Raw genomic sequence first — 144,179 nt, 5'->3', positions numbered from 1 at the left:
AAGGTTCGTCCTTGGACTCGGTTTTGACCACACTCAAATTCACATAATTATTCAAATCCGTGAAAGTGCTTGAAATTTACGTACTTATTTCCAAATCCGCTTACTTTTTCCAAGTACATATAATTTTTCAGAATTCACATACTTTTTTCAAATCCATGATTTTTTTAAAATTCATGTACCTTTTCAAATCCACATAATAATTCCAAGTTCACGTATTTTTTTCTAGTGAACTTATATCTTATCAAATTCATGAACTTTTTAATGTTTCACGTACTTTTTCCATGTTTGCATAAATATTTCCAATTAATGTACTTTTTTAGTATTCATGTACTTTATTCAAAAAAATCATAAATTTAAAAAATATCACGAACCTAGAAAAAGTAAGCGGATTCAGAAAAAAGCGAACGTGAAAAAATTACACGGATCTGAAGAAATGTATGCGAATTTGAAAAAAGCGCATGAGTTTGAAAAAATGACGTGAACTTGAGAAAAATACTTGAATTTGAAAAAATTAAACGAATTTAAAAAAAATCATTGATTTGAATTAAAATATATGTGATTTTTTTAAAAAAAATCAGGGATTTGAACAAAATTATGTGGCTTGACAATATTTGTAAGTTAATAAAGGCAGATACTTAAGGTATAGGATTGGATGTGGCCGGCTTCCGCATTCGTGTCGACTGGACCATCCACCTGAACGTTTGAGGGGAGTTTGAGACGGTTGTAGATGCTTCTAGTGCCCGCTCATGCAAAAGTTGATGTATCAAATATCCTGGTGTGTAGTTGGTGTGCCAAAGTGTAGGTGTGGACGTTGAGCACCCCTGGTTTTGCACTCGCAGCCTCGCACATGTTGGTCCTGAACGTCCCGTCCCGTCCCCCCCCCCCCCCCCCGGGTCTGTTAATCATGTGGGCCCGTCCTACCTGCAAAGCCCAATACACAACGTATACATCTGACAGTACCTGACGCAGCCCAATTCGGACGAGAACGAGCGCCCAGCGATTCCAGGAGCATGCGAGCTCATCCGTTCCTATGGATTTCTCACATTAATACATATTACCTATTTTGAAACGGAGGTAGTACAACATATTGATGTGCTGCTGAATTAATGTATCAAGACATTCACATATGTAGAAGAAAGCCAAGACAAGTGGGAGAGTATCAAAGTTAAGGGCTCCTTTGGTTCATAGAAATTATGTACTATGATTTTTGGAGGAACTTTTCTATTGGTGGTCATTTGATTCGTTTGATTGGAATCCTCGGGAACTATTCCATTGGATTAATTTGTACTCCCTTTGATCTATATTTTTTGTCACTCAAATGGATATATCTAGACGTATTTTAGTGCTAGATACATCCTTTTGGGCGACAAGTAATATGGATCGAAGAGAATGGTAAATCTTGGAGGAAAATTTTCATCCACTCAAACCCCCTATGATAGAATTCATCTGTTTTTCTTGTGCTATCAAACACTCTTCTATTCAAAATCATGCATAAAAGGACATGACACTTTGCTCATGTGTTTATTCTATTCATGCATTTTGTGAATCCCGCAAATCAAATAGGCCCTAAACATATGGAGTAGCACCATATGGCTTAGCTTTGTTTTAGTGAACATACCACATGCATTTTGTGAATCCCGCAAATCAAGCCATATGTTCACTAAAACTGCCAAATACATTCTACCTTAAAGTCAATCATTCCTAAGTTTGATCAAATATATAGAAGAAAAATCCAAGAACTACAATATTGACCAAATACATTACAAAAGTATATCTGATGGTGGATATATTGATATTGATTTGAGGGTGTCCTTATAATACCTCTTTCTAATAAATGGATTTGGCAGTTCTCTGCTAACATTAAAAAAAACTATACTCGTCTAATGTCTCATTTTTGATGGTGATCCAAATTAACATCACAAAAGGTACATGTTTCACGTACATTTCATCTGGGGCCTAAACTGGAATTGGAAGCAAGATGCTTGATGAATCGATTTTGTCGTGAAATTCGATGGACGTGTTTAACTTCGGATCGATCTCTAGTTACAGCCTCTCGGTGGAAAGTGGAGTGGAAAAATAGAAGAAGGGGTCGTTGGCTTCGCACCAGTTTTGCTATAATCTTCATTCATTCAAATGAAAAAAGGGGGGAAATAAGATGGAGCCCAAGTTGGAATGGGAAACGTTTGGAGGGACCTGAATTCTTCTTTAGGATTCGTGTACAATGGCTAACAAATGGTAGAATGCTACTTGGATAGAAAATTACCCCAAAACAAGTGGCATGCTTTATCCTTTATGGATTGTGAAATTGATTGCCCTGTCAACAAATAGTGAAAGAAAAGAAGGTAGGGGTGGACAGGTAGGTAGTTGGGTGGGTGAAAATGAATGAAGTCGGTCTCTTGGTATGAGATGTTTGAGAATCTAGTGATAAGGATGGAGCACCATCTACTCCTGTAGCAAGCGAATTAGCACTCGTAAGGTTCACTTTGAGAATGAGAGGACGGGATCTTGGCAACAGTAGTACGATACCCGTACAGGCAAGGAATCAGTGGATGAAACCAAACCATTTGCTGCTGGGTTTGGTCACCTACCAATTTCAGTCAATGCTCTTGCTTAATCTAATCTCTCACATGAGATTTTAGTTAATTGTTAGACCGTTGGACGGGTAGACCGGTTGGTAGAATGAGAATATATGTTGGGGCTGTGTGTTAGTTTAGTACTCTATGATACTAGTTGAAGCACCGATCAAGCATGATGTGGTTCATGGATAGTTTTAATGGAAAATCAGTGAGAAAAAACCCGAGATGTGAGGGGGGGAAATCAAAAAGGTAGGAGAGAAGAAAAACTTGTGTAAGGTTCCGCCATCCTCTTATGATAGAATGAAGGAACCTTGCAAATTTTTTAAGTATGATAGACAAGTACTAGTTAATAACATACATACATATTGATGTGTCGTGGAATTTATCTCTTAGGGCCTTCACAATAGTAGAAGAAAGCCATAGGATCCCATATGATTTAAATCCTTAGAAGTTTTTCTTATGGTGGTTGTCTTGATTCTTGGATTGGAATTCTTAGGAATATTTGTATAAGATTGATTGTACTACATTTTGAAGGTAAATTTTCATACACTCAAACCCTTTATTTTCTTGTGCTGTCAAATACCCTTTCACTCAAATTCATGTAGTTTGGTAATCCTACATGATATAAGAGGACGTGACACTCTATTCCCGCGTTTTCATGTTCGTGTGTTTCGTCACGTTAATTAATCCCCAAAATGTCAAAATCGGCTGACCAACCTCACCCTCAGTCGGTTGCCTCCCGCATGCTCGTCACGCACCGCTCATGGGTGCCCCACATGAGAAGCGCCTCCGACCTTATCCCTTCCCCTCTTCTTCCTCATTTGCTCGACACATCGCGCGCCCCAACAATCCTCCAGTCCGGCCACTGACCACGTAAATCCAACGGCTGCGTGCGACATGATCCAATGGTCCGCATGGTCACCGATCCGCAGCGGTAGTGTGGTGTAGAGGATCGTCCGTTCCTTTGTCCAGAAATCCCCCCTGTCCCTCCCATGTGCCTTCTCACTCGATGTAGATAGGAATTCCCTTTTCTAATAAATAAAAATAGGCCAAAATCTCACGTGAACGAGGGTGTCAATTAAGTGTGAGTGTCGACACTCTTTCACAGTGTATAAATTCAGTTAAAAATTCATCATTTCTAAGTTTGATCCAATCTATAGAAGAAAAATCCAACAACTACAAAATACATCACAAAAATATATCTGATGGTAGATATACTGATATTGATTTGAGGGTGTTCTTATAACACCTATTTCTAATAAATGGATTTTAGAGCTAACATTTAGAAAAAATGTAAGCTCATCTCATGTCTCATTTTGACGGTCATCCAAACAGCACGAAAAGGTTTTTTTTAGAAAAGGAGGATGACCCCCGGCCTCTGCATCTGGAAGATGCATACGGCCACTTTATTGATTATTCTCATGACCTTACAAAGTATTACAACAATGAGTCTGAATCCATCATCTTGGCAACACATACCGCAAACTTCTATCCAAAATGATGAAGGGGTGCTAGCTGGGCCACTACCCAAACCACTCACCTAAGCCTAACATCAAAAGCCGGAAACCGAAACATTCGGAAGCCCCAGCCGAGCCACATACCAGGTCTGGGGCACAATCCGGTCAGACGCACTCGTGTGTCGTCACCGCCATCTTCCACAGGTCCGTGTACATTTCATCTGGCACCTAAACTGGAATTGGAAGCAAGATGGTTGGCGAATCGATTTTGTCATGGAATTCAACAGACGTGTTTAACTTGGAATGGGAAACGTTGAGAGAGAGAGAGAGCACTTCTTTTTAATTGGTGCACAATTGCTAACGATCATCTTTTCTCTCATTATGCGGGAAATCGTAAAATGCAGCTTGGATAGAAAATTACCCCGAGATAAATGGCATGCTTTCTGCATTCTGAAATTGATTGCCCTGATAAACAAATTGGGAAAAAAAAAAGATAGGTGTGGATAGATAGGTAGGTGGGTGGGTGAAAATGAATGGAGTTGGCCTCTTGGTGTGAGAGGTTTTGGGAATCCAAAGATAAGATGTAGCTCCATCTACTCTTGTAGCAAAGCAAATTAGTACGCGTACACTTCCGTTTGAGAATCAGAGAGGATATGGGCAATAGTAGTACGGTACCCATACAGCGAAAGAATCAGTTGATGAAACCAAACCGTTTGATGGGTTTGGTCAGCTATTAATTTAGTCAAAGCTCTTGCGTAATCTAAGACTACCCACAGTGGGAGTAACATAGATAGTAACATCACACATATCTAAATAAAACAAATGACGTGGCAAGTAATAAATGAAAAAAGAAAGGCATATGGTCACATAGCTAGTTACTAGTAGTATGAGTAACAACACATATATCAAGGTAAGATGAGTCTATAGCCTAATAAATGAAGTGTTGTATGTTACCACATATATGTTACTCTCCACTATAGAGGTAGTAACATAGAGTAGTAACATGGGCATGTTACTACTCTATGTTACTACCCATCGTGGCTAGTCTAAGACCTCTCCCAATGCAATGGTGCTTAGATGAGGTGCTAAGTGCATTAAATACCTTAGCAACTCAACTCCCCAATGCATAGATGCTTAACTTGTTGTTGCTAAGCACACTTTATTTAATGAGTTAGCACCTAAAGTCTTTCATGCATTGGTCAAATTGTTTCATTTAAGTTGTTTGCCTAGGTTATCGTGCTTGGCATTGGTTCTTCCTGGGGTCACCAAAATACTCTATGTCCTCTTTAAATGTTGTGCCATGTTATTTTTTTCGTTTATGTGGTATGCTTAGCCTCTGTCCACGGTGAAGCACTGGGAAGGGCCTAATCCTTCGCTGAGATTGTAATTAATTATTAGACTGCTGGACAGCCAGATTGGTTGGTAGAATGAGAATCTATGTTGGGGCCGGGTGTTAGTTTAGTACTCCTTGATACTAGTTGAAGCACCAATCAAGCATGTCATGGTCCATGGGTGGTTGTAAGGAAAAAACGATGAAAAAAAAACTCAGAGATGTGAGGAGGAAATCAAAATGGGAAAAGGAAAGGAAAACTTGTGTAAGGTTGGGCAAAATATGAGCGGACGACGGAACTTTATGTCTTCTTTAAGCATGAGAGATAAGTACTATCAGTAGTTAATAACACACAAATTAATAATACGCCTGTAACTTTTTGTAAGATGTTTGTTCAGTCTATGGTAATGTCAAAAACGTTTTATATTAACGATTCAGCCAGCCTCTAAAACCAGTCTAGGTCATCTGTCTCCCGTCGGCGTCTTTGGCGGCCCTAGGGCCATGCAGACGTGGTGGATCCCGGTCTTTGCCACCGGAGCACTCCATTTTCAGAATTTTTTTTTAGTTTTGTTAGGTTTGTGCCAGGCTCAGTAAGGTGAGACGGCGGCGGCTCCCTGAAAACGGAATAAGATTCTTCCCGTCTAGCCCCCGTTCCGGTGGTGTATCTAGCATCGTCGGAGGGCATGTGGAGGTGTGTGTCCGATGGATCTCGCGGGATTTGATCGGTGCTTGTCTTTGATGGATCTACTTGGATCTGGTCTTCATTCGTGTGTCTTTAGATTGAATCCTTCCAATCTACGCGTCTTTTCATCGGCAACGGTTGCTGCTCTAGTGTGTTGGTCCTATGAGGCCTTAGCACGACGACTTTTCGATTGTCTACTACAACTAATTTCGCCCGGCTTCGACGTGGGAGGGGCGATGAAGGCGGCGCCCCTCCGGCTCGTTTCAGTGCTTGAAGTTGGTGCTAAATGGTCTACGAACCTGGATGCAATTTTTATTGTTTCTGATGTTTATTGTGCTGCCATGATTGAAAATGAATAGATTGGAAGTTTTTTAAAAAAAATGTCTTATATTAAGTTACGAATGGGGTACATACATATTGATGTGCCGCTGATTTTATCTATCAAGACCTACACAATAGTAGAAGAAAACCACATACATCGCATAGGATTTTTTCTTACGGTGGTCGTCTTGATTCATTAGACTGGTATTCTTACGAATACTTGTATAAAATTCATTTGTATTATATTTTGAAGGTAAATTTTCATACACATAAACCTTTTGGTTGAAATCCTTTGTTTTTCCTTGTGCTATCAAACACTCTTCCTATATTTGGTAATCCTACATGATACAAGAAGACATGACACTCCCTTATTCATGTCCGTGTGTAGTGAATCCAGAAAAGGTCCAAATCGGCTGACCAATCTCAGCCTTGGTCGGTCGTCTCCCACACGCTCGTCATGCACCGCTCATGCGTGCCCCACACATGAGGCATCTCATAGCTTGTCTCTTTCCCTCTTTCTCCTCGTTCGCTCGCCAGATCGTGCACCCCGACGAATCCTTCGGTCCGATGATGCGGATGCAACGGCTACGTGCGACATGATCCAGCGGTCCGCATGCTCAGCGATCTGACGCAGGTAGTGTAGTGTAGAGGATCCTCCATTCCTTTGTGCGGAATTTTCCTTTGCCCCTCCCATGTGCCTTATCACTATATGTAGATAGGAATTTCCTTTTTCAGTCAAATAGACCCAGTGCCAATTAAGTGTCAGCACTACACACTGCTCACAGTGACACACGAAGAGACAAGATAGAGAGAAAGGGCCCTCCGTTCCTTTGTTCAAAAATTTCCGTTTTCCCTCCCATGTGCCATCTCTCTCACTCTATGTTGATAGGAATCTCCTTTTCTAATAAAATAGGCAAAAATCTCACGTGAACGAGGGCGCCAACTACGTGTCAGCACCAGCAGACACTCTTTCACGGTGACACACAAAGAGAGGGCTTCCAGAGAGAGAGAGAGAGAGAGGGGGGGTCCTCCGTTCCTTTGTCCAAAAATTTCCTTTGTAGCAACAACTACAGTATGGACCAAATACATTATGAAAATATATATGGTGGTGGATACATTGACATTGATTTGGGGGTGTTTTTATAATACCCCTTTTTAATAAATGGATTTGACAGTTCCTTGCAAAAATAAAAATAATATCTATGCTCTCATTTCATGTCTCATTTCAGTGTTCTAGACATCATAAAAAGGCACATGCTTCATGTACATTTCATATGGCACCTAATCTGGAATCGGAAGCAAGATGGTTGACGAATCGATTTTGTCGTGAAATTCAACAGACGTGTTTAATTTCGGATCGATCTCTAATTACACTCACAATCAGAAGTGGATTGAAAAATAGAAGAAGGGGCCGTTGGTTTCGCACCAGCTTTACTATAACCTTCATTCATTCCAACGAAAAAAGGGCAAAGATAAGATGGAGCCCAAGTTGGAATAGGAAACGTTCGGAGAGTGCATAGTCCATTTGGATTTGTGCACAACAATGGCTAACGATCATCTTTTCACCCATTTTACGGGAAATGGTAAAGTGCAACTTGGAGAGAAAATAAGTAGCATGCGTTCTGAAATTGGTTGCCTGATCAACACATTGAGAAAGAAAGAAGATAGGGGTGGACAGGTAGGTAGGTTGGTGGGTGAAAATGAATGGAGTTGGCCTCTTGGTGTGAGATGCTTGAGAATCCAGAGATAAGATGGAGCACACCATCTACTCCTGTAGCAAGCAAATTAGTACACGTAAGGTTCAGTTTGAGAATTAAAGGGGGATCTGGGCTGATACTCCCTCCGTAAAGAAATATAAGAGCGTTTAGATCACTAAGGGAGTACCAAACCGTTTGCTGGGTTTGTTCACCTACTAGTTTAGTCGAAGCTCTCGCTTAATCTAATCCCTCACTTAGATTGTAGTTAATTATTAGACCGCTGAACAGATAGATTGATTGGTAGAATGAGAATCTATGTTAGGGCCGGGTGTTAGTTTAGTACTCCTTGGTACTAGTTGAAGCACCGATCCAGCATGCCGTGGTCCATGGATAGTTTTAATGAAAACCCAGTTGAAAAAAAAAACCAGAGATGTGAGGGGAAGAAAAATTTCCGTAAGGTCCTGCCATCCGCTTATGATAGATAAGTATGATAGAATGATGGAACCTTACATTTTCTTTAAGTATGATAGATAAGTATTGGCTAATAACATACACACACTAATAGAGTATTTGACAAAAAACTACCACATTAGAGGTTGCCGTCCCACTGAAATACCACATTCAAAAAAGTGAATGATGACAACCAAATTTTTCTAATTTTGTGACTGAAAACTACCAATTTTAGAAAATGATCAGTTTAGATGATTTAAACACGTTTATGACATACGGGACCCATAGGTCGGGGCTGACGTGGCGGCGAAGTCAACTCCGTTTATTTTAACCGTTAGGTTGACCGTTATTACATGTGGGGTCCACACGTCGGCATCAATCTTTTTCTTCATCCCTCTCTCTCTCTGGCATTTCCACGAACATCTTGTGTGCACCCGTGCTTGAGCTCCGAACTCCTCCATGGCGACGCCCAGGCGCAGCACCTCCCCCGGCGTTGGTCGGGGAATGGAGACGGCGGCGCAACCAAGGCGGGTGGAGCCGCCTCGCCCGCACCGGCGACCACGGACTCCTTGAAGAGCTCGGCCGCGGCCATCGCGAGCGTGTGCGGAGCCGTGTGCGCAGCGCCTGCCACCACGAGCGTGCGTGCGCAGCCGCCGCCGCCGCGTGCTGGCCGGCTAGCGGCCGCCGCCGCCGCGAGCACGTGTGCAGCCGCCGTTGCCGCGAACATGTGCGGAGCCGTGCGCGCAGCACTTGCCGCCGCGAAGGTGCATGCAGTCGCGTGAGCCGGCGACGGGCTCTTCCTAGGAGTGGTTGGGCAGCTCGGGCTCTCCGGATCCAGACGGGTTTGAGGCAGGGGAGAGGTGAGCGCCGGCAGTGAAGCGCTGCGGAGGTGGCTCGCGGGTGCACATGATGTGTTTGAAGAAATGCCAGAGAGAGAAGGAGGAGGAAGAGGAAGCTTGATGCCGATGTGTGGGCCCCACTCATAATAACGGTCAAAATAAACGGAGTTGACTTTGTCGTCACGTCAACCCTAACGTGTGGGCCCCGTATGTCATAAACATGTTTAAATTGTCTAAACTGGCCATTTTTTTAAAGTGGTAGTTTTTAGTCACAAAGTTAGCAAATTTTGGTAGTTATCAGTCAATTTTCTAAATGTGGTAGTTCAGTGGGACGGCAACTCCTAATGTGGTAATTTTTCGTCAAATACTCCACATTAATACATACATATTGATGTGCCGTGGAATTTATCTATCAAAGCCTTCGCAATAGTAGAAGAAAGCCATAGGATCCCATATGATTTAAATCCTTAGAATTTTTCTTACGGTGGTCATCTTGATTCGTTGGATTGGAATTCTTACGAATATTTGAGTAAGATTGATTGTACTACATTTTGAAGGTAAATTTTCATAAGCTCGAACCCTTTATTTTCTTGTGCTGTCAAACAACCTTTCATCCAAATTTCTGTAGTTTGGTAATCCTACATGATATAAGAGGACATGACACTCTATTCTTGCATTTTTCATGTTCGTATGATTCCTCAAGTTAATTTCAAAAAAGTCCAAATCGGCTGACCAACCTCAGCCTCGGTCGGTCGCCTCCTGCACGCTCGTCACGCACCGCCCATGCGTGCCCCACACGGGAGGCGCCTCTGACCTTATCCCTCCCCCTCGTTTTCCTCATTCGCTCGACACATCGTGCCCCCCGACGATCCTCCGGTCCGCCACGTGACCACACGAATCCAATGGCCACATGCGTCATGATCCAACGGCCCGCGTGGTCACCGATCCGACACCGGTAGTATAGTGTAGAGGATCGTCCGTCCCTTTGTCCGGAAAATTCCTCCGTCCCTCCCATGTGCCTTCTCACTCTATGCATATAGGAATTTCCTTTTGCATCAAAGATAGGCCAAAATCTCACTCTATGTTAACACCACCATACACACCTTCACAATGTTGATGTGCTGTTGAATTTATGTATCAAGACATTCACATGTGTAGAAGAAAGCCAAGACAAGTGGGTGAGTATCAAAGTTAAGGGCTCATTTGGTTCATAGAAATTTTGTACTATGATTTTTGGAGGAATTTTTTCTAAAGGTGGTCATTTGATCCATTTGATTGGAATCCTTGGGAATTATTTCATTGGATTATATACAAAGTATTTTAGTGCTAGATACATCCTTTTGGGCGACATGTAATACGGATCCGAGAGAGTGGTAAATTTTGGAGGAAAATTTCCATCCACTCAAAACCTCCTATGGTAGAATTGATCTGTTTTTCTTGCGCTATCAAACACTCTTCTATAATTCTATTCAAATTCATGTATAAGAGGACATGACACTTTGCTCATGTGTTTGTTCTATTCATGCATTTTGTGAATCCCGTGAATCAAATAGGCCCTAAACATATGGAGTAGTACCAATGGGAGGGTGTCAAGTGGCAGCGCTAGACCCTCTGATACATGCATAACAAGGAGGAAGGGTGTAGTGTAGTGTAGAGAATCCTCCTTTGTCCATAATTTTCCTTTGTCCTTCCCATGTGCCTTTTTCACTCTATGTAGATAGGAATTTCATTTTCAAATCAAATAGGCTCAATTCTCACGTGAACGAGGGTGCCAATTAAGTGTGACACTCCTTCACAATGATACAAAAGGAGAGAGAGAAAAATGCTCTAGTGCAGTGTAGATCCTCCATTCATTTGCCCAAAAATTTCCTTTTCCCTCCCTCCCTCCCATGTGCCTTTTCTGTTCAACACCATAACACCATTAATTAATTATTTACTACTACTACACTCCTCCATTCTTCTTCTGGAGTTACTCATACAAATCTGTAATCACACTCTCTTGATTGAAAGTGGAGTGAAAAATAGAACAAGGGGTCATTGGATTCTCACAACTTTTACTATAATCCTCTGTCATTGCAACGAGAAAAAGGGCAAAGATAAGATGGGCCCATGTTGGAATGGGAAACGTTTGGAGAGAGCACAGCTCCTCTTTTGGATTGGTGCACAATTGCTAACAGTCATCTTTTTCCCATTTTGCGGCGGATAGAAAATTACCCCAAGTCTTGAATTTTGGGGCCCAAGATAAGTGGCATGCTTTCTGCATTGTGAAAGTGATTGCCCTGTCAACAATTTGAGAAAGAAAAGAGATAGGGGTGGACAGGTAGGTAGGTGGGTGGGTGAAAATGAATGGAGTTGGCCTCTTGGTGTGAGACGCTTGAGAATCCAGAGATAATATGGAGCATCATCTACTCCTGTAGCAAGAAAATTAGTGCTCGTAAGGTTCAGTTTGAGAATCAGTAGTACGACACCTCACACCCGTACAGCAAAAGAATCGGTTGATTGAACCAAACCGTTTGCTAGGTCTGGTCACCTACCAATTTAGTCAATGCTCTTGCTTAATCTAATCCCTAACTGAGATTGTAATTAATTATTAGACGGCTGGACAGATAGATTGGTTGGTAGAATGAGATGTTGGAAATATGCCCTAGAGGCAATAATAAAAGCATTATTATTATATTTCCTTGTTCATGATAATTGTCTTTATTCATGCTATAATTGTATTATTCGGAAATCGTAATACATGTGTGAATAACAGACACCAACATGTCCCTAGTAAGCCTCTAGTTGACTAGCTCGTTGATCAACAGATAGTCATGGTTTCCTGACTATGGACATTGATGTCATTGATAACGAGATCACATCATTAGGAGAATGATGTGATGGACAAGACCCAATCCTAAACATAGCACAAGATCGTATAGTTCGTTTGCTAGAGTTTTCCAATGTCAAAGTATCTTTTCCTTAGACCATGAGATCATGTAACTCCCGCATACCGTAGGAGTGCTTTGGGTATACCAAACGTCACAACGTAACTGGGTGACTATAAAGGTAGACTACGGGTATCTCTGAAAGTGTCTGTTGGGTTGACATGGATCAAGACTGGGATTTGTCACTCCGTATGATGGAGAGGTATCACTGGGCCCACTCGGTAATGCATCATCATAATGAGCTCAAAGTGACCAAGTGTCTGGTCACGGGATCATGCATTACGGTACGAGTAAAGTGACTTGCCGGTAACGAGATTGAACGAGGTATTGGGATACCGACGATCGAATCTCGCGCAAGTAACATATCGATTGACAAAGGGAATTGCATACGGGGTTGATTGAATCCTCGACATCGTGGTTCATCCGATGAGATCATCGTGGAGCATGTGGGAGCCAACATGGGTATCCAGATCCCGCTGTTGGTTATTGACCGGAGAGTCGTCTCGGTCATGTCTGCTTGTCTCCCGAACCCGTAGGGTCTACACACTTAAGGTTCGGTGACGCTAGGGTTGTGAAGATATGTATATGCAGTAACCCGAATGTTGTTCGGAGTCCCGGATGAGATCCCGGACGTCACGAGGAGTTCCGGAATGGTCCGGAGGTAAAGAATTATATATAGGAAGTGCTGTTTTGGCCATCGGGACAAGTTTCGGGGTTATCGGTATTGTACCGGGACCACCGGAGGGGTCCCGCAGGCCCACCGGGTGGGGCCACCTGTCCCGGGGGGCCACATGGGCTGTAGGGGGTGCGCCTTGGCCTAGATGGGCCAAGGGCACCAGCCCCAAAAGCCCATGCGCCTAGGGTTCCACTTAAAGGAAGAGTCCAAGTGGTGGAAGGCACCTCTAGGTGCCTTGGGGGGGAGGGAAACTTCCCCTTGGCAGCCGCACCTAGGAGATTGGATCTCCTAGGCTGCGCACCACCCCCCCTTGGCCCTCCTATATATAGTGGGGGAGAGGAGGGACTTCATACACCAGCCCCTGGCGCCTCCCTCTCCCCCCGTTACATCTCTCCTTCGTAGTATAGGCGAAGCCCTGCTACTGTGACGCCCTGCATCCACCACCACGCCGTCGTGCTGCTGGATCTTCATCAACCTCTCCTTCCTCCTTGCTGGATCAAGAAGGAGGAGACGTCTCCCGTCCCGTACGTGTGTTGAACGCGGAGGTGCCGTCCGTTCGGCGCTTGATCATCGGTGATTTGGATCACGTCGAGTACGCCTTCCTCATCCCCGTTCTTTGAACGCTTCCGCGCGTGATCTATAAAGGTATGTAGATGCATCCGATGACTCGTTGCTAGATGAACTCCTAGATGGATCTTGGTGAAACGAGTAGGAAAATTTTTGTTTTCTGCAACGTTCCCCAACATGAAAATCTATGTTGGGGCCGGTTGTTAGTTTAGTACTCCTTGATCCTAGTTGACGCACTGATCAAGCATGTCGTCGTGGTCCATGGAAGGTTTTAGGCGAAAATCGGTGAAAAAAACCCGAGATGTGAGGGGGAAGCAAAATGGTAAGAGGGAAGAAAAACATACATCGGATTGGACAAAATATAAGCGGACGACGGAACCTTACTTTTTTATAAGTATGGTAGATAAGTACTTGTTAATAATATACACATATTAATACTCCCTCCATTTCTAAATATATGTCTTTTTAGATATTTCCAATATGAACTGCATACAGAGCAAAATGAGTGAATCTATATACTTTAAAATATGTCTATATACATCCGTATATAGTTCATATTGAAATCTACAGAGAGAAATCTCTAGAAAGACTTATATTTAGAAAGGGAGGCAGTACATACATAATGATGCATCGTGGAATATATCTATCAAGGCCTACACAATAGTAGAAGAACATCATAGAAATCCCATGGGATTTAAATCCTTAGGTTTTTTTTTCTTACGATGGTCGTCTTGATTCATTGGATTGATATTCTTACAAACACTTGTATTAAATTCATTTATACTATATTTTGAAGATAATTTTTCATACACTTAAACCCTTTGGTCGAAATCCTTTGTTTTTGCTTGTGCTATCAAACACTCTTCTATTCAAATTGATACAAGAGGACATGACCAACCTCTGCCTCGGTCGGTCCCCTCCCCCGCGCGCGCGTCACGCACCGCCCATGCGGGCCCCACACACGGGGCGTGCCCTAGCTTATCCCTTCCCCTCTTTATTCTCGTCCACTCGCGACATCGCACGCCCCGGCTATCCTCCGTTCCAACCACGCGGCCACGCGGATCCAACGGATATGGGCGACATGATCCCACGGTCCGCATGGTCGCCAATCCGACGCCGGTAGCGTGGTGTAGAGAAATCAAGGGATTATCCCAAAAAAGAATTCCAAATCTGCCGACCGACCTCAGCCTCGGTCGGGCGCCTCCCGCACGCTCGTCACGCACCGCCCATGCGTGCCTCACACGGGAGGCGCCTCCGGCCTTATCCCTTCCCCTCTTTCTCCTCGTTCGCCCAACACATCACACGCACCGACGATCCTCCGATCCACCACGTGACCACGCGTACCCAACGGCCGCGTGCGACACGATCCACCGGTCCGCGTGGCCACCGATCCGGCACCGGGAGTGCAGCGCAGAGGATCGTCGGTCCCTTTGTCTAGAAATTTCCTTTACCCCTCTCATGCGCCTTCTCACTCTATGCAGAAAAGAATTTCCTTTTGCATCAAAGAAATGCCAAAGGTGCCAATTAAGTGTGAGCACCACCATACCTACACTCCTACACAATAAAACACAAGGGGGGGAGAAAGGGACCTCCGTTCCTTTGTCCACAAATTTTCCGTTTTCCCTCCTAAACATCCCATGTGCCGCGCGTAGATAGGAATTCCCCGTTTCTGTTAATTAATTCATTATTTACTGCCGGTACCACAACCTTCCTCTTCCTCCCTCCCTCCAGCGCCAGCGGTGGCTGCCACCTCTTTGCCTCCCACACCTTCTCCATTCTTCCTCCTCTTCTCCTTCGGTTACTCCTCCACTCCAGTCCGGTCCGGTCCAGTCCAACCATCCCCGCCCCACCCACGAGGACTCCATTCCATCTGCGGAGGTGAGAAGATCTTGGTTCCGGCGAGGGGAACCGCCGACCCTCCCACCGGGCAAGGGAAAGAAAGGCGCGAGGCGGAGGGAGGGAGGGAGATCCCTGCCGCCGCCATGGCCGAGAAGGAGGCCGGCAACCTCGAGGCCGTCCTCAAGGAGGTCGTCGACCTGGTACGCACCCTACCACCGCGGCCTCTTCCGCCCTCCTCTCCTCCCCTCAGTCCAGGCTTCTTGGGGGGCTTCTTTCTTGGGGGGATTTGGAGCTTCTTGCGCCTTTGATTCGCTGCCAGGGGTTCCTCGCTTCCTCTTAATTCGACTTCTTGGTTCAGACATTGTAGCATCTCAGGAGCTCCTCCTCCCCTCCCCTTCTTTCGCCCTTCAATCAATCTTGTTTAGTTCATACCGCCGCTGCTCTGTTTCTCAAGTTCGGCTCTGCTTCTTGTGCTGCTGCAGGAGAACATACCCCTGGAGGAGGTGTTCGACAACCTGAGATGCAGCCGCGCCGGCCTCACCGCGGAGCAGGCGCAGCAGCGCCTCCAAATCTTCGGCGCCAACAAGCTGGAGGAGAAGGAGGAGAGCAAGGTCCTCAAGTTCCTGGGCTTCATGTGGAACCCGCTCTCCTGGGTCATGGAGGCCGCCGCCATCATGGCCATCGCGCTCGCCAACGGAGGGGTATTTCTCTTTTTCCTTCCCATCTTGCTTACTGCACTGCATACACAAATTTACAGTCCAAGATTGGGTCATTTCACATCTTGTATGTATGCCTTGTTTAACTGGAGATTGCGTGTCTGTCATCAGGGCAACTGGTTCCTCAACCTGAAAATTTCTCAACTTGAATGAAGATTCTAGTTGAGGACAAGTGAATAAATCTGACTAGTTTTTTGTTGCTTAGAAACTTAGAGTTCAAGATCGGGTGATCTAACATCTTCTTTTAATATTCTTGTGTGATTTTGTCATCAGGGGAGCCAACCTGCTGACCCTCAATTTTTTTTCTTCTCACCATGTTTGCTGCGTACACAAACTTACAGTTCAAGATTGGACAATGTAACATTTGTTTTGTTTTGTTTTGTTCTTCTTGTCTAATTTTGCCGTCAATCAGAATAAGCCGCCGGACTGGCAGGACTTCATCGGCATCATCACCCTGCTGGTTATCAACTCCACCATCAGTTTCATCGAGGAGAACAATGCCGGCAACGCCGCCGCCGCGCTCATGGCCCGTCTCGCGCCCAAAGCCAAGGTCCTGTCATTTGCGCCACCTACCACTCTATATATGCTGCTTCAGTATGCCTACATGTCGGTTTTCAGTTGAGGTGTCCCAACCCACATAGCTCATTCACAAGTCTGAACTTTTCTGTCATAATTCAGATTCTTCGCGATGGCCGGTGGACCGAGGAAGACGCGGCCATCCTTGTGCCAGGGGACGTCATCAGCATCAAGCTCGGAGACATCATACCTGCAGATGCACGCCTCCTAGAGGGAGACCCTCTCAAGATTGATCAGGTCCTTCCCTTCCCATTGTTCCTGACTTGTTGAAGCTGTTACTTTTGAGGCTTCTCTGCATAACATAATTTCTCTTCTCTTGTGCTGTAGTCTGCCCTCACTGGAGAATCATTGCCGGCCACCAAAGGCCCCGGTGATGGCGTCTACTCCGGTTCGACCGTCAAGCAAGGTGAGATCGAAGCCGTCGTGATCGCCACCGGTGTTCACACCTTCTTCGGAAAGGCTGCGCACCTTGTTGACTCCACTAACCAAGTGGGCCATTTTCAGAAGGCAAGACTGTAGCCATCACCTTACCTTTCTGTTTATTTCTTGATTGCATTTGTTGACGATATCGATGATACTATTATCTTACCGGTGCAGGTTCTGACGGCCATTGGGAACTTCTGCATTTGTTCGATTGGTGTGGGAATGTTCATCGAGATCATTGTAATGTATCCTATCCAGCACAGGGCGTACCGCCCTGGAATTGACAACCTCTTGGTCCTTCTCATTGGAGGCATTCCCATAGCCATGCCGACAGTCTTATCCGTGACTATGGCTATCGGGTCACATCGATTATCTCAACAGGTTTTCACCTGCTACACAAGCATAGTTTGGCTTTCGGTTTTTTTAATCTGCATTAATTTACTGAACCACGGTATGATTTATTTTTTCAGGGAGCTATCACAAAGAGAATGACTGCAATCGAGGAGATGGCGGGCATGGATGTCCTTTGCAGTGACAAAACTGGGACTTTGACTCTCAATAAGCTTACTGTGGACAAGAACCTTGTTGAGGTAAGGCGAGGATATTACTTGAACTCTTGCATTCTTTTTCTGATTCATATATCTTATGAAAACAAGTCCGGCCCAGGTTTTCGAAAGAGGCATCACTCAGGACCAAGTGATTCTCATGGCTGCTAGAGCGTCTCGAACAGAAAACCAAGATGCTATCGATACTGCAATTGTTGGGATGCTAGCTGATCCGAAAGAGGTACTGTGCCATACTTTGTCGATGCGCTGGCAGATGATTTTACCTCATTTATATGATGAAATGACTGTTTGCCCATATGTTCACGCAGGCACGTGCTGGTATTCAAGAAGTTCATTTTCTGCCATTCAATCCTACTGACAAGAGAACGGCGCTGACATACATTGACGCTGATGGCAAAATGCACCGTGTTAGTAAGGGTGCACCCGAGCAGGTACCACAAGAATGAACTGGTTTTATGTTGATATCCTAGCATTGCCTTATGGGAATATTATGCTCACGATTGCTATAAACCCAATGAATTGACTGCAGATTCTTCACCTCGCTCACAACACATCGGAAATAGAGCGGAGGGTCCATGCTGTGATTGACAAATTTGCAGAGCGTGGACTTCGATCGCTGGCTGTAGCGTATCAGGTGAGAAAAATTACAGCATAAAGTTAGTAAGCCTTGTCCATGCAAATGGGAGAGTGCAACTTAAGCGAGTTTTCTGAACAATCTGGCTTCCGTATCCGTCACTTATGCCCTTATAATGACTACCGTTGGTCGACCTTAATTATTTCTTCTTGTATCTGTTTTTGGTATGTGTTGTCTTAACGGTGTATATCCTGAAAATGCAGGAAGTACCAGATGGGAGGAAAGAAAGCCCTGGTGGCCCATGGCACTTTGCTGGTCTGATGCCACTTTTTGATCCTCCTAGACATGACAGTGCTGAAACAATCCGGAGGGCACTTAACCTTGGTGTTAATGTCAAGATGATCACAGGTAATATTTTCATTGGATCAATATCCAATTAATCTCTATCTTCCTTCCTCTGTTCCATTTATGTCTGACGCATTCCTGTTAATTTCAATGTGGCAAGGTTGTTACTTATTTCCTACCATTTCTTATTTTCTTCTTCAAATGTTCAGGTGATCAGCTCGCCATTGGAAAGGAAACAGGGCGTCGCCTGGGAATGGGTACAAACATGTATCCTTCATCTGCTCTGTTGGGGCAGAAAAATTCAGACGAGTCCATTTCTGCTTTACCAGTTGATGATCTCATTGAGAAAGCTGATGGTTTTGCTGGCGTCTTCCCTGGTATGCTTTTTTATGAATGAAATTACAGCACTGCAAAAACTGGGAGTTGGGAGAGCGAACAAATATTTTTAGTTCCACATTGATCGAGTGATTGCTTTTTCTGCAGAGCACAAGTATGAGATTGTGAAACGCCTGCAAGCACGAAAGCACATCTGTGGAATGACGGGTGATGGAGTAAATGATGCTCCAGCTCTAAAGAAAGCAGATATTGGTATTGCTGTTGCTGATGCCACTGATGCAGCCAGGAGTGCTTCAGATATTGTCCTCACAGAACCAGGCCTCAGCGTGATCATCAGTGCTGTGCTTACCAGTCGTGCAATTTTCCAGCGTATGAAGAACTACACTGTATGTGATAGTGTGCCTGAGTATTATTTCCTACTTTTTTGCTTGTGCTGTATATATGGCTAACGCATTGTGATGCGTGCAGATCTATGCTGTCTCCATCACAATTCGTATTGTGGTAAGTTTTTCTTGTATTTCACCTCTGAATTATACTTCCAGAGCAATACATGTTTCGGTCACATGATTTGCAATGCTGGTTTTAAATGGTGTCAAGTTGCACATTCTATTTATTTGGGAAATTGTCATTGATGCTTCTGTTGGGGATCAAAATTTCACTTATTCAACTTAACAAAGGTTACAAGATCTGTACGCATAAATGTTTTTGGAATATATATTCATCTTAAGCACTGAAGTTTCGCCCATCTGGCCTATATGCCTTCCTTCAGGGTTAACTCAGTATCTTCCTTTTCTGCTTACCTTTAACAGCTTGGATTTATGCTACTTGCCCTCATCTGGAAGTTCGACTTTCCACCGTTCATGGTCCTGATCATAGCGATTCTAAATGATGGTACAATCCCTCTACCTCCCTTCTCTGTTTCAGAACAGAAGTAGAATCAGAAAGTATATAAATATTTAAACTTCTTTAACTATTTGTCGTGAACTTGTGGTCAATAGGTACCATCATGACTATATCAAAGGATCGGGTAAAACCATCTCCACTACCCGACAGCTGGAAGCTGGCTGAGATTTTCACAACTGGAGTTATCCTTGGTGGATACTTGGCAATAATGACGGTCATCTTCTTCTGGGCTGCGTACAAGACAAACTTTTTCCCGGTAAGATGACTCTGCTTAGGCGAACAAAATCTAAATTTTGGTGAATCTTAAGCGAATTGCTGTGTACCCTTGGGTAGTAAACTTGGCTAAAAACTATTTTTATGATGTCTACTACAACTTACCGACGCTTACAACTTAATAAAATTTCAGAGATTGTTTCATGTCGAAAGCCTCGAGAAGACAGCTCAGGACGATATCCAAAAGCTCGCGGCTGCCATTTACCTCCAAGTCAGCACCATCAGCCAAGCTCTCATCTTTGTCACCAGGTCACGCAGCTGGTCATTTGCCGAGCGTCCTGGGTTTCTACTGGTCTTTGCATTCTTCGTTGCGCAGCTGGTTTGCTCCTAACTCCCTGCCCCTCTTATAAACTGCTTCAGGAGAAAAGCACATCAAGCTAAAAAACCTTCCCATTAATATTTACAGATTGCTACACTGATCGCGGTGTATGCTGACTGGCCGTTCACTCAGATCAAAGGCATCGGGTGGGGCTGGGCTGGCGTCGTGTGGCTCTACAATATCATCACATACCTCCCGCTCGATATCATCAAGTTCCTCATCCGATACACTCTGAGCGGCAAAGCATGGGATCTCGTCATCGATCAAAGGGTAATAATAACATGTGCTGCACAAACTGTCTTGGCCCACGCCTTTTGGACCATGTATCATGCATGACAAATGTTCATCTTTCTGTAGATTGCGTTCACAAGGAAGAAAGACTTCGGCAAGGAGGAGAGGGAGCTCAAGTGGGCACACGCTCAGAGGACCCTCCATGGGCTGCAGCCACCGGATGCTAAGATGTTCTCGGAGAAGGGGGGCTACAATGAGCTGAATCACATGGCTGAAGAGGCCAAGAGGAGGGCCGAGATTGCAAGGTAGGACCAGTCAATCAATCATAGCCCTTCCTTGCATATAATTTCCCCTGGTCCCTTATCGGTCCAGCTGTCCCTCCTTTCCCCCCTCATTGGCTCATTATCACTCATGAATTCATCTCTGGACATGCATGTGTCTTCTCTAATATCAGTAGGCATGCATGTAGGCAATAGTGACATAAGCAGTTGTGTTTGTCGACAACGGTGTGAAACTAACTGTACTGTCATGGTTACTACAGGTTGAGGGAGCTTCATACTCTCAAAGGGCATGTGGAGTCCGTCGTCAAGCTGAAGGGTCTCGATATCGAGACGATCCAGCAATCCTACACGGTCTGATGATCTGAGCTGTCCAGGAGAAAAAAGGGGGAAATCCCTAATTTATTGGTTACCGTCATGAGTGAAGAGTGGATCCTCTTCTTTGCTGTGAACTTTACTACTGTAATCGTCCGCGTAGTACCTGAGACATATCTACTGTAGTTTAAGCTTGCCGGTTGGTGATATAGTTTCACGCCACCTAAGTAATGGCGTGGCCGTTTTTTTCTTCTTCTTCGTTTTTTCTGTTTTCAGATAGTATGTATATTATGTTTTTCTCTCTTCATTTTAAGCTCGTTACCGACATGTGGATAAATCGGGTATGGTGGTCTGTTTGTGGGGGAAGGTAGTGTTAGCATGTGACCTCCATTCAGTGCATGGCGATGAAATGCTTCCTAACTGGGATCTGGTTTCAGATCTGTAGCTGTGGTTTGGCTCAATATTTTTGCCTGCCATGCTTTTGTGTCTGAGAGATGCAGTCAAAGTGCTTCATGGAGATGTCCATCACATAACATTTTGTTTTTGAGTCGAAATACACCGCATAGAGTTTGTGTGCATGTTTCTCTTTTGAGAATCCATTTGCTATCAGTCGCCGATTCCCTGATGATTTTTCATGAACATTTGGACGAATAAGCACCAACATACTGAGCCCACACAAGTCGAACTAATCTAGAAGTTTCTGAAGAGTCGCATGAGTTCCTCGCCGCACCAGGTGAGAACTTAAAAGCAACTCTAGCAGAGTACCAATACTAATAAAAGAAAAAACGCTGAAATAGGTAGAGAAGGGCGTTCTAGAAGACTACCAAAAGGGCTACCTGCAGGTTACTCGAGAACAAGCAGAAACAATTAATATTTATTAAGATTATTCCATCCATGTACAACAAAGATATCTTGTTACACATGCCTGGACTGGATTGTTTCTTACACATTATCTCTCTTGGAACCGCAAGAAATTTTCCCTCGAGTGCAAATTTCTCCTCCTTCAATCAGGAGGCGAAAAAACAGCTTCCATTCAAGGGAATACTGATTGCTGTATATTTGGCTTGATCAGAGTAAATTTCAGCTGCCGCGCAGTTAAAATCTATCAAAGATGTGATGCAAGCGCACTAGAGCTTCACACTGGAGAAAACACCACAAACAATTCAAACTCGGTACTTGCAGAAATCAGGATGTTGAGATTTACCATGAGATGAAGTAGTATCTCTGAAGAGATGAAACCGTATCTCTAAAGGATGCGAATTTGGAACCTTTAGGGTACCCTCCAACCCTTCTTAGTTCGACTAATGAATATAATTTTTTAGAATTCACATCACTTTTGAAAATTTAGTTCATTTGGTTGAACTAAGTAAGGTCTAAGGGTACCCTAAAGGTTTCAAATTTGCATCCGTAAAATCTCTAACGGTTCATCAAGCATACCTACACAAGATAGTACATGGTAAAACAAGACATCAACCTCACCTTCTCAATGTTAATACTAACCGAACCTTGCAGCAAAGAACCAGAAAGAAAAGTAAACTATTGGATACACCAGTCTGCAAGATGGATTAAAATTCAATGTTATGAAAAAAATTCGACAAGCGGTTTGGCAGCCACAGCCAGCAACCATCTTTGATGATCAATTCAGCAACATGTTCCGTAAGGCCATTGATGCAGGAAACTTGATGCTAATAAAGGTACATCATGCAGCCAAACATCCACCCAAAACAGGGCAACATGAAAACTAAAAGCAGAGCTATGGATATGATATGAATAATCAATTAACAAGTTTCTTGTGTGTGTATTCGGCAGAGGAGAAACACAAGAGATATTGCTGCTCAGTTCGTCGCCGTCGCATAAATGGCTCAGCGTGGGAGCTTTGAGTAGCATGCCACATAATAATGGCAGCCCAAGTCCAAGTGCGAAAAATAACTCCTTAGCAGCCTGTCACCATCTTTGATCTCACAAAGTTTCCCACTGTTGATGTTGTATGACAAAAGCTTCTTGGGCCGCTTATCCAGGAGCAAGAGAGCCTCTTTTTCCAGGTCAAGGGCGATGATTTGATAATCACACAACCCGGGCAAGTACACTCCTCTGCTGTAGACAAACCCATCCCTTCCAAATGCATCTCACATAGAAAAACGGTGCTTCATAGACAAGTTGCAAGCAACATCAAGACTGAAAACTGCGATTGTACGGCCGCCCTCCTCTGGCAACGCACACTGCAAAAGCCCCGATGATTGTCCGAAGCAGAGGTCCTAGTGTAAATTGTAGTCAAGTTAGTTAGCTCTCTGCATGTAACCGTCCGAGTCCTAGAGTGATTCTAGGAATGAGAAGTGGTCATGTCTAGTTAGTGCGTGAGTTAGTGGATTAGTGGTGGCAGGTATCGCGAGTCTTATTAGCCCACACATGTAATCTGGTTTGCTATATAAGAGAAATAGATAGAGGAGAAAAGGCAGCCGTGAGGGCAGCACCAATATGTTGTCTCTGTGTTCATCAAGGAAGAGTGTTTTTGGGCAAAACGATTTGGAGTTCTTCCTTGGTTATGCGCGTTTGTGTGTTCACGAGAAAGCTAAGAGAGATTGAGTGAAGAAAAGAGGGAGCTGCGCGATTCAGTTCCAACACCCTACCCTATCAATCTTTATTTAGTTTTAATTTATGCAGATTGTATGGTGCAACTTATAGAAAATATACAATGGTTGCAAGAACAGTGAACTTTTGATCCCAAAATAGCCACAGACATTCTCAATTTTGTTGCCTCGCGGTAGTGCGAAAATGAACTAATATTACCTAAACATTACTCATCAGTTAAGGACGTTGATTTGCTACACTATTAAATGGATACAATGAAAGACTAGATGTTCAATACAAATGGTAATAGAAGTTCGATCCATGGATACAGGGCCGGCCCTGGGCATGTGAAACGTGTGTGGTTGCACAGGACCTCTAATGTCCTAGGTTTCCGTTTATGTACATACAATAAATACATATAGTACGTACATACAACGAGTAGTTAATATTGAACAAGCACTTGTTGAGGAACGTTGCAGAAAACAAAAAAAAATTTCTATGTTTCACCAAGATCAATCTATGGAGTCAACTAGCAACGAGAGGAGAGTGCATCTACATACCCTTGTAGATCGCGAGCGGAAGCGTTCAAGAGAACGGGGATGATGGAGTCGTACTCGCCGTGATCCAAATCACCGATGACCAAGTGCCGAACGGACGGCACCTCCGCGTTCAACACACGTACGGAGCGGATGACGTCTCCTCCTTCTTGATCCAGCAAGGGGGAATGAGAGGTTGATGAAGATCCAGCAGCACGACGGCGTGGTGGTGGATGCAGCAATGATCGCAGCAGGGCTTCGCCGAGCTTCTGCGAGAGGGAGAGGTGTAGCAGGGGAGAGGGAGGCGCCAAGACTTAAGGTGCGGCTGCCCCTCCCTCCCCCTCGAGAGCAGAGCAACGAGACTTTTTTTTCTTTCTCTTGGTCGAGGTGCAGAGCAATCGAAGTCCTATGCGCCATCATTTCTTCATGGTGTGCATCCCTCAACAATCAACAACCGTAGGTTACATGTCCCTTTTTGTTTTGCACACCCTTATTCTCAAGTAAATTTGCTGCTCTTTCATGAATTTATTCATCCAGTTGGCATTATAATTTTCTGAGATGTCTTTTAGACATAGGCACGAGTCTAAGAGTACAAGATAGATTAATAGTTTAAAGTAATAATTATATTTATTGGCCAGTAAAAGGGGCCTAAATTGTGATTTCGCACCGGAGCCCGGATTTCTGAGATACGGCCGAGCAGTCGAGCACCTTCAGAGGTAGCACTTGTAAGGAGGAAGTTAGCAGTTAAGAATAGTTATGTGCAGGATATACCAACTTGTGCAACCTCCTATGCCAGATTTCCACCATATATGTTACCCTTTCTCCATCCCAAGGTATCATACCTCTGTTACTTTTTCATGGGGCCTTTAACTACAGTGGTATAAAAATGTCTTACATAACTTCTGAGAAGAGCTGGTGATGATCATAACCAAAATGCTTTAGCTGCTTTTGGATCCTATATTTGGTCGGACTTTGCCTGCCCTATGTTAGCATTAATCTTGATATCTTGATATCTTGTAGTTGCATGTATTAGGTGTGTTATATCTGGACGTGTGTGATGTGCTCAGTCCAAGTCGTGGGAGTAGTCGGTCTGCATGTGTGCATGCCGAGCAGAAGTTTGAGTTAGTTAGTGACATGAAGAAGAGGTCCTAGTGTAAATTGTAGTCAAGTTAGTTAGCTCTCTGCATGTAACCGTCCGAGTCCTAGAGTGATTCTAGGAATGAGAAGTGGTCATGTCTAGTTAGTGCGTGAGTTAGTGGATTAGTGGTGGCAGGTATCGCGAGTCTTATTAGCCCACACATGTAATCTGGTTTGCTATATAAGAGAAATAGATAGAGGAGAAAAGGCAGCCGTGAGGGCAGCACCAATATGTTGTCTCTGTGTTCATCAAGGAAGAGTGTTTTTGGGCAAAACGATTTGGAGTTCTTCCTTGGTTATGCGCGTTTGTGTGTTCACGAGAAAGCTAAGAGAGATTGAGTGAAGAAAAGAGGGAGCTGCGCGATTCAGTTCCAACACCCTACCCTATCAATCTTTATTTAGTTTTAATTTATGCAGATTGTATGGTGCAACTTATAGAGAATATACAATGGTTGCAAGAACAGTGAACTTTTGATCCCAAAATAGCCACAGACATTCTCAATTTTGTTGCCTCGCAGTAGTGCGAAAATGAACTAAGATTACCTAAACATTACTCATCAGTTACGGACGTTGATTTGCTACACTATTAAATGGATACAATGAAAGTGTTAGAATAAATCCGAGGCGCTCCGTCGATCTACCGAGGATCAAGCAATCACACAAGCACGACACCGAGATTTGTTAACGAGGTTCACCGATATGGCTACATCCCCGGGGCCTGACTATGGGCGCTCCTCCCCATGACACCGCTACAATACCGCATCCGGTCGCCCTGGACACCGGCACATGCCGCCGGCTTCCCCTGCTTGTCTGAACATATAAGAGTTGCGTGAACTCAACGTCACTGCTCTTTCTGTACTGCTTGTCTGAAACTTGAAGGAATTTCACCGTCGCCCTGTGTCACCCTGAGTCAAATTCGCAGTTGTCTCATTCTTTTTTTCGGATAGTCTCTGACATGTCCCACCGCTATAGCACTCCGCCTCCTTCTGTCTTGTCATCCGCACTTTGCCCTGTGCACTGAACACCACAGAATATACGGCCATGTAATCTCTCAGCTTTTGACAATTCCAGACTCTCCGTCACTTTCTCAGATTCTCCATGGTCAACTCCTGTCCATCTTCTGGTACCGATAGACCCAGTCACCAACTTGAATCTGGTACTCGTCAACACTGCTTCAGCACCCTTTGCACAATTTTGTCTGACCACATGTCTACCATTAGTGCCTTGGTCTATCGCTGTGTCCCGTGCTTACCGCACGCCTCGCCGCTATCACCGCGTTGAGCCTCTGCTGTCCTGGTCGAGTCTCCCGGGTAGCTTGCCCACACTGCCTCAACCCCACTGCAGAGAACCATCGATCATCACCGACCGATGCCGAGTATCACGTCTCCATCAGACCATTGGGCCCCAGTCCGATCCACGTGTCTCTCGCTATCCCGCTGAAATAGGCTACGATTCTCCGGATCCTTACTGTTGGGGAACGTAGCAGAAATTCAAAAATTTTCCTACGTGTCACCAAGATCTATCTATGGAGAGACCAGCAACGAGGGGAAGGAGAGTGCATCTACATACCCTTGTAGATCGCTAAGCGGAAGCGTTCAAGTGAACGGGGTTGATGGAGTCGTACTCGTCGTGATTCAGATCACCGATGATCCTAGTGCCGAACGGACGGCACCTCCGCGTTCAACACACGTACAGCCCGGTGACGTCTCCCACGCCTTGATCCAGCAAGGAGAGAGGGAGAGGTTGAGGAAGACTCCATCCAGCAGCAGCACAACGGCATGGTGGTGATGGAGGAGCGTGGCAATCCTGCAGGGCTTCGCCAAGCACCACGGGAGAGGAGAAGAACTTGGGAGAGAGGGAGGGCTGCACCAAAGGCATAAGGGGCGTTCCAAGAGGCCCTCCTACCCTCACTATATATAGGGAGCCCAAGGGGGGGGGGTGCGCCAGCCCTAGGAGATCCAATCTCCTAGGGGGCGGCGGCCAGGGGAGGTTTCCCTCCCCCCCAAGGCACCTAGGAGGTGCCTTCCCTCCTTGGGACTCTTCCTTAGGGTTCCCCTTTCACCCTAGGCGCATGGGCCCTAGGGGAAGTGGCGCCCCAGCCCACTTTGGGCTGGATCCCTTCTCACTTCAGCCCATGGGACCCTCCGGGATAGGTGGCCCCACCCGGTGGGCCCCCAGAACCCTTCCGGTGGTCCCGGTACAATACCGATGACCCCGAAACTTGTCCCGATGGCCGAAACAGGACTTCCTATATATAAATCTTTACCTCCGGACCATTCCGGAACTCCTCGTGACGTCCGGGATCTCATCCGGGACTCCGAACAACATTCGGTAACCACATACAAGCTTCCTTTATAACCCTAGCGTCATCGAACCTTAAGTGTGTAGACCCTACGGGTTCGGGAGACATGCAGACATGACCGAGACGTTCTCCGGTCAATAACCAACAGCGGGATCTGGATACCCATGTTGGCTCCCACATGTTCCACGATGATCTCATCGGATGAACCACGATGTCAAGGACTTAATCAATCCCGTATACAATTCCCTTTGTCTAGCGGTATTGTACTTGCCCGAGATTCGATCGTCGGTATCCCTATACCTTGTTCAATCTCGTTACCGGCAAGTCTCTTTACTCGTTCCGTAACACATCATCTCGTGATCAACTCCTTGGTCACATTGCGCATATGATGATGTCCTACCGAGTGGGCCCAGAGATACCTCTCCGCTTACACGGAGTGACAAATCCCAGTCTCGATTCGTGCCAACCCAACAGACACTTTCGGAGATACCTGTAGTGCACCTTTATAATCACCCAGTTACGTTGTGACGTTTGGTACACCCAAAGCACTCCTACGGTATCCGGGAGTTGCACAATCTCATGGTCTAAGGAAATGATACTTGACATTAGAAAAGCTTTAGCATACGAACTACACGATCTTTGTGCTAGGCTTAGGATTGGGTCTTGTCCATCACATCATTCTCCTAATGATGTGATCCCGTTATCAACGACATCCAATGTCCATGGTCAGGAAACCGTAACCATCTATTGATCAACGAGCTAGTCAACTAGAGGCTCACTAGGGACATGGTGTTGTCTATGTATCCACACATGTATCTGAGTTTCCTATCAATACAATTATAGCATGGATAATAAACGATTATCATGAACAAGGAAATATAATAATAACTAATTTATTATTGCCTCTAGGGCATATTTCCAACAGTCTCCCACTTGCACTAGAGTCAATAATCTAGTTCACATCGCCATGTGATTAACACTCACAGGTCACATCGCCATGTAACCAACATCCAAAGAGTTTACTAGAGTCAATAATCTAGTTCACATCACTATGTGATTAACACTCAATGAGTTCTGGGTTTGATCATGTTGCTTGTGAGAGAGGTTTTAGTCAACGGGTCTGAACCTTTCAGATCCGTGTGTGCTTTACAAATCTCTATGTCATCTCCTAGATGTAGCTACCACGTTCTATTTGGAGCTTATTCCAAATAACTGTTCTACTATACGAATCCAGTTTACTACTCAGAATAATCTGGATTAGTGTCAAAGTTTGGATCAGCGTAACCCTCTACGACGAACTCTTTTACCACCTCCATAATCGAGAAAATTCCTTAGTCCACTAGTTACTAAGGATAACTTTGACCGCTGTCCTGTGATCCATTCTTGGATCACTCTGGTACCCCTTGACTGACTCATGGCAAGGCACACTTCAGGTGCGGTACACAGCATAGCATACTGTAGAGCCTATGTCTTAAGCATAGGGGACGACCTTCGTCCTTTCTCTCTATTCTGCCGCGGTCGAGCTTTAAGTCTTAACTTCATACCTTACAACTCAGGCAAGAACTCCTTCTTTGACTGATCCATCTTGAACACCTTCAAGATCACGTCAAGGCATGTGCTCATTTGAAAGTACCATTAAGCGTTTTGATCTATCCTTATAGATCTTGATGCTCAATGTTCAAATAGCTTAATCCAGGTTTTCATTGAAAAACACTTTCCAAATATCCCTATATGCTTTCCAGAAATTCTACGTCATTTCTGATCAACAACATATATTCATCAGAAATTCTATAGTGCTCCCACTCACTTCTTTGGAAATACCAGTTTCTCATAAACTTTGTATACACCCAAAATCTTTGATCATCTCATCAAAGCATACATTCCTACTCCGAGATGCTTACTCCAGTCCTCAGAAGGATTGCTGGAGCTTTGCATACTTATTAGCATCTTTCAGGATTGACAAAACCTTCCGATTGTATCACATACAACCTTTCCTCAAGAAAATCGTCGAGGAAACAATGTTTTGACATCCTATCTGCAAGATTTCATAAATAATGCAGTAATCGCTAATATAATTCCAACAGACTCTTAGCATCGCTACGAGTGAGAAAATCTCACCATAGTCAACTCCTTGAACTTGTCAGAAAACATCTTACCGACAAGTCGAGCTTTCTTAATGGTGACATTTACCATCACTGTCCGTCTTCCTTTTAAAATCCATCTACACTCAACAGCCTTACGACCATCAAGTAGTTCTTCCAAAGTCTACACTTTGTTTTCATACATGGATCCTCTCTCGGATTATATGGCCTCAAGCCATTTATCGGAATCCAGGCCCACCATCGCTTCTCCATAGCTCGTAGGTTCATTGTTGTGTAGCAACATGACTTCCAAGACAGGATCACGTACCACTCTGAAGTAGTACGCATCCTTGTCATCCCACGAGGTTTGGGAGTGACTTGATCCGAAGTCTCATGATCAATATCATAAGCTTCCACTTCAATTGGTGTAGGTGCCACAGGAACAACTCTTTGTGCCCTGCTATACACTAGTTGAAGTGACGGTTCAATAACCTCATCAAGTCTCCACCATCCTCCCACTCAATTCTTTCGAGAGAAACTTTTCCTCGAGAAAGGACCCGATTCCAGAAACAATCCCTTATTGCTTTAGGATCTGAGACAGGAGGTATACCCAACTGTTTTGGGTGTCCTATGAAGATGCATTTGTCCGCTTTGGGTTCGAGCTTATCAGCCTGAAACTTTTTCACATAAGCGTCGCACCCCCAAACTTTTCAAGAAATGACAGCTTAGGTTTCTCTAAGCCATAGTTCATACGGTGTCATCTCATCGGAATTACGTGGTGCCCTCTTTAAAGTGAATGTGGTTGTCTCTAATGCCTAACCCATAAACTATCGTGGTAATTCGATAAGAGACATCATGGTATGCATCATATCCAATAGGGTGCAGTTATGATGTTCGGACACACCATCACACTATGGTGTTCCAGGCTGTATTAGTTTTGAAACAATTTCCACAATGTCTTAATTCTGTGCCAAACTCGTAATTCAGATATTCATCTCTATGATCATATCATAGATATTTTTATCCTCTTATCACGACGATCTTCCAACTTCACACTGAAATTACTTGAACCTTTCAATAATTCAGACTCGTGATTCATCAAGTAAATATACTCAACATCTACTCAAATTATTTGTGAAGTAAAAACATAAGGATATCCACTACATGCCTCAGCACTCATTGGACTGCACACATCAAAATGTATTACTTCCAACAAGCTGCTTTCTAGTTCCATTTTACTGAAAAACGAGGCTTTCAGTCATCTTGCCCATGTGGTATGATTTGCATGTCTCAAGTGATTCAAAATCAAGTGAGTACAAAACGGTCCATTTGCATGGAGTTTCTTCATGCATATATACCAATAGACATGGTTCGCATGTCCCAAACTTTTCAAAAACGAGTGAGCCCAAAGATCCATCAACATGGAGCTTCTTCATGCATTTTATACCGATATGACTTACGTGGCAGTGCCACAAGTAGGTGGTACTATCTGATGAGGACATCAATACCATTGTTACACCCACAGCCCCTACTGTTACATATACTGGACCAATTACTAGAGCTCGCGCACGCCAATTAAATTACCAGGTACTTTCGTTTCTTGGTAATGATTCTAATGTTCATGAGATTATGATGCTGCCTAAATTGGATACATTTGTTTTGCTTTCAAATGAAGGGCCTAGCTTGGAGAAGGATGAACATTGGAGCAAGAACACGCATGAAGTTGATGGCATGCGCAAGGGGATCAAGAACGGAGTTACAAGTGATGATTTCAGGACTTTGAAGCCGCCATTAGGAGTGCATGAAGCCATGGACGAAATATACAAGATGCCACTTCATAATATTCGTCCATAGGCTATTCTAGGTGCTGCGTCACCTTATTAATGGGCCAGGCCCATGTAATTTCGAAATACTTAAGTATAGACTATTTTTAGAGTCCGTATGTGTGGGGAAACAAGAGTTAGGGTTGGTTTCGGACCCCACCCTCAAGGGCCACGAAATTCCCCTCTCTTCCTCCATATATACAGCCCTTAGGGCGTCGTTTAGACTTTGGGTTTTGTTTAGATTAAAAGTTCGCCATAGCTGCAACTTCGCGTACTTCGTTTGTGTCCAACGACCAGACCAAGACGTCACAGACCCCCACCTTGATCAATAAAGCTTTCATCTTATATTCGCAATATCCAGATTGCAATCTCAGTTTCTTGCTTGTTCTTCGTTTGCTCACAGGAAACAGGCCCTCGTGGTCAGGTTGATCGTGCTCCGGCGTGGTCAATAACCCCTCGGAAGTTGGTTTAGCGATTGCTAAGGCGCGACGTCTCGCACGTTCGTAGTCGAATCGTCAAGGTCGACTCCCACAGAAAACGATAACCACCATCTCATCGAAACATCGGGACACCTTTGCCTCTATCAAGTGGTATCAGATTTCCAGGTTGCTCGGTGAGATTTTACAGTTTTTCGTAGATTAGATCGAGTCTGTTCTTCATACCTACAGTCCACGAAAAAGCCACACACAAAAAAAATTAGGGTTAGTTCATCATATCCGAACCAATCTGAGCCTTTGCATAATCTTTTTAGGGTTTTTGCTTTGTTGAATTTGCGGTTGCATCGTCGTGTCAACTTGCTGGTCTTAGAGTCTAGTCTTTTAGAGTTTCGAGTTCTGGTCATAAGTTGTCACGCCGCCACCGCACCATCATCATCGCCCATCTACCACTTTTGCTTATCCGCCACCGCTCTGAATCCTTATCCATATACCACTTCCAATCCGTATCCATATACCACCATCAATCTCTATCCATATACCACCACCGCTACCATATACCACCACCGCTGCCATATACCACAACCATATATCCACCACCAATCCGAGTTCTTCTCATATTAGGTTTGTTCTTGAGATCAATCTCAATTCCGATTCGTGTTTCCTTGCCTGCGTAGGTCTCGAAAAAAAAAGAGTCTCGAGACCCCCGGGCAGTTTTTAGGCCAAAATTTTCACGGGCAAAAATATTTTTTCCCTATCCTATTTTTAGGCTTTTCTGAGTCTTTTGAGCCACGTGCCATCATAGTGATTTTTTGTCGCACTTTTTCGTCGTCGCTGCCCTGATTTCCGAAAAAAAAAGTGAAATTTTTTTTTCATGCCCATCCTATCAGTTTGACGAGGGAAGAGTTTTGAGACACTCGCCATTATAGTAATTTTTCGCAAAAAAAAAGAGGAGCGCAGAAAAACAAAAGAGGAGCGCAAAAAAAAGCGAAAAAAAAAGTTCCAGAGTGTGCTTTTCCCTTATTTACGTGCAGTGCCGTGATTTTGTTAGTGTTCTAGGCTCGCGTCTCTAGCACGGTCTAGCCTAGGACCAGCACAGTACCGTCGTTGAGCGTTTATTCAACTTTGCATCTCTGAATTGATTATTGCTGACCCTTTTTGCTACCATACTATAAGCCTTCCCAGCTCCACATACCTCTACGTCGTGCGTTTGACTCTCCCTGGCAATCGCTCTATCCAAGCTTTTGAGAGTTTTGACTACAACGGTTGCCGATCACCGCCTGCTGCTGGGTAAGAACTGGTAAGAATTTGAGATTTGCTTGACGGATTTGTGACACCCGCCACCACCACCTCTTGTTAGTATTCTGTAGGATCATATTCTTGTGTGTTTTCTATTGTTGCTAACCATGACAGGATCACAAGCCGACGAGACTGACTGGGAGAACATGACGAATCAGGAGTTGCATGATAAATTTCAGCAAATGATGAATGGACAGGTGCAGGATGTGCTAAACAGATTTGAAGAGGCCATGGAGAAGATAGATGACATGGAGAAGACGTTCGAAACAAAGCTCGATAACAGGTTTAATGAATTGCTCGCGCGTCTTCCACCACCACCACCGGCTACACCTAACGCACCTCTACAACAACAACAACGACGACTACCTACACATCGTGAAACAGCCCTCCGCCGAGCGAGCCGTCTCCCTCTTGCACCTGGCCAAACTGTTGGTTCTGCTGTTGCTACTTCTGTGGCTCCTGCTGCTGATGCGGAGGAGGATGATTTTGCTGGCGATTACGAGGATGAGGTTGATCAAAATTAGAACTACGCGCCACCACCAGCACAGCAACCATCAGGTCGTCCACATGCAAATAATGGCAATGGTAGGGCTCACCCTCAGGTACGAGATCATGACCATCTCCCTAAACTAAAATTGAATATTCCACCATTTGAGGGTAGATATGTTCCTGATATATATCTTACTTGGGAGTTAAAAACTGAACAACGATTTACATGTTTACAATATCCCGAGGAGAGACGTGTTCCTGCTGCTGTTTGTGCATTCACTAGTTTTGCATGTGTTTGGTGGTCTGAGCATTGTAGATTATATCTCATTCCTGCTACTTGGGCTGCTTTGAAAACTGCTATGCGTACTCGTTGGGTTCCACCATATTATCAACGTGAATTACTTCAAAAATTGCAGCGCTTAAGACAGGGAAAAAATTCTGTAGAAGAATATTATCAGGAATTACAAACTGGCATGATTAGATGTGGTATTGTTGAGGAGAATGAAGCTATGCTTGCACGTTTTATGGGTGGATTAAATAGAGAGATTCAGACGATTCTAGAGTATAAGGAGTATACTAATATCACTCGTTTATTCCATCTTGCTTGTAAAGCTGAACGTGAAGTGCAGGATCGACAGGCATTGGCGCGGACTAACTTTTCTGCAGGTCGACCTTCTTCATGGACACCACGTGCATCATCTACTTCCACACGTTCTGCTTCACCGGCGCCTCCGTCGGCTGCCACCTCCAACCGTGATACAATAAAGCAGGCACAATCGCCACTATCTGCCAAGAGCACACCTTCTGGGCCTGCAAAGAGCTCTTCTTCATCCATGGCATCAACAGGGCAAACACATGATATTATTTGTCGACGTTGCAAGGGTGGAGGTCATTATGCGAGAGAATGCCCATCTAAGCGTGTGATGATTGTTACTGAGGATGGTGGGTATGAGTCTGCTAGTGACTATGATGAGGAGACTTTGGCTCTTATTACACGTGACGAACATGGTGGAGACGATTCTGATCATGAGACGCAATACATGGCTCCTGAAGATGCTGACAGGTATGAATCTTTAGTTGCTCAACGTATTTTGAGTGTGCAGGTTACACAAGCTGAGCAAAATCAGAGGCATAATTTGTTCCATACAAAGGGAGTTGTGAAGGAACGTTCTGTTCGCGTGATCATAGATGGAGGGAGTTGCAACAACTTGGCTAGCATCGAGATGGTGGAGAAGCTATCTCTCACCACAAGACCACATCCACATCCTTACTACATCCAATGGTTCAACAACAGCGGCAAGGTTAAGGTAACACGTACTGTTCGTGTGCATTTTAGTATCTCTACATATGCTGATTATGTTGATTGTGATGTGGTACCGATGCAAGCATGTTCCTTATTACTTGGTAGACCATGGCAATTTGATAAAAATTCTATTCACCATGGTAGAAACAATCAGTATACTCTTGTTCATAAGGATAAAAATATTACTTTGCTTCCTATGACTCCTGATTCCATTTTGAAAGATGATATTAATAGAGCTAATAAAGCAAAACAGGAGAAAACTAAGAGTGAAAATCAGATTGTGGCAAAAGAATTTGAGCAACAAATGCAGCCTAATAATAATAAACAATCTAGTGTTGCTTCTGAAATTAAATTGAAAAGTGCATGTTTACTTGCCACCAAATCTGATATTGATGATCTAGATTTTAGCAAATCTGTTTGCTATGCTTTTGTGTGCAAAGAGGCATTATTTTCATTCGAGGACGTACCTTCCTCTTTACCTCCTGCTGTCACTAACATTTTGCAGGAGTTCGCCGACGTCTTTCCACAAGACGTGCCACCGGGATTACCACCTATTCACGGGATTGAGCATCAAATTGACTTAATTCCCGGTGCATCATTACCCAACCGGGCACCATACCGTACCAATCCAGAGGAGACGAAGGAGATTATGCGTCAAGTACAAGAACTGCTCGACAAAGGTTATATACGCGAATCCCTTAGTCCTTGTGCTGTTCCTATCATTTTAGTGCCGAAAAAGGATGGTACGTCGCGTATGTGCGTTGATTGTAGAGGTATTAATAATATTACTATTCGTTATCGTCATCCTATTCCTAGGCTAGATGATATGCTTGATGAATTGAGTGGCTCTACAATATTCTCCAAAGTTGATTTGCGTAGTGGTTACCATCAAATTCGTATGAAATTGGGAGATGAATGGAAAACAGCATTTAAAACTAAGTTTGGATTATATGAGTGGTTAGTCATGCCTTTTGGGTTAACTAATGCACCTAGTACTTTCATGAGGTTAATGAACGAAGTTTTACGTGCTTTCATTGGACGATTTGTGGTAGTTTACTTTGATGACATATTGATTTATAGCAAATCTTTGGAGGAACATTTGGAACATTTACGTGTTGTTTTTATTGCTCTACGTGATGCACGTTTGTTTGGTAACCTTGGAAAGTGCACCTTTTGCACCGAACGAGTATCTTTTTTTGGCTATGTTGTTACTCCACAGGGAATTGAAGTTGATAAAGCCAAGATTGAAGCTATTGAGAGTTGGCCGCAGCCCAAAACGGTCACACAAGTGAGGAGTTTCCTTGGCCTCGCTGGTTTCTATAGGCGTTTTGTGAGAGATTTCAGCACCATTGCTGCACCTCTCAACGAGCTTACAAAGAAGGATGTACCTTTTGTTTGGGGTACCGCACAGGAAGAAGCCTTCACGGTATTGAAAGATAAGTTGACACATGCTCCTTTACTCCAACTTCCTAATTTCAATAAGACTTTTGAGCTTGAATGTGATGCTAGTGGAATTGGATTAGGAGGTGTGTTATTACAAGATGGAAAACCTGTTGCATACTTTTCTGAAAAATTGAGTGGGCCTAGTCTGAACTATTCTACTTATGATAAAGAATTATATGCTCTTGTTCGGACCTTAGAAACATGGCAACATTATTTATGGCCCAAGGAATTTGTTATACATTCTGATCATGAATCTTTGAAACACATTAAAAGTCAAGCAAAACTGAACCGTCGACATGCTAAATGGGTTGAATTCATTGAGACTTTCCCTTATGTGATTAAACACAAGAAGGGTAAAGAAAATGTTATTGCTGATGCCTTGTCTCGTCGTTATACTATGCTTTCACAACTTGACTTTAAAATATTTGGTTTGGAGACCATCAAGGATCAATATGTTAATGATGCTGAATTTAAAGATGTATTGCAGAATTGTAAGGAAGGGAGAACTTGGAACAAGTTCGTTCTTAACGATGGATTTGTGTTTCGTGCTAACAAGCTATGCATTCCAGCTAGCTCCGTTCGTCTTTTGTTGTTGCAGGAGGCGCATGGAGGAGGATTAATGGGACACTTTGGCGTCAAGAAGACGGAGGATATACTTGCTACACATTTCTTTTGGCCAAAGATGAGACGGGATGTTGAGCGTTTTGTTGCTCGCTGCACTACATGTCAAAGAGCTAAGTCACGACTCAATCCTCATGGTTTATATATGCCTTTGCCTGTACCTAGTGTTCCTTGGGAGGATATATCTATGGACTTTGTTTTAGGTTTACCTAGAACAAAGAAGGGGAGGGATAGCATATTTGTTGTCGTGGATAGGTTCTCGAAAATGGCACACTTTAACCATGTCATAAAAGCGATGATGCTGTTAATGTTGCTGATTTGTTCTTTCGTGAAATTATTCGCTTACATAGTGTGCCAAATACTATTGTTTCAGATCGTGATACTAAATTTCTTAGCCACTTTTGGAGATGTTTATGGGCTAAGTTGGGGACTAAGCTGCTTTTTAGTACTACTTGTCACCCCCAAACTGATGGACAAACTGAAGTAGTCAATAGAACATTGTCTACTATGCTTAGGGCTGTTTTGAAGAATAACAAGAAAATGTGGGAAGAATGCTTGCCTCATATTGAATTTGCTTATAATCGTTCATTGCATTCTACTACTAAGATGTGCCCTTTTGAAATTGTGTATGGTTTCCTACCTCGTGCACCTATTGATTTGTTGCCTCTTCCATCTTCGGAGAAGGTTAATTTTGATGCTAAAGAACGTTCTGAATTGATTTTAAAAATGCATGAGTTAACTAAGGAAAACATTGAGCGTATGAATGCTAAATATAAACTTGCTGGAGATAAGGGTAGAAAACATGTTGTGTTTGCACCTAGAGATCTTGTTTGGTTACATTTGCGTAAAGATAGATTTCCTAATCTACGCAAATCAAAGCTAATGCCACGTGCTGATGGTCCTTTTAAGGTTTTAGAGAAAATAAATGATAATGCATATAAACTTGAGCTACCTGCAGATTTTGGGGTTAGTCCCACTTTTAATATTGCAGATTTGAAGCCTTATTTGGGTGAGGAAGATGAGCTTCCGTCGAGGACGACTTCATTTTAAGAAGGGGAGGATGATGAGGACATCAATACCATTGTTACACCCATAGCCCCTACTGTTACATATACTGGACCAATTACTAGAGCTCGCGCACGCCAATTAAATTACCAAGTACTTTCGTTTCTTGGTAATGATTCTAATGTTCATGAGATTATGATGTTGCCTAAATTGGATACATTTGTTTTGCTTTCAAATGAAGGGCCTAGCTTGGAGAAGGATGAACATTGGAGCAAGAACACGCATGAAGTTGATGGCATGCGCAAGGGGATCAAGAACGGAGTTACAAGTGATGATTTCAGGACTTTGAAACCGCCATTAGGAGTGCATGAAGCCATGGACGAAATATACAAGATGCCACTTCATAATATTCGTCCATAGGCTATTCTAGGTGCTGCGTCACCTTATTAATGGGCCAGGCCCATGTAATTTCGAAATACTTAAGTATAGACTATTTTTAGAGTCTGTATGTGTGGGGAAACAAGAGTTAGGGTTGGTTTCGGACCCCACCCTCAAGGGCCACGAAACTCCCCTCTCTTCCTCCATATATACAGCCCTTAGGGCGTCGTTTAGACTTTGGGTTTTGTTTAGATTAAAAGTTCGCCATAGCTGCAACTTCGCGTACTTCGTTTGTGTCCAACGACCAGACCAAGACGTCACAGACCCCCACCTTGATCAATAAAGCTTTCATCTTATATTCGCAATATCCAGATTGCAATCTCAGTTTCTTGCTTGTTCTTCGTTTGCTCGCAGGAAACATGCCCTCGTGGTCAGGTCGATCGTGCTCCGGCGTGGTCAATAACCCCTCGGAAGTTGGTTTAGCGATTGCTAAGGCGCGACGTCTCGCACGTTCGTAGTCGGATCGTCAAGGTCGACTCCCACAGAAAACGATAACCACCATCTCATCGAAACATCGGGACACCTTTGCCTCTATCACTATCATTACTATCTTTTGGCATGAACATGTGTATCACTACGATCGAGATTCAATAAACCATTCATTTTAGGTGTAAGACCATTGAAGGTATTATTCAAATAAACAGAGTAACCATTATTCTCCTTAAATGAATAACCGTATTGCGATAGACATAATCCAATCATGTCTATGCTCAACGCAAACACCAATCTCGATGGTAGAGGGAGCGTGCGATGCTTGATCATATCAACATTGAGAACACTTCCAACACATATCGTCAGCTCACCTTTAGCTAGTCTTCGTTTATTTCGTAGCTTTTATTTCGAGTCACTAACACTTAGCAACCGAACCGGTATCTAATACCCTGGTGCTACTAGGAGTACTAGTAAAGTACACATCAACACAATGTATATCCAATATACTTCTATCGACCTTGCCAGCCTTTTCATCTACCAAGTATCTAGGGTAATTCTGCTCCAGTGGCTGTTCCCCTTATTACAGAAGCACTCAGTCTCGGGTTTGGGTTCAACCTTGGGTTTCTTCACTAGAGCAGCAGCTGAATTGCCGTTTCATGAAGTATCCCTTTGTTCCCTTGCCCTTCTTGAAACTAGTGGTTTCACCAACCATCAACGATTGATGCTCCTTCTTGATTTCTACTTTTGTGGTGTCAAACATCGCGAATATCTCAAGGATCATCATATATGTCCCTAATATATTATAGTTCATCACGAAGCTCTAGCAGCTTGGTGGTAATGACTTCGGAGAAACATCACTATCTCATCTGGAAGATCAACTCCCACTTGATTCAAGCGATTGTTGTACTCAGACAATCTGAGCACAAGCTCAACAATTGAGCTTTTCTCCCTTAGTTTGCAGGTTAAGAAAATCGTCGGAGGTCTTATACCTCTTGACGTGGGCACGAGCCTGAAATTCCAATTTCAGCCCTCAAAACATCTCATATGTTTCGTGACGTTTCAAAAACGTCTTTGGTGCCTCAACTCTAAACCGTTTAACTGAACTATCATGTAGTTATCAAAACGTGTATGTCAGATGTTCGCAACATCCACACACAACGTTCGAGGTTTAGCACACTGAGCGGTGCATTAAGGACATAAGCCTTCTAAGAAGCAATGAGGACAATCCTCAGTTTACAGACCTAGTCCGCATAATTGCTACTATCAACTTTCAACTAATTTTTTTCTAGGAACATAACTAAACAGTAGAACTAAAGCGCGAGGTACGACATAATTTGCAAAATCCTTTTGACTATGTTCAAGATAATTAAGTTCATCTTATGAACTCCCACTTAGATAGACATCCCTCTAGTCATCTAAGTGATTACATGATCCGAGTCAACTAGGCCGTGTCCGATCTGTGCGTGGGACGGACTAGTCAACGTCGGTGAACATCTTTATGTTGATCGTATCTTCTATACGACTCATGCTCGACCTTTCGGTATTCTGTGTTCCGAGGCCATGTCTGTACATGCTAGGCTCGTCAAGTTAACCCTAAGTGTTTTTGCATGTGTAAAACTGTCTTACACCCGTTGTATGTGAACGTAAGGATCCATCACACCCGATTAACACGTGGTGCTTAGAAACGACGAACTGTAGCAACGGTGCACAGTTAGGGGAGAACACTTCTTGAAATTGTTGTAAGGGATCATCTTATTTACTACCGTCGTTCTAAGCAAATAAGATGTATAAATATGATAAACATCATATGCAATCAAATAATAGTGACATGATATGGCCAATATCATATAGCTCCTTTGATCTCCATCTTGGGGCTCCATGATCATCTTGTCACCGGTAAGACACCATGATCTCCATCATCATGATCTCCATCATCGTGTCTTCTTGAAGTTGTCTCGTCATCGACATGCAAGTCGTGATTCCCTTCACAAGAACATGATCAATCTCATACATCACATATATCATTCATCATATCCTTTTGCCATATCACATCACATGGCATACCCTGCAAAAACAAGTTAGACGTCCTCTAATTGTTGTTTGCATGTTTTACGTGGCTGCTATGGGTTTCTAGCAAGAACGGTTCTTACCTACGCAAATACCACAACGTGATATGCCAATTGCTATTTACCCTTCATAAGGACCCTTTTCATCGAATCCGATCCGACTAAAGTGGGAAAGACAGACACCCGCCAGCCACCTTATGCAACTAGTGCATGTTTGTCGGTGGAACCGGTCTCACGTAAGAGTACGTGTAAGGTTGGTCCGGGCCGCTTCATCCCACGATGCCGCCGAATCAAGATAGGACTAGTAACGGTAAGCATATTGAACAAAATCAACGCCCACAACTACTTTGTGTTCTACTCGTGCATAGTAACTACGCATAGACCTAGCTCATGATGTCACTGTTGGGGAATGTAGCAGAAATTCAAAAAATTTCCTACGTGTCACCAAGATCTATCTATGGAGAGACCAGCAACGAGGGGAAGGAGAGTGCATCTACATACCCTTGTAGATCGCTAAGCGGAAGCGTTCAAGTGAACGGGGTTGATGGAGTCGTACTCGTCGTGATTCAGATCACCGATGATCCTAGTGCCGAACGGACGGCACCTCCGCGTTCAACACACGTACAGCCCGGTGACGTCTCCCACGCCTTGATCCAGCAAGGAGAGAGGGAGAGGTTGAGGAAGACTCCATCCAGCAGCAGCACAACGGCGTGGTGGTGATGGAGGAGCGTGGCAATCCTGCAGGGCTTCGCCAAGCACCACGGGAGAGGAGAAGAACTTGGGAGAGAGGGAGGGCTGCACCAAAGGCATAAGGGGCGTTCCAAGAGGCCCTCCTACCCTCACTATATATAGTGAGCCCAAGGGGGGGGTGCGCCAGCCCTAGGAGATCCAATCTCCTAGGGGGCGGCGGCCAGGGGAGGTTTCCCTCCCCCCCAAGGCACCTAGGAGGTGCCTTCCCTCCTTGGGACTCTTCCTTAGGGTTCCCCTTTCACCCTAGGCGCATGGGCCCTAGGGGAAGTGGCGCCCCAGCCCACTTTGGGCTGGATCCCTTCTCACTTCAGCCCATGGGACCCTCCGGGATAGGTGGCCCCACCCGGTGGGCCCCCGGGACCCTTCCGGTGGTCCCGGTACAATACCGATGACCCCGAAACTTATCCCGATGGCCGAAACAGGACTTCCTATATATAAATCTTTACCTCCAAACCATTCCGGAACTCCTCGTGACGTCCGGGATCTCATACGGGACTCCGAACAACATTCGGTAACCACATACAAGCTTCCTTTATAACCCTAGCGTCATCGAACCTTAAGTGTGTAGACCCTACGGGGTCGGGAGACATGCAGACATGACCGAGACGTTCTCTGGTCAATAACCAACAGCGGGATCTGGATACCCATGTTGGCTCCCACATGTTCCACGATGATCTCATCAGATGAACCACGATGTCAAGGACTTAATCAATCCCGTATACAATTCCCTTTGTCTAGCGGTATTGTACTTGCCCGAGATTCGATCGTCGGTATCCCTATACCTTGTTCAATCTCGTTACCGGCAAGTCTCTTTACTCGTTTCGTAACACATCATCTCGTGATCAACTCCTTGGTCACATTGCGCATATGATGATGTCCTACCGAGTGGGCCCAGAGATACCTCTCCGCTTACATGGAGTGACAAATCCCAGTCTCGATTCGTGCCAACCCAACAGACACTTTCGGAGATACCTGTAGTGCACCTTTATAATCACCCAGTTACGTTGTGACGTTTGGTACACCCAAAGCACTCCTACGGTATCCGGGAGTTGCACAATCTCATGGTCTAAGGAAATGATACTTGACATTAGAAAAGCTTTAGCATACGAACTACACGATCTTTGTGCTAGGCTTAGGATTGGGTCTTGTCCATCACATCATTCTCCTAATGATGTGATCCCGTTATCAACGACATCCAATGTCCATGGTCAGGAAACTGTAACCATCTATTGATCAACGAGCTAGTCAACTAGAGGCTCACTAGGGACATGGTGTTGTCTATGTATCCACACATGTATCTGAGTTTCCTATCAATACAATTATAGCATGGATAATAAACGATTATCATGAACAAGGAAATATAATAATAACTAATTTATTATTGCCTCTAGGGCATATTTCCAACACTTACGCCGTAGCCCCTCCATCAGCACAGAGTGAAGTCGTCCATCAGACTCCAGCTCCACCTTCAACATGACTCCATGTAGCTGCGCTATGCTACCCTGCGCCCTGACGACTTCAAGCTCTCTCATATGTGCACCATCTTGAATCAACTCTGCGTCATAGTCTTGTCGAAGCCGCACAAGCCCTCGAGCCTGCACCACGTGTTTCCACGCCCCAGAAATCGGCCACCATCAGCATCACGCTCCTATGTCATCGTCGCTGAAATCATTGCCGTCTTCTGCTTTGACCGACATCCACGTCAGTCCATCAGACTATCCAGTCCAACCCAGCCGAAATAACCCGACTGCAACCATGCTCCACCCTGCGTCGTGTCCGCCTCGCACATCTATGCATTGCCTTGACGCCCTGTGTTTGCATGATCCTGTCACGACGCGCTCTAGACTCCTCCGAGCCTTATACGCACGTCGCCAACCTCGCACGCGCTCCATCTTGACCAACTCTACATCACACCGCACTTCCATCCGAGAAATTATTTTGATCCAAGCAGCTTCTTGTACGCATTGCACTCACGCCATGCATACATGCTTCTCTGTCCAAAAGACACCCTCGGTATTTGTGCTAATTTTCCATAGAAAAACTCCTGATGCTTCAATTAGCAACCTCATGCACCGGCTCCTAGGCCTCAACCAGCCACGGCGTCCTGTACCTAACGCGACGCATGCATAAACTTTGCCAATAAAAGTTGATCCCCTTACTAAGCCTGCGTTGTCCGCGAAGATATTCCTTTTTTTTTACCAAACAAATCTCAAACGTATGTCCCAACACGCAGCACCTTGTCCTCCGGCTGTCTCGTACGCGCGTCTTTTGCTGTACGATGATCCAATGCTGCACCGCCCACGTAGACCACCCGCGTACACACCGCCCGAGCCTCCGAGTCCGATCGGAATCCTGCCGAGACGCTCAATCGCCTGTATCCAATACGCCGCTTGTGCTGCCTTGCCCCGCACGCCCGATCGAGCTGCTTGCCGCCGCCGCTGTACGCGGACTCCTGCTACTCCCATCGCGTGCGTTGGCCACCGCGCACGTTACGCCGCCTCCACATCGGATCGATCTGCTGCGTGTTGCTCTTGATTGCTTTACATGCGACAATCTCCGATTGCTGCCCGACGTCTCGCACGCAAGCCGTGCTCATCTGCAGCTGGTCTTCGTCGTTCTTCTCTAAATCAACGATCCAGCAACTCCTCGAATCAAACCTTGCTCATGATACCACTTGTTAGAATAAATCCGAGATGCTCCGTCGATCTACCGAGGATCAAGCAATCACACAAGCACGACACCGAGATTTGTTAACGAGATTCACCGATATGGCTACATCCCCGGGGCCTGACTATGGGCGCTCCTCCCCATGACACCGCTACAATACCGCACCCGGTCGCCCTGGACACCGGCACATGCCGCCGGCTTCCCCTGCGTTTCGGTGCTATTATGTTGGTATAGGTTACATCGTGTGTCTACCCCAGCTATATATGAGAGGCCTAGGATACAAGTGTCCTACTTGGACACGACTCCGTATCCTGTCTACACACCGTACGACTCCAAGTCCAACTGTAACCTAACTTGTACAATAATATTCGACACAATTCTAACAGAAAGAATAGATGTTCAATACAAATGGTAATAGAAGTTCGATCCATGGATACAGGGTCGGCCCTGGGCATGTGAAACGTGTGTGGTTGCACATGACCTCTAATGTCCTAGGTTTCCGTTTATGTACATACAATAAATACATATAGTACGTACATACAACAAGTACTTAATATTGAACAAGCACTTACTAGTGAAACATAGCAAACAGTCCAATATCCAACAATTTAACCTAAAACATGAAGATACAATGATTCATGATGACAGGAACGAAGAAGTTGGACACCTATCTCGGAAACAAATTGAAATAAGTCTCATAACTACACCCTGAGCATGACTGAGGCGGATCATCCACTCCCCGAGAGTTAGGCACTGACTATAGTGTGCTCTGTATATACCAATGTCCCTAGAATGTCCTAAGCGGTTTCACCTTTTAGCTTCTCCTGCCTAGCTTGAGATTTGAGTCTCTACTCCGGTTGTCTTCTATAGTGAGTGTGGGTCATTATAGCCAAGGCCAATCTTGTTTTCCTGCTCCTTGACGTTAGAGTGAACCCATAGACCAAGAAAATAGGACGACAACTTCAAGCTCAATGGCGAAGGCACACGCACACGCATGCTCACACTACATGAAGCTTTCATATAAATTACCACATTACTAGTGAAAATGTGTTACCTCTAAGAGCCAAATATATAGAAATCATTAAGTGTCTAAAGAAAATAAGAGACCCAATTTGTAATAGCAAGTTCACACTATGAAGCAATTTTACTTCGAATGCAAGTATCCCTCTTTGGTGAACGCTTTACAAGTTGTACTAAAGGGAGTAATATTATTTCAGTACTAAGTACATATCGTATGCACATCATCAACATATTATTGTACCCATCATAATATGTTCCACATATTTTACTAAAAAAATGAATAAAGCAACATAGCAATCGTTAGGTACCAAACTCCTCATGTACTCCATATTTTTCTATTTGCATATATCTAATCATGAAGTTCATTATCAAGATACATATGTGTACCCCACATTTATTAAGATAATTATAACACACATCATATAGCCACTTTAATACAAGATTCAGAAATTAATCCAAGAAGACATGAATTTTTGTCATTTATTATTTAATAACATTTAAGTTGAATTGATTTAGACATGTTTTAAGATGTATTTTTATTGAGAAATGTATATTTCCATCTTTAAATTTACCATAATAATTAGCTATCAATGTGAGTTAAAAAAATGACTTCTAAACAAGTATAATATTTAGTATAAATATTGATATTTATTTGGCTCGCACCGGGCCTTTTTGTTGGAACGTCCATGTTTTGGTATATATAACTCTTGGTGTTTATAAAACTCCACGTCCATGTTTTGGTTAGCTCTGCTGAGCATCTTAATACCGGGCCTTTTTTGAGCATGTTCTGGTAAATAAAACTCATGTACAATTAACATGCATAATTGTTACCTTCAAAAAGGCACACTTGACGCTTTGTTCTACCTACACATACACATTTATTGAAGTGATGATGAGAGGGATCAATACCATACCTTGTCAGCCTTGTTGATGAACGGTTCGGCTCGATCCAGATCCTCAAGGGCTATATAGCAGATGGCAAGGATTTGGAGGCACTGTGCTGATCGGGGCCTGCTTCCCTCTTCACGGGAAAGATATAGAATCGAACTGTTAAAGAAGCCAGCACTTAACCTTAAAAAAAGAAGCCAGCAATTGTATCGAATCTCCCTTTATTGAAATGGTCACAGCCAATGTACCATATTCCAAGTGTTAGTCGGTCTCAATAAAGTTCATGTATGTACATGAGAATGTTGTGAAATTGCTTTTGTAACCAAGTTTAATACCAGTCCCATTTGGTTGAACTAAGTAGGGTCGGAGGGTACCCTAAAGGTTTCAAATTTGCATCCGCAGAATCTCTAACGGTTCATCAAGCATACCCTACACAAGATAGTAGATGGTAAAGAAGACATCAACCTCACCTTCTCAATGTTAATACTGAGCAAAGCTTGCAACAAAGAACTATAAAGAAAACCAAACTATTAGATACACCAGTCTGCAAGATGGATTAAAATTTAATGTTACAAAAAAAATACAGCCAGCAACCATCTTTGATGATCAATTCAGCAACATATTCAGTAAGGCCATTGATGCAGGAAACTTGATGCTAATAAGGGTACATCATGCAGCCAAACATCCACCCAAAATAGGGCAACATGAAACTAAAAGCAGAGCCACGATGTGTGTGTGCGTCCGACAGAGGAGAAACACAAGAGATGCTGCTGCTCATTTTGTCATCGCCATCACACAAATGGCTCAGCATGGGAGCTTTGAGTAGCATGCCACATAATAATGGCAGCCCAAGTCCATGCCTATATAATAGTAGGGCTCTAGCAGCCTGTGACCATCTTTGATCTCACAAAGTTTCCCGGTGTTGATGCACTAAGACAAAAGCTTCTTGGGCCGCTTATCCAGGAGCAAGAGAACCTCTCTTTCCAGGTCAAGAACGACAATCTCATAATCACACGAGTTGGGCCAGCACGATCGTCCGCCGCGGACGAAGTCATCCCTTCCAAATGCATCTCGCGTAGAAAAATGGTGCTTCATAGACCAGTTGCAAGCAGCATCGAGACTGAAAACTGCGATTGTAAGACCACCCTCCTCTGGAAACGCACAATGCAAGACACCCGACGATTGTCCAAAGCAGCCGCCACCATCACAACCATGTGGCAGCTTAATAGTAGAATGATACTCCAAGCAACGACTCATTTCCTTCAAGCCTTTAACCACAAGAATCACACCGCTGTAGGTCTCCAAATACAACTCTCCACCCACAAAAATGTGTGCTCTACCAACCTGAGGCTCCCCCATCCAATCGTCGTCCACAAAACAGGTTAACATGTCAGAGTCGAACACCTCAAGTCCAATGATACCCGCCGTCATATGATGGATGACCACCTCCTGAAAGCTGAAGACGTAGAACTCTGCCGACCATGAAGGATCGAAGCCCAAAAATGTTGTATAGACCAAGCAACCATGGTTTTCATCTGCTTAATAGCTTCATCTTGGTCATTTTTTAAGATAAATTTTGACCTACATAATTCTTCTGGGTTAGTAAACAACAGCAGGGTCAAATAAGACTCATGTACAATTAACATGCATAATTGTTACCTAAAGGCACACTCGACGCTTTGTTCTACCTACACATACACATTTTGAGCCAATCATTACTTCATGCGAACTTATTTATCGAAGTGATGACGAGAGGGATCAATACCATACTTTGTCAGCCTTGTTGATGAACGGTTCGGCTCGATCCAGATCCTCAAGGGCTATATAGCAGATGGCAAGGACTCGGAGGCACTGTGCTGATCGGGGCCTGCTTCCCTCTTCACGGGAAAGATATAGAATCGAACTATTAAAGAAGCCAGCACTTACCCTAAAAAAAAGAAGCCAGCACTTGTATCGAATCTCCCTTTATTGAAATGGTCACAGCCAATGTACCATATTCCAAGTGTTAGTCGGTCTCAATAAAGTTCATGTGTGTACATGAAAATGTTGTAAAATTGCTTTTGTAACAGAGTTTAATACCAGTCCCATAGTAGTGTGTGCATTGCTCCACGGTGACTGGCGTTAGCCGGGCCATTGAACGATGCGACGACACTCTCATCTGACACAAGGTCACAGATGGCACTTGCATGCCAGGTGCTACCCATACCACCATCAATTACATTGGTCAGCACTCTTAGAGTAGCAGTTGTTGCACCTCCTGCGCGCGCGATAACGTATAGCAAGCGCAACGAGCACCTCGCATGCATCCTTAGGCTCCGCGGAGGCAAGGTACACCTTAGTGGCCATCATGCATACATCGTCTGATGCGTTGGCATTGGCCATGATTCTCTCGAACTCAGTCTTGGCCTCCGCCAAGTCCTCGGTACCAAGCCGAGCGCGCAGCGCCATGAACCCCATGCTCGGGTCCTCACCTTCCAGCCCAATTGAACCCCTCCAGAACTTGATATAATCCAGGACGCGACAACGGTCCTTGGCCTTGAGACGCTCGAAGGCGAGATAGCGGATGCATGGACCCTTGAGGTGATGCAGATATGACGTCTTAGCAGTGGCGTCAGAGGGGGAGACAACTTCTTTAATCCAGTGCATCGGGGAGGAGGCTGAACGCTTCAACGACGGGATCAGAGTGGTTTGCCGAGAGCAGGGCCTTGGCGACCAACAGGTAGCCCTCGACGAGGGATGTGGTCTGAAAACATATTTTAGAGCACCTGTATTCAGGCCGCTCTTATCTAGCCATCCATTCTTCGCATCAAGATCCGTGCAAATACATTTCTCTTTTTTGTTTCTCATAGAACATGTCTTCAGGTTCTAACCTTTGTGGAACAGTAGAGCTTTCTAACTAGAATGATAGTCCATGCCACGACTCATTTCCACCAAGCCTTGAACCACAAGAATCACATTGCTGTAGGTCTCCATATACAATACTCCACCCACAAAAATGTGTGCTCTACCAACCACAAGAGACTCCCCCATCCATCCGTCGTCGTCCACAAAACAGCTTGACATGTCAGAGTCGAACACCTCGAGTCCCATGATACCAGCATCCACAAAACAGCTTGACATGTCAGAGTCAAACACCTGGAGTCCCATGATACCAGCATTGATACCACGGATGACCGCCTCCTGAAAGCTGAAGATATAGAACTCTGCCGACCACGATGGATCGAAGCCCAAAAATGTCGTATAGTCCAAGCTGCTCTCTGATAGGCTATCTTCGTCTATTGTATCTAACATATCCTGGGGGACATATGGATCGCTAGGAACAGGAAGCGCCCTCCACTCTCGTGTCGCCGGGTTGTACACAATGAGGCGGCTAGTATCTGGAGAAGGATCGTCATGACTCTTGTACTGGCAAAGGACTAGGCCATTGCAACAGTCGACAAGCTCTAGTTTCTTGCTGTCTGGCATGACTGTATCAATTTCCCCATCGTCTGGGTTTGGCACTTTGGCGACAGGCTAAGAAGCTGGACATGTTGATCTTCGTACAAGAGACTAGTGGGAATTTTCGGTAGCTTCTGACGGTAGTGGGGATCAGAGGAGAAGGCAAGCCAGGCCTTGCAGACGCATTTAAAGCGGCAGAAAGACTTGAGCGACACCCGAGAGAGGATCTCCGCCACCAGATCATCCGGCAGACGACGTCGCTTCGATTTCGTCCTTCTCTTTTTCATGGCAGCTCGGATAGCTGGGAGGGAAAATTGACCAAGTCAGAACAAAAAAAGAGGAGAGAAAAATCTTTCAACATGGTAACAGATAATAAGCTATGACGGCGGAAATAAATACGGAATTCAGTCATTTGAAATAAAGTTTCATGAGGAGCAAAAGTGAGTTGCAAAATTAGAGGGTGAAAATGGGCTGTTTTCCTTAAGAGCATTTCCAGCCGTTGGCCCCCAGGAGGTATAAAAATCACCCCTGGAGGCGAGCCGGCGATACAATCGGCGCTGGGGGCGGTTGGGCGTCCAGTCGTCGCCCCCAGGCGCCGAGATTGACCCAGTTTTCGGCCCACTTTCGGTGAATAAAGGCCCCATATGGGCGAGAACCGGCCCATATTCGGCATGGTTCGTCGTGGCTCGGCGTTGAATTATGAACATAAATATATTTTTTATCACATAGTTCATCACAGAAAATCAAATAGTTCAACAAAATAGTGCAACAACAAATAGTTCAATACAAATTATATAGTTCAACAAATAAAAACTCATATTTCATCACACGTCGAGCCCGGCGTCGCCCTTGAGCCTCCATAGGTGCTCCACCAGATCCTGCTGCAGTTGATGATGCACATGTGGGTCTCAGATCTCCTGACGCATACTGAGGTAGGCAGTCCAGGTTGCCGGTAGCTGGTGATCAACTTTGGCTAGAGGACCCTGCCTATAGTATGGTTCAGTGTCAAACACTGGCTCTTCCTGCTCGCTCTCGATGATCATGTTGTGCAAGATGACACATCAAGTCATGATCTCCCACATTTGATCTTTCGACCAGGTCTAAGCAGGGTAATGGACAATAGCAAATCGAGATTGGAGCACACCAAAAGCCCGCTCGACATCCTTCCTGCAAGCCTCCTGCACCTTGGCAAAGTGGGACTTCTTGCCTCCTGGCACAGTGTTTGAGATAGTTTTCACAAATGTAAACCATCTCAGATAGATGCCATCGGCTAGGTAGTACCCCTTGTTGTAGTGCCGCCCATTGACCTCGAAGTTCACCGGAGGAGAATGACCTTCAACAAGCTTGGCAAAGACAGGGGAGCATTGTAGCACGTTGATGTCATTGTGAGTTCCTGGCATACCAAAGGAGTGCCAAATCCAGAGGTCATGTGTGGCCACCGCCTCAAGTACCACACTACAACCGCCTTTGGCGTCTTTGTACATCCCCTGCCAAGCAAATGGGCAGTTCTTTCATTTCCAATGCATGCAGTCGATGCTTCCAAGTATTCTAGGAAATCCTCTTGCAGCATTCTGTGCTAGGATCTGAGCAGTGTCTTCCGCATTGGGTGTTCGCAAGTATTGCGGTCCAAAAACTGCCACGACTGCCCGACAGAACTTGTAGAAACACTCAATGGTGGTGGACTCGGCCATGCGCCCATAGTTGTCGAGCGAATCACCGGGAACTCCGTATGCAAGCATCCTCATCGCTGTCGTGCACTTCTGGATCGAGGTGAATCCAAGTTTGCCGGTGCAATCCTTCTTGCACTTGAAGTAGCTGTTGAACTCCCGGATGGAATTCACAATTCTGAGGAAAAGCTTTCGGCTCATCCGATAACGGCGCCGAAATGTTTTGTCGCCGTGCAATGGAGCGTCGGCGAAGTAGTCGGAGTAGAGCATGCAATAGCCTTCGAGATGATGCCGGTTCTTTGCTTTCACCCGCCCCGGCGCCGAGCCACCTCGCCGCGGCTTTCATTGCTCGCCAGCAGCTGGGCGAGGGCGGCGAGCACCATGAGATGCTCTTCTTCCTGGACGGCGGTCTCGGCTTCCTCCTCTAGCAGCGCAGCGAGCGCTTCCTCGTCATCCGAGTCCATCGCCGAGGCAGGCAAATCGTCGAACACCTTACGCCCGATGGGCGTGTACCCGCTGCTAAACTGCCCCTCCGCGGCCGGGAACGGCGGCCGAAAACGCCCAGCTGCTGGTGGAGGGGCTGCCTTGGCGAACCTCTGCTATTTTTTCGGCGGTGATTGGCTATCTAGCGGTGAAGGGCGGCGGCCAGCGCCGGGATACAGCTAGTGGCGGCCGAGGATGCGGGGGGTGGGAGGCGAGTCGGGGAAGAAAAACTTAACTTTTCACCTGACGGTGTGGGCCAGACGCGCGTTTCCCTTGCGCCGGAGCCCCCGATCGTCCCCCAGTGCGCCGGGTTCGGCGTGCGACCGCCGGGCCCAAAAACGGGCCGAACCGGCGCTTTTCGGCGTCCTGGGGGTGCGACTGGGGCGTTTTTTTGGCGCCAGCGCCGAAAAAGTGGCCTGGAGAGGCCTGTTGGAGGCGCGGCTGGAGATGCTCTAAGAATTGTATCTTAACACTATGCAATGGATGGTTCTCTGCGTGTGCGTGTGTGTGGCAAACAATTATATAGTAGAAATGTCATGTATGGTTCATCAGTAGGGAAGTATATATGTAAAACATCCACCAGAACCATGACTCGCAGGCGTATCAGTGTATATGTAATACATCCAACAAGCATCATCTGCTGATCAAAAAGGAAAAAGAATCAAGTATCATAGAGGATAACTTTGTAGAAGCATCCATCCTATCAACACCAAGTTCGTCCACGTACACGTAGTTCTACCTAGATGTCCCTGGATCGATGTACAACTGGTTAATTCAATGGGGTCATCACGGAAATGGATTTGCTTGCTAGGGTTTGAATTTAATAATGGGTACGAGACCACCAGCACGTAGAATACCTGCGGCAGGGCGGGCGGCGGCGGCGGCGGGGATCCGGCTACGAACACTTCGCTCGCTCTCCAGGACCTACGCCAGCCTACTTAGTGGGCCTCCAAGCCTTTCCACCCAAGCCCGTATATAAAAGAAGGGAAGGGCAAAATATACTCTGTTTTTTGGATTATAAAAAAGTTGTCATTTTTGTACGCTCCCCGGAATTTAGCTGGCCCGAGAAGACATAATAAACTCTTTTTTTAACACAGTGCAATCGAAGTCAGCTCATATAACATCTTGAGATTGATACTTAACTAACATTATGAGAAAACCTAAAATAAATCCAGAAAAATATGAGCACCAATGTCAAATTCAGGACTTGAACCCTGATGGGCTGAGAATATCACTATCCTCCTAATCATCCAACCACAGGTTTGGTTCGCGTAAAGACACAATAGGTTCATAGTTTGTCCAAGGCGACCAAAACGATGGCGGACCCGCCGGACTACGCTATAGTCGGCGGCTGCACACGCGGAGATCACCAGAAGGTAGCCCGCACTCGAACGCATCCAAGGGAGGCAACGGGAGGGCATGGGGTGGCCTGAGCTCGTCGGAATCGAGCTCGTGGCGGCGGCCGGAGCTCGGGCATCGACGAAACTGACTACACAGCATGCGGGAGGATCAACAGTTCGCACCTACGGGTTCTAACACTAATATTTCTTGAGTAAGTAGTTTGACCATAATTTGACCAGATTTGACCAAAATTCAAAAAATTGAAATAATTATTTAGTAACACTAATATTCTTGAATAATTATGTAGTAACACTAATACTTCTTGAATAAGTAGTTTGACCATAGTTTGACCAGATTTAACTAAAATTCAAAAAAACTGAAATTTGAGCATAACTTTTTTTCTTTTAGAATTTGAGGATTCTAAAATTTTGCAAACAGGCCATAGGCTGTCAAAATCAGATGCAGATTTTCGTGCTGAACATTTTGATATATTATACGTTTTTCCGACATCGTATGCAAAAAATTATAGCCGTTTTACTTTTTCATGACATTTTTTTGCAAAACATGTTCAAATTTTAAGTTTTTTAATTTTCTTAACTAGTAGATGTAGTAATATAACTACATCTCGAAGGATTTTATTTTTTGAAGTTTTTATCATTTTATTTTGCTTTTTTTCAAAACTGAAATGACGATATACCGGGAGGAGGGGGGGGGGAGGGTAGAGTTTGAGAAATGGGCCCTTTAGTGCCAGTTTGAGACACGAACCGGGACTAAAGGGTGCGCCCTTTAGTCCCGGTTCGTGTCTCAAACCGGGACTAAAGGGCCCATTTGAACCGGGACTAATATGCCTTTAGCCGCTCGAACCGGGACTAATGGTAACATTAGTCCCGGTTCGTAATGCAATCGGGACTAATGTGTATATTACCCTGTGACCAAAACCGTGTTTTCTATTAATGACTGCATGTATTTGCTTCTGTAGAATGTATTTAGTGTGCATATGGAGAAGAAGTAATCAGCGTGTTTTATTCCTCCTCAGGCCTTGTTCGGTTGTTTCATATTTGGAGGGGATTGAGAGGGATTAAATCCCCTACAAGTCAAAATTCATCTCAACCCCTTGCAATCCTCTCTAATCCCCTTGTGTGAGGAATTAACCGAACAAGCCCTCAAGGGGTACAATATGTAGAGATACAAGGAGATTGAGAACAAGAGAGTGCACACGCACGCACATAGTGTAACAAATATACAGTTAGAGATCCTATCTGGTAGGAGAGACCGACGTATCATGCTGCATGGATAGAGGCAGCCCTTGAGGGTCGAGAAGAATCTGTCTTCAGTCTAACAGCTTCACCGATTTGGATGCTTCAGGCTGTTTACTGAATTTTGTTTCTGCTGGAATCATTCAGGTAGGGGTACCATTTGATTCGAGGGCTTGTACTGATACTTGTATGAGTTACGTGGTATTATTCATTACACTTGGCAAGCATGCATATAGGACGGAGGCTTGGGCACGTATCCATTTCAAAATTTGAATCGGTCCTTACAGTAGTGCAAGCGCAACGCCCAAGTGAAGCTGGAGTTGAACGCAAAAATAGAAATACGATGGTAGAATACAGCGCATGGCACCGATCCACATGTGAATCGTTGGTGAAGATTTCGGGCTCATCTGAGCCCGGGCTCAGAGACGAATTTTCGCACAAATCTAAACTATTGCGGGTGGGATCGTAGCGCAAAATCACATGATCCAGCCCAGTACATGAGAAGATGCTCTTTTTCGCGTACGAAACGCCAGCGAGCAGCACAAGCAGGTTTGGACGACAATCCTTGATTTATTGCCCATCCTATGATCTGCCCAGGACTGTCAATATCAAGCTCATCTAATTCTTCAACACATGCGGCCGCGTAGATCTGCATAGCCAAGCTATGTTTCAGCTTCACTTCTTTCGCCTGCGGTGACCGAGACCGAGACCACCGAGGAACCAACAGTTTTCTTTCTCGAGGGGAGGCCATTTGGTGTGTAATATCCAGCTGAAACGGGGGTAAACACTCCCTGCTGGTCGTTCGCGCGATCAACCAGACACGGGTCTGAGCCCACGCCACGCCCCACCCTTCCGCTCGCTCGCGCGCTCAACCAGACGCGATGCGAGGCCACGCCCCTTCCCTTCTTCCCACTCGCGCGCTTCACCAGACTCCAGTCTGAGCGACGCCCCTGCTGCTGACTCCTTCTATTTACTATTCTACTAGATCGAGAGGATGCACTCTTGATCGACAATCTCAAAATCGAGTTCATTTGGATTGCAATCATGAACAACATCTCTCGCTTCACAATAACATGAGCATCCCAGTCTCTACTCCCGTGTGAAGTTTCGTCAAGAAAAAAAATAAGAAATGTATCCGTGACAAAGAAAATACAGTCCGACCTAGGATCCATCCAAACGGTGTTTTTTTCGTACATGGGAATTTTTTGTCTATTTTACTAAGAGTACCATGAATATCATTTTTTTTGGTGAAACTTCGCAGGGGAGTAGATTGGGCGCCCAGATTTGATATACTAAAATCCCAGATTTTTTTTAGAATTCCCCTAGTATTTCTTTTTAATTTAATGTTCATATAGGGGGTGGAGCACCTAGAAGCCAAAAATCCATGTCCCTAGAAATTTGGAAATTCAATTCGGCTTCAGGGAGCACGTGCGCCTGGGCCCAGCAGTAATTTTTGAAATGTCAAAAAAATCAAGACAAAGTATTTATGTGTTGTTAGTCGCATCCAAATGCTACTTGCAAATTTTGAGGCAAAAATGTTAAGCATTTTGGCTTGTGCAAAAAATAACACCAAATATTACCCCCAAATGTCACCCCATATTTTTTTTCCACCGACGGAATACTGCTGCTCTGTTTCCCATAAAATTGCCAAGCATGCTTGCGACACTAACACTAACATTCACAAAAAAAAAAAACAGAACTTCATCCATCCTGAACCAAACTTTAGGAAATCATGATGATTGATTCCTATGCAATTCTTCACTACAAGCTCTTCCAATGATCCATCCGTACCAAGGTATTCCAGCCACTCTACACTGTCAATTTTCCCGCAGTTAGTAAGGTGGGGGGCAGATAGACTTGTGCAGCCAACTGAAATCGAGAAAAGCCCAACTGACGTTATTTTGGGTACGGAGTTGAGCCTGAGAGACACCAATGTCTTGCAATAAGCTAAAGAACCAAGCCCAGAGTCATCGTTGCGTGAGCAAAAGCTTAAGGTGAGGTCAATCAGCGAGGAACAGTGAGATGAAAACACATAGATGCCTTTGTTGTCCAGCTGCTTTCCATGTCCAGGTATCCAGCCAGAGTAATCGATTTCCTCTGTCCGCAGATTTGGGAAGCGGACGCACAATGTTGCCAGTGCTTTTGCAGCAGTGCAAAGACTGGAACCAACACGGATATCACCCCTTTGACTCCCCTCTATCTTGTAGAGCTGATTTGACAGAAGGGAAAGAGAATTAAGATCACTTGTCCTGGTGATCCTGTTGAGAATCTCTGTCAACAGAGCCTCCAAGACACCGCTCCATGGCTGGGATGTGGTGATTCAAACTCCCAACTTTCCGAGAGAGATTTAATCCCATCTTCATCCATTTTATAACGAGTGTAGGTTTATCAAGCTGCAGAGCAATTTTTGAATTGTTCCAAGCAGAAGCTGCAAGCTACTCCCCTTCCTCACATGGATATTCACCATCTCCCAATTCAGCCATGACCTTGTAGGCTTGTTGATATACATTGTAGATTGCATAACCGTTGCTACCACTTAAGTCTTGAAAGCCAGGAAGACAGGCTAGACGCCTGAGGGCAACACTGATTACCCTGCAGTCTGGGGATTGAACATAAAGCCCTGTCTCAATGTTGGGATTCAGGGCAAACTCAGCAAGCAGCAGGTTTGGTGTGGTTCCTCCAGAAGCAGCAATCCCAAGTTTGAGAAGATGGGATGGCATGCATGCTTTAGAGGAAGCAAAGTTCTGGACCAGGCCCATATGTGGGCAGGTGCAATAGGAGCAGATGCACAGGGCCCCCAAAATAATGGGGGCCCTAATTTTTTAAAGCAGTACTACTATGTTATTACTAGTACTAATCAGAGACTAAGCAAGTCATGGCCCAACTTGCTGACATGAGCCCACAGCCCAGGCATATCACAGCCTCACCTTCACGGGACTAGAAGCAGCCTGCATACGCTGCAATCCTTCGTCTCCTCGTCTCTTCCCTCCGTTATTCTCTAGTGGATTCACAATTTTTGGAAACAGAGCCATTGATGGCTATGAACTGCTGGTTCGTTTGGGTAGTAGTACCTCATACTTATAAATTGGGTGGATTTGTATTGATTTTGCGTTCGCTCTTTCAAAGTTTCATCCCTCGAGAGCAGAGCAACGAGACTTTCTTTTCTTTCTCTTGGTCGAGGTGCAGAGCAATCGAAGTCCTATGCGCCATCATTTCTTCATGGTGTGCATCCCTCAACAATCAACAACCGTAGGTTACATGTCCCTTTTTGTTTTGCACACCCTTATTCTCAAGTAAATTTGCTGCTCTTTCATGAATTTATTCATCCGGTTGGCATTATAATTTTCTGAGATGTCTTTTAGACATAGGCACGAGTCTAAGAGTACAAGATAGATTAATAGTTTAAAGTAATAATTATATTTATTGGCCAGTAAAAGGGGCCTAAATTGTGATTTCGCACCGGAGCCCGGATTTCTGAGATACGGCCGAGCAGTCGAGCACCTTCAGAGGTAGCACTTGTAAGGAGGAAGTTAGCAGTTAAGAATAGTTATGTGCAGGATATACCAACTTGTGCAACCTCCTATGCCAGATTTCCACCATATATGTTACCCTTTCTCCATCCCAAGGTATCATACCTCTGTTACTTTTTCATGGGGCCTTTAACTACAGTGGTATAAAAATGTCTTACATAACTTCTGAGAAGAGCTGGTGATGATCATAACCAAAATGCTTTAGCTGCTTTTGGATCCTATATTTGGTCGGACTTTGCCTGCCCTATGTTAGCATTAATCTTGATATCTTGATATCTTGTAGTTGCATGTATTAGGTGTGTTATATCTGGACGTGTGTGATGTGCTCAGTCCAAGTCGTGGGAGTAGTCGGTCTGCATGTGTGCATGCCGAGCAGAAGTTTGAGTTAGTTAGTGACATGAAGAAGAGGTCCTAGTGTAAATTGTAGTCAAGTTAGTTAGCTCTCTGCATGTAACCGTCCGAGTCCTAGAGTGATTCTAGGAATGAGAAGTGGTCATGTCTAGTTAGTGCGTGAGTTAGTGGATTAGTGGTGGCAGGTATCGCGAGTCTTATTAGCCCACACATGTAATCTGGTTTGCTATATAAGAGAAATAGATAGAGGAGAAAAGGCAGCCGTGAGGGCAGCACCAATATGTTGTCTCTGTGTTCATCAAGGAAGAGTGTTTTTGGGCAAAACGATTTGGAGTTCTTCCTTGGTTATGCGCGTTTGTGTGTTCACGAGAAAGCTAAGAGAGATTGAGTGAAGAAAAGAGGGAGCTGCGCGATTCAGTTCCAACACCCTACCCTATCAATCTTTATTTAGTTTTAATTTATGCAGATTGTATGGTGCAACTTATAGAGAATATACAATGGTTGCAAGAACAGTGAACTTTTGATCCCAAAATAGCCACAGACATTCTCAATTCTGTTGCCTCGCGGTAGTGCGAAAATGAACTAATATTACCTAAACATTACTCATCAGTTAAGGACGTTGATTTGCTACACTATTAAATGGATACAATGAAAGACTAGATGTTCAATACAAATGGTAATAGAAGTTCGATCCATGGATACAGGGCCGGCCCTGGGCATGTGAAACGTGTGTGGTTGCACAGGACCTCTAATGTCCTAGGTTTCCGTTTATGTACATACAATAAATACATATAGTACGTACATACAACGAGTACTTAATATTGAACAAGCACTTGTTGAGGAACGTTGCAGAAAACAAAAAAAAATTCCTATGTTTCACCAAGATCAATCTATGGAGTCAACTAGCAACGAGAGGAGAGTGCATCTACATACCCTTGTAGATCGCGAGCGGAAGCGTTCAAGAGAACGGGGATGATGGAGTCGTACTCGCCGTGATCCAAATCACCGATGACCAAGTGCCGAACGGACGGCACCTCCGCGTTCAACACACGTACGGAGCGGATGACGTCTCCTCCTTCTTGATCCAGCAAGGGGGAATGAGAGGTTGATGAAGATCCAGCAGCACGACGGCGTGGTGGTGGATGCAGCAATGATCGCAGCAGGGCTTCGCCGAGTTTCTGCGAGAGGGAGAGGTGTAGCAGGGGAGAGGGAGGCGCCAAGACTTGAGGTGCGGCTGCCCCTCCCTCCCCCCCTTTATATAGGCCCCCTGGGGGGCAGGGGAGAGGGAGGCGCCAAGACTTGAGGTGCGGCTGCCCCTCCCTCCCCCCCCTTTATATAGGCCCCCTGGGGGGCGCCGGCCCTGGAGATGGGATCTCCCAAGGGGGGGCGGCGGCCAAGGGGGGTGGAGTGCCCCCCAAGGCAAGTGGAGGCGCCCCCACCCTAGGGTTTCCAACCCTAGGCGCAGGGGGGGCCAAGGGGGGTGCACCAGCCCACTATGGGCTGGTTCCCCTCCCCACTTCAGCCCATAGGGCCCTCCGGGATGGGTGGCCCCACCCGGTGGACCCCCGGGACCCATCCGGTGGTCCCGGTACAATACCGGTGACCCCGAATCTTTTCCGATGGCCGAAACTACACTTCCTATATATAATTCTTCACCTCCGGACCATTCCGGAACTCCTCGTGACGTCCAGGATCTCATCCGGGACTCCGAACAACTTTCGGATTACTGCATACTCATATCTCTACAACCCTAGCGTCACCGAACCTTAAGTGTGTAGACCCTATGGGTTTGGGAGACACGTAGACATGACCGAGATGGCTCTCCGGCCAATAACCAACAACGGGATCTGGATACCCATGTTGGCTCTCACATGCTCCTCGATGATCTCATCGGATGAACCATGATGTCGAGGATTCAAGCAACCCTGTATACAATTCCCTTTGTCAATCGGTACGTTACTTGCCCGAGACTCGATCGTCAGTATCCCAATACCTTGTTCAGTCTCGTTATCGGCAAGTCACTTTACTCGTACCGTAATGCATGATCCCGTGATCAACCACTTGATCACTTTGAGCTCATTATGATGATGCATTATCGAGTGGGCCCAGAGATACCTCTCCGTCATACGGAGTGACAAATCCCAGTCTCGATTCGTGCCAACCCAACAAACACTTTCAGAGACACCTGTAATGTACCTTTATAGTCACCCAGTTACGTTGTGATGTTTGGCACACCCAAAGCACTCCTACGGTATCCGGGAGTTGCACAATCTCATGGTCTAAGGAAATGATACTTGACATTCAGAAAAGCTACAGCAAACGAACTACACGATCTTTGTGTTGGAAATATGCCCTAGAGGCAATAATAAATTGATTATTATTATATTTCCTTGTTCATGATAATCGTTTATTATCCATGCTATAATTGTATTGATAGGAAACTCAGATACATGTGTGGATACATAGACAACACCATGTCCCTAGTGAGCCTCTAGTTGACTAGCTCGTTGATCAATAGATGGTTATGGTTTCCTAACCATGGACATTGGATGTCGTTGATAACGGGATCACATCATTAGGAGAATGATGTGATGGACAAGACCCAATCCTAAGCATAGCACTAGATCGTGTAGTTCGTATGCTAAAGCTTTCCTAATGTCAAGTATCATTTCCTTAGACCATGAGATTGTGCAACTCCCGGATACCGTAGGAGTGCTTTGGGTGTATCAAACGTCACAACGTAACTGGGTGACTATAAAGGTGCACTACAGGTATCTCCGAAAGTGTCTGTTGGGTTGGCACGAATCGAGACTGGGATTTGTCACTCCGTGTAAACGGAGAGGTATCTCTGGGCCCACTCGGTAGGACATCATCATAATGTGCACAATGTGATCAAGGAGTTGATCACGGGATGACGTGTTACGGAACGAGTAAAGAGACTTGCCGGTAACGAGATTGAACAAGGTATAGGGATACCGACGATCGAATCTCGGGCAGGTACAATACCGCTAGACAAAGGGAATTGAATACGGGATTGATTAAGTCCTTGACATCGTGGTTCATCCGATGAGATCATCGTGGAACATGTGGTAGCCGACATGGGTATCCAGACCCCGCTGTTGGTTATTGACCGGAGAACGTCTCGGTCATGTCTGCATGTCTCCCGAACCCGTAGGGTCTACACACTTAAGGTTCGATGACGCTAGGGTTGTAAAGGAAGTTTGTATGTGGTTACCGAATGTTGTTCGGAGTCCCGGATGAGATCCCGGACGTCACGAGGAGTTCCGGAATGGTCCGGAGATAAAGATTTATATATGGGAAGTCCTGTTTTGGTCACCGGAAGAGTTTCGGGGTTTATCGGTAACATACCGGGACCACCGGGAGGGTCCCGGGGGTCCACCAAGTGGGGCCACCAGCCCGGGGGGGCACATGGGCTGTAGGGAGTGTTCCTTGGCCTACATGGGCCAAGGGCACCAGCCCCACTAAGGCCCATGCGCCTAAGAGATGGAGAAGGGGCAAACCCTAATGGGATATGGGCCTTAGGGCCCATATTGGTGCGCCTCCCTCTCCCATCCCCTCTTGGCCGCCCCCTTGCTCCCCATCTAGGGCTGCCGCCCCCCTAGGGGTGGGAACCCTAGAGGGGGCGCAGCCCCTCCCCTTCCCTATATATATGAGGCATAGGGCTGCCCATAAGAGGCGATTCGTTCTCTCGTTGGTGCAGCCCTGCATCTCTCTCTCCCTCCTCTTCTGTGGTGCTTGGCGAAGCCCTGCAGGATTGCCACGCTCCTCCATCACCACCACGCCGTTGTGCTGCCGCTGGATGGAGTCTTCCTCAACCTCTCCCTCTCTCCTTGCTGGATCAAGGCATGGGAGACGTCACCGGGCTGTACGTGTGTTGAACGCGGAGGTGCCGTGCGTTCGGCACTTGATCATCGGTGATTTGGATCACGACGAGTACGACTCCATCAACCCCGTTCTCTTGAACGCTTCCGCTTAGCGATCTACAAGGGTATGTAGATGCACTCTCCTTCCCCTCGTTGCTAGTCTCTCCATAGATAGATCTTGGTGACACGTAGGAAAATTTTGAATTTCTGCTACGTTCCCCAACAGTGGCATCATGAGCTAGGTCTATTGCGTAGATTCTATGCACGAGTAGAACACAAAGTAGTTGTGGGTGTTGATTTTGTTCAATATGCTTACCGTTACTAGTCTTATCTTGATTTGGCGGCATCGTGGGATGAAGCGGCCCGGACCAACCTTACACGTACTCTTACGTGAGACCGGTTCCACCGACAAACATGCACTAGTTGCATAAGGTGGCTGGCGGGTGTCTGTCTCTCCCACTTTAGTCGGATCGGATTCGATGAAAAGGGTCCTTATGAAGGGTAAATAGCAATTGGCATATCACGTTGTGGTCTTTGCGTAGGTAAGAAACGTTCTTGCTAGAAACCCATAGCAGCCACGTAAAACATGCAAACAACAATTAGAGGACGTCTAACTTGTTGTTTTTGCAGGGTATGCTATGTGATGTGATATGGCCAAAAGGATGTGATGAATGATATATGTGATGTATGAGATTGATCATGTTCTTGTAATAGGAATCACGACTTGCATGTCGATGAGTATGACAACCGGCAGGAGCCATAGGAGTTGTCTTAATTTATTTATGACCTGCGTGTCAACATAAATGTCATGTAATTACTTTACTTTATTGCTAACCGTTAGCTGTAGTAGTAGAAGTAATAGATGACGTGACAACTTCAAGAAGACACGATGATGGAGATCATGATGATGGAGATCATGATGATGGAGATCATGGTGTCATGCCGGTGACGATGATGATCATGGAGCCCCAAGATGGAGATCAAAGGAGCTATATGATATTGGCCATATCATGTCACTATTATTTGATTGCATGTGATGTTTATCATGTTTATACATCTTATTTTCTTAGAACGACGGTAGTAAATAAGATGATCCCTCATTAAAATTTCAAGAAGTGTTCTCCCCTAACTGTGCACCGTTGCTACAGTTCGTCGTTTCGAAGCACGCTGTGATGATCGGGTGTGATAGATCCTTACGTTCACATACAACGGGTGTAAGACAGTTTTACACAGCAAAACACTTAGGGTTAACTTGACGAGCCTAGCATGTACAGACATGGCCTCGGAACACAGAAGGCCGAAAGGTCGAGCATGAGTCGTATAGAAGATACGATCAACATGAAGATGTTCACCGACGTTAACTAGTCCGTCTCACGTGATGATCGGACACGGGCTAGTTGACTCGGATCATGTAATCACTTAGATGACTAGAGGGATGTCTATCTGAGTGGGAGTTCATAAGATGAACTTAATTATCCTGAACATAGTCAAAAGGTCTTCGCAAATTATGTCGTAGCTCGCGCTTCAGTTCTACTGTTTAGATATGTTCCTAGAGAAAATTTAGTTGAAAGTTGATAGTAGCAATTATGCGGACTAGGTCCGTAAACTGAGGATTGTCCTCATTGCGTCATAGAAGGCTTATGTCCTTAATGCACCGCTCAGTGTGCTAAACCTCGAACGTTGTCTGTGGATGTTGCGAACATCTGACATACACATTTTGATAACTACATGATAGTTCAGTGCGTAATGCTAAATGGTTTAGAATTGAGGCACCAAAGATGTTTTGAAACGTCGCGAAACATATGAGATGTTTTGAGGGCTGAAATTGGGATTTCAGGCTCGTGCCCACGTCAAGAGGTATAAGACCTCCGACGATTTTCTTAGCCTACAAACTAAGGAGAAAAGCTCAATTGTTGAGCTTGTGCTCAGATTGTCTGAGTACAACAATCGCTTGAATCGAGTGGGAGTTGATCTTCCAGATGAGATAGTGATGTTTCTCCGAAGTCATTACCACCAAGCTGCTAGAGCTTCGTGATGAACTATGATATATCAGGGACATATATGATGATCCTTGAGATATTCGCGATGTTTGACACCACGAAAGTAGAAATCAAGAAGGAGCATCAATTGTTGATGGTTGGTGAAACCACTAGTTTCAAGAAGGGCAAGGGCACGAAAGGATACTTCATAAAACGGCAATTCAGCTGCTGCTCTAGTGAAGAAACCCAAGGTTGAACCCAAACCCGAGACTAAGTGCTTCTATAATAAAGGGAACAGCCACTGGAGCAGAATTACCCTAGATACTTGGTAGATTAGAAGGCTGGCAAGGTCGATAGAAGTATATTGGATATACATTATGTTAATGTGTACTTTACTAGTACTCCTAGTAGCACCAGGGTATTAGATACCAGTTCAGTTGCTAAGTGTTAGTAACTCGAAATAAAAGCTACGGAATAAACGGAGACTAGCTAAAGGTGAGCTGACGATATGTGTTGGAAGTGTTCTCAATGTTGATATGATCAAGCATCGCACGCCCCCTCTACCATCGAGATTGGTGTTTGCGTTGAGCATAGACATAATTGGATTATGTCTATCGCACTACGGTTATTCATTTAAGGAGAATAATGGTTACTCTGTTTATTTGAATAATACCTTCAATGGTCTTACACCTAAAATGAATGGTTTATTGAATCTCGATCGTAGTGATACACATGTTCATACCAAAAGATAGTAATGATAGTACCACCTACTTGTGGCACTGCCACGTAAGTCATATCGGTATAAAACGCATGAAGAAGCTCCATGTTGATGGATCTTTGGGCTCACTCGTTTTTGAAAAGTTTGGGACATGCGAACCATGTCTATTGGTATATATGCATGAAGAAACTCCATGCAAATGGACCGTTTTGTACTCGCTTGATTTTGAATCACTTGAGACATGCAAATCATACCACATGGGCAAGATGACTGAAAGCCTCGTTTTCAGTAAAATGGAACAAGAAAGCAACTTGTTGGAAGTAATACATTTTTGATGTGTGCAGTCCAATGAGTGCTGAGGCATGTAGTGGATATCGTTATGTTCTTACTTCGCAGATGATTTGAGTAGATGTTGAGTATATTTACTTGATGAATCACGAGTCTGAATTATTGAAAGGTTCAAGTAATTTCAGGGTGAAGTTGAAAGATCGTCGTGACAAGAGGATAAAATATCTATGATATGATCATAGAGATGAATATGTGAATTACGAGTTTGGCACAGAATTAAGACATTGTGGAAATTGTTTCACAACTGATACAGCCTGGAACACCATAGTGTGATGGTGTGTCCGAACATCATAACTGCACCCTATTGGATATGATGCATACCATGATGTCTCTTATCGAATTACCACAATAATTTATGGGTTAGGCATTAGAGACAACCACATTCACTTTAAATAGGGCACCACGTAATTCCGATGAGATGACATCGTATGGTTTAGAGAAACCTAAGCTGTCATTTCTTAAAAGTTTGGGGCTACGACGCTTATGTGAAAAAGTTTCAGGCTGATAAGCTCGAACCCAAAGCGGATAAATGCATCTTCATAGGACACCCAAAACAGTTGGGTATACCTCCTGTCTCAGATCCGAAAGCAATAAGGGATTGTTTCTAGAATCGGGTCCTTTCTCGAGGAAAAGTTTCTCTCGAAGGAATTGAGTGGGAGGATGGTGGAGACTTGATGAGGTTATTGAACCGTCACTTCAACTAGTGTATAGCAGGGCACAAAGAGTTGTTCCTGTGGCACCTACACCAATTGAAGTGGAAGCTTATGATATTGATCATGAGACTTCGGATCAAGTCACTCCCAAACCTTGTGGGATGACAAGGATGCGTACTACTTCAGAGTGGTACGTAATCCTGTCTTGGAAGTCATGTTGCTAGACAACAATGAACCTACGAGCTATGGAGAAGCGATGGTGGGCCTGGATTCCGATAAATGGCTTGAGGCCATATAATCCGAGAGAGGATCCATGTATGAAAACAAAGTGTAGACTTTGGAAGAACTACTTGATGGTCGTAAGGCTGTTAGGTACATATGGATTTTAAAAGGAAGACGGACAGTGATGGTAAATGTCACCATTAAGAAAGCTCGACTTGTCGGTAAGATGTTTTCTGACAAGTTCAAGGAGTTGACTATGGTGAGATTTTCTCACTCGTAGCGATGCTAAGAGTCTGTTGGAATTATGTTAGCAATTACTACATCATTTATGAAATCTTGCAGATAGGATGTCAAAACATCGTTTCCTCGATGATTTTCTGAGGAAAGGTTGTATGTGATACAACCGGAAGGTTTTGTCAATCCTGAAAGATGCTGATAAGTATGCAAAGCTCCAGCAATCCTTCTAAGGACTGGAGTAAGCATCTCGGAGTTGGAATGTATGTTTTGATGATGATCAAAGATTTTGGGTGTATACAAAGTTTATGAGAAACTTGTATTTCCAAAGAAGTGAGTAGGAGCACTATAGAATTTCTGATGAGTATATGTTGTTAACATATTGTTGATCAGGAATGACGTAGAATTTCTGGAAAGCATATAGGGTTATTTGAAAAGTGTTTTTCAATGGAAAGCCTGGATTAAGCTACTTGAACATTGAGCATCAAGATCTATAAGGATAGATCAAAACGCTTAATGGTACTTTCAAATGAGCACATACCTTGACATGATCTTGAAGGTGTTCAAGATGGATCAGTCAAAGAAGGAGTTCTTGCCTGAGTTGTAAGGTATGAAGTTAAGACTTAAAGCTCGACCACGGCAGAATAGAGAGAAAGGACGAAGGTCGTCCCCTATGCTTAAGACATAGGCTCTACAGTATGCTATGCTGTGTGCCGCACCTGAAGTGTGCCTTGCCATGAGTCAGTCAAGGGGTACAAGAGTGATCCAAGAACGGATCACAGGACAGTGGTCAAAGTTATCCTTAGTAACTAGTGGACTAAGGAATTTTCTCGATTATGGAGGTGGTAAAAGAGTTCGACGTAAAGGGCTACGCCGATGCAAACTTTGACACTAATCCAGATTATTCTGAGTAGTAAACTGGATTCGTATAGTAGAACAGTTATTTGGAATAGCTCCAAATAGAACGTGGTAGCTGCATCTAGGAGATGACATAGAGATTTGTGAAGCACACACGGATCTGAAAGGTTCAAACCCGTTGACTAAAACCTCTCTCACAAGCAACATGATCAAACCCAGAACTCTTTGGGTGTTGGTCACATGGCGATGTGACCTGTGAGTGTTAATCACATGGCGATGTGAACTGGATTATTGACTCTAGTGCAAGTGGGAGACTGTTGGAAATATGCCCTAGAGGCAATAATAAATTGATTATTATTATATTTCCTTGTTCATGATAATCGTTTATTATCCATGCTATAATTGTATTGATAGGAAACTCAGATACATGTGTGGATACATAGACAACACCATGTCCCTAGTGAGCCTCTAGTTGACTAGCTCGTTGATCAATAGATGGTTATGGTTTCCTAACCATGGACATTGGATGTCGTTGATAACGGGATCACATCATTAGGAGAATGATGTGATGGACAAGACCCAATCCTAAGCATAGCACTAGATCGTGTAGTTCGTATGCTAAAGCTTTTCTAATGTCAAGTATCATTTCCTTAGACCATGAGATTGTGCAACTCCCGGATACCGTAGGAGTGCTTTGGGTGTATCAAACGTCACAACGTAACTGGGTGACTATAAAGGTGCACTACAAGTATCTCCGAAAGTGTCTGTTGGGTTGGCACGAATCGAGACTGGGATTTGTCACTCCGTGTAAACGGAGAGGTATCTATGGGCCCACTCGGTAGGACATCATCATAATGTGCACAATGTGATCAAGGAGTTGATCACGGGATGATGTGTTACGGAACGAGTAAAGAGACTTGCCGGTAACGAGATTGAACAAGGTATAGGGATACCGACGATCGAATCTCGGGCAGGTACAATACCGCTAGACAAAGGGAATTGAATACGGGATTGATTAAGTCCTTGACATCGTGGTTCATCCGATGAGATCATCGTGGAACATGTGGGAGCCGACATGGGTATCCAGATCCCGCTGTTGGTTATTGACCGGAGAACGTCTCGGTCATGTCTGCATGTCTCCCGAACCCGTAGGGTCTACACACTTAAGGTTCGATGACGCTAGGGTTGTAAAGGAAGTTTGTATGTGGTTACCGAATGTTGTTCGGAGTCCCGGATGAGATCCCGGACGTCACGAGGAGTTCCGGAATGGTCCGGAGATAAAGATTTATATATGGGAAGTCCTGTTTTGGTCACCGGAAGAGTTTCGGGGTTTATCGGTAACATACCGGGACCACCGGGAGGGTCCCGGGGGTCCACCAAGTGGGGCCACCAGCCCGGGGGGGCCACATGGGCTGTAGGGAGTGTTCCTTGGCCTACATGGGCCAAGGGCACCAGCCCCACTAATGCCCATGCGCCTAAGAGATGGAGAAGGGGCAAACCCTAATGGGATATGGGCCTTAGGGCCCATATTGGTGCGCCTCCCTCTCCCATCCCCTCTTGGCCGCCCCCTTGCTCCCCATCTAGGGCTGCCGCCCCCCCTAGGGGTGGGAACCCTAGAGGGGGCGCAGCCCCTCCCCTTCCCTATATATATGAGGCATAGGGCTGCCCATAAGAGGCGATTCGATCTCTCGTTGGTGCAGCCCTGCATCTCTCTCTCCCTCCTCTTCTGTGGTGCTTGGCGAAGCCCTGCAGGATTGCCACGCTCCTCCATCACCACCACGCCGTTGTGCTGCCGCTGGATGGAGTCTTCCTCAACCTCTCCCTCTCTCCTTGCTGGATCAAGGCATGGGAGACGTCACCGGGCTGTACGTGTGTTGAACGCGGAGGTGCCGTGCGTTCGGCACTTGATCATCGGTGATTTGGATCACGACGAGTACGACTCCATCAACCCCGTTCTCTTGAACGCTTCCGCTTAGCGATCTACAAGGGTATGTAGATGCACTCTCCTTCCCCTCGTTGCTAGTCTCTCCATAGATAGATCTTGGTGACACGTAGGAAAATTTTGAATTTCTGCTACGTTCCCCAACACTTTGAGCTAAGCTTAGGATTGGGTCTTGTCCATCACATCATTCTCCTAATGATGTGATCCCGTTATCAGTGACATCCCCATGTCTATAGCCAGGAAACCATGACTATCTGTTGATCAACGAGCTAGTCAACTAGAGGCTCAGTAGGGACGTGTTGTGGTCTATGTGTTCACACATGTATTACGATTTCCGGATAACACAATTATAGCATGAACAATAGACAATTATCATGAACAAGGAAATATAATAATCATTTTATTATTGCCTCTAGGGCATATTTCCAACAGTCTCTCACTTGCACTAGAGTCAATCATCTAGTTACATTGTGATGAATCGAACACCCATGGAATTCTGGTGTTGATCATGTTTTGATCTAGGGAGAGGTTTAGTCAACGGATCTGCTACATTCAGGTCCGTATGTACTTTACAAATTTCTATGTCTCCATTTTGAACACTTTCACGAATGGAATTGAAGCGACGCTTGATATGCATGGTCTTCCTGTGAAACCTGGGCTCCTTGGCAAGGGCAATAGCTCCAGTGTTGTCACAGAAGAGAGTCATCGGCCCCGACGCATTGGGTATGACTCCTAGGTCGGTAATGAACTCCTTCACCCAGACTGCTTCATGTGTTGCCTCCGAGGCTGCCATGTACTCCGCTTCACATGTAGATCCCGCCATAATGCTTTGCTTGCAACTGCACCAGCTTACTGCCCCACCATTCAAAACATACACGTATCCGGTTTGTGACTTAGAGTCATCCAGATCTGTGTCGAAGCTAGCGTCGACGTAACCCTTTACGACGAGCTCTTCGTCACCTCCATAAACGAGAAACATGTCCTTAGTCCTTTTCAGGTACTTCAGGATATTCTTGACCGCTGTCCAGTGTTCCTTGCCGGGATTGCTTTGGTACCTTCCTACCAAACTTACGGCAAGGTTTACATCAGGTATGGTACACAGCATGGCATACATAATAGACCCTATGGCTGAGGCATAGGGGATGACACTCATCTCTTCTATATCTTCTGTCGTGGTCGGACATTGAGCTGAGCTCAATTTCACACCTTGCAACACAGGCAAGAACCCCTTCTTAGACTGATCCATATTGAACTTCTTCAATATCTTATCAAGGTATGTGCTTTGTGAAAGACCTATGAGGCGTCTTGATCTATCTCTATAGATCTTGATGAAGGAAATATGCCCTAGAGGCAATAATAAAGTTATTATTTATTTCCTTATGTCATGATAAAAGTTTATTATTCATGCTAGAATTGTATTAACCGGAAACATAATACATGTGTGAATACATAGACAAAACAGAGTGTCACTAGTATGCCTCTACTTGACTAGCTCGTTAATCAAAGATGGTTATGTTTCCTAATCATGGACAAAGAGTTGTTATTTGATTAACGGGGTCACATCATTAGTTGAATGATCTGATTGACTTGACCCATTCCGTTAGCTTAGCACTTGATCGTTTAAGTATGTTGCTATTGCTTTCTTCATGACTTATACATGTTCCTGTAACTATGAGATTATGCAACTCCCGTTTACCGGAGGAACACTTTGGGTGCTACCAAACGTCACAACGTAACTGGGTGATTATAAAGGAGTACTATAGGTGTCTCCAAAGGTACATGTTGGGTTGGCATATTTCGAGATTAGGTTTTGTCACTCCGATTGTCGGAGAGGTATCTCTGGGCCCTCTCGGTAATGCACATCACTTAAGCCTTGCAAGCATTGCGACTAATGAGTTAGTTGCGGGATGATGTATTACAGAACGAGTAAAGAGACTTGCCAGTAACGAGATTGAACTAGGTATGGGATACCGACGATCGAATCTCGGGCAAGTAACATACCAATGACAAAGGGAACAACGTATGTTGTTATGCGGTCTGACCGATAAAGATCTTCGTAGAATATGTAGGAGCCAATATGGGCATCCAGGTCCCGCTATTGGTTATTGACCGGAGACGTGTCTCGGTCATGTCTACATTGTTCTCGAACCCGTAGGGTCCGCACGCTTAAGGTTACGATGACGGTTATTATGAGTTTTAATGTACCAAAGGTTGTTCGGAGTCCCGGATGTGATCACGGACATGACGAGGAGTCTCGAAATGGTTGAGACATAAAGATTGATATATTGGAAGCCTATGTTTGGATATCGGAAGTGTTCCGGGTGAAATTGGGATTTTACTGGAGTACCGGGAGGTTACCGGAACCCCCCGGAAGCTAGATGGGCCTTAATGGGCCTTAGTGGAAAAGAGAAGGGCCAGCCCAAAGTGGGCCGCGCGCCCCTCCCCTCCCTTGGTCCGAATAGGACAAGGAGAGGGGGCCGGCCCCCCTTTCTCTTTTCCCCCCTCCGCGAGTCCTATTCCAACTAGGATTGGGGGGGGGATCCTACTCCCAGAGGGAGTAGGACTCTCCTGGCGCCTATGATGGCCGGCCGGCCTCCCCCCCTTTGGTCCTTTATATACGGAGGCAGGGGCACCCCAAAGAAACACAAGTTGATCCACGTGATCATATTCTTAGCCGTGTGCGGTGCCCCCTTCCACCATAGTCCTCGATAATATTGTAGCGGAGTTTAGGCGAAGCCCTGCTGCAGTAGTGCATCAAGATCGTCACCACGCCGTCGTGCTGACATAACTCTTCCCCGACACTTTGCTGGATCGGAGTCCGGGGATCGTCATCAAGCTGAACGTGTGCTAGAACTCAAAGGTGCCGTAGTTTCGGCGCTTGATCGGTCGGGCCGTGGAGACGTACGACTACATCAAACAAACGCTTCCGTTGTCGATCTACAAGGTATGTAGATCATACTCCCCCCCCTCGTTGCTATGCATCACCATGATCTTGCATGAGCGTAGGAAATTTTTGAAATTACTACGAAACCCAACACTTGATGCCTAATATATAAGCAGCTTCTCCAAGGTCCTTCATTGAAAAACTCTTATTCAAGTAGGCCTTAATGCTATCCAAAAGTTCTATATCATTTCCCATCAAAAGTATGTCATCTACATATAATATGAGAAATGCTACAGAGCTCCCACTCACTTTCTTGTAAACGCAGGCTTCTCCATAAGTCTGCATAAACCCAAACGCTTTGATCATCTCATCAAAGCGAATGTTCCAACTCCGAGATGCTTGCACCAGCCCATAAATGGATCGTTGGAGCTTGCATACCTTGTTAGCATTCTTAGGGTCGACAAAACCTTCCGGCTACATCATATACAGTTCTTCCTTAAGGAAACCATTAAGGAATGCCGTTTTGACGTCCATTTGCCATATCTCATAATCATAGAATGCCGCAATTGCTAACATGATTCGGACGGACTTCAGCTTCGCTACGGGTGAGAAAGTCTCATCGTAGTCAACCCCTTGAACTTGTCGATAACCCTTAGCGACAAGCCGAGCTTTATAGATGGTCACATTACCATCCGCGTCTGTCTTCTTCTTAAAGATCCATTTATTTTCTATGGCTCGCCGATCAACGGGCAAGTCAGTCAAAGTCCATACTTCGTTTTCATACATGGATCCTATCTCGGATTTCATGGCTTCCAGCCATTTGTCAGAATCTGGGCCCGCCACCGCTTCTTCATAGTTCGAAGGTTCACCGTTGTCTAACAACATGATTTCCAAGACAGGGTTACCGTACCACTCTGGTGCGGAACGTGTCCTTGTGGACCTACGAAGTTCAGTAGCAACTTGATCTGAAGTTTCATGATCATCATCATCAACTTCCTCTCTAGTCGGTGCAGGCACCTCAGGAACATTTTCTTGAGCTGCGCCACTTACCGGTTCAAGAGGTAATACTTCATCAAGTTCTACCTTCCTCCCACTTATTTCTTTCGAGAGAAACTCTTTCTCTAGAAAGGACCCATTCTTGGCAACAAAGATCTTGCCTTCGGATCTGAGGTAGAAGGTATACCCAACAGTTTCTTTAGGGTATCCTATGAAGACGCATTTTTCCGACTTGGGTTCGAGCTTTTCAGGTTGAAGTTTCTTGACATAAGCATCGCATCCCCAAACTTTTAGAAACGACAGCTTAGGTTTCTTCCCAAACCATAATTCATATGGTGTCGTCTCAACGGATTTCGACGGAGCCCTATTTAAAGTGAACGCGGCAGTCTCTAAAGCATAGCCCCAAAATGATAGCGGTAAATCAGTAAGAGACATCATAGATCGCACCATATCTAATAGAGTGCGATTACGACGTTCGGACACACCATTACGCTGAGGTGTTCCAGGCGGCGTGAGTTGTGAAACTATTCCATATTTTCTTAAGTGTGTGCCAAATTCGTGACTCAAGTATTCTCCACCACGATCTGATCGCAAGAACTTGATTTTCCTGTCACGTTGATTCTCAACCTCACTCTGAAATTCCTTGAACTTTTCAAAGGTCTCAGACTTGTGTTTCATTAAATAGACATACCCATATCTACTCAAGTCATCAGTGAGGGTGAGAACATAACGATAGCCACCGCGAGCCTCAACACTCATTGGACCGCACACATCAGTATGTATGATTTCCAATAAGTTGGTTGCTCGCTCCATTGTTCCTGAGAACGGAGTCTTGGTCATTTTACCCATGAGGCATGGTTCGCACGTGTCAAATGATTCGTAATCAAGAGACTCTAAAAGTCCATCTGCATGGAGCTTCTTCATGCGTTTGACACCTATATGACCAAGGCGGCAGTGCCACAAGTATGTGGGACTATCATTATCAACCTTACATCTTTTGTTATTCACACTATGAATATGTGTAGCATTACGCTTGAGATTCATTAAGAATAAACCATTCACCATTGGAGCATGACCATAAAACATATCTCTCATATAAATAGAACAACCATTATTCTCGGATTTAAATGAGTAGCCATCTCAAATTAAACGAGATCCTGATACAATGTTCATGCTCAAAGCTGGCACTAAATAACAATTATTAAGGTTTAAAACTAATCCCGTAGGTAAATGTAGAGGTAGCGTGCCGACAGCGATCACATCGACCTTGGAACCATTCTCGACGCGCATCGTCACCTCGTCCTTCGCCAGTCTCCACTTATTCCGCAGCTCCTGCTTTGAGTTACAAATGTGAGCAACCGCACCGGTATCAAATACCCAGGAGCTACTACGATTACTGGTAAGGTACACATCAATTACATGTATATCACATATACCTTTTGTGATGCCGGCCTTCTTGTCTGCTAAGTATTTGGGGCAGTTCCGCTTCCAGTGACCACTTCCCTTGCAATAAAAGCACTCAGTCTCGGGCTTGGGTCCATTCTTTGGCTTCTTCCCGGCAGCTTGCTTATCGGGTGCGGCAACTCCCTTGCCGTCCTTCTTGAAGTTCTTCTTGCCCTTGCCTTTCTTGAACTTAGTGGTTTTATTCACCATCAACACTTGATGTTCCTTTTTGACTTCTACCTCTGCTGATTTCAGCATTGAATATACCTCAGGAATGGTCCTTTCCATCCCCTGCATATTGAAGTTCATCACAAAGCTCTTGTAGCTTGGTGGAAGCGACTGAAGGATTCTGTCAATGACCGCGTCATCCGGGAGATTAACTCCCAGCTGAGTCAAGCGGTTATGCAACCCAGACATTCTGAGTATGTGCTCACTAACAGAATTATTTTCCTCCATCTTACAGCTGAAGAACTTGTCCGAGACTTCATATCTCTCGACCCAGGCATGAGCTTGGAAAACCATTTTCAGCTCTTCGAACATCTCATATGCTCCGTGTCGCTCAAAACGCTTTTGGAGCCCCGGTTCTAAGCTGTAAAGCATGCTGCACTGAACGAGGGAGTAATCATCAGCACGTGTCTGCCAAGCATTCATAACGTCTTGGTTCTATGGGACGGGTGCATCACCTAGCGGTGCTTCTAGGACATAATCTTTCTTGGCAGCTATGAGGATGATCCTCAGGTTCCGGACCCAGTCCGTATAGTTGCTGCCATCGTCTTTCAACTTGGTTTTCTCTAGGAACGCGTTGAAGTTGAGAACAACGTTGGCCATTTGATCTACAAGACATATTGTAAAGATTTTAGACTAAGTTCATGATAATTAAGTTCATCTAATCAAATTATTCAATGAACTCCCACTCAAATAGACATCCCTCCAGTCATCTAAGTATAACATGATCCGAGTTAACTAGGCCGTGTCCGATCATCACGTGAGACGGACTAGTCAACATCGGTGAACATCTTCATGTTGATCGTATCTTCTATACGACTCATGTTCGACCTTTCGGTCTTCTGTGTTCCGAGGCCATGTCTGTACATGCTAGGCTCGTCAAGTCAACCTAAGTGTTTGCATGTGTAAATCTGTCTTACACCCGTTGTATGTGAACGTTGGAATCTATCACACCCGATCATCACGTGGTGCTTCGAAACAATGAACTGTCGCAACGGCGCACAGTTAGGGGGAACACTTTCTTGAAATTATTATGAGGGATCATCTTAATTACTACCGTCATTCTAAGTAAACAAGATGCAAAAACATGATAAACATCACATGCAATCAAATAATAGTGACATGATATGGCCAATATCATATAGCTCCTTTGATCTCCATATTGGGGCTCCATGATCATCTTGTCACCGGCATGACACCATGATCTCCATCATCATGATCTCCATCATCGTGTCTCCATGAAGTTGCTCGCCAACTATTACTTCTACTACTATGGCTAACACGTTTAGCAATAAAGTAAAGTAATTTACATGGCGTTTCTCAATGACACGCAGGTCATACAAAAATAAAGACAACTCCTATGGCTCCTGCCGGTTGTCATACTCATCGACATGCAAGTCGTGATTCCTATTACAAGAACATGATCTCATACATCACATATATATCATTCATCATTCATCACAACTTTGGCCATATCACATCACATGACACTTGCTGCAAAAACAAGTTAGACGTCCTCTAATTGTTGTTGCAAGTTTTACGTGGCTGCAATAGGGTTCTAGCAAGAACGTTTTCTTACCTACGTAAAAGCCACAACGTGATTTGTCAACTTCAATTTACCATTCATAAGGACCCTTTTCGTCGAATCCGCTCCAACTAAAGTGGGATAGACAGACACCCGCTAGCCACCTTATGCAACTAGTGCATGTCAGTCGGTGGAACCTGTCTCACGTAAGCGTACGTGTAAGGTCGGTCCGGGCCGCTTCATCCCACAATACCGCTGAAGCAAAATAAGACTAGTAGCGGCAAGAAAGTTGACAACATCTACGCCCACAACAAATTGTGTTCTACTCGTGCAAAGAGAACTACGCATAGACCTGGCTCATGATGCCACTCTTGGCGAACGTTGCAGAAAACAAAAAAAATTTCCTACGTTTCACCAAGATCAATCTATGGAGTCAACTAGCAACGAGAGGAGAGTGCATCTACATACCCTTGTAGATCGCGAGCGGAAGCGTTCAAGAGAACGGGGATGATGGAGTCGTACTCGCCGTGATCCAAATCACCGATGACCAAGTGCCGAACGGACGGCACCTCCGCGTTCAACACACGTACGGAGAGGATGACGTCTCCTCCTTCTTGATCCAGGAAGGGGGAAGGAGAGGTTGATGAAGATCCAGCAGCACGACGGCGTGGTGGTGGATGCAGCAATGATCGCAGCAGGGCTTCGCCGAGCTTCTACAAGAGGGAGAGGTGTAGCAGGGGAGAGGGAGGCGCCAAGACTTGAGGTGCGGCTGCCCCTCCCTCCCCCCCTTTATATAGGCCCCCTGGGGGGGCGCCGGCCCTGGAGATGGGATCTCCCAAGGGGGGGCGGCGGCCAAGGGGGTGGAGTGCCCCCCAAGGCAAGTGGAGGCGCCCCCACCCTAGGGTTTCCAACCCTAGGCGCAGGGGGGCCCAAGGCGGGGCGCACCAGCCCACTATGGGCTGGTTCCCCTCCCCACTTCAGCTCATGGGGCCCTCCGGGATGGGTGGCCCCACCTGGTGGACCCCCGGGACCCATCCGGTGGTCCCGATACAATACCGGTGACCCCGAATCTTTCTCGATGGCCGAAACTACACTTCCTATATATAATTCTTCACCTCCGGACCATTCTGGAACTCCTCGTGACGTCCAGGATCTCATCCGAGACTCCGAACAACTTTCGGATTACTGCATACTCATATCTCTACAACCCTAGCGTCACCGAACCTTAAGTGTGTAGACCCTACGGGTTCGGGAGACACGTAGACATGACCGAGACGGCTCTCCGGCCAGTAACCAACAGCGGGATCTGGATACCCATGTTGGCTCCCACATGCTCCTCGATGATCTCATCGGATGAACCACGATGTCGAGGATTCAAGCAACCCCGTATACAATTCCCTTTGTCAATCGGTACGTTACTTGCCCGAGACTCGATCATCGGTATCCCAATACCTTGTTCAGTCTCGTTACCGGCAAGTCACTTTACTCGTACCGTAATGCATGATCCCGTGATCAACCACTTGATCACTTTGAGCTCATTATGATGATGCATTACCGAGTGGGCCCAAAGATACCTCTCTGTCATACGGAGTGACAAATCCCAGTCTCGATTTGTGCCAACCCAACAGACACTTTCGGAGACACCTGTAATGTACCTTTATAGTCACCCAGTTACGTTGTGATGTTTGGCACACCCAAAGCACTCCTACGGTATCCGGGAGTTGCACAATCTCATGGTCTAAGGAAATGATACTTGACATTCAGAAAAGCTACAGCAAACGAACTACACGATCTTTGAGCTAAGCTTAGGATTGGGTCTTGTCCATCACATCATTCTCCTAATGATGTGATCCTGTTATCAATGACATCCCCATGTCTATAGCCAGGAAACCATGACTATCTGTTGATCAACGAGCTAGTCAACTAGAGGCTCACTAGGGACGTGTTGTGGTCTATGTGTTCACACATGTATTACGATTTCCGGATAACACAATTATAGCATGAACAATAGACAATTATCATGAACAAGGAAATATAATAATAATTTTGTTATTGCCTCTAGGGCATATTTCCAACAGCACTTACTAGTGAAACATAGCAAACAGTCCAATATCCAACAATTTAACCTAAAACATGAAGATACAATGATCCCTGATGACAGGAACAAAGAAGTTGGACACCTATCTCAGAAACAAATTGAAATAAGTCTCCTAACTACACCCTGAGCATGATTGAGGCGGATCATCCACTGCCCGAGCTTTAGTAGTTAGGCACTGACTATGGTGTGCTTTGTATATACCAATGTCCCTAGAATGTCCTAAGCGGTTTCACCTTTTAGCTTCTCCTGCCTAGCTTGAGATTTGAGCCTCTACTCCGGTTGTCTTCTATAGTGAGTGTGGGTCATGATAACCAAGGCCAATCTTGTTTTGCTGCTCCTTGACGTTAGAGTGAACCCATAGACCAAGAAAATAGGACGACAACTTCAGGCTCAATGGCGAAGGCACACACACTCATGCTCACACTACATGAAGCTTTCATATAAATCACCACATTACTAGTGAAAATGTGTTGCCTCTAAGAGCCAAATATATAGAAATCATTAAGTGTCTAAAGAAAATAAGAGACCCAATTTGTAATAGCAAGTTCACACTATAAAGCAATTTTACTTCGAATGCAAGTATCCCTCTTTGGTGAACGCTTTACAAGTTGTACTAAAGGGAGTAATATTATTTCAGTACTAAGTACATATCGTATGCACATCATTAACATATTATTGTACCCATAATAATATGTTCCACATATTTTACTAAAAAAATGAATAACGCAACATAGCAATCATTAGGTACCAAACTCCTCGTGTACTCCAGATTTTTCTATTTGCATATATCTAAACATGAAGTTCATTATCAAGATACATATGCGTACCCCACATTTATTAAGATAATTATGACACACACATCATATAGGCACTTTAATACAAGATTCAGAAATTAATCCAAGAAGACATGAATTTTTGTCATTTATTATTTAATCACATTTAAGTTGAATTGATTTAGACATGTTATAAGATGTATTTTTATTGAGAAATGTATATTTCCATCTTTAAATTTACCATAATAATTATCTATCAATGTGAGTTAGGAAAAATGACTTCTAAACAAGTATTATTATTTAGTATAAATATTGATATTTATTTGGCTGGCACCGGGCCTCAATATTTGTTGGACCGTCCATGTTCTAGACTAGTTGAAGCTTCTAAGAAGCTGGTATGAGCTCAACGTATAAATAAGCTGAAATTGGTTAGCCTCAGCCTGAACAGAGCCAATTGAATCTAGCAAACATATCGAATGTAATATCTGCACATCAATAAAACCAAATCAGATTAATTATTCTTAGAGAAGGCAAATACGCATTACAAAAGGCAGACTTTTAGAACACACACAAAGGATAACTCTTGGTATTTATAAAACTCCATGATTACCTGGTTAGCTTTGCTGAGCATCTTAATACCTTTTTTACGTCAGAATCCGACAAAGTGCAGCTGTTTAGCTCCTCATTTTTTAACTTGTAAGTCACGGTCATGATTAACGCTTTGCATAGTGCATGGGAGTTTCCATCATTCTCACCATTTCTTGCAACACCAAAAAGTTTTGCTGCAAACTTAAAGAATTCATAGCCAAGATCGTTCTTCTGCTGCTTTGCCGCCTGAATGCCCATATTCCAACTATAGACTGCAAACTAGTCAAGTTCATGCTCCCCGACAGCTCCATTGCCAAAAAAGTCTTCCACGTCAAGTTCCAACATCCGTCAATTGGCACGCCACAAGCACTTCATGTTAATTGTTCCAAGATAAGTTAATGAAGCAACTGCAACCTGGACAACCCTGCAATCAATAGCCTCTTGCCTCATGAGCATCAGAATCTTGGGGTTGAAGTCAACATAAGCAGTCATCGTTTTCATCTGCTTAATAACTTCATCTTGGTCATTTTTCTTAAGATAAATTTTGACCTACATAATTTTCTGGGTTAGTAAACAACAACATGGTCAAATAAGACCCATGTACAATTAACACGCATAATTGTTACCTTCAGAAAGGCACGGTCGACACTTTGTTGTACCTACACATACATATTTTGAGCCAATCATTACTTCATTAAAAGCATTCAAGACAAGGTTGTTTACAGAACGTCGACGAGCAAACCAAACTCCACACAGAGTCGTACCACATGCCAATGACGACACCGACCAACTAGCAGTCTAGATGGGTTCGAAAAGAAGAAAAAGAAAAAACTTGGTTTGAATTAAGAACTAATATATTCTTTGTATACTGTTTGATATTTTTTAGAAAATTTTCAATCTATTCATCTTTAAACATGGTAGTACAACGAACATCGAAAATAATAAAAATTACATCCAGATTCATAGACCACCTAGCGACGACTACAAGGACTGAAGCGAGCCGAAGGCGCGCCGTCGTCATCGCCCCTCCATCGCCGGAGTCGGGCACAACTTGTTGTAGTAGACAGTCGGCAAGTCATCGTGCTAAGGCCCCATAGGACCAACGCACCAGCACAGCAACCGCCGCCGATGAAGAATAAGGTAGATCTGAAGGATCCAATCCAAAGACACACGAACGTAGACGAACAACGACGAGATCCGAGCAAATCCATCAAAGATAGATCCGCCAGAGACACACCTCCACACGCCCACCAACGATGCTAGACGCACCGCTGGAACGGGGACTAGGCGGGGAGACCTTTATTCCATCTTCAGGAAGCCGCCGCCGTCTCATCTTCCTGGGCAGGACACAAACCCTGACAAAACGGAAAGAAGCGACAAAGATCGAAGGCACTTGAAAAGAATATTGTAAGTCAATCTGGGCTCCAGCCCAAGAAACCCGGCCCACACTATAGCAAGTCCAGGCCCATTGGGTCCACACTATCCAGTCGCACCTTGGCGTCCAGCCTTCCACCTAATTCGTCGACGAAAATGCCGCCGCAGTGGCCGTGGCTCCAGCCCGCCGCCGCCGCCGCCGCCGCTCGCCGCGCCACCCCCTTCGTCTTGCGCGGGAGGCGCTGCTCCTCCTCGGTCTCCACCTCCGTCTGCGCCCCGGCGCCCTCCGGCCACGCCCGCGAGCAGGTAACTAGCCCAGCTCAGCCGCCGGCCTATCGCCGCCGCCCCTAGCTCCTGACGCCGGTGTTCGCCATGTAGGAGGATGAGCAGTCGCTGGTTGTGGTGGGCGGCGGCGCCGCCGGGGTGTACGCGTCGATAAGGGCCAAGACCCTGGCCCCCCACCTCAACGTGGTGGTCATCGAGAAAGGGAAGTTCTTGTCCAAGGTACCAACCATGCCAATGCCTTGATTTCCATTGGACTGAAAATCTACTGCTATGGTGTTGCTTAAGTATGAATTGCTGGAATGGATGGCTGCAGGTCAAGATCTCCGGCGGAGGGCGGTGCAATGTCACCAACGGGCACCAGCTCGACCCATCGGTACGTGTACGCCCCATACTCTGCTGCGTCGATTGCTTTTCAATTGCATGCTCTGCTGCATTGCAACTGTGGCCTAGACATATGCTAGGAATGCATGGTGTGCCCATCTGTATTCTAGCCATTGTGCTGTGTCAGTCAGTGAGTTTGCTGTCCATTCATCGACTGAATTAGATGGTGGCAATGTGTGTACCATTTTGGTTCGTTACCGTAAAATTGATTTACGCTTATTACATGTGTTTTGTAAGTCTGCCTTTGTCACCAGTCAAATATTATTTGATCCTCAGGGACTTGCGAGAAATTATCCTAGGGGGTACAAAGAACTCCGGGGATCCTTCTTTCGCACCCATGGGCCACAGGATACCATGCACTGGTTTTCGGATCATGGTGTGGAGCTTAAGGTAATCTTAATTTACATCAGGATCTTTGCTTGTGCATTGTCTGAAGCCAGTTTTTCTTATGTGTGTCTACTGTTTTGATTGCCGTGTCAGACCGAAGACGATGGAAGAGTCTTTCCTGTCACCGACAACTCTGCTTCGGTAGTAGACTGCCTGCTGAATGAAGCGAGAAGACTTGGAGGTAGCTAAATGCTATATGAATCTGCTGTCCATTCGTCCACACGCCCTTCACCGCGAAGAAACAATTTCTGGAATTGAGTTCTTTTTGAAGTTTCCCTGCAGGCTGGTAAATCCGTGTCGGGTGCATCTGTCAATGACAATGGGAAATTTGTTGTGGAAGTTCAGAAGCGTACTGTTGATTTTGTTGATTACATCGACGCCAATTATGTCTTGGTTGCGACAGGCAGTAGCCAGCAGGTATGTGAATAGATGCTTACTCTACTAGACAGCAGACACAATATACTACCTCCCTTTCATGTTCTCTTACTTGCAGGGTTACTCGTTTGCTGCGCAACACGGCCACTCTATTATTCCGCCTGTGCCCAGCTTATTCACATTTAAAATTGCAGACAAGCGACTGGCTGATCTCTCTGGGGTATTGATCCATAACTGCTATTGCAAATCTCATACTCACAAGTAGTGACTGACTGGCTGGACAAAAAATGACCCCCCCCCCCTTTTTGTCTCTTGTCATGTAGGTTTCGTTCACAAGGGTCACGGCAAAGCTGATGCTAGATGGCATTCAGAAAAGCGCTCCTGAGTTAACTCAGGTGAGCCGACCACCTTCAGCAATAGGCTCCGTCATAGATGTTTGCTTACATCAATTGTTTGCCCATTGCAGACTGGACCTATGTTGGTTACACATTGGGGGCTTAGTGGCCCTGTTGTTCTTCGATTGTCTGCATGGGGAGCACGTGAACTATATCAGGACAAGTACCAAGGTGAGGCCCGAAGAAATTGTACACGAATGGCACTACATTTTTAATACGGAACATAGCTGGATCTAGTGTTTTGTTTCTTCAGCTTGTGCATTTTGTGTTTCATCAATCACATGAAACTTTCCATTACAATAGTATCTTAAAACAGCATGTAAGATCTACTCCCTCTGTCCCACAAGCTTGCAAAAACGTCTTGTATTGTGGAACGGAGGGAGTAAAAGATATTGTCGAACTCATCCACTTCTCTTGTTGGAATATGTATATTTCTTTCAACACAGCAAAGCTTGTGGTTGACTTCATACCGGACATTCACATCGAGGACGTGAAGCGGATCCTATTCCAGCACAAAGACCAACATGCGGTTCTGATCTTTCCCTGTCCTTCGTTAATGTCTTCATCTGAGAGAGTCTGAGTTCTTTTTAGAAATAGAGAATCCGAGTTTTAAATTTTTAACTCTGCTTTTGAATGCCTCTTGCTTTAATAAATTAATCGACCAGTTCTTGTAAATGCCTTCAACAAGATGGGCATAGCTTTCTGTTTCTTTATATGCCTCCCTTATTAGGCTTTCTGAGTTCAATTTTAATGAAGATTTGCTACTGCAGATACAGATACTTATAGCCACCTTTACAACATTCTGTTTTATCTGTCATGTTGGGGTGCTTTAACCAACCTCCGTCCAGAAATACTTGTCATCCATTTCTCCAACAAGTATTTCCGGACGGAGGGAGTGTTTTGTATGATTTATGTAATTTTGTCACAGAAGTATTCCCTGAATATTCCGATTTTCCTTGTAAAACATTATGGTGAAGCTGTACTAAGATTTTTTTTTAATCTCTGCAGAAGAACAAAGTAAATAACGCCTTTCCCAAGGAGTTTGGTCTGGTGAAGAGGTTTTGGGGATTCCTTCTAGAACAAGAGGTTGCAGTAGCTGAATCCTGGTCCTTACTCAGCCCCTTAATTTGATGTTTTACTCAGTCGAAGTTTTCTCTTGCAGAGTTTAGATGGTGACATGCACTGGGCCACCGTGCCAAAAAGTCATCTAAATGCGATAGCCCTTCGCTTAAAACAGTGGATGTTTGAGGTTGTTGGGAAGGTATGTGCGTGATATCTTAAGTATATCACCTGAAAAGCTCGATAGCGGTTTTTTGATGTATCTGTGCTCACTGATGTTCCCTCATCGTCATATGTAGGGTCAATTCAAAGATGAATTTGTGACAGCTGGAGGTGTTCCACTTTCAGAGGTATCTATTAGTCGACAACTTAATGGCAGTTTTCACAAACATGGTTCAACTCACGAAAATTTCAACTTGTTCATCTGTTGTAAAGATATCGCTTAGCACCATGGAAAGCAAGAAGCAGCCCAATCTGTTCTTTGCAGGAGAGGTAACAGCACAACTGTTCTTGAACTTGCAACCTTCTGGTCATCTTATCTTACAGAGTGTGATCCTGCTGTAGGTACTTAACGTCGACGGGGTCACGGGCGGATTCAATTTTCAGGTAAGGAGCAGATATTTTCTCTTCCTGGAGAGCAGTGAATTAGTAAAAACTTTTGAAGTGAGAACACAAGGTTTCAACTGGCATTTTCTCTTTGTTTTGCACAGAATGCATGGACTGGTGGGTATATAGCTGGGACAAGCATTGGCACATTGGCATCAAACAGCATTCTCAAAGAAGAGCAAGCCTGTTTGCAACTACAAGGATCTTAAGGACATGTACGAAATCATGACAAGGAGGGATTCTTAGTTCTTACTGGCTGAGTAACTTTGTAAAAACTTGAGAGTGTAGCTTAGCTGCTAGTCCACAGTATTGTAGCTAAAAAACAAGCAAAGATAACCAAGATTCACATCGAGTAACTGTATCGTTGTCTTGTAGCGACAATTTTGTAATGGAGTAAGATCCTAGTTGAGCAACTTGTGAATCCTTGTAAACTTGGCAGTAAGAATCAGAAGATCAATATACCCAGTGCATTCATTGCTTTTCCTGAGCTACAGTACCTGGTCTACTGAAACATAGAACAATTCTCATTGTCTAATCAAGAATGCAACAAATCAATTTCTTGATGTTCCTTTTGTTGCGAAAGAATTTCTTAATGTTCTTTTTAAACAATCAGAATGCAACAATGCAGTCCCTAAATGTCTGCACACTCGCTACAGATGAAACTATAACAGATGAAATTACACACAACCAAGATTCAGAAAGGTACATCGACTACTCGTTCGTCGCATCGTAGCAGCAATTTTGCTGTGAAGCAAGTTCCTGAATTGATGCAAACTTTGGTGTAACAATCAGAAGACCGATGCATTGCTTTCCAGAAGGTTGGATTGGAACTTACAGCTACAGCAACATAAGTCATTGTCTAATTCAGAATGCAACAATGCAATGTCTAAATGTTCTCATCACATCACAGATAAAAAAGTTTGGAAACATAAGAACTCAACCGTCACTACATTTTCTTAACACACACATGCTACAGGCGACGAAACTAGAACAGATGCTTCCTTCATCAAAGAGAATGGTTGCTCCACAAAACTGCACCTGTTCATCAGCTAGCTAAAAAGTGTTTATTCCTGATGATACATAACGTAACCTAGCAGAAGAAGCAGGCCCTAATTAAGAACTGACTAGAGCAAATGCATGCGCTCGACATAGGGGTTGTGCAGCCACTGACTGAGCGGCTCCCCGCACCCGACAAAGCAGCCGGTGTTGCCGCGGGCGGCGAAGAGCGGGAACTGGAAGAGATGCAGAAGCTTCTCGATGGACTGGCGGACCAGCGACGAGCCGGTGACCCTGCTCCTCCTCCCCCAGCCGGTGACGATGTCGATCCTCTCGGGGCAGGAGCCCATGAGCAGCATCTGCCTGTGGAACCAGGCGAGCGTCCTGGAGAGAGCGGTGACGGCGGTGCCCTCGGACATGAGGTGGAGGTTGATGAGCCAGTAGGAGGAGCTCTTCTCCCTGACGGAGTCCGGGTAGACGTTCTTCTGCGCGGCCACCTCCCAGATGAAGCCGGCCTCCTCCTTGAGGCCGGACTTGTGCAGGAAGTCTATCACGGCGTCCATTATGCCCCTCTTGCTCTCCCGGTCCTCGCTGTGCATCATGTCCAGGAAATACCTGGCGTGGTCCCTCACGTTCTCGCCGCCGGGCTCGGCGTCGGGCAGGTACAGCAAGAACATGTGGGCGGGGTGTCCGGTGATCGCCATGAGCTGGCAGCATAGCCCCATCTGCGCATGAGCATCGGTGCAGCAGCTGAGCAGCAAGGTGTATGTCTGGAGAGACGGAACGAGCCCCTGCGCAAGCATGTTCTGGAGCACGCTGTAGGCGTCCTGGAACCTGTTGAGCTTGAGGAAAGCACTGAGTAGGGAATTGCAGGTGGGCACATTGGGCTGCAAACCATCCTGGAGCATCGCATGGTACCACCCTAACGCCTTGTCGACATTGCCGGCCTTGCCCCAGAGGTCCACCAGAAGACCATACACGGGCTCGTCAGGAGCCCAGTCGCGCCTCATCTCGAGGAACACAGCCTCAGCCTCGTCCAGATGACCACAGTGACCAAGAACCTCCATGACAATGCTGTAGGTTATCTTGTCGGGGCGGAATCCGGCGATCTGCATGTCTTTGTACAGCTTCACGACATTGTCGTAGTTTCTTGCCTTGGCCTGCAGGGCGATTATTATGTTGTAGGTAACCAGGTTGGGCGTGCACCCGTTCCCGATCATCTCGCAGAAAAGCTTGTAGGCGGCCGCCAGCTGGCCCCCTTTTCCAAGGCAATTCACCATGGCGCTGTAGGTGAAGGTATCGGGCGACAGGCCGACTTCTTGCATCCTGCCATACAGATCCATGGCCACTTCCAGGTACCCTGACTTAGCATGGATATCAATCAGTGTGCAGTATGTGACGCGATCAGGCTCGTAACCAGCTCCCTCCATCTCCTCGAAGACCTTAACAGCCTCTCTTAGAAAGTTTGCACGGCCATACGCGTGTATTATTCTGTTGTATGTCACCACAGTTGGCTTGCAGTTTACCAAGCTCATCTCATCGAGAAGCTTTCTCATCGTGCCAAACTGCTTTGCCTGTCCGAGGATCCCTATCATGGTGGTGTAGGTATGGCCGTCATGCTTGAACCCTGGCTGCCGCTTCAACCAATGGAAGAAACCGAGCGCGATATTGTGGTCATGAAGCAGCTTCAGCACTTGATTAGCCTGGAACGCGTCAATCTTGCAACGGAGATTATCAAGAACATGTTCCGTCATGGGACCCCACTTCATCTGCTGCAGCGTATGGTAGTACTGTTCGACTGCCCGCAATGACTTCAGTGATCTTAAATTAGACTGCGGTCCTCCGCCATGACCTTTTATTGTTCCTACTAAAGGGCCCTGAGATTTGTCAGAGGGACCACTATAAACAGTTGGAGCTGAGAAGTTGCGAGTTTGAACTCCAGCCCACCTGCCATCTGAATTGGGACTACTATTAGAATGGTAATTTGAGTGGCCTTGATTAGGATGCCTTTGATTCCTTATTTGTGATGGTGAACCGGAAACTGCAGCCGCTGGCCCCGAGAAATTCTGCTTTGGCTTTGCGTATCCAGATCTTGAGCCCCCCTTCCCAAAATCAATTTGCATGGAAGGGGTATTTGCCCCAGCATGGCTATGCTGATTATTTGCCTTGTTATTAGAAGACTGGCCACCAGATAATGGCTTGCTAGAATAGCTGGCACCAGCCTGTGGAACTTGCTTAGTGCTTCCATTATTCGAGGAGGACTTCAAATTTACCAACTCATTATACACACCAGCTCCTGCAATTCCCGACTGAGAAATGCCCCTGGCGGCCTGCTTAGATGGCTGCACATAATTATTTCCTTGAACCTGACGGTTACCAGGATGGTTACTTCTGTTGCTTGATGCTGGCTCCTTGTCTGGAGATGAGGTGGAAGGAATGACATTAACAGCTTGAGCTGGGTATCCAGCAGCACTACCAGCAACATGCTGCGCAGACGGAGGCGGAGCCTTCACAGAAGATCTGCGCTCGATAGCACTCGCAGTCTGCCTCTTTGAACCACAAGTGTCATCATCAGGGCACGTGCACGAAGCTCCATCCGCGCTACCACACCTTGACCCACTAAGATAGAAGGACCGTGCACACTGGGTTAGCGTGCTGAGTTGCTTTGCCCTCAACATGAACTGCAATATAAAGTTTACATAGTGTTATCAACTAGAACAACCTTTTATTTTACATAAATAAGAGATTATGCTTTCATAATCTGGATAAAAAAACCAAGGTCATGCATGACAACATTTGTTTCGATGGACTATTATAATCAAAGACACAAGAATCGCAGAAACAGTACAAGCCACAAGGAAAAATAAGCTACAGAGAACAGGACATGAATATTATCAAGTGAACGCAGAAAGCTTGCAACTTCTTGTCTGTGATACAATCGTGACCGTTAACCAATAAACAAAAGTCTAAAACATATTTACAAGTTCGACAACAGGGTTTTTTCAATACTGTTGGTATAAAAGAATCAGACTGCGCGATGAATGCTAGCATGCAGTACACTGCATAATGACCAAGTAATGTAGCTATTAAGTTCGAGAATTACATCTAGCCTTGCTTGTTACGATTAATTTAGCAATGGATATTGCAAAAAATATTTTCCATGCAGTTGGCCCAAATTGAATATACAGACACCATATTATGGTGCTCCATTTTGCAGTTGGCCCAAATTGAATATATAAATAAAACACCATATTATGGTGCTCCATTTTAGCTAAGGTTATTTTAGCGATGTAATTGCTTACCCAGTTGCATTTTGGAAGACCCTTTTCATTCAAATGAGAAGCATAACAATATACAATTAGATAGACAACAAGGTAGTGTTTAACTAGAAAAAGTTTGAAGCTAGATATGGTGCATAAATGGGCTACAAGCTTAATGCGATTTCTTGACTCCTTTCATGTGCTCGTCCCTCATCTAGTCATATCTTTTGTCTTTTAAGAAGACGAGAGAGAATGATATTATGTACTGTCAAGGATATAATTTAATACTCCCTCCGTCCCAAAATAAGTGTCGCTGATTGACGTTTATTTTGGGACGGACGGAGTAGTATGCATAAAAGTAAAAATGTATGTCGGCAACTCATAGAAGGTTTACCAGCATGCGTAAATGAAGAAATGTATGTTGGGGAGGGAGGGAGGGACTTACTGGTTAATAAATTAATCAACAAATTTCAAGAATGCCTATATATGTCGACTTCTACCAACCAAAGAGCTCCATGTTGGCCCTCATTGGCAGACCTGCAAAAAAAATGTGGTCAAAATTTGTGTATAGCACTATACTGCTTACTAGGATGCATTATTTTATTAGCTGTAAATCAAATCAGTAGTAGCATGAACTCAATTGGCCCAGTAGATTATGTACAGCAAAACAAGTGCCTTATATAGTTAACCTAACTTGTGTTATTACCTCTCCTATTTCTGCATGGTGAAAAGCTTATGGATGTCCGAAGCAGAAACCAAATGATGAACAAGCAACAACTTCGTTTACTAAGCTAAAAGTGCAGTTCTTAGTGAAACTTTCTTCAGAAACAGAGAGTTCCTTCTGCCAAATGGGTGGCTGTCACGGCCAATCAGAAGTCAGCTTTACTGGATTTTAGCTTCGACTACAAAATTGATGTTGGATTTACAGTCTAACCCGAAAAATCCCCCAATGCTTGGCCTAGTCAAGGCTATCTGCAGGGCTCTAGTTGGATGAGAGCTTAAGAATAATTCCATAATCTAGACCCCTGCTGCGCCTTAGCTTGAAACCTTCAACTTGTATAAGCCAAAATGGTGATACCGAAGCACGGAAACAAGTCCTGAACAAAGGGCAAATTGATCCGTTTGCAGAACCATTGGTGTCCAACTGTCCTGATCCAAGATGATTCTCTCTAAAAGATTGTTTCCACAAAGATGCTACGAATAACAGGGGAAAGGTTTGTTCTCTGAGCTAAGGTTTGATAGGGGATAATACTGCCACATCATTGGGTACATCAATCGGTGTAATAGTCCAAAAATGGGAGCTCGTGTGTGAGAGCTGAATGCAAAGGGGGGAAACATGATTTTTTGGTTGTTGTTGCTGGAAACAAAAAATTTGACCTTCGCGGCTTGTGGGGATTCAATCAACCGGTTTGGCGTACTGGTACTAGCAAGAACACAAGAGGGCGGCCCTCTTCTCGGTGGCCGGCGCCGGCGGGGGCCGGGCTGGGCTGGGGAATTAGGGCTGACGCAGCCCACCCCCGGGCTGCAGAGGGCGGCCGGGCGGGAAAGAGGGTTGCGGGGGTAGGTGGCGGCGAAGGCAGGCCACCGGCCACCGCGACGCGTTATCCCGAGGACAGGACATTCGCAGAATCCCCTGTGGCGGAAGCAGTAGCGATGGCGCGCGTGAGCAGTGAAAGCAGATCCTTTTCTCTCACCTTGAGACGGGGCATCCGACGCGAGAGGAAGGGAAGGCGACCCGGCGGCGGCGTGCCCTGGCCGTGGCCGGCGGCGACGTCGCCTTCTCCCCCCGGGTCAGGCGATCCCTCCTGCGGCTGTGAGGAGGGCGGCGGCGGTGGTAGGTTGGAGAGAGGAGTGCGCGATCGAGGGAGGCGGCGGGGAGATTCGGGAGGCCGGATTTGTTGGTGTGCGCGCGGCGATCGTGGGGGATCTCCGGAAAGATCTCTGCTTTCGGCGGGGCGGCGCACGGGTGGGTGGCGGGCGCCGCTGATGGGAGGGGAACTGGATGGAGGATCGTTTGGTGACGACATGGGGAGGATGGAGGGGGTATGTGCAAAAAGGAGGGGACACGCAACTTCCTTCGCAGGTCAAGACGGTCAGCGCCCGCGAGCTTCTCGGACGCTTCCTTATCCGATTATTATCCAAAAATATCATAAGGGCCGAATGATACGATAACAAACTAACAAATGCTTGCCATAAAACTTTTTGTTTTTCAAAAAAACTTTCGATCTATTCATTAACTGTCGGGTCGTACAAGGAACATCAGAAGTAAAATTTGCATCCAGGTCCGTAGACCACCTAGCGACAACTAGAAGCACTGGAGCGAGCCGAAGGCGCGTCGTCGTCATCGCCCCTCCATCGTCGGAGCAGGACAAACATTGTTGTGGTAGACAGTCGGGAGGTCGTCGTGCTAAGGCCCCATATGATCAGCGCATCGAAACATCAACCGTCGTCGATGAAGAGAAGCGGATGATCCAACCTGCAGACACGCAAATGAGACGACGAATAACGGATCCAGACGGATCGACCAAAGACAAACACCGATCAGATCATACAAGATTCATCGAAGACACGCCTCCACACGCCCTTTTGACGACGCTTGAAACATCACCGGTACGGAGCCAGGCAGGAAGAATCTTATTTCATATTCAAGTAGCATTAGTGGAGAAAGATAAAAATTAACAATCATTAGCAAAGAGGATCCCGACCTAAATGCATCCCTCAAAAAGTCATAAGGATCTTTAACCAAACGGCGCAGTGTCAGATGATACTCCTAAGAAGAATGACAACAAGAGATGCTCATGGTGGAAACACACGGCATTGTGAGAATCCCAATTTTTTTTTCAAAAGATGGTGAGGCCGACGGTAGGCGTGATGTTGGTGTTGAGGCCGGCCGGAGTTAGGGTGTCCCAAATGAGGTCCATGGACGTGGGGGCGGCCGAGGCAGAGGATGAGCCACACCTGCGTCGCCGCTTAAGGACACGGGAGAAAATAAGGGCCTCGTGTCTTGCTCATTCGAATCCTACACGATCCAAGTATGTTTGATTGCAACAACCCATGGATGTGCACCAGATGCGACGGATCGGTTACGGACAACAGAGCGAGGAGGTAGATATATCTGAGAGTCTAGAGGACGGCGACGCTGGTCATCGGGTGGGGGCTGCGAGTGGCGAGGTCATGGGCAGAAATTTCAACAACAATTTTGATAGACAAGTGAAGTAGTATGATATTCTCTTTTTTTTTTGAATTTTGTAGTATGATATTTCTTTTGCGGATGAAGTAGTAAAGATAAAAGAAAATGTAATCATATAAGGTACAAATGAATGTCCCCGCAAAAGAAAAAGGAAAAATAGATACAAATGAACGCGTGCATGAGAACGTGTGTTCGCCTTTTAGGACGTGTGTTCAGATTTGGGCCGTGAGAAATCGGTGGTTGGCAATGCATGAAACCAAAAGAAAAGATCCTTAAAGAAAACCAAAAGAAAGAAGCTAGCTCGTGAAGCAAAAAGGTTATATGAGAAACAATAAGAAATGTACTCCCTCCGTTCCGAAATAACTGACTGAACTTTGTACTAAAACTAGTACAAAATTGAGTCGTTTATTTTGGAACAGAGAGTATTAGTTAGTAGTAAAATATCTGGTGATGTGCCCCCTCACTCACCCACGGCCTACATTCCTCCACGAGTCGCTTCATTTTCTGTTGCATGCATTACACACACGTGTGAGTTCCTTCCATCCACCCATGTCACCGTCCAAATCAAAACAGTACATGGCTGGCTGGCTCTAGGACGGATGCATATTTCGCACGAAAGCCCTATGCAAAACATGCTATTAGTATTTCCCACCTGGAATAGATTGCGCTTGTCGCAGTCCTATTGGCCGTTCGTCCGGTAGCTTATTATTTCTTGGATGGACATGCAATACATACCGGCCGAGCCGAGCAGGCGAATATCCTGTCTGCAGGCTGCAGCACAGCAGCACGGAGAATTGACCAAGTTTTTCCTTTTTTCTTTTTTTGCTTTTTGCGGGGGGAGAATTGACCAAGTTCAAGTTCGGCGAGGCCCTGCCTTGCTGCTCAAGCTTCCGCGGTGAATTTCGCCGTAAACCGGCATGTGCTATGCGTTGTAACAGGGCCATACGTATTGTAGTAGTGATCATTCAGTCTGCCGCTCGACGATACCTTTTATAATTAATAACATGATCTTGTCGGCCAACGCTCGATTATATTTTTCATAATTAATAGCACGATCCTTCTATCCAAAGAATGATACTCTTCATAATTAACGTGATACTCTCATCGAAAGGATGATACTTTTGGTAATTAACTTGGTTAATTGGGCAAGAGATAACTGGAGTAGCTGTTCAGCCTCCGTGCCGCTCCCCTCCACGGTCGATTTGCATGAGCCTGTGCAAAGAAGGCAAGCTTGCGGAGCTTGGGCATGCTGCCGTCGTTGAACCATTGTCTCCCTTCCGATGCATTCCCGTAGTCTCTAGCGAGCGTCTAGGCCCAGGCGACCCGCTTCGGCCGCCACGCGTTGATTCAACCATCGTCCTGGCCGATTCACACCCTCCCCGTCTTCGGCAGTATCTTTATTTCTATTTTTTTTTGAAGGTTTGGGTATCCAGTTTTAGGTATGTTGTAAAAACAGAAGAAAAAAAATGGTTGCATGTATCTTCTCTCTCCCTGCTTCCGATGCACTCCCTTAGCCTGAAAAATGGATTTAGGTATCCAAAATGTTGGTCTGTTGTTGGTGTTGCTGAAAATTTGTTGTTGGACTGATAACTGGCCAATAGTTTGTCACTATTAATTCTTGACATTTGAGTTTCTTCTCGGTTTACTTCCACGCGTATTATTATATCTACACAAAATGTTAGTTAGAAACTTGAAATTAACCATATGTCTCTGTTCATACAGAGTTAACTATAGCAAATGGAGCATCACATATGCCATACCACTGGACCAAAACTTGGCATATTGGCATGTCATGTTGAAATGGATGTGTAAATAATATTCTAACCCAGTGGCCTAACGCAACTTGAAGAGGAGACAACGTAAGAGAGAAGGATTGTCAAGGAGGCAATACTCAAGTAATCATATAATTTTATTCATTCATCAGCACACACCATTATAATTTCCCTAATCTGAACACAATTACGTGAAGAAAAGATAAGTCTTAAGTTCTACACATGTGGGTCTGTGAATCCGTTCAGGGATAAGAAGATCAAAATGTGTGTTTCTTATAAATTTACATATGCTCAACCTATTCATGGTGTCAATTAGATCATCACATATCAAAGCTTCAAAGTTCGTGAATCCGTCCAGGGATAATAAGATCAATCTCGCCCTGCAAAAAGAAAGGAAGATCAAACTAGAGATTGAGGACTTGGATCTAGAGCACCACGTCATGCCATGGTGGCAAGGATGTGGCTTCAATCATCGGAAGCAATGTCATCAGGGGAGGGACAAGATCATTGTAGTGTACATGCAAAAGCATCATCGAAATCAAGAAGATCTTGTACCAGGCGTCTAGCGACTTCATAGAGAGGGAGGATCATCCCACGCATGCCAACTGCGCCACTGGATCAGATCACCTGTCATTGTGCAAATCAGGGTGGCGCATGTAGCCGATGTTAGTGAAGAGGGTGACTTCGTAAAATTTTAAAATGATATGCCGGCTCAGTCTCTCAGAGGTTCTCATAGGGATATGATGTGTACGTTCACAGGATGAGTGTATGCGTGTTTATATGAGCGCTTGCATTTATATTGTGTTAAAAAAAGAACAAGGTATGGGAAGGTTTAATTAATGTGATTGAATGGCATATGGGAAGGTATTAATGTGATTGAGCGGTGTACGATAATATGCAGTTAAATAAGGCGTGGTGGGACAAAAAACCGGCTGGACAGAAAAAGTAGATGAAGGGACATGGTGATAGGGGTTGAATCGGTTGACGAAGAGTTCTGCCTTGTCACAGAAAAGTTCTGCCTGGTAGGGGTTGAACCGGTTGATTACTTTACATAGATTTAATCTTTAAAGATCGATTAGAGATCATCGTGATTGATTCCTTTCCATAACAATATTACTAAGTTTGGCATATAAAAATCGGATTAAGAAGATCAGTGAACTAAAAACCCAGTTTAAATAAATTAATGGGATAGAAAAAAAATCGATGATGCAGGTTTACCCAATTCTAATAGTATGCCGAACACAAAATAATATGTTGGTCATAGAAAAAAAAGAAAAAGAAAAACACATGTACGTGTCAAATGGACCGGCCAAATTTGATTATAGTCGATGTTTTGGTAAAAATTGATAAGATTTGGGTGTAAGTAGTGGAAGGCAAGTAAAATTTTAATTTAGTTGAGATTTTCTTAAGACTTGATTTGAATATGTTATTTTTTGAGAAATATTTGAATGAGTTAATGCATTATGTTATTTTAAGAAAAAGCCAATTTAATTGAATTAATGCACATGTCAAAGGGCCAGCCTAAATTTACCATGCTTGAACGAAAGGTCGTCGATAAGACGCTTACGGACTTAATATAGGGCTGATGGGAGCCAAATCCTATTTGGCGTCTTTTGCGCCCGATACAGCTATTTCTACAAACGGGTGCACCCCCCTCCCTCCCTTCTTTGGTATTAACGGGCCTATATCCGGTACTCCCCCCTTTCATCTATATAGGACCTAATGCGTTTTTAAGACCGCCTTTGATTATTGACAAGATTAATAGTACATGATATGCACAATGTGAAATTTATATCATTTAAAGCTCCTTTCACACACGAATTTAATGATGTGCTTTATGTAAGTTACATGTCATATATTATTACTCTAATATTTGATCAAAGTTAGCCTCAAAAAATGCATTAGGCCCTATATAGATGGAAGGAGGGAGTATATGTTATTACTCTAATATTTGATTAAAGTTAGCCTTGAAAAATGCATTAGGCCCTATATAGATGGAAGGAGGAAGTATATGTTTTATAACGCAAAAAAGGGAGCTCAACACAGAATCGAACCCTCGACCTCCCACTTCGTAAGACATTGCAACAACAGACGTGCCACATAACCTGATGTGATAACTTACATCTTTTCTATCCTTTCTTCCTTTCCTTTTTCCTTTTTTTCAAATCCGAGAAATTTTCTTTCTTCACATTTTTTTTTCTGAAAATGGACGAACTTTTTGTTTACAAATTCAATGAACTGTTTCCATAATTGATGAACTTTTCTTTAACTTCGATGAACTTTGTTCGAATCTGATGAACTTTTTTTTTCGTTTTTGATGAACATTTTTCAAATCTGATGAACTTTTTTCAATTTTGTGTTCAAATTTGATTAACATTTTCTAGAATTGATGAGCTTTTTCAAATTCGTGAACTGTTTTTTAAATTTGTATTTTTTTAGATCCATGAGTTTTTTAGTTTTGTTAACGAAGGGACAAACAGCAAAGAAAAACAAAACAACGAACGAACGAAACGTGCTCGAAGGAAAGAATCGAGCGATCGAAGAAGAGAAGGTGTGAGCGTGCTAGCTGGGCCGGCCCACACGAGGCTGCTACGTGAGCGCCTGCTAAGCGAGCATACGCTTAAGGCGGGAGCAACTAGTTAACGAGCACAACGATCAGCGCCACTTGGCGCGCTCTCAGCCATTCGCCACGTGTCGCGCTCTGGACGCTTTCTTTGGATTTTTTTTATTTTTCCGCACGCGTTTTCGGCATTTTAAATGATTTTTTTGGATTTTTCGACGTTTTGGTTTCCCCCGGTCTTTCTTAAATTTTTGATAAAAAAATAAAACAAAATCCGTGAAAAAAACGTTTTTTTTTCTTTCGCGAAAGTCATGGTTTTTTCCGCGAGAGGCACAGTTGTGCTTTAGCGAGAGTCACGACGTGCCTTTTGGAAACGAAAAAAAAACGTATTTTCTGTTTTTTTTTTCGCGAGAGTCACGGTTTTGCTTTCGCAAAAGGCACAGTTGTGCTTTCGCGAGAGTCACAGCCGTGCCTCTCGAAAAGGAAAAACAAAACACGTTTTCTGTTTTTTTTTCTTTCGCGAGAGTCACGGTTTTGCTTCCGCGAGAGGCACGGTTGTGCTTTCGTGGGAGTCACGACCGTGCCTCTCAAAAAGGGAAAAAAATATGCGTTTTATGTTTTTTTCATGAGAGTCACGATTTTGCTTCCGCGAGAGTCACGGTTGTACTTTCGCGAGAGTCACGGCTGTGGCTCTCGGAAACGGAAAAAACGTGTTTTCTGTTTTTTTTTTCTTCCATGAGAAGCACGGGTGTGATTTCGCGAGAGGCGCGGATGTGCCTCTTACAGAAAGGGAAAAAACCATGCTCCCGGTTCGGTTTTTTCGCCCGGCTTTTTTTGTCCAGTTTTTTCATGAAAAAATGTTCGTCAAACCTATCAACATAGGATCTAGTTTTGAAGATCTCAACGCGAGAAATTCAATGGTGAAAATAGTTCAAAATTTGAACGCACGTTTTAAAAGATAAAACGTTTTAAATAAACGGATCTACGAAAAAAGGGAAAACTCCCAGGTGGCGACAAATGGTGCACAGCGTGCCACTTGTCGCGACCTGGAAAAGTGGAATGCTCTTTGCAACGAGTACTCCTTAATTAGAGATTTCGGCTTAAGGCGCCAAAGTGGAGGTCTCTTGACGGGGGAAATTCCTATTGGACGCTCGTTGCGTCAAAATGTCGAGCGAACGCGTAGGGGAGCGATCAGCTGGGCCGGCCCATCTCCCACTGTAGGCAGTTTCAGTTTTGGAAACACGGTTTTTATCGGTTTGAAAACCTTCTACAAGGTTCCTTAAGCTGGTTTTCTATTTTCCTTTTTATTTCTTCTTTTCCTTTTTTTCTTTTTTCATGTTTCTTTTTTTCCTCTCCTTTTTTCTTTTTTTGCTTCCTGCTTTTATTTTTTTCAAAAAATATTTGTGTTTTTAAAAAAATGTGCGTAAATTTCAAAAAATGTTTGCATTTATCATAAATTTTTTAAATTTGAAAAAAAGTTTCCACTTTAGAAATTTGTTCAGAAATTCAAAAAATATTCGCTTTTAAGAAATGTTTGTGCTCTTTCAAAAATTGTGCAGAAGTTTGAAAAATATTCCTGTTTTCAATTTTGGTTCAGAAATTAAAAAAATGTTCCCGTTTTAAAAATTTGTTCAGAAATTCAAAAATTATTCAAGAATTTAAAAAATCTTCATTCTATTCAAAAATTGTTCAGAAGTTCCAAAAATGTTCCTGTTTTCAATTTTGGTTCACAATTTATAAAAAAAACCGTGCTTTTCCGAAAAATGTTCCTGTTTTAAAATTTTGTTCAAAAATTCAAAAAATGTTCTTTGCTATTCAAATTTGTTCAGAAGTTCAAAAAATGTTCCTGTTTCAATTTTTGTTCATAAATTCAGAAAAAATTCACAAATTTTAAAAATTGTTCAGAATTAAAAAAAGGCAGTTGAAGTTCCAGGCGCTACAGTACAACAATGTTCGCATTTAGAATTTTCAAAAAATGTTTCAGAATCTGGCGCTGATGTTAGTTCTTGAATATTTCGGGTTGTGTACTAGAAAACAACTGTCGTCATCACCCGCAAATGGGCCGGCCCAACATAGCGTCGTCTCTGCGTTTGCTCGGCTGTTCGACGCAAAACGCGTCGAATAGGAGCTCCCATGACCTTGATGGGAGCCTTTCTCCCAGGTCACAATTTCAAAAAAAAAATCAACTCATAGATTTAGGAGTATATATGTATGAAGAAGTGTGGTTGATCCGAGAGGAGGTGGATCGAGGGTCCGGCCGGGCCGGCAAGGGAGGGTCCGCATCAGAGGTTAGCGGCCCATGCGCTGCCGCGAACGTCGGCAGCGTGGCGTGGTAAGTCTTTTGGGTTGTGCTCCAGCCGTCGGTATTGTTCGGAAGGGAGGAATGAATTGACAAGCAACACGGCGGCCGGCGGCGAGTGAGCGGCCTAATGAGAGACAGACAGACGCGGGCGTACGTGCTACCCCTCCTTTTCGGTTTATATGGCTCAATTCAAAAATCTCACCAATCAAGGTAGATGGTGAGTGGTGAAATAATTGTTGTAGTTTGCAAAAGCACTCAATTAATGACGCAGGCGTACGTGCTACCCCCTTCTTTTTGGTTTATATGGCTCAATTCGAAAATCTCACCAATCAAGATAGATGGTGAGTGGTGAAATAATTGTTGTAGTTTGCAAAAGCACTCAATTAATGTGTTTGTTTTCCTCAAAAAATTGTGTTTACCAATGTATTAATTGCAATGCATGCATTGTATAAAGTACATGCATTGATCAATTTTCTTTGAATACTTGCATGCAATGATTCAATGCACCTTGAAATCTGAACATGTGATGAGGAACAACCAAATTAAGCCTTATAAAACAAAAAAAACTAAAATTTTGAGATAAGCCCTATAAACCGGAAAGGAGGGAATACTTAATTAGCACCACCAACCGATTCACCGGATCGATCGATGATTGAGGAAGAAAAAAAGTTATCTTAAAACCGGCCTTAACATGCATGCGTACATACACAGTATAATCCGCGCTAATTAATTTGCACGCATGATATTATTATTTCTTAGGACCCAATTATTAGATCAAATCTTCCGGTGCACTCGTCATAGTGATATCTATTCAAGTTCTATACGATGATGCAAATTTTGCAGAGTTGCATAAGCCGAAGACCTTGCCACTGCACCAATAAAAATCGACATTTTTTTACCAATCCCTATTTCTTGACAAAACCAATTGCATCGAGACTTGGAACAAAAGAAACAAAAAATAGCTCATTCTCTCACCGACCTCTGTGCATCCCAAATAAATTAAGGGTGAGATATACTATGTTACAACAATAATGAGGCATCAATTGTAACAATATACCATGTTACACTATGGCATAATTGGTAACACGTACGTAATAATTGGTAACAGTCCGTGGCAGCTTGTTTTGTGGTGATACTTGTAGTCAACATCATATTTAAAAATATATTTAAGAAAGCTAGAACACACCTGCACTCATACTGCTTCCTAAGAGCACAAGTATCACCACAAAACAAGTTGCCACAGGCTATTTGTCCATCCTTGAATTCCACACCCGAGGAGGCCGAGGAATTATATATAATAATATCAAAGGATAAGGAGCGACGTATCATATCTATAGACTAAAAATAAAATAAAAATGTATCCATAAGATATCATGACCACCGACCAGCAGGTGGTCCCCACGAGGCTAAAGGGATAGATGATGTATTTTTTTGCTGAGATAGGGATAGATGATGCTAAAGGGACAGATGATGTCAAATGGATATGGTCCAACAAGCCTTCTATAGACCTCTAAAAAAGACATAATAAAATGCATGCAAAAAAAAATATTAAGACCAAAGAAAAACCCGCGGTTCTCACTCACATCGTAGTTATTCTATTATACTAACAAACATGCCTGTGCGTTGTAACGGGAGACAAAAATATTATATCCTAACCAAATAAGTATGGCTCGATACCCCGACATATGAGCGTCCTCTATTTTAACACGATGGCCCATCATGTTGTCACTTATATTTTTTTTCTCACCCTTGCTGTTGATGGCCGCGGTGTCCACGTAAAACTGATCTTGTCGACAACGAATTATTCCCAACGCCAAGATATATAAATTCTTTCCAGAAACTAAGTAAATCCTAGACATAGACTTAGCCGCCCAAATTCTTGAGCTATCTTGTCACGCCCCAAGACCGGGCCTAGGCGAGACAGCCGCCGCGCGCCTATAGCCCAGGAAGACTATAGTCACGCAAGGCGTGATTAAGCAGGCATTAACCAACAATGGATCACAAAGGTTCATAAATTTGCTTTTACAGATTCTTTACATTTACAACATCTCAAATAAATCAGCCTATAGTCGCTTCCCACCCACCGGTCCAGCCTAATTTTAGATGACGACATCTTCTAAACATGCTTATGTTACATCGTCTGCATATAAAAAAACAGAGAAAGCAAGGGTAAATACGACAAGTCATACTCAGCAAGTAGATACTTTACTATTCAACAAGAGTAGAATTTAAGGATATTGATACAGTAACAACAGGTTGACTGTATCTAAAGGAGCATAAATAGCGTGACAAATTGCTGGGGCCAATTTCATTGGAAATAGGTAAAAGAACAACATAACCAGATATAATGAAAATAGACCAAGAAATTATTGGCGTCACACATGGCTGCAAGCTTCCCAACCCGAGAGTCACATGGGTGAAATTTCACACATTTACGCTCTTAAGAGGGGTACTCTGACGTCGACAGCCTCGACTAGAATCACACAGGTTCGAGAAGAGCAGAGCTCTTTATTCCTCCAAGAACCGACCACTCGACTTACTAGTGTCGATCGCTCCTACGGATCCATCATCAACACGCTTCCGAACGAGTGCCGTTCTTAGCGGAGAACTCAGACAGTCCCATACCTGAACTGTGACCGGTACAATACGTTTGCCGTCGTGACACCAATATAGATGGATATGCGTTTGAATCTTATCAGTCAAAGACAATACACTCAGGACTTTTCATGAGTTCCTCCAAAATACTCTGGTTCCATCAACAAATGGATTATGAAGACAACACATTCCTCTCTCAAGGATCAACAGAGGATCAACAAAGATCAAGGTGCAATAATATTATCAGATAATCAAGGAAGACAACAATAATGCGAGACCAAGAAGTTTAGCAAAGCAGCTACTTGCCTCAGATAATATGATTTCTCCTTTAGAATAATATTCTGCCAGAAGATGAAACTCCATCATCTTTGTATAAAATCTGACGAACACACATATACTCATATTTCTTCTGATGTATGGCTCGGCTCTTCCCTCCAGCAGCACCTAAACGCTGTATTCTTCTCCAAATATGGATGCATGCATGAATTCTTCATCTCTCTTCTTTATCTTTCCGGTGTCTTTCTTTTTCTCAGGCTCTCTCCTCCAGTGTCTATGTCTTTCTCTCAGAGCTGTGCTTTGAGCAGCGTGACCCGCAGCTATTTATATGAGGCAAGCACCCGTGCAAGTCTAAAATATCTTGGCATGGCTCTCACTTAAGCACTAAGAAATGGCCACGTATAGGACACGTAAAAGCTGACTTCTATTTTCTATTTCTACGTTCCTCTAGTACTTGGCCACGTTGCAGCCCACGTAGGAAACTTGGGTTTCTAGCGATGCAGCCGATGCATGCATCTACCCACGTTTGCTTCCATTCCTCTCCTGTACGTGTAGTTGATTCACTAGAGTTTTCTAAACACCTGACATATGCATGCATATCCTCTAGAACCAAGCCACGTTGCCTCTTCCTCATGATTACATGCATGTACCTAGTTGACTTGGAGCACTCGTATTAGGAAATATCTACCAAGTATCATTTCTACCTGACCCAAATCCATCTAGTCTAATTCCATGTTAACTCTCTTAATTATCTAGATTATACTACCACCTACTACCACATACAAACACCACCATGTGAGTGCATGGATGCTAGTCTCACGTGCACAAATGCACACCCTATCTGATTGTGTGGATATTCCATCTATTATTGCAGGGAGAAAAATACATGTCTATTATATTTCTTTGAAACAGTGCTCAATCATTTGTTTAAAGAAATAATACAGATTTAATTATTCATCTTAACTTCAGAACAAAAAATAATAATAACCCTAAAAATCCGGGTTATTACATATCTAGAGCAATCTCATGGAAAACTACTAAAATAGACCACATGATATTTTTAAAAAAATCTCTATGAGCACAATTTCAAACAATATGGAAATCAACATTAAGCCACTGGTCTACATAAACCTCACATCAGCAGTTTAGTGTACACCGGTTTTGGGAAATGAACCTTTTTTGCCTCGCTTTTATTTTTATTATTTCACATTTTCTTTTAAATTTTCTTTTTTCGTTTAAGGTTTTTTTTTCAAGTTTGGTTTTCTTTTCTTTGTATTTATCCCTTCCCTTTTCATTTTCAAATTTTAGATTTCATTTTGCGAACGCCTTTGAAATTCATGAATAGTTTTTGAAATCGTAAACATTTTTGGAATTAAATACTTTTTGTAATCATGAACATTTTTTGAAATCGCAAACGTTTCCCTTTTCCTTTAAAATTTTCTTTTTTGTTTATTTTTTAAGTTCGTTTTTTTCAATTTACCTTTTCCATTTTGTGAACACCTTTAAAATTCCTGAATATTTTTTGGAAATCGTAAACATTTCTGGAATTCAATATCTTTTTGAAATCGTAATTTTTTTTTCATATTCACGAACATTTTGTACAAAGTCTTGAACATTTTATGAAATTGTGAAAATTTTAAGAATTCGTGAACATTTCTAGGAATATTTTCAATCGGCAAACATATTTTTGAATCAACAAGCATATTGTTTAAAAATTTGGGAACACATTTTGAAACTCACAAACATTTGTTTTGTTTAGAAGAACATTTTGTGAAATGAATGAACAACTTTCGAATTCATGAACAGTTTTGGTATCAGCGAACATTTTTTGAATCGATGAGCTATTTTTGAAATTGGGGAACAAGATCCAAAATTGATGTTTTTTTTGAATTTTTGTGTACATGTTATAAAATTTCATGGAATTTTTTGAAAATCACGAATATGTTTTGAATACACGATAATTTTTCAAAACCAAGAACATTTTTATTTTCCAAATATATTTTGAAAATACTGAATTCTTTTATAATATGCGGACAATTTTTTAAAATCACACAGTTTTTTTAATCCGTGAATTTTTTATGATTTGGTGAACATTTCTTGAATTCACAAACATTTTATGATTTTGCAAACATATTTTTTCAAAACTCACAATTTTTTGAAATTCGGAATTTTGGGAAATCCTGAATTAATATAAAGAAGGAAAAATAAAAACATAAACAATAAAAGAAAAGGCAAAAAAGGGTTTGCTGTTAGAGAAGCATTTAGAACAATTTCGGTGGCAGTTTTTTCGGAGTGATGATGGCGGTTTCTGTTAGAGAAGCCAATTTTCGTTTCTAAACTTCCATCGGTCGATCTCGTATCAGAATTAAAACTGCCATAAAAAAGGGTTTGCTTGCCACCCTTCTCTCAGCGATTGGTCGCCAGCTAACTTTTCCAAAAACTTAAAGCATCTTGGAGATATGCTTGATGGGATTAGTTTCTGAGGTCTAGACTATTCCTTAAGTCAAAAAGAAAAGGATCATTATGCGACTCGAAGTATGAAAATTGACCAATGCATACAGGTACAAATACATACTACTACGTGCCGGACAAGTGTGCATAACATTGGCGATTCCCTCAGGCTTCAAAGCACGCTGAATTTCTTGCTTATTTGAAAAAAAACTAACAGCGAGGATCCAGCCAGTCTCTGTAATCAAAATTTTAGGGATGACTCAAACACCGTGCGGGTGGTCGAGCATGACGCCGGGATCGATGGCGCCGGAGCCGCTGAATCGTGTGATGTTGAGCTTGAAGAGGACGGCCTCGGTGCACTGGATGGCAAGGGTGGGCTGGACGGGATCCACGATGGACTCGAGGGGGAGCCGAGCTGGGAGAACGTATCCTGTGAAACGGACGGACTCATGCACCAGGTGCACCACCAGGTTATGGGCCATTAGATTCGAAATCAAGGGGCAAGATGCATCTGTAAGGGGAGCTGTTGGTACATTTGCAAAACAGACCTTCAAATCTAGCTTAATATATCGGATGGACCTCCCAAGGCTAGTTCGTCTACCTCGCTTTTCCTCTGTTCTGTGCTACTACTCCAGGTCGCTCTGTACTACCGAGCTTCTGTTTTAAACAAGCTGAGGAATTTGACAAGTTGTGCTCTTGTATCAGCTAATCTAACTGTTGTGTGATTGCCCATTGCTGACTTTAGCAAAAATTACAAAAAAAATCAAATTGATTCTTCACGCAGTTGGAATGCTCAACAATATTAAGAAGTACTGTATCAGATAAGCAGAGAAGCAGATGTGGCCTCTTTCCTAAAAAAAGTATCAGAGAAGCAGATGTTGTTTTGCAACTAAACCAAAGATCTTTAGAAGCTTCTATGGAAGAACATCACATCTTTTACATTGAGACATCACAAGCATACACATCAATTGTACAGCAACCGCCCTTCTAAACTACAAACAAGCCGCATACTAAATTTTGTTACCAAGTGTACTTTCTTGCTGATTACATGGTTCCAGAAAAATCGGAGTCTGAGACAACCAGACATGATCTGTACTAGTATGGGAGGTGACATTATCAGTTTCATGAGCTGCCAACTAGGAGACATATGAAGATGACTCCTACTCTGAAGATTATCCGGTCATGCCTTCAACTAATCGATTTGAAGATCAAAGGCAAACTATTGTTGGAGCATGAAAGATGGTCCTGAATCTGAATAATCACCGAATAGTCAGTTCTGGAGCAACCATAAAAAACATGATATAGAAATATTTACCTGCCAATGAGTGGTCGCGGAAGAGGCTTATGTGGCCTGACAATATGTATGTAAGTAATCTTGATATGTCATTCTTCACTGCAGCTATATAGTATAAACAGTCGTTATTGGGAAGCAAAGGATAGCGAGATGGAGGAAGGGACAATAACTCAAAACGAAAAACAGAAGAAAAAGAGGTACAACAAGTTTGCATTCAGATTTCTGAAAAAATATGATAATCTCATATCTTTTTTGTCAAAAATAGCCCCAACATATTAGATGAAAACAATAAAGTGAAAGTGTACCTAAATATTATATGAAATAAGTTGCTGTGATATTACCTCAAATTAAAATCAGTACCAATATCTAGTCATATAGTTTCTAAAACAAATCCTCCAGTACAGTGGCATGCAAATAAAGTGAGCATGAAATTCTATCCACTGAAGGAATCAATTTCGCAACCTAAATAAGATGATAATAAGGTACAAGGGTGTGCTTCCAAACCAGGGACATGCCACATATGCAACCAAGAGCAGGAAATGGCGATGCATTGTTTTATGCATAATTCTTGGATGCAACAACTTTGGCTACCTGCCTTGTCAATGTCAAAAGCAGCTTCTGATTTGCATAAGAACATGAAGAATTGCAGCCCTGTTTGCGGTCCGCATCTTCAACAGATTTACCAGCTCCAGGCAATAAGACTCCATAATGACCTTCCAACATAGTAATGAGCCAAGCCAAACTTTGGAGTGACACCCCATCTTGCAAATCCATTGAAACTAACATAGGTTATGAATCTCATAGCAATCACATAAGCAATCATAGGCAGCTCTATCCTCTATGCGAAACTAACATTGGATTGTCTTTTACTAAAAATTTGCTACCAGATAAAACAGGGATCCCAAAGTATCACATTTATAGAATAAAAAGGTCAGTTCACTACTATATCATGTTTTTTCAAACAAATTATAGGGAACAATATATGAGGTTTTGCAATGGATTGTAAGGAACACCGACATTCTGCAAGTCATGGTTTAGTATACATTGTATATAGGAGACTGAAAAAAACCAGTTTTGTCCAAAAGATGAACTACTGTAGATAATAAAATCAGGAAGATGAACTTGTTAATGCTTTCACGAAGTTCAGTTGAACATTGTAAAGTACAAGTTCTGTTTAATATTGTTTACGAATAAAGGATCCAAACAGGGAGTGCATCCCTTGTAATTTGCATGAAGATCGTAGAAATATACTCGTAGCTCATACCTAAATATTGTGCTGACAGCGCACTATTCCAAATCTTAATCAATAAAAAGATGCCTTTTGAGAAGAAGCATACAGACCTAGATCTAGATCCTTGAGCTGCTGTAGTTGGATAGTGCCACCGGCGGCGTTAGTGGTAGATTGAGTATGCCCTCACAACGAGGCGCTGCTGCGAAAGACGAAATCAAGGCACTGCTTTCAACAAATCAGATCACCCATCTGGATTTCAGTGAGACGACGCTCCATTGGTACATGATTGAGAGAGATCAAGCGAAATTTACTAACCTATTTTGCCTGTTGGAGTGGTACAGAAGAGGGAGAGAGAGAGAGAGAATACTGATTTTGGTGAAGATCTGAGATCAGTTCTTGAGCTCGCTGGACCTTAACAATAGCACCAGGCGGCTGCACTGGTACAGAATCTGGCAAGGGGAAGAACACGATCTGGATATGGTGAGGTCAAATCGCTGCATTTAACTGCACTGCAAGGACTGTTCTGCAAATGTGCCAGCAGTCCCATCATCTCACTGAATCCTGTCCCTCTATTTTGAATCCAACGGCCCATGTATCGCTGGAGCATCTGGTGCACCAGTTTGCTCGTTTCACCAGATACGTTCTCCCGAGCTGGTAGTAGGAGTGCAGCACGATGGCCTTGCGGCCAGCGGGAGGGATTGGAGGCGGTCGGTGGTGGGAGGGAGTCCCGCGAAGGCTTCATGGTGGGAACAAAGATGGTGATGCCGGTGCCGCGCTCGTAGGCCTTGAAGTCGTCCACGACGCTGGAGGCCTCGAGCGCCATTGAGGCAGTCACTGGCTATGTCTAGTGGCCATCGGTGCCTGTGTTGTTCCGGCTCCGTTTGAAGACCTCGAGAACCGATAGGTGCCTCCGGCGAGCTCCGGAGTCCGGCGGAGCGGCAATCTCCGATTTCCCGGGTCCAAGAAGGCGTTGCGTAGAGGCGGTGCGCGTGCCTCCGTAGGAGGAATTTTTGGCAGGGGTGAAATTGACATGGAGGGATTACAGGAGCTTTGCTACACCTACATAACAATCGTTACGAAACCTACTTACAATCTGAGCTGCCTAATTTCATTGGAAGGCAAAAAGGCCCAGGCCCACCCCCTGAAAATCAGGGGGGGGGGGGGGGATGGTTAGTTCAGATGGAAAGAAACTTAGCTTTACGTAACTGGTTATGTAGGTATAGCATTTTTGGGATTACAGAAGAAGATCGATTCGTGGATTAGTGGGACGGAATATTCCTCTACGGGCGGAGTCGTTCCGTCGTATACTATTTAAATTGCTAATTGTACATTTGATGACTCAAGATTAAATTAATCATAACCATTAGATTTTATTCAGGAGTCTAATTTAGCAGTGCTAATCAGGCTAGGTACACTGGTGGGTGTCTTGAAGGAAAAAAAGAATAGTTTGTTTGTTTAATAGTACTCCTTCCGTCCATAATATAAAGCGTTTTAGACATCACACTCGTGTTAAAAACGCTTTTATATTAGAGAAAATTTCTTATTTGACACTATCTTAAAATCTGCTTCCTTATTTGACACTGAAAAAGTTTTTCTTCTTTATTTGACACAAATTTTAAATTTTATTCCCTATATAACATTTTCGTCCATTTTAAGCCTAAATGATACCTGAAAAGACTCTTTTGCCCCTCATGTGGTATGTGTGTGGAGGGCAATAGCGCACACACGCACAGTGCGAAAGCAGAAGCACACACGCATCAACACATACACATGCACCAACACACACGCACGCGCACACACACGCACGCGCGCGTGCACACACACACACGCAGCAACACACACGCACGCAGCACACACCCACATACACACACGCAGCAGCACACACACATGCAACACATAGGCACGCAACAACACACACACGCGCACGTACACACGCAGTAGCAAACACACACGCAGCAGCACACCTGCACACACACATGCAGCAGCAGCACACATGCACACACACATGCAGCGGCAGCACACATGTGCGCGTGCACCCACACACGCAACAGCACACGCACGCGCGCACACATACCACATGAGGGGCAAAATCATCTTTTCAAGTGTCATTTAGACTCAAAATGAACGAAAGTGTCGTATAGGGAATAAAATTTAGGACTAGTGTCAAATAGGAAAGAAAAACATTTCCAGTGTCAAATAAGGAACCAAATTTTAAGACAGTGTCAAATAAGGAATTTTCTCTTTATATTACGGAATAGAAGGAGTAGTATATAGAAGATATGGATACATTTTTCTTGCAAGAAAAAAAGGTATAGATACACTTGTGGGGCGGCTTACTTTTTTCTTGCGAGAAAAGAAGGCATAGATACACTTGTGGGGTGGCTTGAAGAATAAAAATAGTTTGCTCGTTTCATAGTAATATAGATATAGATTACGCTAGGTTTTTTCCAAAAGTATCCATAGGAAAACGGAGCTGCTAAATCTCGTCTCAGTCGTGTTAAAAAAAAATCTCGTGTCAGTGGACGAGTGAGCCATTGGATGTTTTGTTCGCTTTAAGATTTGCGCTAGGTGTGTTTGTCCTTGTTTCAGCCTGTATAAGGCGACCAGCCCGTTTCTTTGTTTTGTTGGGCCTTTTTGTAGCGCGCGTGCGTTGCTTTTGTGCTAGGCGGGTGTTCTGGCGGGCTTTTTTCTTTGTCTTTTGCGTTTCTGTCGTTGCTTTCTGCTGACTTCGCACTGGATTGTTTGCTTGCTTTGCTCCCATTTTTCCTTTTCCCATTTCTTTTTCTGTTTTCTATTAGCTTTTGTTTTTTCATAAATACTACCACATGTTTTTTGTTTTTGTGCGTAATTACATGTCAACCATCGGTGTGCAACTTTTTCTTTTCTTTTCAAGAGTATTGTCATCGGTCACATCCATCGATCATACGGAGTTCCATGCGCATCAGCCACACACACTATTATATGTCTGTCATCCGCGTGCAATTTATCTCCCCCCTTTTAAGAGTATTTTCTTGCTAGTCAACTGCAAGTGTCGTCCCGACTGCAATTGTATGTCTTCAACTTACTAGTGTTTTGTCGAGGAGGAAGTTGCATGTCTGGCACTAGGCGTGCAACTGCAAGGGGCGCCTCCGACTGCAACTGTGTGTCTTCAACGCGATTGCAACTTACTAGTGTTTTTTCGAAGGGGGGAGTTGCATATCTGGCACTAGGCACGCAACTGCAAGCGTCGCCTTCGACTGCAACTGCATGTCTTCAATGCGATTGCAACTTAGTGTTATTTTTGTCAGAGGGTGGAAAACAATTGCATGTCTTGTACTACACATGCAACTGCAAGTGTTGCGCTCGACAACAACTGCAAGTCTTCAACGTGACTGCAACTCTGTGGTGTTTTTGTTCGGGAGGGCGTAGTTGCATATCTGCCACTAGGCATGCAACTGCAAGTGTAGCCCCCGACTGCAACTGCATGTCTTCAACGCGACTACATCTCGGCGGTGTTTTGTTTGAGGGAGGGGGATAATTGAATGTCTACTACTAGTCAAGCAACTGCAAGTGTCGTCCCTGGCTGCAACTCGGATACATTTCCTGCTGATGGAGGGATCCCATGTCTGCCACTAGCGTGGAATTGCAAGTATCATCCACACAATTACTACTTTTATTACAACTATTATTATTATCATCATCATATTTTTATGCTTAGTTTTTGTTGTTTTTGTATTTTTTTTCTTTTCAAAACACATGGTGAATTTTTTTTAAGAAACATGATGGTTTTTAGGAACAAATTTTTCAACACATGTTGAATAATTTTAAGAATAAAAGAGCACTTTTTCCAAAACATTATGATAAATGTAAATAAAATGCTTCCATTTTCTTTTTTATAATGAGCCGATAACTAATTTTTCAAAGGAAATAAACATTTAACAGACAACAGAAAAAACAGAAAAAACAAACAAAAACAACAAAAAATGGATGGAAGAAAAATCATCCAAACTTACTACTGGCCCGGCCAGTGTGCCAAACTAGCAGCATCTCCAGAAACTCTCGATAGAGTAAAAAAACGCAGACCAAAAAGCACAGAGCAACCGAGAAAATGACAAATGCATTAGACGCAATAGCAGAGCCGGCCCAACAATAGTAGAAAAGTAGCAGATTAAATGAGAAATTAAAGATGGGCTGGGCTATTGTTGGACGATGTCATCTGACCGAAGTCTCACTCGACTAAGATCTAGACGGACCTATAGGAAAAATGGTTCTGCTTCTATACTACTATCTCCCTTCCTAAATATAAGACCTTTTAGAGATTTCACTATGGACTATATACAGAGTCCGTATATAGTCCATAGTGAAATATCTAAAAGGTCTTATATTTAGGAATGAAGGGAGTAACATATTCTCTAGCAGATAAATTAAACCTGATATCATGGACAATAACATTTTTATCATCCGTGTTGATGTCAAGATTTTCTGTTGTAGGATACTCATCTTCTAGATTAAGATTCGTTTATTCCTCTGCAACAACTATTGTTGATTTTTTTTGAAGTGCTTGTTCTCTTACAAACTAATCAATGGATCATTTCTATGATTAGTAGCTAAATACCTGTGTTTTCCTACAGGATAAAACAATATTTGAATAATGGTGGCGTGTTACCGAATGTCCTCAAAGACACGATTAGAGCCCTCGACCTTAAGTAATCACATTAATGACTCAACTTTCAAACTGATTCGACAAAGAAAAATCCCTATTTAAATGGAACTAATTAATTGCACAGGTAATTAACTTGTCTTACTAATTAATTTTAATAGTGGTCTTATTTTCAAATCGATTCGGCTCTCGAATTGCCATGTGATTAATTCAGTGCACTAATTACTTGATTTTTAGATGGATTCGGTGCAGTAAAATCTTAATTTAAATGGAACTAATTAATTGCACAAATAATTCACTGTTTGGTGGATTAATTTCTTAATTTCCAAATTGATTCGGTGCTCGGTTTCATATTATTTTCACATTAATGGCCGAACGACTACATACACATCTTTTTTTAATAGTAGAGATTAGAGATCACCATGATCGATTCCTTTTCGTAACAATGTTACTAAATTTGGCAGATAAAAAAGGATTAAGTAGATTAGTGGGCTAAAAACCACTTTAACTAAACTGGCAGGATAAAAAGAGTCGGTGTGGAAGATTTAACCTGAATGGAGGCAATACTATGAGCTTGCGTATAGGCCTGTGCCGATTCTGATAGTACGCCGAGCACATAATAATAGGTTGATATGATATGATTTGATTTGGATATGAGTAGTGGAAGGAAAGAAACGTTTGCATTTTAGTTGAAATTTTCTGAAGATTTGATTTGAATGAGTTAATGTTTGACGTTGTTTTGAGAAAGTGCTGACTTGATTGAGTTAATGCATGCGTCAAATGTGTCGGTCCATATGGGGAAGCAAAAGGCCGCCAACAACCACTTACGAGTTACGGCCGATGACAAATTGACCTCGGCATCCGGCCAGGAACACACATGAGTATGAGTACGAAAACCAAGGCCTCACCTGAACAGGGAATTCGCCATTGGAGCTGCTAGCCATATTACTAGTCGTTCAAACGGACAGCGATATGGATTGAAGGGAGTAATAACTCTATGAATTTCGCCTTTCGCTGAGACTAGACATATTATTATCACTTCCAAACATAACTATGCGACTCCAGGATACAAAGTGCCCAATTATTAAATCAACACTTCAAGTGCACTTGGCATAGTAAATGTCTATCCAACTTCTATAAAATGGTGCAAACTTTGCAGTTGCAAAAGCTGAAGACCGTCCCAGCGCACGAGTAATGCGCGAGTTTTCTCTTAGATGCCTCTGCATCCAGATGACAGAGCCGCGCGCAGATAGAATTGGTGCATATGGTCAATATATTGCCCGTTCTCTCACAGATCTCTGTGCATCCCAAATAAATTAAGGGTTAGATATACCATGTTATAATAATAGCAAGACATCAATTGTAACAACATACCATGTTACACTATTGCATAACTGGTAACACATAATATGCATGCCTCAAGGACACATAAAAAAATGCGCGCCAACATCATATTTAAGAAAACTTCTGGTATTACGATCTTGAAATATACTACTACATGTTTTGATAGGTTATTCCTAAAAAATAACCTATTCCATAAGAAACCTACTTCAGAAAAACAATAGCTAGCACATACCTGCACTCATACTGCTTCCTAAGAGCACAAGTATCACCACAAAACAAGCTGTGACAGACTGCTTGTCCATTCTTGAATTCCACACCCGGCGAGGCCCAAGGAATGATATATAATGTTACAGGAGAAGGAACGACGTATCGTATATATAGAGTCAAAGAGAAATAAAACTTCTCCATTAAGACATCTTGACCGCATACCAGCAGGTGGTCCACACTGTGGTCAAAGGGATAGATGATGTCAAGGTTCAACAAGTCATCAATTGACCTCTAGAAAAAGACATAATAAAGTGCATGCAACAAATATTATGACCAAAGAAAAAACAGTTGTTTTGACTCACATCACAGTTAATCTACTCCATCCATTCCTAAATATAAGTATTTTTAGAGGTTCCAATATGGACCACATACGGTGCAAAATAAGTGAATCTACACTCTAAACTATGTCTATATACATCTATATGTAATCCATATTAAAATCTCTATTAGGACTTATATTAGGAATGGAGGCAGTATTATATTTTTAAATTACTAGTGACTAACCACATAAAAGAGAATTCTGATGGAATATCTCAAGAAAAAATCGCTCACCCCTCAAAGAAAAATGTGAGAGAAGAGAGAAATCGCTCGACACAAGAACGAATGGGGGCTGGTCGAAAGATAGAGTATGCGGCGGCCGCTCGATTCAGGCGAAGCGGGCGACCTGCAGTGGGATCCAGCCTACGCTGGCTAGCGCGAGGGGATGAGCATGAGTGGAAGCGACTGATGCGAGTGAAGGGGAGGGGAGGGGGGGGGGGGAGGGGGCTGGTCGCTTGGGTTCATCCTTATCGTTCAGACAAGGAGTAAATCAACAATTTCTACGTGCAATTTAATAATTGGAAAGGAAGTGTACCACACATCAAGATGACAACGGGGACGAAACCCATCGAGTTTTGCTTTTCCAAACCCGTCCCCACGAGAAAATCGCAAGCCCGTCCCCGTTCCCGTGCACGGGGGCAGTTTTTGCCCGCCCCCTAAGCCCATCGGGTTTACAAAACCCACGGGGACCCGTCCCCGCGAGTAGTCAGTGAAAACCTCAGCTTTTGATAGAAAAAATGAGCATATTACAACAATAGCAGCAGGAAAAATCAGCATATTAAGCAACAAACATAGTATATTTGCAGCAGCAACATAAGAGCATCTCCAGCCGCGCCCCCAACAGGCCCCCCAGGGCGACTTTTTTCACGCCGGCACCGAAAAAAACCCGCAGTCGCGCCCCCAAGATGCCGAAATCCGCCGACTCGGCCCGTTTTGGGCCCAATGATCCCAGGCCGAACCAAGCACACTGAGGGGGGGGGGGGGGGCGCTCAGGGGCTCCGGCGGAAGGGAAACCCACGTCTGGGCCACACTGTCAGGCCAAAAGTCAAGACAATCGTCCAGATTCGCCCACCCCCGCGCGCCCTGCCGCCACCCTGCCGATCCCGGTGCTGCCCACCGCCGCTAGATAGGCCATTCTCCGCCGGAAAAGAGAGATGGTTTCACCGTGGAAACCTCTCCACCACCTTCCTTGGGCGAGTTTTTCGGCGCTCCAGCCGCGCAGGGCGGGATACCGGCGGCTGTGCGCCCACCACGCCCGCCAGGTGTTTGACGATTGGTCTGCCCGGCGATGGACTCGGACGAGGAGGAGGCTCTTGTGGCGCTGCTGGAGGAGGAAGCCGATGCCGACGTCCAGGACGAAGAGCATCTCATGGTCCTCGCCGGCCAGGCCGGCCTGCTCGCGAGCAATGCAAAGTCGCGGCGAGCTGGTGATGACCCACAAGTATAGGGGTTCTATCGTAGTCCTTTCGATAAGTAAGAGTGTCGAACCCAACGAGGAGCAAAAGGAAATGATAATCGGTTTTCAGCAAGGTATTCTCTGCAAGCACTGAAATTATAGGTAACAGGTAGTTTTATGATAAGATAATTGGTAACGAGCAACAAGTAACAAAAGTAAATAAAGTGCAGCAAGGTGGGTCAATCCTTTTTGTAGCAAAGGACAAGCCTGGACAAGTTCTTATATAATGTAAAGCGCTCCCGAGGACACATGGGAATATCGTCAAGCTAGGTTTCATCACGTTCATATGATTCGCGTTCGGTACTTTGATAATTTGGCATGTGGGTGGACCGGTGCTTGGGTATTGTCCTTACTTGGACAAGCATCCCACTTATGATTAACCTCTATTGCAAGCATCCGCAACTACAACAAAAGTATTAAGGTAAACCTAACCATAGCATGAAACATATGGATCCAAATCAGCCCCTTACGAAGCAACGCATAAACAAGGGTTTAAGCTTCCGTCACTCTAGCAACCCATCATCTACTTATTACTTCCCAATGCCTTCCTCTAGGCCCAAATAATGGTGAAGTGTCATGTAGTCGACGTTCACATAACACCACTAGAGGAGAGATAACATACATCTCATCAAAATATCTAACGAATACCAAATTCACATGACTACTAATAGCAAGACTTCTCCCATGTCCTCAGGAACAAACGTAACTACTCACAAAGCATATTCATGTTCATAATCAGAGGGGTATTAATATGCATATAGGATCTGAACATATGATCTTCCACCAAATAAACCAACTAGCATCAACTACAAGGAGTAATTAACACTACTAGCAACCCACATGTACCAATCCCGGACTTGGAGACAAGAATTGGATACAAGAGATGAACTAGGGTTTTGAGAGGAGATGGTGCTGGTGAAGATGTTGATGGAGATTGCCCTCTCCCGATGAGAGGAGCATTGGTGATAACGATGGTGATGACCCCCCCCCCCGGAGGGAAGTTTCCCCAGCAGAACAGCTCCGCCAGAGCCCTAGATTGGTTCCGCCAAGGTTCCGCCTCGTGGCGGCGGAGTCTCGTCCGGGAAGATGGCTTATGATTTTTTTTCTCATCGAAAGACTCCATATAGCAGAAGATGGCCATCGGAGGGCCACCAGGGGGCCCATGAGGTAGGGGGGCGCCCAGCGGGGTAGGGCGTGCCCCCCACCCTCGTGGGCAGGGTGTGGCCCCCCTAGTGAACTTCTTGCGCTTAGTATTTATTATATATTCTGAAAATGTCTTCCGTGAAGTTTCAGGACTTTTGGAGCTGTGCAGAATAGGTCTCTAATATTTGCTCCTTTTCCAGCCCAGAATCCCAGCTGCCGGCATTCTCCCTCTTTATGTAAACCTTGTAAAATAAGAGAGAATATGCATAAGTATTCTGACATAATGTGTAATAACATCCCATAATGCAATAAATATTGATATAAAAGCATGATGCAAAATGGACGTATCAACTCCCCCAAGCTTAGACCTCGCTTGTCCTCAAGCGAAAGCCGAAATCGAAAAATATGTCCACATGTTTAGAGATAGAGGTGTCGATAAAATAAAATACGGACATGAGGGCATCATGATCATTCTTAGAATAGCAACTTATATAATTCTTGTCATATGATCTCTTATGCTAAAGTAACAATTCAGTCACAATTTCAAGTATGAATCATAAACTTCATTGAAAACTAACAAACTATTATCTCAGTCATTGGAGCAATTGCAATTTATCATAACATAGGAAAGAGTCAATATAAGAGCTTTTCAGCAAGTCCACATACTCAACTATCATATAGTCTTTCACAATTGCTAACACTCGCGCAATACTTATGGGTATGGAGTTTTAGTCGGACACAGAGAAAGATAGGGGCTTATAGTTTTGTCTCCCAATGTTTTACCTCAAGGGTAATGTCAACAATAATAGTTCATGAAAACTCACATCCAGTTAGCCATATATACAAGGATCTTTCCAACATGTTGTGCTTGCCAAAAGATAAAATGTAAAAAGGAAGGGTGAAGATCACCATGATTCTTATGTAAGGCAGGAGATAAAAGTAAAAGATAGGCCCTTCGCAGAGGGAAACACAGTTTGTCATGCGCTTTTATGGTTGGATGCACAAAATCTTAATGTGAAAGAGCATCACTTTATATTGCCACTTGTGATATGGACCTTTATTATGCAGTCTGTCGCTTTTATTTCTTCCATATCACACGATCGTATAAAGCTCATTTTCTCCCACACTAATAAGTCGTACATATTTAGAGAGCAATTTTTATTGCTTACACCGATGACAACTTACTTGGAGGACCTTACTCAATCCATAGGTAGGTATGGTGGACTCTCATGGCAAAACTGGTTTAAGGGTGTTTGGAAGCACAAGTAGTATCTCTACTTGGTGCGATGAATTTGGCTAGCGTGAGGGGGGAAGGCAAGCTCAATCATGTTGGATGATCCATGACAATATAATTTATCTCAGATGTAGGAAAACATAACCCATTACGTTGTCTTCCTTGTCCAACGCCAATTCTTTAGCATGTCATATTTTAATGAGTGCTCACAATCATAAAAGATGTCCAAGATAGTATATTTATATGTGAAGACCTCTCTTTCTTTATTACTACCTATTAATTGCAACGATGACCAAAACTATGTTTGTCAACTCTCAGCAACTTTTAATCATCATACTCTTTCTATGTGAGCTCATTACTCTCCATAAGATCCATATGATCTCTTCTATTACTTTTATTCTTTCTCTTTTCTTTTATTCACTCAAGATCATGGCAAAATAATCAAGCCCTTGACTCAACACTAATCTTTATTATATAGCTCACGGACTCGATTACATAGAAGGATCATAAAGCAAAACTCACAACTAGATCATACTAAAAGCTTTATACTACTAGATTAAGATATTACCAAAAGGATCAAACTAAGAAAAATGGTAAAGATAAAAGTGATGGTGATACGATATCGGGGCACTCCCCCAAGCTTGGCAGTTGCCAAGGGGAGTGCCCATACCCATGTGATTATGTCTCCTTTATTGGTGAAGAAGTTGACGGTTTGTTGATGGCGTAGCCTTGTCGTCCTTCTTCCAAGGCATAGGCTCACCATCATAGAAGGATGATCGAGTCTCCTAAAACCTCAAATCTACAGCCAAACTCATCCTCTTGAATCTATATTCATACTCATAGTTTTGATTTTGCAGGTCATAGATCTGGGCTTGGAGGTGCTCGATTTTCTCATGAAGCTTGAAGATGGTGTTGGGGAACGTAGTAATTTCAAAAAAATTCCTACGCACATGCAAGATCATGGTGATGCATAGCAATGAGAGGGGAGAGTGTTGTCGACGTACCCTCGTAGACCGAAAGCGGAAGCGTTAGCACAACGCGGTTGATGTAGTCGTACGTCTTCACGGCCCGACCGATCAAGCACCGAAACTACGGCACCTCCGAGTTCTAGCACACGTTCAGCTCGATGACGATCCCCGGACTCTGATCCAGCAGAATGTTGGGGAAGAGTTCCATCAGCACGACGATGTGGTGACGATCTTGATGTTCTACCGTCGCAGGGCTTCGCCTAAGCATTGCTACAATATTATCGAGGATTATGGTGGAAGGGGGCACCGCACACGGCTAAGAGATCAATGATCAATTGTTGTGTCTTTGGGGTGCCCCCCGCACCCGTATATAAAGAAGCAAGGGAGGAGGAGGCCGGCCTAGGAGGGGGCGCGCCAAGTGTGGAGTCCTACTAGGACTCCCTAGTCCCAGTAGGATTCCACCTCCCATATGGAATAGGAAAAGAGGAAGGGAAAAGGAGAAGGAAGGAAGGGGGCGCCCCCCTTCCCTAGTCCAATTCGGACCAGACCAAGGGGAGGGGTGCGGCCACCCTTGAGGCCCTTTTTCTTCTTTCCCGTATGGCCCAATAAGGCCCAATACGTATTCCCGTAACTCTCCGGTACTCCAAAAAATACCCGAATCACTCGGAACCTTTCCGACGTCTGAATATAGTCGTCCAATATATCGATCTTTACGTATCGACCATTTCGAGACTCCTCGTCATGTCCCCGATCTCATCCGGGACTCCGAACTCCTTCGGTACATCAAAACTCATAAACTCATAATATAACTGTCATTGAAACCTTAAGCGTGCGGACCCTATGGGTTCGAGAACAATATAGACATGACCGAGACACGTCTCCGGTCAATAACCAATAGCGGAACCTGGATGCTCATATTGGCTCCCACATATTCTACGAAGATCTTTATCGGTCAGACCGCATAACAACATACGTTGTTCCCTTTGTCATCGGTATGTTACTTGCCCGAGATTCGATCATCGGTATCTCAATACCTAGTTCAATCTCGTTACCGGCAAGTCTCTTTACTCGTTCCGTAACACATCATCCCACAACTAACTCATTAGTTGCAATGCTTGCAAGGCTTTAAGTGATGTGCATTACCGAGAGGGCCCAGAGATACCTCTCCAACAATCAGAGTGACAAATCCTAATCTCGAAATACGCCAACCCAACAAGTACCTTTGGAGACACCTGTAGAGCACCTTTATAATCACCCAGTTACGTTGTAACGTTTGGTAGCACACAAAGTGTTCCTCCGGTAAACGGGAGTTGCATAATCTCATAGTCATAGGAACATGTATAAGTCATGAAGAAAGCAATACCAACAAACTAAACGATCAAGTGCTAAGCTAACGAAATGGGTCAAGTCAATCACATCATTCTCCTAATGATGTGATCTCGTTAATCAAATGACAACTCATGTCTATGGTTAGGAAACATAACCATCTTTGATCAACGAGCTAGTTAAGTAGAGGCATACTAGTGACACTCTGTTTGTCTATGTATTCACACATGTATTATGTTTCCGGTTAATACAATTCTAGCATGAATAATAAACATTTATCATGTTATAAGGAAATAAATAATAACTTTATTATTGCATCTAGGGCATATTTCCTTCAGTCTCCCACTTGCACTAGAGTCAATAATCTAGTTCACATCGCCATGTGATTTAACATCAATAGTTCACATCACCATGTGATTAACACACATAGTTCACATCGACATGTGATCAACACCCAAAGGGTTTACTAGAGTCAATAATCTAGTTCACATCGCTATGTGATTAACACCCAAAGAATACTGAGGTGTGATCATGTTTTTCTTGTGAGAGAAGTTTAGTTAACGGGTCTGCCACATTCAGATCCATAAGTATTTTGCAAATTTCTATGTCAACAATGCTCTGCATGGAGCTACTCTAGCTAATTGCTCCCACTTTCAATATGTATTCAGATTGAGACTTAGAGTCATCTGGATCAGTGTCAAAACTTGCATCGACGTAACCTTTACGATGAACCTTTTGTCACCTCCATAATCGAGAAACATATCCTTATTCCATTAAGGATAATTTTGACCAATGTCCAGTGATCTACTCCTAGATCACTATTGTACTCCCTTGCCAAACTCAGGGCAGGGTATACAATAGGTCTGGTACATAGCATGACATACTTTATAGAACCTATGGCTGAGGCATAGGGAATGACTTTCATTCTCTCTCTATCTTCTGCCGTGGTCGGGTTTTGAGTCTTACTCAACTTCACACCTTTGTAACACAGGCAAGAACTCCTTCTTTGACTGTTCCATTTTGAACTACTTCAAAATATTGTCAAGGTATGTACTCATTGAAAAACTTATCAAGCGTCTTGATCTATCTCTATAGATCTTGATGCCCAATATGTAAGCAGCTTCACCGAGGTCTTTCTTTGAAAAACTCCTTTCAAACATTCCTTTATTCTTTGCAGAATAATTCTACATTATCTCCGATCAACAATATGTCTTTCACATATACTTATCAGAACTGCTGTAGTGCTCCCACTCACTTTCTTGTAAATCTAGGCTTCACCGCAAGTCTGTATAAAACTATATGCTTTGATCAACTTATCAAAGCATATATTCCAACTCCGAGATGCTTGCACTAGTCCATAGATGGATCGCTGGAGCTTGCATATTTTGTTAGTACCTTTAGGATTGACAAAACCTTCTGGTTGCATCATATACAACTCTTCTTTAATAAATCCATTAAGGAATGCAGTTTTGTTTATCCATTTGCCAGATTTCATAAAATGCGGCAATTGCTAACATGATTCGGACAGACTTAAGCATAGATACGAGTGAGAAACTCTCATCGTAGTCAACACCTTGAACTTGTCGAAAACCTTTTTGCGACAATTCTAGCTTTGTAGATAGTAACACTACTACCAGCGTCCGTCTTCCTCTTGAAGATCCATTTAATCTCAATGGCTTGCCGATCATTGGGCAAGTCAATCAAAGTCCATACTTTGTTCTCATACATGGATCTCATCTCAGATTTCATGGCCTCAAGCCATTTCGCAGAATCCGGGCTCATCATCGCTTCCTCATAGTTCGTAGGTCTCGTCATGGTCAAGTAACATGACCCCCAGAATAGGATTACCGTACCACTCTGGTGCGGCTCTCACTCTGGTTTACCTACGAGGTTCGGTAGTAACTTGATCTGAAGTTACATGATCATCATCATTAGCTTCCTCACTAATTGGTGTAGTAGTCACAGGAACATATTTCTGTGATGAACTACTTTCCAATAAGGGAGCAGGTACAGTTACCTCATCAAGTTCTACTTTCCTCCCACTCACTTCTTTCGAGAGAAACTCCTTCTCTAGAAAGGATCCATTCTCAGCAACGAATATCTTGCCTTCGGATCTGTGATAGAAGGTGTACCCAACATTTTCTTTTGGGTATCCTATGAAGACGCACTTCTCTGATTTGGGTTTGAGCTTATCAGGTTGAAACTTTTTCACATAAGCATTGCAACCTCAAACTTTAAGAAACGACAGCTTAGGTTTCTTGCCAAACCATAGTTCATACGGTGTCGTCTCAATGGATTTAGATGGTGCCCTATTTAATGTGAATGTAGCTATCTCTAATGCATAACCCCAAAACGATAGTGGTAAATCGGTAAGAGACATCATAGATCGCACCATATCTAATAAAGTACGGTTACGATGTTCGGGCACACCATTACACTGTGGTGTTCCAGGTGGCATGATTTTGTGAAACTATTCCACATTGTTTTAATTGAAGACCAAACTCGTAGCTCAAATATTTGTCTCGGCGATCAGATCGTAGAAACTTTATTTTCTTGTCACAATGACTTTCCACTTCACTCTGAAGTTCTTTGAACTTTTCAAATGTTTCAGACTTATGTTTCATCAAGTAGATATACTCATATCTGCTGAAATCATCTGTGAAGATTAGAAAATAATGATACATACCGTGAGCCTCAATATTCATCAGACCACATACATCAGTATGTATGATTTCCAACAAATCTGTTGCTCGCTTCATTGTTCCGGAGAACGGAGTCTTAGTCATCTTTCCCATGAGGCATGGTTCGCAAGCATCAAGTGATTCATAATCAAGTGATTCCAAAAGTCCATCAGCATGGAGTTTCTTCATGCGCTTTACACCAATATGACCTAAACGGCAGTGCCACAAATAAGTTGCACTATCATTATTAACTTTGCATCTTTTGGTTTCAATATTATGAATATGTGTATCACTACGATCGAGATCCAACGAACCATTTTCATTGGGTGTGTAACCATATAAGGTTTTATTCATGTAAATAGAACAACAATTTATTCTCTTACTTAAATGAATAACCGTATTGCAATAAACATGATCAAATCATATTCATGCTCAACGCAAACACCAAATAACACTTATTTAGGTTCAACACTAATCCCGAAAGTATAGGGAGTGTGCGATGATGATCATATCAATCTTGGAACCACTTCCAACACACATCGTCACTTCACCCTTAACTAGTCTCTGTTCATTCTGCAACTCCCGTTTCGAGTTACTACTCTTAGCAACTGAACCAGTATCAAATACCGAGTTGTTGATACGAACACTAGTAAAATACACATCAATAATCTGTATATCAAATATACCTTTGTTCACTTTGCCATCCTTCTTATCCGCCAAATACTTGGGGCAGTTCCGCTTCCAGTGACCAGTCCCTTTATAGTAGAAGCACTTAGTCTCAGGATTAGGACCAGACTTGGGCTTCTTCACTTGAGCAGCAACTTGCTTGCCGTTCTTCTTGAAGTTCCCCTTCTTCCCTTTGCCTTTTTCTTGAAACTGGTGGTCTTGTCTACCATCAACACTTGATATTTTTCTTGATTTCTACCTTCGTTGATTTCAGCATTACGAAGAGCTTGGGAATCGTTTCCGTTATCCCTTGCATATCATAGTTCATCACGAAGTTCTACTAACTTGGTGATGGTGACAAGAGAATTCTATCAATCACTATCTTATCTGGAAGATTAATTCCCACTTGATTCAAGCGATTGTAGTACCCAGACAATCTGAGCACATGCTCACTGCTTGAGCTATTCTCCTCCATCTTTTTAGCTATAGAACTTGTTGGAGACTTCATATCTCTCAACTCGGGTATTTGCTTGTAATATTAACTTCAACTCCTGGAACATCTCATATGGTCCATGACATTCAAAACGTCTTTGAAGTCCCGATTCTAAGCCGTTAAGCATGGTGCACTAAACTATCAAGTAGTCATCATATTGAGCTAGCCAAACGTTCATAACGTCTGCATCTACTCCTGCAATATGTATGTCACCTAGCGGTGCATCAAAGACATAATTCTTCTGTGCAGCAATGAGGATAATCCTCAGATCACAGATCCAATCCGCATCATTGCTACTAACATTTTTCAACATAATTTTTCTCTAGGAACACAATAAACTGGGAGCAACATCGCGAGCTATTGGTCTACGACATAGATATGCTAATACTATCAGGACTAAGTTCATGATAAATTAATGTTCAATTAATCATATTACTTAAGAACTCCCACTTAGACAGACATCCCTCTAATCTTCTAACTAATCACGTGATCCATATCAACTAAACCATGTCCGATCATCACGTGAGATGGAGTAGTTTCAATGGTGAACATCACTATGTTGATCATATCTACTATATGATTCACGCTCGAACTTTCGGTCTCCGTGTTCCGAGGCCATATCTGTTATATGCTAGGCTCGTCAAGTTAAACCTGAGTATTCCGCGTGTGCAACTGTTTTGCACCCGTTGTATTTGAACGTAGAGCCTATTACACCCGATCATCACGTGGTGTCTCAGCACGAAGAACTTTCACAATGGTGCATACTCAGGGAGAACACTTATACTTTGATAATTTAGTGAGGGATCATCTTATAATGCTACTGTGAATCAAAGCAAGATAAGATGCATAAAAGATAAACATCACATGCAATCAATATAAGTGATATGATATGGCCATCATCATCTTGTGCTTGTGATCTCCATCTTCGAAGCACCGTCATGATCACCATCGTCACCGGCGCGACACCTTGATCACCATCGTAGCATCATTGTCGTCTCGCCAATCTTATGCTTCCACGAATATCGCTACCGCTTAGTGATAAAGTAAAGCATTACAGCGCAATTGCATTGCATACAATAAAGCGACAACCATATGGCTCCTGCCAGTTGCCGATAACTCGGTTACAAAACATGATCATCTCATACAATAAAATTTAGCATCATGTCTTGACCATATCACATCACAACATGCCCTGCAAAAACAAGTTAGACGTCCTCTACTTTGTTGTTGCAAGTTTTACGTGGCTGCTACGGGCTTAGCAAGAACTGTTCTTACCTACGCATCAAAACCACAACGATAGTTTGTCAAGTTGGTGTTGTTTTAACCTTCGCAAGGACCGGGCGTAGCCACACTTGGTTCAACTAAAGTTGGAGAAACTGACACCCGCTAGCCACCTGCGTGCAAAGCACGTCAGTAGAACCAGTCTCGCGTAAGCGTACGCGTAATGTCGGTCCGGGCCGCTTCATCCAACAATACCGCCGAACCAAAGTATGACATGATGGTAAGTGTTGGGTTTCGTAGTAATTTCAAAAAAATTTCCTACGCACACGCAAGATCATGTGATGCATAGCAATGAGGGGGAGAGTGTTGTCTACGTACCCAACGCAGACCGACTGCGGAAGCGATGACACAACGTAGAGGAAGTAGTCGTACGTCTTCACGATCCAACCGATCAAGCACCGAAACTACGGCACCTCCGAGTTCGAGCACACGTTCAGCTCGATGACGATCCCCGGACTCTGATCCAGCAAAGTGTCGGGGAAGAGTTCCGTCAGCACGACGGCGTGGTGACGATCTTGATGAACTACAGCAGCAGGGCTTCGCCTAAACTCCGCTACAGTATTATCGAGGAATATGGTGGCAGGGGGCACCGCACACGGCTAAGGAATAGATCACGTGGATCAACTTCTGTGTCTAGAGGTGCCCCCTGCCTCTGTATATAAAGGAGTAGAGGGGGGGAGGCTGGCCGGCCAAGCTTGATGCGCCAGGAGAGTCCTACTCCCTCTGGGAGTAGGATTCCCCCCCCCCCCAATCCTAGTTGGAATAGGATTCGCGGAGGGGGAAAAGAGGAGGAGGGGGCCGGCCACCTCTCCTAGTCCTAATAGGACTAGGGGAAGGGGGGAGGCGCGCAGCCCATCTAGGGCAGCCCCTTCTCTTTTCCACTAAGGCTCACTATGGTCCATATAGCTCCCGGGGGGTTCCGGTAACCCTCCCGGTACTCCGGTAAAATCCCGATTTCACCCGGAACACTTCCGATATCCAAATATAGGCTTCCAATATATCAATCTTTACGTCTCGACCATTTCGAGACTCCTCGTCATGTCCGTGATCACATCCGGGACTCTGAACAACCTTCGGTACATCAAAATGCATAAACTCATAATATAACTGTCATCGTAACCTTAAGCGTGCGGACCCTACGGGTTCGAGAACAATGTAGACATGACCGAGACACGTCTCCGATCAATAACCAATAGCGGGACCTAGATGCCCATATTGGCTCCTACATATTCTACGAAGATCTTTATCGGTCAGACCGCATAACAACATACGTTGTTCCCTTTGTCATCGGTATGTTACTTGCCCGAGATTCGATCGTCGGTATCCAATACCTAGTTCAATCTCGTTACTGGCAAGTCTCTTCACTCGTTCCGTAATACATCATCTCACAACTAACATATTAGTTGTAATGCTTGCAAGGCTTACGTGATGTGTATTACCGAGAGGGCCCAGAGATACCTCTCCGACAATCGGAGTGACAAATCCTAATCTCGAAATACGCCAACCCAACATCTACCTTTGGAGACACCTGTAATGCTCCTTTATAATCACCCAGTTACGTTGTGACGTTTGGTAGCACCCAAAGTGTTCCTCCGGTAAACGGGAGTTGCATAATCTCATAGTCATAGGAACATGTATAAGTCATGAAGAAAGCAATAGCAACATACTAAACGATCGGGTGCTAAGCTAATGGAATGGGTCATGTCAATCAGATCATTCAACTAATGATGTGACCTCGTTAATCAAATAACAACTCATTGTTCATGGTCAGGAAACATAACCATCTTTGATTAACGAGCTAGTCAAGTAGAGGCATACTAGTGACACTTTGTTTGTCTATGTATTCACACATGTACTATGTTTCCGGTTAATACAATTCTAGCATGAATAATAGACATTTATCATGATTATAAGGAAATAAATAATAACTTTATTATTGCCTCTAGGGCATATTTCCTTCAGTCTCCCACTTGCACTAGAGTCAATAATCTAGATTACACTGTAATGATTCTAACACCCATGGAGCCTTGGTGCTGATCATGTTTTGCTCGTGGAAGAGGCTTAGTCAACGGGTCTGCAACATTCAGATCCGTATGTATCTTGCAAATCTCTATGTCTCCCACCTGGACTAGATCCCGGATGGAGTCGAAGCGTCTCTTGATGTGTTTGGTCCTTTTGTGAAATCTGGATTCCTTTGCCAAGGCAATTGCACCAGTATTGTCACAAAAGATTTTCATTGGACCCGATGCACTAGGTATGACACCTAGATCGGATATGAACTCCTTCATCCAGACTCCTTCGTTCGCTGCTTCCGAAGCAGCTATGTACTCCGCTTCACATGTAGATCCCGCTACGACGCTTTGTTTAGAACTGCACCAACTGACAGCTCCACCGTTTAATGTAAACACGTATCCGGTTTGCGATTTAGAATCGTCCGGATCAGTGTCAAAGCTTGCATCAACGTAACCTTTTACGGTGAGCTCTTTGTCACCTCCATATACAAGAAACATATCCTTAGTCCTTTTCAGGTATTTCAGGATGTTCTTGACCGCTGTCCAGTGATCCACTCCTGGATTACTTTGGTACCTCCCTGCTAAACTTATAGCAAGGCACACATCAGGTCTGGTACACAGCATTGCATACATGATAGAGCCTATGGCTGATGCATAGGGAACATCTTTCATATTCTCTCTATCTTCTGCAGTGGTCGGGCATTGAGTCTTACTCAACTTCACACCTTGTAACACAGGCAAGAATCCTTTCTTTGCTTGATCCATTTTGAATTTCTTCAAAATCTTGTCAAGGTATGTGCTTTGTGAAAGTCCAATTAAGCGTCTTGATCTATCTCTATAGATCTTAATGCCTAATATGTAAGGAGCTTCACCGAGGTCTTTCATTGAAAAACTTTTATTCAAGTATCCCTTTATGATATTCAGAAATTTTATATCATTTCCAATCAGCAATATGTCATCCACATATAATATTTAGAAATGCTACAGAGCTCCCACTCACTTTCTTGTAAATACAGGCTTCTCCGAAAGTCTGTATAAAACCAAATGCTTTGATCACACTATCAAAACGTTTATTCCAACTCCGAGAGGCTTGCACCAGTCCATAAATGGATCGCTGGAGCTTGCACACTTTGTTAGCTCCCTTTGGATCGACAAAACCTTCCGGTTGCATCATATACAACTCTTCTTCCAGAAATCCATTCAGGAATGCAGTTTTGACATCCATCTGCCAAATTTCATAATCATAAAATGCGGCAATCGCTAACATGATTCAGACGGACTTAAGCATCGCTACGGGTGAGAAGGTCTCATCGTAGTCAATCCCTTGAACTTGCCGAAAACCTTTTGCGACAAGTCGAGCTTTGTAGACAGTAACATTACCATCAGCGTCAGTCTTCTTCTTAAAGATCCATTTATTTTCAATTGCTTGCCGATCATCGGGCAAGTCAACCAAAGTCCATACTTTGTTCTCATACATGGATCCCATCTCAGATTTCATGGCTTCAAGCCACTTTGCGGAATCTGGGCTCACCATCGCTTCTTCATAGTTCATAGGTTCATCATGATCTAGTAGCATGACTTGCAGAACAGGATTACCGTACCACTCTGGTGCGGATCTTACTCTGGTTGATCTACGAGGTTCAGTAGTATCTTGATCTGAAGTTTCATGATCATTATCATTGGCTTCCTCACTAACTGGTGTAGGTGTCACTGAAACAGTTTTCTGTGATGTACTACTTTCCAGTAAGGGAGCAGGTACAGTTACCTCATCAAGTTCTACTTTCCTCCCACTCACTTCTTTCGAGAGAAACTCCTTCTCTAGAAAGGATCCATTCTTGGCAACGAATGTCTTGCCTTCGGATCTGTGATAGAAGGTGTACCCAACAGTTTCCTTTGGGTATCCTATGAAGACACATTTCTCCGATTTGGGTTCGAGCTTATCAGGTTGAAGCTTTTTCAGATAAGCATCGCAGCCCCAAACTTTAAGAAACGACAACTTTGGTTTCTTGCCAAACCACAGTTCATAAGGCGTCGTCTCAACGGATTTTGATGGTGCCCTATTTAACGTGAATGCGGCCGTCTCTAGAGCATAACCCCAAAAGGTAGCGGTAAATCAGTAAGAGACATCATAGATCGCACCATATCTAGTAAAGTACGATTACGACGTTCGGACACACCATTACGCTGTGGTGTTCCGGGTGGCGTGAGTTGCGAAACTATTCCACAATTTTTCAAATGTACACCAAACTCGTAACTCAAATATTCTCCTCCACGATCAGATCGTAGAAACTTTATTTTCTTGTTACGATGATTTTCAACTTCACTCTGAAATTCTTTGAACTTTTCAAATGTTTCAGACTTATGTTTCATTAAGTAGATATACCCATATCTGCTTAAATCATCTGTGAAGGTGAGAAAATAACGATATCCGCCACGAGCCTCAATATTCATCGGACCACATACATCGGTATGTATGATTTCCAACAAATCTGTTGCTCTCTCCATAGTACCGGAGAACGGTGTTTTAGTCATCTTGCCCATGAGGCACGGTTCGCAAGTATCAAGTGATTCATAATCAAGTGGTTCCAAAAGTCCATCAGTATGGAGTTTCTTCATGCGCTTTATACCGATATGACCTAAACGACAGTGCCACAAATAAGTTGCACTTTCATTATCAACTCTGCATCTTTTGGCTTTAACATTATGAATATGTGTATTACTACTATCGAGATTCAATAAGAATAGACCACTCTTCAAGGGTGCATGACCATAAAAGATATTACTCATATAAATAGAACAACCATTATTCTCTGATTTAAATGAATAACCGTCTCGCATTAAACAAGATCCAGATATAATGTTCATGCTCAACGCTAGCACCAAATAACAATTATTTAGGTCTAATATTAATCCCGAAGGTAGATGTAGAGGTAGCGTGCCGACCGCGATCACATCGACTTTGGAACCGTTTCCCACGCGCATCGTCACCTCGTCCCTTGCCAGTGCCCGCTTATTCCGTAGTCCCTGTTTCGAGTTGCAAATATTAGCAACAGAACCAGTATCAAATACCCAGGTGCTACTGCGAGCTCTAGTAAGGTACACATCAATAACATGTATATCACATATACCTTTGTTCACCTTGCCATCCTTCTTATCCGCCAAATACTTGGGGCGGTTCCGCTTCCAGTGACCAGTCTGCTTGCAGTAGAAGCACTCAGTTTCAGGCTTAGGTCCAGACTTGGGTTTCTTCTCTTGAGCAGCAACTGGCTTGCCGTTCTTCTTGAAGTTCCCCTTCTTCTTTCCTTTGCCCTTTTTCTTGAAACTAGTGGTCTTGTTGACCATCAACACTTGATGCTCTTTCTTGATTTCTACCTCCGCAGCTTTCAGCATCGCGAAGAGCTCGGGAATAGTCTTGTTCATCCCTTGCATATTATAGTTCATCACGAAGCTCTTGTAGCTTGGTGGCAGTGATTGGAGAATTCTGTCAATGACGCAATCATCTGGAAGATTAACTCCCAATTGAATCAAGTGATTATTATACCCAGACATTTTGAGTATATGCTCACTGACAGAACTGTTCTCCTCCATCTTGCAGCTATAGAACTTATTGGAGACTTCATATCTCTCAATGCGGGCATTTGCTTGAAATATCAACTTCAACTCCTGGAACATCTCATATGCTCCATGACGTTCAAAACGTCGTTGAAGTCCCGATTCTAAGCCGTAAAGCATGGCACACTGAACTATCGAGTAGTCATCAGCTTTGCTCTGCCAGACGTTCATAACATCTGGTGTTGCTCCAGCAGCAGGCCTGGCACCCAGCGGTGCTTCCAGGACGTAATTCTTCTGTGCAGCAATGAGGATAATCCTCAAATTACGGACCCAGTCCATGTAATTGCTACCATCATCTTTCAACTTTGCTTTCTCAAGGAACGCATTAAAATTCAACGGAACAACAGCACGAGCCATATATCTACAATCAACATAAACAAGCAAGATACTATCAGGTACTAAGTTCATGATAAATTTAAGTTCAATTAATCATATTACTTAAGAATTCCCACTTAGATAGACATCCCTCTAATCCTCTAAGTGATCACATGATCCAAATCAACTAAACCATGTCCGATCATCACGTGAGATGGAGTAGTTTCATCGGTGAACATCATTATGTTGATCATATCTACTATATGATTCACGCTCGACCTTTCGGTCTCCGTGTTCCGAGGCCATATCTGTATATGCTTGGCTCGTCAAGTATAACCTGAGTATTCCGCGTGCGCAACTGTTTTGCACCCGTTGTATTTGAACGTAGAGCCTATCACACCCGATCATCACGTGGTGTCTCAGCACGAAGAACTTTCGCAACGGTGCATACTCAGGGAGAACACTTCTTGATAATTTAGTGAGAGATCATCTTATAATGCTACCGTCAATCAAAGCAAGATAAGATGCATAAAAAGATAAACATCACATGCAATCAATATAAGTGATATGATATGGCCATCATCATCTTGTGCTTGTGATCTCCATCTCCGAAGCACCGTCATGATCACCATCGTCACCGGCGCGACACCTTGATCTCCATCGTAGCATCGTTGTCGTCTCGCCAATCTTATGCTTCCACGACTATCACTACCGTTTAGTAATAAAGTAAAGCATTACATCGCGATTGCATTGCATACAATAAAGCGACAACCATATGGCTCCTGCCAGTTGCCGATAACTCGGTTACAAAACATGATCATCTCATACAATAAAATTCAGCATCATGCCTTGACCATATCACATCACAACATGCCCTGCAAAAACAAGTTAGACGTCCTCTACTTTGTGGTTGCATGTTTTACGTGGCTGCTACGGGCTTAAGTAAGAACCAATCTCACCTACGCATCAAAACCACAACGATAGTTTGTCAAATAGACTCCGTTTAAGCTTCGCAAGGACCGGGCGTAGCCATACTTGGTTCAACTAAAGTTGGAGAGACAGTCGCCCGCAAGCTATCTATGTGCAAAGCACGTCGAGGGAACCGGTCTCGCGTAAGCGTACGCGTAAGGTTGGTCCGGGTCGTCTCGTCCAACAATACCGCCGAACCAAAGTATGACATGCTGGTAGGCAGTATGACTTGTATCGTCCACAACTCACTTGTGTTCTACTCGTGCATATAACATCAACATAAATAACCTAGGCTCGGATGCCACTGTAGGGTTTCGTAGTAATTTCAAAAAAATTCCTACGCACACGCAAGATCATGTGATGCATAGCAACGAGGGGGAGAGTGTTGTCTACGTACCCAACGCAGACCGACTGCGGAAGCGATGACACAATGTAGAGGAAGTAGTCGTACGTCTTCACGATCCAACCGATCAAGCACCGAAACTACGGCACCTCTGAGTTCGAGCACACGTTCAGCTCGATGACGATCCCCGGACTCCGATCCAGAAAAGTGTCGGGGAAGAGTTCCGTCAGCACGACGGCGTGGTGACGATCTTGATGAACTACAGCAGCAGGGCTTCGCCTAAACTCCGCTACAGTATTATCGAGGAATATGGTGGCAGGGGGCACCGCACACGGCTAAGGAATAGATCGCGTGGATCAACTTCTGTGTCTAGAGGTGCCCCCTGCCTCTGTATATAAAGGAGTAGAGGGGGGGAGGCTGGCCGGCCAAGCTTGGTGCGCTAGGAGAGTCCTACTCCCTCTGGGAGTAGGATTCCCCCCCCCCCAATCCTAGTTGGAATAGGATTCGCGGAGGGGGAAAAGAGGAGGAGGGGGCCGGCCACCTTTCCTAGTCCTAATAGGACTAGGGGAAGGGGGGAGGCGCGCAGCCCATCTAGGGCAGCCCCTTCTCTTTTCCACTAAGGCTCACTATGGCCCATATAGCTCCCGGGGGGTTCCGGTAACCCTCCCGGTACTCCGGTAAAATCCCGATTTCACCCGGAACACTTCCGATATCCAAATATAGGCTTCCAATATATCAATCTTTACGTCTCGACCATTTCGAGACTCCTCGTCATGTCCGTGATCACATCCGGGACTCTGAACAACCTTCGGTACATCAAAATGCATAAACTCATAATATAACTGTCATCGTAACCTTAAGCGTGCGGACCCTACGGGTTCGAGAACAATGTAGACATGACCGAGACACGTCTCCGATCAATAACCAATAGCGGGACCTAGATGCCCATATTGGCTCCTACATATTCTACGAAGATCTTTATCGGTCAGACCGCATAACAACATACGTTGTTCCCTTTGTCATCGGTATGTTACTTGCCCGAGATTCGATCATCGGTATCCAATACCTAGTTCAATCTCGTTACCGGCAAGTCTCTTCACTCGTTCCGTAATACATCATCTCACAACTAACATATTAGTTGTAATGCTTGCAAGGCTTATGTGATGTGTATTACCGAGAGGGCCCAGAGATACCTCTCCGACAATCGGAGTGACAAATCCTAATCTCGAAATACGCCAACCCAACATCTACCTTTGGAGACACCTGTAATGCTCCTTTATAATCACCCAGTTACGTTGTGACGTTTGGTAGCACCCAAAGTGTTCCTCCGGTAAACGGGAGTTGCATAATCTCATAGTCATAGGAACATGTATAAGTCATGAAGAAAGCAATAGCAACATACTAAACGATCGGGTGCTAAGCTAATGGAATGGGTCATGTCAATCAGATCATTCAACTAATGATGTGACCTCGTTAATCAAATAACAACTCATTGTTCATGGTCAGGAAACATAACCATCTTTGATTAACGAGCTAGTCAAGTAGAGGCATACTAGTGACACTTTGTTTGTCTATGTATTCACACATGTACTATGTTTCCGGTTAATACAATTCTAGCATGAATAATAGACATTTATCATGATTATAAGGAAATAAATAACAACTTTATTATTGCCTCTAGGGCATATTTCCTTCAGTAAGCAGTATGACTTATATCGCCCACAACTCACTTGTGTTCTACTCGTGCACAACATCTACGCATAAAACCTAGGCTCGGATGCCACTGTTGGGGAACGTAGTAATTTCAAAAAATTTCCTACGCACACGCAAGATCATGGTGATGAATAGCAACGAGAGGGGCGAGTGTTGTCTACATACCCTCGTAGACCGGAAGCGGAAGCGTTAGCACAACGCGGTTGATGTAGTCGTACGTCTTCACGGCCCGACCGATCAAGCACTGAAACTACGGCACCTCCGAGTTCTAGCACACGTTCAGCTCGATGACGATCCCCGGACTCCGATCCAGCAGAATGTCGGGGAAGAGTTCCGTCAGCACGACGGCATGGTGACGATCTTGATGTTCTACTGTCGCAGGGCTTCGCCTAAGCACCGCTACAATATTATCGAGGATTATGATGGAAGGGGGCACCGCACACGGCTAAGAGATCAATGATCAATTGTTGTGTCTTTGGGGTGCCCCCCTGCACCCGTATATAAAGGAGCAAGGGAGGAGGAGGCCGGCCCTAGGAGGGGGCGCGCCAAGTGTGGAGTCCTACTAGGACTCCCTAGTCCTAGTAGGATTCCACCTCCCATATGGAATAGGAAAAGAGGAAGGGAAAAGGAGAAGGAAGGAAGGGGGTGCCCCCCTTCCCTAGTCCAATTCGGACCAGACCAAGGGGAGGGGTGCGGCCACCCTTGGGGCCCTTTTCCTTCTTTCCCGTATGGCCCAATAAGGCCCAATACGTATTCCCGTAACTCTCCGGTACTCCGAAAAATATCCGAATCACTCGGAACCTTTCCGATATCCGAATATAGTCATCCAATATATCGATCTTTATGTCTCGACCATTTCGAGACTCCTCGTCATGTCCCCGATCTCATCTGGGACTCCGAACTCCTTAGGTACATCAAAACTCATAAACTCATAATATAACTGTCATCGAAACCTTAAGCGTGCGGACCCTACGGGTTCGAGAACAATGTAGACATGACCGAGACACGTCTCCGGTCAATAACCAATAGCGGAACTTGGATGCTCATATTGGCTCCCACATATTCTACGAAGATCTTTATCGGTCAGACCGCATAACAACATACGTTGTTCCCTTTGTCATCGGTATGTTACTTGCCCGAGATTCGATCGTCGGTATCTCAATACCTAGTTCAATCTCGTTACCGGCAAGTCTCTTTACTCGTTCCGTAACACATCATCCCGCAACTAACTCATTAGTTGCAATGCTTGCAAGGCTTTAAGTGATGTGCATTACCGAGAGGGCCCAGAGATACCTCTCCGACAATCGGAGTGACAAATCCTAATCTCGAAATACGCCAACCCAACAAGTACCTTCGGAGACACCTGTAGAGCACCTTTGTAAACGGGAGTTGCATAATCTCATAGTCATAGGAACATGTATAAGTCATGAATAAAGCAATAGCAACAAACTAAACGATCAAGTGCTAAGCTAACGGAATGGGTCAAGTCAATCACATCATTCTCCTGATGATGTGATCTCGTTAATCAAATGACAACTCATGTTTATGATTAGGAAACATAACCATCTTTGATCAACGAGCTAGTCAAGTAGAGGCATACTAGTGACACTCTGTTTGTCTATGTATTCACACATGTATTATGTTTCCGGTTAATACAATTCTAGCATGAATAATAAACATTTATCATGATATAAGGAAATAAATAATAACTTTATTATTGCCTCTAGGGCATATTTCCTTCATATGGCCTCCCCAATGTCCCTGACGTCCAGCTTGTGGTTGTTGGTGAACTCCGTGATCATAATGTGATTGGAATCAAGTCCACGCTCCACCATCTCCTGACACTTGAAAACTTCTTGCTCCAATGCCTCGAGCCTTGCCTCCGTGCTTCCGGTCTTCCTTGGTCCCTCAGCATCGCGGATGTGCAACAACCCCTCACGCATCTCAATGGTTTGAGGGTATTGCGGCACTTCTATGAGGTAGGGCTTGATGACCTTCTTGAAGAACTGGTCCTTGGGGGCACTTGAAGACGACATGATGACCTGGATCTGTCAGAAAAACAGCTCGAAACAAAGACAGGAGATTTTTGCGTGATGCGGTGGTCAAAACCTTCGGGAGGTTATATAATGAATTTTTACTGACCAAAATACGTGTCGTGTAAGAAAACGGAGTCCGGAGAGCACACGAGGTGCCCACGAGGTAGGGGGCGCGCCCAGGGGGTAGTGCGCGCCCTCCGCCCTCGTGGAGCCCTCGTGTCCTTCCCGGACTGCTTCTTATTTTTCTATTTTTCTAGATATTCCAAAACGGAAGAAAATTGCCATTAGAACTGTTTTGGAGTCGGTTTACTTACCGTACCACATACCTATTCCTTTTCGGAGTCTGAAACGTTCCGGAAAGTGCCCTTATGTATTCCTCCAGGGTTACGGTTTCAATAACATTGGTTTGAACATTTATAGGATTACCTGAGATATAATGTTTAATTCTTTGACCGTTCACCACCTTCGGATTTGTGTCTTCGAATTTGTTGATTTTTATGGCACCGGAACGACAGACCTCCTCGATAACGTAAGGACCTTCCCATTTAGAGAGAAGTTTTCCTGCAAAAAATCTTAAACGAGAGTTGTATAGCAATACATAATCACCTACATTAAACTCACGCTTTTGTATTCTTTTTTCATGCCATATTTTAACTTTTTCTTTAAATAATTTGGCATTCTCATAGGCTTGGGTTCTCCATTCATCAAGTGAGCTAATGTCAAATAACCTCTTCTCACCGGCAAGTTTGAAATCATAATTGAGCTCTTTAATAGCCCAATAAGCCTTATGTTCTAGTTCGAGAGGTAAGTGACATGCTTTTCCATAAACCATTTTATACGGAGACATACCCATAGGATTTTATATGCAGTTCTATAGGCTCATAATGCATCATCAAGTTTCTTGGACCAATTCTTTCTAGATCTATTAACAGTCTTTTGCAAAATTAATTTGATTTCTCTGTTGCTCAATTCTACTTGACCACTAGACTGTGGGTGATAAGGAGATGCAATTCTATGATTAACATCATATTTAGCAAGCATTTTACGGAAAGCACCATGAATAAAATGTGAACCACCATCAGTCATTAAATATCTAGGGACTCCAAACCTTGGAAAAATAACTTCTTTAATCATTTTAATGGAAGTGTTATGATCAGCACTACTAGTTGGAATAGCTTCTACCCACTTAGTAACGTAATCAACAGCAACTAAAATATGTGTATATCCATTAGAGGCAGGAAAAGGTCCCATATAATCAAAGCCCCAAACATCAAATGGTTCAATAACAAGCGAATAATTCATAGGCATTTCTTGACGTCTACTAATATTACCAATTCTTTGATATTCATCACAAGATAAGACAAACTTACGTGCATCCTTGAAGAGAGTAGGCCAATAAAAACCGGATTGCAATACCTTATCTGCAGTTCTATCTCCAGCATGGCGTCCTCCATAAGCCTCGGAGTGACACTTGCGTAGGATCTGTTCCTGTTCATGCTCAGGTACACAACGTCTAATAACATCATTTACTCCTTCTCTATAAAGATGTGGGTCATCCCAAAAGTAATGTCTCAAATCATAAAAGAACATTTTCTTTTGCTGGTATGTGAATCTAGGTGGTATAAATTTAGCAACAATGTAATTAGCATAATCAGCATACCATGGAGCAGTATGAGAAGCATTTATGACATTTAGTTGTTCATCAGGAAAGCTATCATCAATAGGTAGTGGGTCATCAAGCACATTTTCTAACCTAGACAAGTTGTCTGCAACGGGGTTCTCAGCTCCCTTTCTATCAATAATATGCAAATCAAATTCTTGTAGAAAGAGAACCCATCTAATAAGTCTAGGTTTAGCAACTTTCTTTTCCATGAGATATTTAATAGCAGCATGATCAGTGTGGATAGTTACTTTAGAATCAACAATATAAGGTCTGAACTTATCACAAGCAAATACATCTGCTAAGAATTCGTTTTCAGTAGTAGCATAATTTCTCTGAGCATTGTCTAGAGTTTTACTAGCATATTGAATAACATTTAATTTCTTATCAACTCTTTGCCCTAGAACAGCACCTACAACATAATCACTAGCATCACACATAATTTCAAAGGGTAAATTCCAATCAGGTGGCTGAACAATAGGTGCAGAGATCAATGCTTTCTTAAGTATTTCAAATGCTTCTACACAATCATCATCAAAAACAAATGGTATATCTTTTTGTAATAAATTAGTCAGAGGCCAAGAAATTTTTGAGAAGTCCTTAATGAACCGCCTATAAAAACCGGCATGACCAAGGAAACTTCTTATACCTTTGATGTCCTTGGGACATGGCATCTTTTCAATAGCATCAACTTTGGCTTTATCAACTTCAATACCTCTTTCAGAAACTTTATGCCCCAAGACAATACCTTCATTAACCATAAAGTGGCACATTTCCCAATTCAAGACAAGATTAGTTTCTTCACATCTCTACAAAACTCGGTCAAGGTTGCTTAAGCAATCATCAAAAGAGGATCCATAGACGGAAAAATCGTCCATGAACACCTCACAAATCTTTTCACAAAAATCAGAGAATATAGCCATCATGCATCTTTGAAAGGTAGCAGGTGCATTACATAAACCAAAAGGCATACGTCTATAAGCAAAAGTACCAAAAGGGCAAGTGAAAGTAGTCTCTTATTGATCATTGGCTGACACAGGTATTTGAAAGAAACCAGAATAACCATCTAGAAAGCAAAAATGAGTATGTTTGGATAATCTTTCTAGCATTTGATCGATAAAAGGTAAGGGGTAATGATCCTTTTTAGTAGCTTTATTTAATTTGCGAAAATCAATTACCATCCTATAATATGTAATAATTCTTTGCGGGATCAACTCATCTTTATCATTAGGAACGACATTACTACCTCCCTTCTTAGGGACACAATGGACATGACTTACCCACTGACTATCAGCAACGGGATAAATTATACCTGCCTCAAGAAGCTTTAGTATTTCCTTTCTTACCACTTCCTTCATCTTAGGATTCAGCCGTCGTTGATGATCACGAACTGGTTTGGCATCTTCCTCCAAATTTATTTTGTGTTGACATAGAGTGAGACTAATTAATGCCCTTAAGATCATCGAGAGTATATCCAATAGCAGCATGGTGCTTCTTCAGAGTTTTCAATAATCTCTCTTCTTCATGCTCTGAAAGTTTAGCACTAATAATAACAGGATATATCTTTTTCTTATCAAGATAAGCATATTTAAGAGTATCAGGTAACGGTTTAAGCTCAAACACGGGATCACCCTTGGGTGGAGGAGGATCCCCTAGGAATTCAACAGGCAAATTGTGTTTCAGGATGGGTTCCTGTTTAAAGAATACTTCATCTATTTCCCTTCTTTCATTCATAAACATATCATTTTCATGGTCTAGCAAATATTGTTCTAAAGGATCACTAGGAGGTACGGCAATAGAAGCAAGACCAATAATTTCATCTTCACTAGGCAATTCCTCTTCACGGTGTTGTCTACGAAATTTAAAGAAATTAAACTCATGAGACATATCACCTAAACCAATAGTAACAACATCCTTTTCGCAGTCTATCTTAGCATTAACAGTGTTCAAGAAGGGTCTACCAAATATACTGGGACAAAAGCTATCTTGTGGGGAACCAAGGACAAGAAAATCAGCAGGATATTTAGTTTTCCCACACAAGACTTCAACATCTCTAACAATTCCAATTGGTGAAATAGTATCTCTATTGGCAAGTTTAATTGTGACATCAATATCTTCTATCTCAGCAGGTGCAATATCATGCATAATTTCTTTGTATAAGTCATGAGGTATAGCACTAGCACTGGCACCCATATCACATAAGCCATGATAACAATGATCTCCTATTTTAACAGAAATAACAGGCATGCCTACCAAAGATCTAGGTTTATCTTTAGCACAAGGTTTAGCAATTCTAGCAGTCTCATCACGGAAATGAATAACATGCCCATCAATATTATCAGACAAGAGATCTTTAAAAATAGCAATATTAGGTTCAACTTTAATTTGCTCAGGAGGTGTATAAGTTCTAATATTGCTTTTACGAACCACAGTTGAAGCTTTAGCATGATCTTTTATCCTAACAGGAAAAGGTGGTTTCTCAACATAAGAAGTAGGAACAATAGGATCATTATAAGTGATGGTCTTTTCTTCAACTTTAATAGGTGCATCTACTTTTACTTCTATGGGAGGATGATATTTAAACCACTTATCCCTAGGGAGATCAACATGAGTAGCAAAGGATTCATAGAAAGAAGCTACTATCTCAGAGTCAAGTCCATATTTAGTGCTAAATTTACGAAAAACATCGGTATCCATAAAATATTTAACACAATCAAATTTAGGTGTCATACCTGACTCCTTACCTTCGTCGAGGTCCCAATCTTCAGAGTTGTGTTTAATTCTTTCCAATAAATCCCATTTGAATTCAATAGTCTTCGTCATAAAAGAGCCAGCACAAGAAGTATCGAGCATGGTGCGATTGTTATCAGAAAGCCGAGCATATAAATTTTGAATAATCATTTCTCTCAAGAGCTCGTGATTGGGGCATGAATATACCAGAAATTATATATATAATTGCGATCACGATGAACAAGATGCATAGGATAAAACTTCTGATGAAATTCCAATTTCAATTGTTTGTAGTTCCATGACCCAGTATCATCACATAGCCTATACCATGTCAATGCATCTTCCTTCAAAGATAAAGGGAAGACCTTCTTCTTAATAACATCTCCGGGTACTGATACGTCTCCAACGTATCTATAATTTTTGATTGCTCCGTGCTATATTATCTACTGTTTTGGACATTATTGGGCTTTATTATCCACTTTTATATTATTTTTGGGACTAACCTATTAACCGGAGGCCCAGCCCAGAATTGTTGTTTTTTGCCTGCTTAGGGTTTCGAAGAAAAGGAATATCAAATGGAGTCCAAACGGAATGAAACCTTCGGGAACGTGATTTTCTCAATGAACAAAACCCAGGAGACTTGGACCCTACGTCAAGACACGAAAGAGGAGGCCACGAGATAGGGGGCGCGCCTACCCCCCCCCCCCCAGGCGCGCCCTCCACCCTCGTGGGCCCCCTGTTGCTCCACCGACGTACTCCTTCCTCCTATATATACCTACGTACCCCCAAACTATCAGATACGGAGCCAAAACCCTAATTCCACCGCTGCAACTTTCTGTATCCACAAGATTCCATCTTGGGGCCTGTTCCGGAGCTCCGCCGGAGGGGGCATCGATCACGAAGGGCTTCTACATCAACACCATAGCCCCTCCGATGAAGTGTGAGTAGTTCACCTCAGACCTATGGGTCCATAGTTAGTAGCTAGATGGCTTCTTCTCTCTTTTTGGATCTCAATACAATGTTCTCCCCCTCTCTTGTGGAGATCTATTCGATGTAATCTTCTTTTTGTGGTGTGTTTGTTGAGACCGATGAATTGCGGGTTTATGATCAAGTCTATCTATGAACAATATTTGAATCTTCTCTGAATTATTTTATGTATGATTGGTTATCTTTGCAAGTCTCTTCGAATTATCAGTTTGATTTGGCCTACTAGATTGATCTTTCTTGCAATGGGAGAAGTGCTTAGCTTTGTGTTCAATCTTGCGGTGTCCTTTCCCAGTGACAGTAGGGGCAGCAAGGCACGTATTGTATTGTTGCCATCGAGGATAACAAGATGGGGGTTTCATCATATTGCATGAGTTTATCCCTCTACATCATGTCATCTTGCTTAAGGCGTTACTCTGTTTTCATAAACTTAATACTCTAGATGCATGCTGGATAGCGGTCGATGAGTGGAGTAATAGTAGTAGATGCAGGTAGGAGTCGGTCTACTTGTCTCGGACGTGATGCCTATATAAATGATCATACCTAGATATTCTCATAACTATGCTCAATTCTGTCAATTGCTCAACAGTAATTTGTTCACCCACCGTAGAATACTTATGCTCTCGAGAGAAGCCACTAGTGAAACCTATGGCCCCCGGGTCTATCTTCATCATATTAATCTCCCAATAGTTAGTTATTTCCTTTGCTTTTTACTTTGCTTTTATCTTACTTTGCATCTTTATCACAAAAATACCAAAAATATTATCTTATCATATCTATAAGATCTCACTCTCGTAAGTGGCCGTGTAGGGATTGACAACCCCTTATCGCGTTGGTTGCAAGGATTTATTTGTTTTGTGCAGGTGCGAGGGACTCGCGTGTAGCCTCCTACTGGATTGATATCTTGGTTCTCAAAAACTGAGGGAAATACTTACGCTACTTTGCTGCATCATCCCTTCCTCTTCGGGGAAAACCAACGCAGTGCTCAAGAGGTAGCAAGAAGGATTTCTGGCGCCGTTGTCGGGGAGGTCTACGCAAAAGTCAATATACCAAGTACCCATCACATACCCTTATCTCTCGCATTACATTATTTTCCATTTGCCTCTCGTTTTCCTCTCCCCCACTTCACCCTTGCCGTTTTATTCGCCCTCTCTCTCTCTATCCTCCCTCTCTTTCTCTATTTGCCTCTTTTTGCCCGCTTGCTTTTTGTTTGCTTGTGTGTTAGTTTGCTTGTTTGTCATGATGGCTCAAGATAACACTAAATTGTGTGACTTCACCAATACCAACAACAATGATTTTATTAGCACTCCGATTGCTCCTCTTACCGATGCTGAATCTTGTGAAATTAATACTGCTTTGCTGAATCTTGTTATGAAAGATCCGTTTTCAGGCCTTCCTAGTGAAGATGCCGCTACCCATCTAAATAGCTTCGTTGATTTGTGTGATATGCAAAAGAAGAAAGATGTGGATAATGATATTGTTAAATTGAAGCTATTTCCTTCTTCGCTTAGAGATCGTGCTAAAGCTTGGTTTTCGTCTTTGCCTAAAAATAGTATTGATTCATGGAACAAGTGCAAAGATGCTTTTATCTCTAAGTATTTTCCTCCCGCTAAGATCATCTCTCTTGGAAACGATATTATGAATTTTAAGCAACTTGATCATGAACATGTTGCACAAGCTTGGGAGAGAATGAAACTAATGATACGTAATTGCCCTACTCATGGTTTAAAGTGGAGTAAGGTGGCCCAATCCTTTTTGGAGCAAAGAACAAGCCTGGACAAACTCTTATATAGAGAAAAGCGCTCCCGAGGACACATGGGAATATCGTCGAGCTAGTTTTCATCACGCTCATATGATTCGCGTTCGGTACTTTGATAATTTGGTATGTGGGTGGACCGGTGCTTGGGTATTGTCCTTACTTGGACAAGCATCCCACTTATGATTAACCTCTATTGCAAGCATCCGCAACTACAACAAGAGTATTAAGGTAAACCTAACCATAGCATGAAACATATGGATCCAAATCAGCCCCTTACGAAGCAACGCATAAACTAGGGTTTAAGCTTCTGTCACTCTAGCAACCCAGCATCTACTTATTACTTCCCAATGCCTTCCTCTAGGCCCAAATAATGGTGAAGTGTCATGCAGTCGACGTTCACATAACACCAATAGAGGAGAGACAACATACATCTCATCAAAATATCGAACGAATACCAAATTCACATGACTACTAATAGCAAGACTTCTCCCATGTCCTCGGGAACTAACGTAACTACTCACAAAGCATATTCATGTTCATAATCAGAGGGGTATTAATATGCATATAGGATCTGAACATGAATATGCTTTGTGAACACGAGGCGTGGCCCCCTTGGTGGGCAGGGTGTGGCGCCCCCACCCTCGTGGGCAGGGTGTGGCCCCCTTGGTGAACTTCTTGCGCTCAGTATTTATTATATATTCTGAAAATGTCTTCCGTAAAGTTTTAGGACTTTTGGAGCTGTGTAGAATAGGTCTCTAATATTTGCTCCTTTTCCAGCCCAGAATCCCAGCTGCCGGCATTCTCCCTCTTTATGTAAACCTTGTAAAATAAGAGAGAATAGGCATAAATATTGTGACATAATGTGTAATAACAGCCCACAATGCAATAAATATCGATATAAAAGCATGATGCAAAATGGACGTATCAGCTAGCGGCGCCGGTGCAACTTAAAGCAAAGATCTGTCATTGTCTGGAAGACTATTGCATGCTCTACTCTAACTACTTCGCGGACGCTCCACTGCACAATGACAAAGTGTTTTGGCGCCGTTATCGGATGAGCCAAAAGCTTTTTCTCGGGATTGTGAATTCCATCCGGGAGTTCGACAACTACTTCAAGTGCAAGAAGGATTGCATCGGCAAACTTGGATTCACCTCAATCCAGAAGTGCACGACATCTATGAGGATGGTTGCATACGAAGCTCCTGGTGATTCACTCGACGACTATGGGCGCATGGACGAGTCCACGACCATTGAGTATTTCTATGAGGATGGTGGCAGTGTTTGGACCGCAATACTTGCGATCACCCAATAATGCTGAAGACACCGCTCGGATCCTAGCACAGAATGCAGCAAGAGGATTTCCTGGGATGCTTGGAAGCATCGACTGCATGCATTGGAAATGGAAAAACTGTCCATTTGCTTGGCAGGGGATGTACAAAGGCGCCAAAGGCGGTTGCAGTGTGGTACTTGAGGCAGTGGCCATATAG

The 144,179-nt window shown here is 43.8% G+C and overlaps 3 protein-coding genes, 1 long non-coding RNA gene and 5 pseudogenes across 6 annotated transcripts; 3 read left to right on the top strand and 6 right to left on the bottom strand.

The window, feature by feature from the left end:
* The first annotated feature begins 15,199 nt into the window (after window positions 1-15,199).
* LOC125506759 (plasma membrane ATPase 1) lies at window positions 15,200-21,553 on the top strand. The gene is made up of 20 exons (XM_048671481.2): window positions 15,200-15,561; window positions 15,844-16,062; window positions 16,490-16,627; window positions 16,756-16,890; window positions 16,981-17,160; window positions 17,251-17,457; window positions 17,547-17,666; window positions 17,743-17,862; window positions 17,951-18,073; window positions 18,172-18,276; window positions 18,480-18,624; window positions 18,771-18,938; window positions 19,045-19,283; window positions 19,366-19,398; window positions 19,707-19,788; window positions 19,896-20,056; window positions 20,207-20,392; window positions 20,480-20,662; window positions 20,750-20,928; window positions 21,165-21,553. Exons 1-20 carry the CDS (start codon window positions 15,505-15,507, stop codon window positions 21,259-21,261), a joined length of 2,877 nt encoding a protein of 958 aa, XP_048527438.2. The 5' UTR covers window positions 15,200-15,504; the 3' UTR covers window positions 21,262-21,553.
* Window positions 21,554-47,322: 25,769 nt separating this feature from the next.
* LOC147967364 (uncharacterized) lies at window positions 47,323-49,164 on the bottom strand (annotated as a pseudogene).
* A 246-nt stretch (window positions 49,165-49,410) lies between these two features.
* Window positions 49,411-50,243, bottom strand: LOC147967363 (putative F-box protein At3g10240; annotated as a pseudogene).
* A 537-nt stretch (window positions 50,244-50,780) lies between these two features.
* On the bottom strand, window positions 50,781-51,701 carry LOC147967362 (uncharacterized; annotated as a pseudogene).
* A 144-nt stretch (window positions 51,702-51,845) lies between these two features.
* LOC147967361 (uncharacterized) lies at window positions 51,846-52,576 on the top strand (annotated as a pseudogene).
* Window positions 52,577-56,381: 3,805 nt separating this feature from the next.
* On the bottom strand, window positions 56,382-80,723 carry LOC125555552 (TPR repeat-containing protein ZIP4-like; annotated as a pseudogene).
* Window positions 80,724-81,427: 704 nt separating this feature from the next.
* Window positions 81,428-85,299, top strand: LOC125506752 (FAD/NAD(P)-binding oxidoreductase family protein). The gene is made up of 16 exons (XM_048671478.2): window positions 81,428-81,634; window positions 81,707-81,832; window positions 81,927-81,986; window positions 82,271-82,384; window positions 82,475-82,562; window positions 82,653-82,798; window positions 82,875-82,976; window positions 83,080-83,151; window positions 83,223-83,322; window positions 83,598-83,680; window positions 84,160-84,237; window positions 84,314-84,412; window positions 84,510-84,560; window positions 84,646-84,702; window positions 84,775-84,816; window positions 84,921-85,299. The coding sequence occupies exons 1-16, from the start codon at window positions 81,485-81,487 to the stop codon at window positions 85,023-85,025; spliced, it is 1,473 nt and encodes a 490-aa protein (XP_048527435.1). The 5' UTR covers window positions 81,428-81,484; the 3' UTR covers window positions 85,026-85,299.
* Window positions 85,300-85,654: 355 nt separating this feature from the next.
* Window positions 85,655-91,099, bottom strand: LOC125506751 (pentatricopeptide repeat-containing protein At1g18900). Its single transcript, XM_048671477.2, has 3 exons — window positions 90,767-91,099; window positions 89,518-89,609; window positions 85,655-88,493 (listed from the first exon to the last, which is right to left on the bottom strand). Exon 3 carries the CDS (start codon window positions 88,488-88,490, stop codon window positions 85,941-85,943), a length of 2,550 nt encoding a protein of 849 aa, XP_048527434.1. The 5' UTR covers window positions 88,491-88,493; window positions 89,518-89,609; window positions 90,767-91,099; the 3' UTR covers window positions 85,655-85,940.
* A 14,127-nt stretch (window positions 91,100-105,226) lies between these two features.
* On the bottom strand, window positions 105,227-107,232 carry LOC125555401 (uncharacterized). 3 transcript variants are annotated; one of them, XR_015603744.1, is made up of 4 exons: window positions 106,854-107,232; window positions 106,108-106,273; window positions 105,534-105,617; window positions 105,227-105,469 (listed from the first exon to the last, which is right to left on the bottom strand). It is a non-coding gene; the product is annotated as an uncharacterized LOC125555401 (long non-coding RNA). The 3 variants fall into 3 exon arrangements; XR_007304689.2 differs by having other exon boundaries at window positions 106,104-107,218; XR_015603743.1 differs by having other exon boundaries at window positions 106,108-107,214.
* Window positions 107,233-144,179: the final 36,947 nt, after the last annotated feature.

This window comes from Triticum urartu, chromosome 5A (assembly GCF_056163025.1).
Source record: "Triticum urartu cultivar PI428250 chromosome 5A, HENAU_Tu73, whole genome shotgun sequence".
In the NCBI taxonomy this organism is placed as follows: Eukaryota; Viridiplantae; Streptophyta; class Magnoliopsida; order Poales; family Poaceae; genus Triticum; species Triticum urartu.
Note: the sequence above shows the minus strand (reverse complement) of the source record. Positions and strands in the feature narration are given on the sequence as shown.

Bases quoted from the DNA above. Each gene is read 5' to 3' on its own strand.
- LOC125506752 (XM_048671478.2), top strand. From the start codon at position 81,485: ATGCCGCCGCAGTGGCCGTGGCTCCAGCCCGCCGCCGCCGCCGCCGCC. The intron at 82,563-82,652 runs GTAGCTAAATGC...TTCTTTTTGAAG, and splicing joins TGAAGCGAGAAGACTTGGAG to TTTCCCTGCAGGCTGGTAAA. The intron at 83,681-84,159 runs GTTCTGATCTTT...TAATCTCTGCAG, and splicing joins AGCACAAAGACCAACATGCG to AAGAACAAAGTAAATAACGC.
- LOC125506751 (XM_048671477.2), bottom strand. From the start codon at position 88,490: ATGTTGAGGGCAAAGCAACTCAGCACGCTAACCCAGTGTGCACGGTCC.
- LOC125506759 (XM_048671481.2), top strand. From the start codon at position 15,505: ATGGCCGAGAAGGAGGCCGGCAACCTCGAGGCCGTCCTCAAGGAGGTC. The intron at 17,161-17,250 runs GCAAGACTGTAG...TTACCGGTGCAG, and splicing joins AAGTGGGCCATTTTCAGAAG to GTTCTGACGGCCATTGGGAA. The intron at 20,663-20,749 runs GTAATAATAACA...ATCTTTCTGTAG, and splicing joins ATCTCGTCATCGATCAAAGG to ATTGCGTTCACAAGGAAGAA.